At 42.9% G+C, this 121896-nt stretch overlaps 1 protein-coding gene across 1 annotated transcript; it reads right to left on the reverse strand.

The window, feature by feature from the left end:
• Positions 1–67253: 67253 nt before the first annotated feature.
• Positions 67254–119763, reverse strand: PPM1A (protein phosphatase, Mg2+/Mn2+ dependent 1A). The gene is made up of 6 exons (XM_040332119.1): positions 119494–119763; positions 98873–99728; positions 94646–94763; positions 82256–82367; positions 75758–75815; positions 67254–70179 (listed from the first exon to the last, which is right to left on the reverse strand). Exons 2-6 carry the CDS (start codon positions 99704–99706, stop codon positions 70150–70152), a joined length of 1152 nt encoding a protein of 383 aa, XP_040188053.1. The 5' UTR covers positions 99707–99728; positions 119494–119763; the 3' UTR covers positions 67254–70149.
• Between the last annotated feature and the right edge of the window lie 2133 nt (positions 119764–121896).

Consider the following 121896-nt stretch of genomic DNA (forward strand, 5'->3'; position numbering starts at 1 on the left):
CAAAATTTATGAAGAAAAAATACTAGCTTGCTAAATTTTATGACAGAAAAAAGAAAGGTATTTTTTTTACATAGTTTTATTTATTTATTTATAGCACACAAAATAAAAAAACACTAGTGATTAAATACCACCAAAAGAAAGGTTTGTTTGTGTGAAAGAAAGGACACAAATTACATATGGGTACAGTATGGGTAGCATGACTGAGTAATTGTAATTCAAAGTGTGAGAGCACTGAAAGCTGAAAATTGGCCAGGGCCAAGGTGCCCAGTAGGCAAATGGTTAAACTTACCCTGGAGAAGAGATGCTTAAAATGAGATATGATACCGTACAAATTGGGATTCTAACATGGGGAGAACACTTCTCCCACAGAGCATAAGAAGACATGTGACCAATCAATGTAGTTGAAGGAAAGGCGGTTTAACCTTAAACTGCATAGAGGGTCCTTTTCTGTCAGAGCGGTAAGGATGTGGAACTCCCTTACACAATTGGCGGTGTCAGCAGGAAGTGTCTATTAATTAAGAAAAAACTCATAGGTGGGCATATTGACATAAACACATACACCCCCACACAGGTTAAACTGGATAGACTGGTGTCTTTATCCAACCATACCAACTATGTAACAATTTCTCAGGACTTGAGGTTTACCTCAAGTCCTGATATGTTTTTAAATCGGCCCAACCGTTAAAATAAATTTGAGAGGGTTGTGTTGAGGGAAGTAATAAAAAAAGAAACAAATCATCAGCAAAAGGAATATTTTGGTGTGTGTGAATCCGCGCAAGGGAATTATTAATGCCTATCCTAGCAGAGGTTATGCATGGGTATATATGTCTCAAGGGAATCAATAAAACTGCAGCCTCTACGTATTTCCACCTAAGTGGAGTAGAAGTGTAAAAAGGAAAAATTAGTAGATGTGGCGCTATTCTATTAGATCCCTAATTGGATAAGGTACTTAAATAATAGGTATAGGTAATAGGTATGAGACCTTCACAGTGTATGCCACTGTGTAGCACTCTGGAGCTCAATCTTCCCCTTGCACTGCTGGTATTATTCCAATATGGCCCATGTACAGGAGAAAAAAGCGCCAGATAGTGTTTTATCGTTTTAAAACTATTTATTGATAAAACTGAGAAATGGGTACTCACATTTGAGCAAAATAATTAAGGCATACAGTGCTGACAATTATTAGCTACTGTCCGGAAGTGTTGTCAATGAGCTGAGGTAGCAGAACGCCACAACACTTCCGGACGGAACATATATATATATATATATATATATATATATATATATATATATATATATATATATATATATATATATATATATATATATATATATATATAGTTTGTTATAACATTTTGCAAACAGGTAATCTTTCGCCTTCATTGATGTGTGCTGATGAGGCTGCACCGATGGGCACTGATAGGCACTGATAAGGAGCACTGATAGGCACTGATAAGGCAGAACTGATGGGCACTGATAGACGGCACTGGTAGGTGGCACTGTTTGGCACTGCTTAGCAGTACTGGTGGGCACTGGCAGGTGGGCACTGCTTTAGCAGCAGTGACTGTCAGTGTGTGGGACCGAAATCCCATTCACACAAGCCGGTAATCCTCACGTTCTCACCGGCTTCTGTTTACATTTGGCTGACAGCTGATCACGTGGTAAAGGACCGGGATCGACTCTTTACTCCCATCTGTGATCAGCCAAGTCCCAAGTACTTAGTGATCACAGAGCATGCCACCCACACGCCATAGGGGGCGCATGGGCAGAAGGGGCCGAAATTCAACTTACCAGAATACATTTTTCACCAACTTGACAAAGTCTCCTGCCCTGATTGTGTCTTGGATCCTAAATTATAGGAGAACAGAGGCGTGGAAGTGCAAAAGATCTTCCACTTTCACTTTCCAGGTCTGATTATCACTAGTTGCTATAGGCTAGTAAACTAATTGAGACTGTTTGTACCTCCAACACATTATTAAAGGAAGCTTATTATCTCCTTCTGGACTAATAAAGTTCCACTACATCTCTTCAGCCATATTTAACTTGGCTAAGAGGAAAACATATGGTATCTTGGTGTAAAACAAGTGTCACTCTTAATTTTTTTATTGTTGTTTTGTACAGGGATCAACAAGACAAAGCCAGATGCTCCAAAACACATAGCGTTACAATGTTAATCCTGGTTGGTAAAAAAAAAAAAAAAAAAGCAATATGTGGAATTAACCGAGTTAATTAAAGATGCAGATTAAACAAAAAATAATAATAAAGCAAGATTGTGCAGTGGGAGAAAAGGATAGAATAACCTCCGGCATGGAGACACGGACATGCAGCAGTTGTCAGTCACCTAGCAACACGTTTCCTATCCCCGCTGTGCTCTTTAATTCAGCAAATCTGCTCAGGATGTTGGGCTGTTCTCCTGACAAAAAGCATTATGTAGTAGACTGAAGGATACAAAAATCCACTGTACACAACACTCTGCTCCCTATTGACCACTGATCCTTTCTCTCAACCCACAAAAGAGACCCGCACAATGCCCTGAAAAGGGAAAAGTCTCAACAGAGAAAACATTAGCTTGTAATTGAGATTGACTACATAATGAAAATGATGTTCTTTTTTAAATTCTGCTTGTTGAAGACACACTTTTTTGTCTCCTGGCACTCAAAGCACATCCCTGCTGGGAAAAGGGGCAAATATTGAAAAAACTCAAAACTGTGCTTTTTATTTTCATTGAAAACACACATTTTGTAACAAGATGTCTGGGTCCATCTACCAAGAACTTAAACAAGAAAAGGCAATAGAGGGAAAAGTTGTATAGAGCGCATTTACAACAGACCTGTTTAAAGGCAGAACCCAACAGCAACCTATAAAAGTCATTCATTTCCCTGACAATGCAGAGACAAATGCTTACCTTGCCAGTTTGTACAAATAGCATTGCAGCTGCCAATGGTAATTTTGTCAATCAGAAGTGCTGAAGAGAACCAAGGCCTCTTTAATTTAACAAAAAAAAAATCACATTTTCACTAAGTACAAATGCTGTTTTATAAGTTGTTTTTATATGTTTTGTACTATAATTTTGTAAACATGTATTAGAAATTAAACGATTTTAATATATTGTTTTAAAAAATAACAACTCCCTGTATGCTCTACAATTGTGTTCATTAATTGGTCTTTATTATCTATTGTCACCAAAATAGTCATGTCAGTCATGCTTCTTTATGGTTTTTTTTTACTTTACATTTGCTACAATGCAATTTGCCAACATGCTGCAGTACAATTCCACAGCATGTTGATATATAATCATCTTGCATGCAGTGTATTAACTAGTAAGGGATGTGATGGTATAAAATGTTATGTAAAAATGGGTCTAAAGCCCAAACTTATTTTTTTTTATTTTGGATTGAGTGGGAACAGTAGGTGGGGGAATCTTCTGATGGAGACATCTGTTCTGGTGACAATTAATTTTCCTTCACTCTGGAGAGATTTCTCCCTGTTGTCTCTCGGACAGGACATGAAGGAAAATTTCTGTAATGAGATAAAGGTGGTAATATAATATCAATTAAGAACAATTCCATAGTATATCCAAAAAGAGTTTTGTTTTTTTGATAAATGTTAAGGTATGTGATTCTGTCATGGGGGTATAAACAATTAAATACATTCCTTTCAAAGCCATTTTGTTAACTAACAGATGTGCCACACAAAGTAATAACAGTCATCTACTGGAAACATATGGTGTAAAGGAATGACCATACTATACATATATTCTGGTGTGGGAACCACTGTTTTTACAATCTAGTAAGTAGACCAGTGGGGTGGGTAATGTGAGAAACCTTAATTCACTACATGGATAAATTCAAATAAGTACACATCTATACACATGGTGGCAAACAAATTAATGGCCAGACCAGTACATTTGCATTAATCTGGTTACTACTAAAAACGTATTTTCATAGTGCTTCATAGATTTGTGGTATCAATAGTTTATGTTCCATTGAAAACCTTTATCTGCATGGATATTGGTTCAGCTAATAAAATAGGTGACATCACCAGCAAGGAGGACAATTACTTAATGAAATGTTGACATATTATGCATGGAAAAGCAAAAGTATTTTGCCACCCATCGTCTAAATTCTGGAAATAACACGCTTAGCGGCACAAAGATTATTAGTGTGACATTTTAATGATGAAGTAGAAAATATATATTTTTTTCAACTGAAAATAAGACCGTTTAAGTGATTCATACTCTATTTCTGAACAGGACTTCTGTATTATTTAAAAGAGTTGAGTTTTAAGCAAACACAGACTGATTGCTGTCTACGTTCCACTTTCAAAACCCAAAGGTTTCAGGTATGATAAAGGTAGAAATTTAAAGTGTGGGTCAACATTTCTATACAGTTTATTTTCCCTAACTGGATACTTGTTCTAGCTTGGTGACTAAAAAAGTGCTAAAGCAAGGATAAATCTGACAGCTCGGAAGCTTGCACATTCAAAAACAATTAGATTCAATATTTTAATGCTGATACATTCCCATTCAATTATATGTCTGGGCAAAAAAACACATTCAGGACATCTCTGCAATACATATATATTTAAAAGATTGATTCCTTGCTGCAAAAACAGGAAAAATGCTGGTGATATGCCCGAAATTCAGTGAGCTCCTTACTTCCTGCAGTGAGCTGACAACACAGTACCTCTCCCATTCAGTGTTGTCAGTCCTGTCTGAGTTCTCTTCTGTTGGACTACAGTGACTCCTATGTGGAGAAGGGGTTATGGGGATAACAAGAAGGGGTGTGTTATGTGGTTCAACATGGAAGACCTCTTTTGCCCAGAGATACACTTTAAAGATTAAACCTGTGACCACTGGCTAGTTTTTGAAGGTGCAAGCTTTAAGGCTATCAACTTCATTCTTGCCTGACAACTTTGTTAGTCACCAAACTAGATGTAAGGAGCCAGTAAAAAAAAAAACTGCATATCCATTTCAACATCAATTTCCATATTGCAGGGGGGTGTCACCATTTTGTTGACGAGAACCCTGAAGAATGCCGAGCATCCTAAATCGCATGATTAGATGCTACAGGATAGGATTGTCTTCTCAATAACATTTGAGCTACTCACCATTTTTGTAGTTTATTGTAGTGTCTTGTTAAGTGGAAAGAGACACTAAATTTAGTGAACCTTGCTATTTTAGTCCACTTTAAGTTCTGTAAACAACAGGCTTTACATCAACGCTCTACTTGCTGGCTCCAAAGGAGAATGCAAGATATGAATATGCAATATCTCATAAATTCAAGACTCTTTGAAGATTCTATTTTTCAGCCCCGATTGTAATTTTTTTTAAAGCAAATGTTCAACATTTCTGTGCATTCGAAGAAAAATTACCGCGCTAAAAACAACAGAAATCACTAACAGAGCTGCAACAACAAAGTGTCATACATACACAATACAAGCAAGGAAAAAAGGAGAAGTTGCGCTGGTTAAATGTGTATACCTAAACATTTCTGTGCATTCACTTTAGAATATGACGTATTTTTACTTGTCTTGAGATATCTGTATGTAATCTTTGTTTATGTAAATTCTTTATTTTTGGTATTCAGAACCTGTATACATCCAGTGGGCAATATCAAAGCCATTTTCAATTCAGAGCAGTACATGGCAAAGACCATATCCATAAACTATATAAACACATTTACTTAGCTGAATTTCTCTAAAGCTACGAAAGTGAATCAAAGATAAAGTATTATGTCATATGTTGCTCATCAAGTAAAATTGTCATCAATGTATAATATCAAAAACAGTAAAAAGAATATTATAAGCAGGGTCCTGAATATTTCCTTTATTATATTCAAACATATGTAATCTTTACTATTGCTTCAACATAAAGAAATATTCATCATTTGTTAATGGAGAAGAATCTTCACCATCTTAGCCATTGTTGAAGTATTGTGAATAAAGTAGGATGTGTGCTTTTATTGCAGTAGATATTTCAATGTCAAGGCTTCAAAATCATCAGCATGCCTGCAACTGATCCAAAAGAATTCAGTCAGATAATTATGAGTGTTGGAAAGTCAAGCCAGCAGATGACAATGATAATGATGCTGTTGGCTTGTGTCAATTCTCCACTGATGACTGCATTGGAATGAACTCTGTGTGCTGTCTTTAAGCCCATAGCAGCTATAAATAACCAGTACGTCCAAAGTTGCAAAGTGCAAAAAGTGTTGTTTTTTTTATGCATACCACATTGCCATACCAAAGGTCCAGATCCAGTTTTCCAGGCCAACACAAAGGCATGTTATAGAGAGCTTTTGAATAAAAGTTGTTTGTTGTAAGAAGATGGTATACTGATGCAACTGACATCCCTGGTACAATTATCTAAAGCCTTTCCATAGGTAAAACACTACAATGGATAGTGCCAATTTAAAAAGTATTAAAATCCATGAGATAGCTGGTTTTTGGTAAAAGGCCTAAAATATGGTATGGTATGGTATGGTTAAACACCACCTCCCAATTTCCATCTAGGACCCATTTGAGGATTTCCCTTCACGTCTTGTCCTATGGACACAACAGTAACTGAGAAGAAATCTGCCTAAAGTTGTTACAGGAACAAGGGTTCCCATTGGAAGATTCCCCTTATATTCCTATTGCAGTGACAAAACATTTATTTTTTCTATCACATTCTGACCCAGTGAAAAATGGTTACCAGGATATTTGGAGAGAGTGAATCTCCCAAGGAGGAACATAGACAGCAAAAAAAAACAGAGTTTCTAAACCCTCTTTACTCTATTAAAACTAGAGAAAAAGTTTTGTTTTTAGCTATATTTTAACTAGCATAATAGATAACATTTCTCAGACCTATAAGGTTATCATCAACATTATTATCATGAACATTTTAACATTTTTAGCTTGTTTGCACCTTCTTCATAGGTCCCATTCAAACTCGGGCTAAGTGTCTTTGGTCAAATTTTTTAAGTGTTTGTACAGGTGTTTTTGAGTGTTTTTATGCTTTGTTTTTAAGTTTCAAGCTTGAGGCTGGGTTTCCACTGCAGAATGCTCTGGCTCAAAGCAGGAGTCCGATGCGCACCCATTCACTGTTTCAGGTCCGATTTCAGCCCAAATTTTTGTCTGAATTCGGACCTGAAATGGATCAAAAGACGCACAGAGCTGCTACAGACATGTTTGAACCGGCTCCATAGAGAGTGGGTCACAATCTCCCGCATCCAATTTGCAATAGTGTGAACCCAGCCTGAGGTTTTTTTTATTATTATTACTTTTAGCAATTGTAAAGCTAGTACTAGGTAAAAAAATAAAATACTAGCAAAAATGCTCTTAAAATATTTTGGGGTCATAACACTAATGCATGGATTGAATTGCAAACAAGTTTTCTTTCGAAAATAAGAAATTTTGTGCATTTTGAGATCCAATGATGCCACTATTCATTTCTAAATTCGACCAACCAAGCCTTCAATTGCACCTCATGTTGCTACAGAATTTTTTTTTTTTGTGGCCGGGAATCTTCTTTTCTTTCTGAGAATTTTCTTTTCTTGTGCTCATGTGCATTCCTTTTTTGATTTAATATCTCACACGATTCTCCGATCATTGTTTCGAAAATCATACGTTTTAAAAAAGAAATCCAATATGGATCCCTCAAATTTAATGGCTGCACAAAAATTGGCTGTTGCTGCAGCCCACTAATGGTACAAAATTAGATTTTTTAATGAATCTTTCCCATAAAAAAAGTTGTGTATTTTTTTGAGTAATCAGCTTCTAATAAAATTATGCTGAGGTGTGAAAAGGCACCACTGAATGTAATGGAAATAAAACAAGTGCTGTTGGTGAAGTTTCAAATCACACTTTAAATCACTGAGGTATGAAAGAGGCTTAAAGCGTATATCTCTACACTTTTAGGGCCAGATTCACAGAAGAAGTAGCCCGGCGTATCTACTGATACACCGGCGAACCTTCAAATTTGCCGCGTCGTATCTTTAGTTTGAATCCTCAAACCAAGATACGACGGCTTCTGGCTTCGATCCGACAGGCGTACGGCTTCGGATCGTAGGTGCAATACTTCGACGCCCTCTGGGTGGAGTTTGCGTTGTTTTCCGCGTCGGGTATGCTAATTAGCTTTTTCCAGCGATCCACGAACGTACGCGTGGCCGTCGCATTCTCTTACGTCGTCGCTAGTCGGCTTTTCCCGGCGTATAGTTAAAGCTGCTGTTTTGTGGCGTATAGATAGACTTGCCATGTTAAAGTATGGCCGTCGTTCCCGCGTCATATTTAAAAAAAAAATTTTGCGTAAGTCGTCCGTGAATAGTAAAGGACGTAACGCACGTCAAAGTTCAAAAAATTACGGTGCAACGTCATTTCGCGCAAAGCACGGCAGGAAATTTCAAAACGGAGCATGCGCATTTCAATCGGCGCAGGGACGCGCTTCATTTAAATGAATCACGCCCCCTACCCGCCCAATTTGAAATACGCGCCGAGAAATACACTACGCCCGCCGTAACTTACGGCGCGAAATCTTCCTGGATTCGAAATTCCGCCAGGTAAGATACGGCGGCGTAGCATATCTCTGATACTCTGCGCCAGGGTAAATGTCTGTGAATCTGGCCCTTAGTTTTTAATAAAATTGGGATTTTTTTTTGCATGTCCCTACTCTATTTGAATATGCAAAACTAAAAGAATATATATATATATATATATATATATATATATATATATATATATATATATATATATATATATATATATATATATATATATATATATATATATATATATATAAATAATTAACTATATGATGGCTGTGTTATGTATCGGAAGATTTACCCTTAATCTGAAATTATACACCTCATGGCTGGAGTAGAGTCTACTTACATATACCTGGGACTACAATGGCAGATTTCAGCAATTGACTTAAAGGACAGTACCCAAGGTGATTAAAACAGTCAGATTTAAATTTTATGAACTGAACATTTTTTTCAAATAATAAATCTTTTGGTGTAATTGGTTGAAATGTGTTAGCTGGAGTTAAACCTTAATTAGTTGTTGCTGTCTTAAAGTTTGCTAAACACAATGGGGTAGATCCACGTACCTGGACGCATCTTCCCGCTGGGCGTAGCGTATCTAAGATACACTACGCCGCCGCAACTTATTATTTTCTTTCGAATCCACAAAGAATTTGCGCCGTAAGTTACGGCGGCGTAGTGTATCTCTGGCGGCGTAAGGACGCGGAATTCAAATGGATGTATTGGGGGCGTGTTTTATGTAAATACGTTGTGACCCGACGTAAACGACATTATTTTAATTGCGCATGCGCCGTCCCTGGGGGTATCCGAGTGCGCATGCTCGAAATTTGACTGGAAGAAGCCAATGCTTATGACGGTGACGTCATTCTACGCAAATTCCTATTCGCGAACGACTTACGCAAACAACGTAAAAAATTCTAAATTGTACGCGGGAACGACGGCCATACTTAACATTGAGTACGCCACCATATAGCACCTTTAACTATACGCCGGAAAAAGCCGAATGAAAACAACGTAAAAAAATGCGCCGGCCGGACGTACGTTCATGGATCGCCGTAAATAGCTAATTTGCATACTTGATGCGGATTTCGACGGAAACGCCACCTAGCGGCCGCCGAAAAATCTAAGATCCGACGGCGTACTAAGACGTACGCCTGTCGGATCGATCCCAGATGCCGTCGTATCTTGTTTTGTGGATACAAAACAAAGATACGACGCGGGAAATTTAAAATTACGCCGGCGTATCAATAGATACGCCGGCGTAATCCTTTTGTGGATCTGCCCCAATCTGTCATTCTGAGTTCACCCTGTCCACAGGATGACACAGCTGCAATTTTACTGCAGAATAAACAGCTTTGTCACCTTATTAGACAAAGTGGAAAAATCTACTGAAATGATCAGCAAATAATAAAATTATGTTACAGGAAGGACTACTGCGTTAATGCTAGAAACAGACTACATTACATTCAATTTCTTTAGATTTTTTCCCATAGTTCTATTTTAAACAAAATCTACACTTGTATTATCTACTCTTCTTACTATGTTTGATGAAATTAGGACAATTATAAAAACCATCAGTAGTAAAGAGCACAAAGTGGGGTTCAAAAAAAGAAACTTAGGGGCAGATCCACAAAAGAATTACGCTGGCGTATATATTGATACGCCGCGTAATTTTAAAGTTCCCGCGTCGTATCTTTGTTTTGTATCCACAAAACAAGATACAACGGCATCTGGGATCGATCCGACAGGCGTACGTCTTAGTACGCCATCGGATCTTAGATGCATTTTTCCGCCGTCCGCTAGGTGGCGTTTCCGTCGAATTACACGTTGAGTATGCAAATTAGCTAGTTACGGCGATCCACGAACGTACGTCCGGCCGGCGCATTTTTTTACATCGTTTTCGTTCGGCTTTTTCTGGCGTATAGTTACCCCTGCTATTATGAGGCGTACTCAATGTTAAGTATGGCCGTCGTTCCCGCGTCGAATTTTAAATTTTTTAACGTCGTTTGCGTAAGTCGTTAGCGAATAGGGATTTGCGTAGAATGACGTCACTGTCGGAAGCATTGGCTTGTTCCGGTTTAATTTCGAGCATGCACACTGGGATACCCCCACGGACGGCGCATGGGGCGTTAAAAAAAAACGTTGTTTACGTCGGGTCACGACGTATTTACATAAAACACGCCCCCATCACAGCCATTTGAATTCCCCGCCCTTACGCCGCCGAAGATACACTACGCCGCCATAACTTACGGCGCAAATTCTTTGAGGATTCAAAAAAAAAAGTTACGGCGGCGTAGTGTATCTTAGATACGCTACGCCCGGCGGAGAGAAGCGCCGATCTACGTGGATCTGCCCCTTAACCTTTAACTTTAACCTACCTGACTTTAACCCAGATTGTTAATCTGGCCAGGTATTGAATGTACAAAATGGTTATTCTCAAGCGTTACGTAAATTAATCTTTTTAACACAGAATTCTTGGTTCAAATAGTGCTCAGGATTAATGCCAGGAATTTAGAATGGTTGAATTCGGAAAAAATGATTTTGAGTACCCGAGCAGTAGAGGATCTGCCAACTTTTGTTTGCCAATCCTTCCTCTTTTTTTGTGAACCCAGAAGTGCTCTGCTGTGGGCACTTCCCAGTTCACCCAGTCTGAGATACGCTTCTCTGTTGCTAAGATACGACCGGCGTAAGTCTCCTTCGCCGTCGTATTTTAGCTGCATATTTACGCTGGCCGCTAGGGGCGTGTACGTTGATTTACGCCTAGAATATGCAAATTACCTAGATACGCTGATTCACGAACGTACTTGCGCCCGATATGCTGTTTACGTAAGGCGTTCTTTCCGGCGTAAAGATAAACCACCAAAAAGATGGCGCAGCCCATGCAAGGTATAGATGACGGAACAGCCGTAGGTGACGTTCACGTCAAAAGCATTGAGTATTTCCGACGTGATTCTGAGCATGCGCCGTACGAACGGCCTTCATTTACATGGGGTCACGATTCATTAACATACAACACGCCCCCTACCTGCCTATTTTGAATTAAGCGGGGTTATGCCGGGCCATTTTTTAACCAATGGATAAATAACCGATGGCGCCCACACGTGACCGGTTTGAACCGATGAAAATGGTCTATCAGACCGTTCTCATCGGTTTAACCGATCGTGTGTAAGCGGCCTTAGTGTTAGCGTCAGCGTGTTTTAGGTAGAAAAAAAAAAGCAAAATGCACACTAATGTTTCTGGGCTGTACGTTCAAAGCAGGAGAATTTATCTAGGGTTGTTCTTTGGTGGTAGGTTATGGTAGTAATAAGAAATATACAGCAAGATTTGAAAAAAATATATATTTTTACTATTTTAAGGCAGTTTTCCTATGATAATAAAAAAATCAAGAGATATCCATTATCATTAACCATCAAACGAAAGCCCAATTTGTCCTGAAAAAAAAAGGTATAATCCATCTGGATGCATAAAGTAATTGTGATGATATGTACAGTTTCACTAACACATGTCAAAATTGCAAAATTGTGCTCATGCGATAAGATGTTAAAGATGTAAAATAGAAAAAGTAGCTAGTAAAGAAATAAATAGCATAGGAGATCTGTGCAAATGAAGAAAATTTTGGGAGAAAATGGACAGCCGCACTCCGGATAAACTTCGGAAAGTTGTCTTTATTCGGTAAAAGTGAGCATACACAGCAAGAAACAGCCACAGAAAGGGACAGCCGACATGTTTTGCACTACGTTAGTGCTTAGTCATAGCTAATGTATGATTAAAATCCTTCAAAATATATATGATGCCAAAACACAACATGTGACCATTATTAACCAATAACAGGTGGAGGTAGAAGGGTGGAAAAAACACACCCAATTTTAAATAGGTAACAAGGGTCACATGTGGATGAAATCTGTGCAGGTGTGGTTACTATTAATGTGTGTGCTTTATTATATAAAATATCATTAACATGGATTTTACTTACTATATTAACAGCTTGCAGACCAGCCGCCGTCATTATACTGCGGCAGGTTGGCACGGCTGCTGGAATCACTGAAGGCCACTTCAAGAGCTCTAGGGGGCGCGCACACCCATGGCGCGACTCCAGAGCCAATGCGCGTGACTGGCGGCCGCGATGTCCCTCGGCAAACCGGCGATCGTCCTCAGAGAGCCAGCGTGGGGATCTGTTAATGTAAACAGACTGATTCCCGTTCTGGCAGAGAAGTAGAGAGAGATCTGCTGTTCCTAGTGATCAGGGACAGCCATCTCTCTCTACTCCCTGTCAGTACACTACCCCCATGGTTAGAAACAGCTCCCTAGGGAACACTTAACCCCTTTATCGCCTCCTATTATTAACCCCTTCCCTGCCAGTGACATTTACACAGTAATCAGTGGCTATTTTTAGCTTGGATCGCTGTATAAATATAAATGTCTCAAAAAAGTGTCAAAAGTGTCTGATCTGTCTCAGTCGCCACTAAAAATCGCTTAACATTGCCATTACTAGTAAAAAAAAAAAATAATAATAAAAATGCCATAAATATATCCCCTATTTTGTAGACGCTATAACTTTTGCGCAAACCAATCAATATACACTTATTGTAGAAGAACACTGATGAAGATATTTTTTATTTATTTACATTTTTTGGGATATTTATTATAGCAAATGGTAAAAAATATTTGTTTTTTTTCAAAGTTGTCTGTCTTTTTTTGTTTATAGCGCAACAAATAAAAACTACAGAGGTGATCAAAAACCACCAAAAGAAAGCTCTATTTGTGGGAAAAAAAGGACGTCAATTTTGTTTGGGTACAACGACCGCGCAATTGTCAGTTGAGGGCCCTTTCACATGGGGCGGATCAGTAATGATCCGCCTCCGTGTGTCCGTACAGCTCAGCGGGGATCCTCCGTAAAATCCCTGCTGAGCTGGCAGCTGACAGGGTGGTCCCCGCACACTGTGCAGGGACCGCCCTGTCTTTCCTCCGCTCTCCCCTATGGGGAATCGGATGAACACGGACCGTATGTCCGTGTTCATCCGATCCGATCCGGCAGACGGAAGAAAAATAGGGTTTTCTTCCGTCCGAAAATGCGGATCTTTGCGGAGGTGGACAAATTACGGGTGTCAGCGGATGGTCATCCGCTGACACCCATAATCACATAGGGACCCATGTATGTCCCGTTTTCTTCCGCAACGGACGGATGAAAATGCGGACATACGGTCCGTACGTGTGAAAGGGCCCTAAGCGGCTTCCGGTCGTTAAGTGGTTAAAAATGTTTCAACCTTATTCTTATAGCAAAATTGGAGAAATTGTGACTGAAATAATAAGTAAATGGACATAAAATTATTCCAGGTGCACAAGGAATAATATTGTTAATGTTGTTCGATAATCCTTTTATTCATCTTCATTTTCAGATTGACTTGTTTATGTATCACTCACAAGTATGTGAAATTTATCTCTTTTTATATATGGCTACATTTCTTTTGCCTTCTATACATGTTGTACATATATGCCAATGAGACTTCCACTAAACTGTGGAACAGCCTTATCGTTATCTACCTTACATATGTTTTTTTCCTTCTTGCGCCGAATAAAAGATTACATTAGTGATCAAGGACGTAACTAGATTTGCCATTGTCAGAGCCCATAAAAGATGAAATATGAATATCATGACGGGGGATTATAAATGTGATTACACTGAGCGGAAAATATTTTCTTGCAGCAGGGAGGCTCATTGGAACCCACAGAGCATCAAATTGGCAAAGCCACAATATTCACCCTGGTAAAGTGGTCTTTCTGTGAGGCCAGGTGCATTCATTGAAATGGTCAACTCAGCTTGATGGTATATTTATCTGAAAAAGAGAAATCATTTTTCCTATAGATAAAATAAATATAAAGAGAAATGCTTGTGCCTGAAAAATGTCACAATAGAAAGAAAAATTGTGTAAATTATAACAGAAAAATCATCATCAATAATATTACATTGATGATTTTGAAATAAAGAACAATAAAGACTTGAACAATCGTATCAATTCATAAGATGATATTTGTCACAAGTCAATTGTTATGTCACATTCATTAAAATTACAAAGTTAACTACCTGTATACTACATTATTTATTTAACCACTTTCTTACTGGCCACTTTTACCCTCTTCCTGCCCAGGCCAATATTCAGCTTTCAGCGCTATCGCACTTTGAATGACAATTATGTTATCATGCTACACTGTACCCAAATTACATTTTTATCATTTTTTTTACACAAATAGTTTTCTTTTGGTGGTATTTAATCACCACTGGGTTTTTCAGAAACAAAAAAAGACGGAACATTTTGAAAAAACAAAAAAATTTTTTTCATAGTTTATTATAAAATTTTGCAAACAGGTAATTTGTCTCCTTTATTGATGTGCGCTTATGAGGTTGCACTGATGGGCACTGATAGGCTGCACTGATGAGGCAACACTGAAGGGTACTGACGAAGCTGCACTGATGAGGCAGCACTGGTGGGTCTTGATGAGGCGGCACTGGTGGGCACTGATGAGGCGGCACTGGTGGGCACTAATGAAGATTCACTGATGAGGTTGCGCTGATAGGTGGCACTAATGGGCTCTGATAGGTGGCACTGAGAGGTGGCACTGATGGGCAGTATAATCAGCACTGATAGGGAGCACTGATGGGCATTAATTGGCAGCACTGATGGGCACTGATAGGTGGATCTGGTGGGAACTGATTGGCAGCACTGGTGGATGGCACTAGCGGACACTGATAGGTGGCATTGGGGAGTGCTGATAGGTGGCACTGGTTGGCACCGATTAGCAGCACTGGTGGGGACAGATGTCCCTGTAACATAAGCTGGTTACTGGCTTTCTTCTTTTCTCCTAAAGATGATCATGAGGAGAAAAAAAGCCAATAACCGGCTTCTGTTTACTTCCGTGATCAGCTGTAATTGGCTGACAGCTGATCACGTGGTAAAGGGCCACTGTTCTGTGATCAGCTAAGTCCAAAGGACTCGACAATCACAGAGCGCTCCGGCCGGCACTGGAAGCCCACGTTGTAGCTGTCTTTCGTAACTAAAATATTAAATCCAATGTGAAAAACACTTTGACCATTAACAGGCTACTAGGTGACTTTGTAGCCACTGCCTTAAAGTATATGTAAACTCAACCAGAAAAAATCTAATATAACATTTTTAACACGTTACTGAAAAGTAATATTCAATATTTTTTAAACTACAACTTTTATTAAAGTAATACCTGGTGATCCTGCCATGGAGGCCCTTGTTCGAGCACTTACTGTTATAGGGTAGCAATGCTCTGTTCCCCAATGTAACCCATGCATCACATGGTCATTTCAATGCACATTATGTAGGCATGGTCCATGGTTGTTGCCATCTGAAGACCCACTTTGAGCAGGGCTCAAATTTTCAAGTCCTGAGCTACTAGCCAGACCTGAAGTGTTACTCGCCACCAGTTGCTCCACCCAACCCAACCAGTCCCCACCCCTATACACACCCTCATAAATTATCTTATGAAATGACACTTAAATGTTTTATGCAGAATTAAGTTACAAAAATAAATATAAACAACTTTATCAGTGCCCCTCAGCATAGCCTCACCAGTGCCCATCAATACAGCGTGACCAGTGCATGTCAATACAATGAGACCAGTGCCCCTCAATACAGCATAACCAGTGCCCGACAGTACAGTCTCTCCTGTGCCCATCAGTACAGCCTCACCTATGCCCATCAATACAGACTCACCTGTCCAGAGGAAGAGTCGGTGTTCTGTCTATCAAATGTGCAGGGCGAGGAGGCGGGACTGTGTGACATGAGCAGTGCTGGGCGAGGAGGTGGGGCTGTATGTGACGGTGAGCGGTGCCAGGAATCAGCAATTGATATGGAAGCTGTTACACTGGGCAATCCCCACTCTCTGATGATTGGCCAGCTCGACTCTTCCTCTCTTCTCTTCCCCTGGCCGGGACAATGACTCCCGCTCAACCTCTGCCTGTCGGCGGTGCTCGCCCCACTCCTCCGAGGCAGCCCACGCTCGCCAGGCATCATTTTCCTTTTGCAAAATGTGAGTGGAAAATTTGAGGGCTGCACTTTGAGGAATGCCATGCAGCCATTGCTGCAGTGCATGTAGACAGAAAGGGGCTGTAAATAGGTTGCAAGGGATCAGCAGCACTGATATGCAACAAAGGATGAAAAAATATTAATAAATTAGCATTTGCTTGATGATGCACAGTGCTTTAGCAAAATAAATGCCATGGAATTAGGGTTTACATGTCCTTTAAGGACATTGTGGTTCTCCCGTATTCAGTATTTTACAGATTAAACGACCCGTCCTTTAAAAGAAAAACATGACAAAGTTGAACGGTTTCTAGACACTAAGTAGACATCTTCATCGTGCTCCACTTGGCAATAACAACTGATCCTCTGTCATTTTAAATGTATGGTCAGAGCTAGCAGTTCCACCAGAGAGGATTATCTGTGTCTGACCTATCTGAGTTTTACTTAAAAGGTTAACAGTTCATGACTTACTGCTAGGAGAAAACAATTAATAATTCCTTGTGTCCATGGCTGAGATGCAGGAGGCTTTGTCTTCTTAAGGCAATGAGTTGTAATGAGCCTGTAGCACATTGTTAAGACCTGTTTCATTTGTTCAGTGAATGGGGCCAGCAAAAATTATGGTCTGTAGGTGTTTTCCAGGATTCTATTATAAAGGGACCTCCTGACACCAATTAAAGAGATTATGTCATCTACTGAAGAAAGAGTCATTGCCTTATTTGCTAATGCTGCGATTAGTTGTGGCAAGATCATTGGACTCTGTAGGACACTGGGCGATCCTAGTGTAACCACCTTCCCAGCTCAATTCCTAATTAACTGTTTTCACTTAACCTTTTGAGTGGTTTCAAATGTGGTTATTTGTTACAAGAAATCCTGGAAAAAGAAACTTACTTAAATAAGGTTCAAGATTATTATTTTTTTTATATATAAAATAGCAACTAAATAATAGGATATAATAATGACTAATTACCATGGTGTCTTGTTTATATATTATTTACATATGAGTATACCCTGTTTTGAACAAAAGCTTTTTTTTTTTTTTTTTTTTTTTATTTATAAAAACCTTTTTTAGTTTAACCCCTTCTATACAGGGCATTTTCACCCCCTTCCTGCCCAGACCAATTTATCGTTTTCAGCGCTGTTGCACTTTGAATGACAATTGCGCGGTCATGCAACACTGTACAAAAATGAAATCTTTATGTTTTTCCCCCCATAAATAGAGCTTTAGTTTGGTGGTATTTGATCATCTCTGCGTTTTTTTTTTTTTGCACTATAAACAAAAGAAGAGCAACAATTTTGAAAAAACACCATATTTTTTGCTTTTTGATTTAATAAATATTAAAACATTTTTTTTAAAAAACGATTTTTTTCTCAGTTTAGACCGATACGTATTCTTCTACATATTTTTGGTAAAAAAAAATCGCAATAAGCGTATATTGATTGGTTTGCACTAAAGTTATAGCGTCTACAAAATAGGGGATAGATTTATGGCATTTTTATTTATTATTTTTTTACTAGTAATGGCATCGATCTGCGATTTTTATTGTGACCGTGACATTGTGGCGGACATATCGGACACTTTTGACACGTTTTTGGGACCATTCACATTTATACAGCGATTAGTGCTATAAAACTGCACTGATTACTGTGTAAATGTGACTGGCAGGGAAAGGGTTAACACTAGGGGGCGCTGAAGGGGTTAATATGTTCCCTGGGAGTGATTCTTACTGTAGGGGGAGGGGACTCACAGGGGAGGAGACGGATCTGTGTTCCTCTGTACTGGGAACACACATCGGTCTCCTCACCTCTGACAGGAGGTGGATCTGTGTGTTTAAACACACAGATCCACACAGCTGCCGTGATTACCGACAATCGCGGGTGCCCGGCAGACATCGCGGCGGCCGTGATGCAAAGGACGTCATATGACGTGCACTCTGAGGGAGAGTCAGTTCCTGCCGACGTCATATTACTATGGCTCGGTAGGGAACTAGTAAAGCTGAATTTTGTGCCCTACTGTAGCTGGCTTTCTTAGGGTCTTGGCTATATTAAAGGGTACTACTATGTGTGACAATTTTCTATGTAAGGTTTTTCCATTTAGCTCTGTTTTTGTACAATGTGGATATTCAAGCCAGAGTATGCCCAATTGGCTCTGTTTGTATTCCTGTTTGTATTTGTATTTAACTCCTATAAAAAATAATTAATATATATATATAAAAAATAATAATAATAAAGAAAATAAGAAAGCAATTTCAGGCAAGTAGTGAAACCATATACAGGCGGTCCCCGGGTTACAAACAAGTTAGGGTCTGTAGGTTTGTAATACAAGGCTTTCTCCCTGGTGTGGAGTGTTGTGCTCACCCCCTCTCTTGGACTACAGGAGAGTCAGGATGCCCACTAACACACAGCTTCTTTCTCTATCTGCAAAGTAGAGAGAGTCTTGACTCTCCTGTTGTCCAAGGGAGGGGGTGAGCACGACACTCCACACCAGGGAGAAAGCCTTGCATTACTGTGTGGAGTTACAGACAGAAGAACAGGAAGTGAGGCTTTCTCAGAAGAAATAAGGACATTTAAAAGAAAAATGGAAGGATGAGGTAAGTGAAGGAGGACTGAACTAAGGTATAGGAAGCTATTTAGGAAATAAAATTGTACCTTTCCAACCCCTTTAAGTACTAAAAATGTCCTCTATATTATGTTTTATCCCCCTCCACCCCCAACTCTCTCATGGAACAGCTCAGACCCCGAGAGACAGGATTGATAGTTCTCTATCCCACCTCCTTCCTCTCTCGCACGGAATGGGAGAGGAGACAGTCGATCTGCTCCTCCACCCCCAACCCTCTCCTGTGTGTGCACCGTGGGAAGTCAAGTGTGAAGCTAACAAGCTCACACTTCCCATAATGCGCACACAGGAGAGAGTCAGGGGAGAAGGAGCAGATCGGCTGTCTCCTCTACCATTCCGTGCGAGAGAGGATGGAGGGGGAGGGAAAACTATCAATGCTGGCTCTGACGTCACTGGTTGCTAGATGTCAGATGGCTCTAGCAACCAGTGGCCAGGAATAGAGTCAGGTGGTTGCAGAGCCAGAACAAGCACTATGGCGGCTCAGTCCATACCTGTCCCCTGCATTCTAGACTTTTCCCAGTCCCAGTGACTGTTTGTTTTTATTGGGGGGGCACATGGGGCAGAGTATAATGTTGGGGGGGCATTGCCCCCTCTGGCCCCTTAGTAACTTCATTGCTTAGGCATGAGCACCTGTTTATCTTGCTATCAGCAAAGCCGAGCAGGGTTTTAAAGCCGGTGTAGAAGAAAGCCAACTGTGGACCACAGTGGAATGACCTGGCTGGGCAATGGGAAAATAGCAGACTGGAACAGGCAGGTATTGGCTGGCAGCAGACAAGTGATGACCAGGCACTGGCTGGTAGCAGTAAGGTGAATAGGCACTGGCTGGTAGTAGGCAGGTGATGAGCAGGTGCTAGATAGTCAGCAAGCAGGAGATGAGCAGGCACTGACTGGTAGCAGGTAGGTGCTTAGAGCAGTGTGTGGAGGAACAGTGGAGTCAGACATGCTAGGTTACAGACAAGATGCAGGCCGGAGTCAGTATTGAATCACCAGTATAGTGGCAGCAGGAGCAGACAGAAGCGGAGGTCAGGAAGCAAGCCAAAGTCAGTGTAGGCAGAGTTCAAGGGATAGCCAGGACAAGCTTGGTCAGTAACTGGCATCAGATGCAGGTATCGGGTCACATGGGAAATCCTGTAGACAACACAGCACTGAACCTGGGCATTGGTTCAGTTTAACTAGCCTGCCTGGTGCCAACATTTGTGACAGATGTGCATCTATTGGCACATGATTGTCATTGCGCATACAAACATTTACAAGCTTGCGGGTGTGTGAGCATGCAGATGGGTGTGCATGAGCATGTGCATGCCTATATTTTAACCTGCATCTGAGCATAGAGATTCATCTTGAGGAGACATCTTGCCTGCTGGCATGCCCTTCCTGACAAGTCCAAATAAATTAACTGAACATTACTGATGGGGCTGAGAAATGCAGCACAGGCAGAGAGCACAGCAAGGTTCTTGCATGATCAACAGGTATTTTTTATTGAACAGCTATAACGTAATGTTTTCAATAGTATATTTAAGAGAATAAAAGGTAGCAAACAATAGAAGTTCATTGGTAGGGTTGCAGGCAGTCTATTAATATATCTGAAAAATAATCGATTCCCAAACAAGAAAAGCTACTAGGACTTGTTAGGTACCACACCAGGTTATAAAGATAAAAATCTATTTTATTGTACGTGTAGGAGGAGGAGCTGCTGGTTTAGATTGGGTTTTGCACGTTACCTCTAAGTTCGTTGTCCAGGGAAGAAAGTCTGTAGAAATTGCAATGTCCACACAAGGTGCAAAACCTTCAACTGCTAGGCCCTATTTTTTTGCTGCATAAAACTTGTGAAGGAAGTAGAGTATAGAGAGAAGGGGAAGGTTCAGGTACGCGGTACATAATGCACAAAATGTATCCAAAGTTCCAGTATTCACCACTCACTCCTGAGTGGGTGTTGCTCATCCGCATAAACCCCTCTCACATGGCCCAGCAGCCAGAATGATGCATGGACAGTACGAGAACAGTCTCTGCCACAGTCCGTCTGAGAACGAAAGATGGATAGTCAGGAATCCTCTGCCACAGGATTTAAGTCCTGAACTTCCTGCCTTACTGCCAAAGAGCCTTTAAGCCAATCCGACGTATTGTAAGACAATTGGAGTAGTGGATCCCTTTTATAACAAAGTCACCAGGCCTATCATGAGGCATCAGCTTGCCTTGCTTGGTCACCTCCAGGGCAGGTACTCCCCCGGTCTCCTTCGTTAAGCAGCTTCCTCCCACTTGGATGGACAGCTTGGGATCTCTTTTATAACCATAGGCCCCAGCCAGCATAGCTGGGCCTACCCGATAGAGATGCAGCCTCGGACCAACGTGGTCCCGGGACTGGAATCACACACATGTGCCTCGCTCCAGGAGGGCCACGAGGCTAAGGACCGACCCTGAAAAATGGCGTCTGCCCTTAAGTACCCCTTCCCAGCATGTGCAGCGGGGCACCACTCCCACTGGGCTGCTGCAGAAAAGGGTCACTTAACATACAATGGTTCACTTGAGTTCCAACATGGGCCAGAGGTGGTAACACCACCTACAGGCAACAGGGGAAAACTTCTATCAAGTACAACCATAGATAGAACAGAGGCTAATTTTAATGGAATTAGCAAAGTCTGAGCCCAACTATTGGCTCAGACGCCAAATTTACAATAGAGCCCCAGTCATTGGGAGCGGGCGATACATACACAACATTAAATCTGAAGAATTAAAATATGAATATCAAACATCATAGTAATGTTTCAAAACACTGTTCTATTGCAGAGTATGCCAGTATATTGTTGGTGATCCCAGTTGATCACAAAAGGGATTTCACAAAAAGTTTTTTTTAACTCCAACAAGTTTTGCAGGACAAAGTCTGCTTCCTCAGGGAGAAATAGCATGAAGCTCTAAAGTTATAAACAAAATTAGACAGGTAAGTAACACTAGTCATAGAGCAGTACATGTTATAGGTAAATATAATATAAATATTTTACATATTTTTTAACTGCTGTTGGTAGCATTAAAATTAGCTTGTTCCCAGGAGTTTAAAGGATCGCCCCCGCCATTTAAGAAGCACCCCTCCCCCTCCTCATTACCTCTTATTAGTGGCCACCAGTGCATAGGTGGAATCCCTTTAGTTCTCCCATATAGGGGAGATACCCATATAGAGGAGTTGAGACACAGGTTCTTTCATTCTATTAACAGGTTAGGACCCACTAATTCGGGGTACTTTGTGGCAGTAAGTGGGCTTAGCACTATATGACCATATAGTGTGACCAAACCCCAGTATTTTTGAATATGTTCAGGTGTTTTTAACTAGCCTTGCAGGATGAATGTCATTTTTGCATGTGTGGGCTATAATCTGTTTTGTACTGTCTTTGGTCTTATAGCAGCACCATCTTAGATGTACAGCATTTTTAGGGTGTGCCCCCCCAGTATGTTTTTGTATGTACAGTAGAAGAGACACTCAAAGTTCACCCATAAACATACACATATTCTATATAACGGATACAAAAATGAATATATTACAGTAAGTGATAAAAGGTAAACAATATACACAGGGGTGGACTGACAACTCATGGGGCCCCCGGACAATAGAAGATTATGGGGCCCCCGGGCTTACAGATGGCCACCACGCCAGGAGGGAGTGCAGAGGCAGGGCAGCTAAAATCTCAGGATTTTCACATCAAAAGCATGTCGGTTTAAGACATAGCAGGGACAGATGTAAAAAAAAACACAGATTTTTACATGCTGTCCCTGGTTTTATTGAGCCTGGCAACCCTGATGGTACCCCCAAGTGGCATGGGGCCCTCGGGCAGTGCCCGAAAGTCCCAATGGTCAGTCCGCCCCTGAATATACATATTGGTGTAAAAAAAAGTAAGACGGAAAAAAAACGTTTACTTCCTCAACATGAATTCATTGCGAATGTAGATGGGGGCCTATACATAACAGTACAAACCGTTATCTATAGAACATTTGAATGTCGTTCAAAATATTTAGTTTGCTTTTAACATTTAATGTTGGAATGAATGGACTTCATAAAATGAAGTCCACTCTGCTCCTTCAAAATATTCTCATTATTGCGGTCCAAAACAAATGCCAACGTGACCCACTAATGATTAGAACAACAAACACAATTTATGTTTGTAATTTTATGCATCTATGGCCAGTTTTAGCGTTATCTATATAATCTACCAGGCAGAAAGCTTTTCTACTGCTCCTTCAAAAGTCCAAAAGTATAAAACTGGAGATTTTTCCATCCATGCTATTATTGCGGATTGGGGAATCAACTCATTTTCATTTGTTCAGCCCACGGGTTGGATGACAGAAAGCTGAGCTATCTATGGCCAGCCTCAGGAACACATTTAGATATTTTAGACAATCCTGACTTAGCATCAAGAAACTATTATTTGAATAAGAATTTAATGAATTCTCATCCAGAGAAACCAGTCTGAATCGCTATTCTTCTCTTTCATAAGTCATTAGAAACATTTGAAAACCAGATATAGCCATTATATTCCAGTTGTACAGTATATGGCAGTATTTTCATGTATCCAGCATGTGGACATTTGACATGAAGGCCAAATGTTTGTTAAGTTATGTATTTTCTAAGCATATTATTCAACTAATAAAAACATTGAGAAGAAGCTAAGTTATAATTGTTCTCTTCGAAGTATATTAGGACTGTAAAATGCTGTGTCCTTACTTGCAAGGAACAAGTTTTCCATTTTCTAATTATGTTAAAGTGGATCTTCACCCCCTAGAGCACATTTTAAAAGTAAACCTCTTTTACCTAGTTTTCTGGAGTGCCCAGTGAATCCAATGCTGTCTTGTTGTCGTCTGGTGAGAGCCTCTGCACTGCTCAGTCTGGTGCCACCATCTTTTTTGTGACATCATCAGGATGCCTGGCTGTCTCTTCCCGGTCCTAGCAGCCTGCCTCTTGATAATGTTGATCAGCCCTGAAGCATCCAGGGATTCATGACGTTGGCATGGATCCAGGAGACTTCAGGCTGGGGCGCATCATTCCGGCCTAAGTCAAAAAGTTGGAAACACTGGCCCGGATTCAGATACGAGATACGACGGCGTATCTCCAGATACGCCGTCGTATCTCTGAGTGCGGGCCGTCGTATCTATACGCCTGATTCAGAGACTCAGTTACGCATAGATTTCCCTAAGATCCGACTGGCGTAAGTGTCTTACACCGTCGTATCTTAGGCTGCATATTTACGCTGGCCGCTAGGTGGCGCTTCCGTATAGTTACGCGAGGAATATGCTAATTAGGTATTTACGCCGATTCAGAAACATACGTCCCGCGGGCGCATTTTTTTACGTCGTTTACGTTAGGCTTTTTTCGGCATATAGTTACCCCTGCTATATGAGGCGTAGCTAATGTTAAGTATGGATGTCGTTCCCGCGCCGAGTTTTGAAAATTTTACGTCGTTTGCTTAAGTCATTCGCGAATAGGGCTGTACGTCATTTACGTTCACGTCGAATCCAATACGTCCTTGCAGCGTACTTTGGAGTAATGCACACTGGGATATTTCACAGACGGCGCATGCGCCGTTCACAAAAAACGTACAATACGCGGGGTCATCTTAAATTTGGATAAAACACGCCCACAACATCCCCATTTGAATTAGGCGGGTTTACGCCGCCACACATACATTACGCCGCCGTAACTAAGGGCGCAAGTTCTTTCTGCATACGGAACTTGCGCCCAAAGTTACAGCGGCGTAACGTATCTGAGATACGTTACGCCCGCAGATAGATAGACGAATCTATCTGAATCCGGGCCACTGGCTACACTCTAGTCAAAAAAGGATCACATACACACACAAATTTCTGAAAGGGGGAAAAATGAGCCTGATGAATGAAAGGTAAAAAAGTGAAGTTCTTTAATGGCAAATGAAAAGATGAAATATAAATCCAGGTTAATTCAAGAGTAGAAAGCATTTCCTGCTCCGGGCCTCAGCAATGCATGGCTGCGTTCTATAGAAGGAGCTGCCGCTTGACACTAATACCTTAATGACATTAGAAACTGGGTGTCAAGTCAAGTCATCACGGAAATACCTTTACAAGTTGATACATGATTAGCGAGCTAGGTAACCTAATACCTTGATGAGGTCTCTTGTCAGCTCAGTGATTTGTCACATATAAATCATTTAGTCTATTAAATGTAAGCACATTCATAAAGGGTGACTCCAAAGAACAATGTATCTAGTAATAAGAGGGGATTAATTTTGTTCAGGTTGTAACCCAGACTGCAGTCTTTTTTATGTCTCAGTTTTGCCGTCTTTCTTGGCTGATGTTATTCAAAAGAGAAACTATAACTGTAATGCCGCGTACACATGATCGGTTAAACCGATGAGAATGGTCTGATGGACCGTTTTCATCGGTCCAAACCGATCGTGTGTGGGCTCTATTGGTTATTTAACCGTCGGTTAAAAAAAAGCCAACTTGTTTTAAATCTAACCAATGGATTCCTAACCGATGGGGAAAAAAACGATCGTTAGTAGGCACAACCATCGGTTAAAAATCCATGCATGCTCAGAATCAAGTCGACGCATGCTTGGAAGCATTGAACTTCGTTTTTTTCAGTACGTCGTGTTTTACGTCACCGCGTTCTGACACGATCGTTTTTTTAACCGATGGTGTGTAGGCGCGACGGACCATCAGTCAGCTTCATCGGTGTTAACCACTAGGGGGCGCTGTAGGGGTTAAGTGTGACCTCATGTGTGTTTCTTACTGTAGGGGGGCGTGGCGGGACGTCACTGATCGTCGTTTCCTATAACAGGGAACAGGCGATCACTGACACTGCCACAGAGAAGAATGGGGAAGGTTTGTTTACACTCACCTCTCCCCGTTCTTCAGCTCCCGTGACCCGATCGCGGGACACCGGCGGCGATCGGGTCCGCGGGTCCCGTAAGCACGGTCACGGAGCTTCGGACCGGGTCGTGAGCATACCGGCGCTCGTGACCCACGGCTGGGTTCTTAACCCCCTTACTACCGGCCGATGTCAATTGACGGTGGCACGATAGCTCTGTTGTTCTGAGAGGACGTCATATGACGTCCTCATCTTGCAGAGCCAGTAGGGGGCGCGCCAGGGATGGACTGGCCATTGGGACTACAGGGAGTTTCCCGGTGGGCCGATGGCTCAGTGGGCTGGCTTCAGTGACAGTGGACCGCCACCCCCTCCGCTCCTCTGTCTCTCCCTTCCCGCAGCGTTCACCTGGGGGGGAACAAAGAAGCAGGGGGAGGACTAGAGGAGCAGGGATGTCGACAGAGGAGCATAGGGGAGGGGTCAGACAGCTGACTATGGCCTGGGAGTTCCTCTCTTCTGCCTAATCTTGTCCCATAAGGGGTGCACTGAACTGATTCTTTGCCCCGGGTGAAATAATGTCTAGCTTCCCCACTGGTACTACTACCTGTACCAGCCGTTCCACTCTAATAAAGTAGAACAGCTAGTGGCTAGTGAAGGGGGAGAGGGGGCTTGGGTGGCTGGGGGAGGGGGGTGCGGGAGTTGTCTGGCCGCCATGGGAGAGACCTGTCAAAGTGGGCCAGTCTGGATGAAGTCCAGGGCCAAATTTCTGTTCCAGTCCAGCTATGGGGCGCGCCCGCACCTGCCGCATTACTGGGAACCCAATGCGCGTGCCTGGCGGCCGTGATGGCTGCTGGGCACCCGCGATTGCCCAGTAATTGAGCAGGACCGTGGATCTCTGTGTGTGAACACACAGATCCTTGTCCTGTCAGGGGGAGGAGACCGATGCTGTGTCTCTTGTACATAGGGACACAGATCGGTCACTGCCCCCAGTCAGTCCCCTTCCCCCACAGTTAGAATCACTAGTAGAGAACACATTTAACCCCTTCCTCGCCCCCTAGTGTTAACCCCTTCCCTGCCAGTCACATTTATACAGTAATCAGTGCATATTTATAGCACTGATCGCTGTATAAATGTGAATGGTCCCAAAAATGTTTCAAAAGTGTCCGATGTGTCCGCCATAATGTCGCAGTCCCAATAAAAAAATTGCAGATCGCCGCCATTACTAGTAAAAAAAGAAAAATATAAAAAAATAAATAATTATGTCCCCTATTTTGTTTTGCGCAAACCAGTCACTATACGCTTTTTTTTACTAATAATATGTAGAAGAATATGTATCGGCCTAAACTGAGGAAAAAAAAGTTTTTAAAAAAAAAATTGGGATATTTATTATAGCAAAAAGTAAAAAATATTGGGGTAGATTCAGGTAGAATGGCATAAATTTCTGCGTGCGTAGTGTATCTCAGATACGCTACGCCGCCGTAACTTAGTGAGGCAGGTTCTGTATTCACCAAGAATCTGCGCCCTAAGTTACGGCGGCGTAGCGTAAATCTGCCGGCGTAAGCGCGCCTAATTCAAATTGTGAAGAGGTGGGCGTGTTTTATGTAAATAAAACATGACCCCACGTAAATGACGTTTTTGACTAAGTGCGCATGCTCCAAATTAACCCGCAAAAAGCCAATGCTTTTGACGTGAGCATAAATTACGCACAGCCCCATTCACGGACGACTTACGCAAACGACGTAAAATTTTCAAAATTCGACGCGGGAACGAAGTCCATGCTTAACATAGGATACGCCTCATATAGCAGGGGTAACTTTACGCCGGAAAAAGCCTAACGTAAACGACGTAAAAAAATGCGCCAGGCGGACGTACGTTTCTGAATCGGCGTATCTACCTAATTTGCATATTCCTTGCGTAAATCAACGGAAGCGCCACCTAGCGGCCAGCGGAAATATGCAACTAAGGTACGACGGCGTAAGAGACTTACGCCATTTGGATCTTAGCCTAATTCCAGAAAAAAGATACGCCGGAGCAACCTATAAGTTACGCGGCTTATCAATAGATACGCCAGTGTAACTTCTTTATAAATCTACCCCATTGTGTTTTTTTCAAAATTGTCGCCCTTTTTTTGTTTATAGCACAAAAAATAAAAACCGTAAAGAGGTGATCAAATACCACCAAAAGAAAGCTCTATTTGTGGGAAAAAAAGGACGTCAGTTTTGTTTGGGTGCCACGTCGCACAACTGCACAATTGTCAGTTAAAGCGACGCAGTGCCGAATCGCAAAACCTAGCCTGGGCATTTAGCTGCCTAAAGGTCCGGGGCTTAAGTGGTTAAGGTCGTAGTTTACTTTTAATCGTTTACAATACCAAAACAATGTCTATTGCTGTATACATAAGGTCACCTTATTTTTTTGTTTTTTATTTTTTAAACTGCTACGAATATTTAATCTGCAAAATTAACACATTTACCCAAACACTTTGGCTCTCTCTAGAATGTAAAAAAAAAAAAAAAAAATGAATACAGCTGCAATTAAATCTTTATTCGATTCCCAGTTCAACGCACTTATTTTTCACAAGCCCTTTCCAGGAGTACAGAAACTTGGATTGCACATTTTCATTCTGTATAGAAAGAAGTTATGATTGCCTGACCTTCTACATGCTGCCTACCCTCAAAGCACTCCGGAATCGCTTTATTATAAAGCCCTACTACAGGCTGCATTCGGCCGCTGAAAACTTGCTCTTTGGACCACCCATGAAAGCGTGTTTTTATTCTCCTGATTGTGCCAGTGAAAAGAAAATAGATACTCCTGCCTTTTAGCTGCTCCTCAGCCTGCAATGTGCTTGTTCTTTTCAAGCTAATTAGGTTAACGCATTGACATTATAACACAGGTGTAGAGACACCTGCATGCCACACAAACATGCTTCAATGTACACAACAATGCCGGAATATGGCTAGACAATGGCGAGAAAGTGAGGCACATTTGGTTTATTTTAAAGAGACATAAAAAAAAAGGTTATGTCTTGCCCTTTACTCTGTGTAACCCTAATGACCTCATGACTGCTCCTTAACTACTGTATAACCCTTATATAACACTATATCCCTCTACATTTTTATATTGTAAGCAAAGTTTCTCTGTCTTGTCATTGTCTTCCAAATAAAGCTTTTGTAAACAAAAAAAAAAAAAAGGTTATAAGCTAATTTGTGTTTCCCATATTATGAAGACACACATTTTACACTGCAGTGTTATATCCATTATTGTGTTCTTAGCAATATTACTTATGGTCTAATATGCTTAACAGAACATTTTTATAACATTTTGCTCTTTCAAAGCTGAACTTTAGGAAAACAGGTAGACGTGCAGTTTATATATTTAAATGTGAACTTTTTAACTGACAAAGAATTTGTATTCCTGTCCACCCAGTCCTTATGCTGCGTACACATTTTGGGGGATATTTATTATAGCAAAAAGTAAAAAAATATTGCTTTTTTTCAAAATTGTCGCTCTTTTTTTGTTTATAGCGCAAAAAATAAAAACCACAGAGGTGATCAAATACCACCAAAAGAAAAATCTATTTGTGGGGAAAAAAGGACGTCAGTTTTGTTTGGGTGTAACGTCGCACGACCGCGCAATTGTCAGTTAAAGCGATGAAGTGCCGTATCGCAAAAAGTGCTCTAGTCAGGAAGGGGGTAAATTCTTCTGGGGCTGAAGTGGTAAATTTCTTTGTTAGTGGGCAAACTTACTAAATCTGCAGGGGATCAAATAATTATTTTCCCCACTGTATGTAGTCGTTCATTTTCAGCAGAAGTTGATTGTTAGTTTGACTTTTATCAAACAGGAATGTTGAAAAACTTTTGTCAATTAGTGGCAGCAGCTGCTGCTCAGTGCATTCTGACAGCAAAGAGTCCAGATGCCAAATTCCCAGAAAACTGGGTCCTAGATTACTGTTTGAGGACAGGATGACTCCATTCCCTTGAATCCGCTTCTCTAAGGCCGCATACACACGGTCGTTCCAAACCGATGAGAATGGACCGAGGTTCAGTATCATCGGTCCAAACCGACGTTGTGTATAGCCCATCGGTCTGTTGTCCTTCGGTTCCAAAATTTTAAAAGATGCTTCAAAATCGAACTGATGGCCCGCTGCCCGATCGGTCCAAACCGATGGTTAGTACAGAAATCATCGGTTCAAAACCCGTGCATGCTCAGAATCAAGTCGACGCATGCTTGGAAGCATTGAACTTCGTTTTATTCAGCACGTCGTGTGTTTGACGTCACCGCGTTCTGACCCGATCGGTTTTTGGAACCATGGTGTGTATGCACATCAGACCATCAGGCCACTTCAGCGGTGAAGCGATGGAAATTCCCCGTCGGACCATTCTCATCGGTTTGGAACGACCGTGTGTACGCGGCCTAATATGTGCGTTCACAGATTCTGTCAGGTTGAGATGGATTTGTCCTATTGTGTGGTGGTGTAGGCGCAGTGTGATGTCTCTGTAACAGTTACCTGATATGTGATCTATTTTGTTTGCATGTATTTTTCTGTTTCCCTGAAGAAGAGAATATCTAAAAAAAACATTGGAACATTAATAGGTGAGAAACTTGCACTCAAATTGCATCACAGTCACTATTATACCTGGTCTCTTGTTTTTATGTGATTTGTTGAATAAAATTTGTGTGATTTTTATCATCTGTGTATTGATATCTGTGCCTCAAACGTACCATTCCAAACCAATTTTGTTAAAATTGTTGTGACAGTCACTCATTAGAAGTGTCTGACTTTGCCTGCCCTTTCACCTCAGCTCCTCCATTCATAGAAGTTGTTACTAGAGCTTCTATGAATGAAACATGATCTAGGAATGGAAGGCGAGTGGATAATTAAAACATCTGCCCTCGCCATTTCTTGCTCAAGTTTCATTCATAGAAGTTGTAGTTTCTGCATCTATGAATGGAGGAGCTGGACAAAAAGGGTGGGCATTGCCTGTCTATTAACCCCCAGCACACTGGAAGATTACACAAGTGGGGGAGGCGAGAATCAGAGGAAGAGAAAGAAAACAGCAGCACAGGAGACATATGGCATTGTTCATTAGTTGAGATGGGCCGAACGACCCCCTGTTTGGTTTCCAGCAGAACTTTCGAAACATCACAAAAGTTCGGAACCAATTAACGAACACCATTGAAGTCTATGGGTCCCAAACTGTAAAAATCAAAAGTGCCCATTTTGAAGGTTTATATGCAAATAATTGGGCATACAATGGTTATGGGGGTCTGGGTACGGGGGCCCTGGGGGACATGTATCAATGAAAAGAAAGCATGTAAAAAACATCATTTTTAAATGAGCAGTGATTTACTGATGCTTAGTGAAACCATTAAAATGACAAATACAGATACTCCTTGTTTATTAACATACCTGTTTAATGACCGCTCTGACTTATGACTAGCTCTCCCCACCCAAACAGCACGCTGTGCACCATTGTATTGTACAGTACAGAATTCTCATTTGTGTTCTGTACTTATGCAAATTAAAACAACGTTATTGAGCTGGAGTTTTGTGTTTAGACCGTTTTTTTTTTTTACAGTACAGTAGTTAAGAATGCTTAAAATATTGATTACTTTTGGCTCCTCGTTTAACGACCAATTCGTTTAATGACCTGGTTGCTGGAACAAAACCTGTTCATTAAGTGTGGAGTACCTGTAACAATAAAACAAAAAATTCCTTTAAAAATAGTGCCTGGGGGTTCCCCTAAAGCCTCGTACACACGATAGGTTAACCAGAGGACAACGGTCTGAAGGACCGTTGTCATAGGTTAACCGATGAAGCTGACTGATGGTCCGTCACGCCTACACACCATAGGTTAAATAACCGATCGTATCAACGCAGTGACGAAAAACCCAACGACGTGCTGAAAAAAATGAAGTTCAATGCTTCCAAGCATGCGTCGACTTGATTCTAAGCATGCATGGATTTTTAACCGATGGTTGTGCCTACTAACAATCAGTTTTGACCTATCGGTTAAGAATCCATAGGTTAATTTTAAAGCAAGTTGGCTTTTTTTTATCCTATGGTTAAATAACCTATGGGGTCCACAGACGATCGGTTTTGACCGATGAAAACGGCCCTTCAGACCGTTGTCCTCTGGTTAACCTATTGTGTGTACGAGGCCTTAGTCTGCCCATAATGTGGCACATCTGTACCATGTATAGAGCCTGTGTCATGGTAGAAGATCCAGCAATTCAGCCACCAGGCAGGAGTTTTAGCGGTTATATCATCACACTCGCTTGTCGGCTTGTGTGATATGCTTTTTATTTCTTCTAGCTCTGAGTACCTCTTAATATTTTAATAAACAGAGTTGGAATTCTATTACACTGTGGAGTGTCTTCTTTCTTTTCCCAATGATACATAATTGTGGGGCTGGAGTCAACTGCAGTCCATGTGTGGGTGGATTATATTCTGGTTGCTTGTGTTTCCAGCTACTGAGATAAAGCGCACTGAAACCTTTATCAGATCTAGGTATCTGGTAAGCGGCCTATTATGTGGATTTGGTGGAAGAAAGAAAAGTGACACTGAAGAGTACTGTTGCACAGTTTTTTTTTTATTAGACTTTATTTACATCACAGTGTGCTTGGGCACTTTATTTTATGTATTAGATGAGATGTTTTTATTATTTATCTCGTATATGTGTATTTTATATATATTTATGATTTAAAGACAGCGCAACATTATCTTACTTTTTTATAAAAAAAGTTACAGGTTACTTGTGCAGGGGTCAGGTGTATAATGTACAGAGGGAGGGGGTCAAGAGTGGGTAAAACACAGAATGCAGGGGTCAGGTGTGTAGGGTATATAATGTAGAATTCAGAACTGTGACGGTGTGTCCATAGAGGGCGCAGGAGCGACGCCCCCTCTCCCTCTCCTGCACTGCCACTGATCAACAATACATAGATTCGTGAATTGTTGCTGCCGCCCACTATTCATATGGCCGACCCCTGGTGAGCGCCAGCCATCTGAATAACGGCAGCTGGTTGGCTGTGGAAGTGTCTATCAGAGCCAGTGGCTCTGATAGGCTATCCGATTACAGCCTGCGGGCTGTAATCGGCTTCCAAATAGTTAACCAGGGGACGCACAGGGGTGCGTTCCCTGGCTAACACTGACAGGCGTCTCAGCCAATCAGGTTTACCGGTTCTAGTTACCGGTAACCTGATTGGCTGAAGCATCATCGAGGGACGGTGGAAGGAGGATGGCTGACCCCAGAAAGGTATGTGCCGGGCGAGGGGCAATCTGGCAGCATTTTACAGGGCACAGTGGCCACAATTGATGGGAACAGTGGCTACAATTGATGGGCACAGTGGCGACAATTGATGGGCACAGTGGCTACAATTGATGGGCACAGTGGTGACAATTGATGGGCACAGTGGCGACAATTGATGCCACAGTGGTAACAATTGATGGCACAGTGGCTGCGTTTGATGACATGGCACAGTGGCTGCCTTTGATGGCACAGTGGCTGCGTTTGGCATGGCACAATGGTGACAATTGATGGGCACAGTGGCGACAATTGATGGCACAGTGGCAACAATTGATGGCACAGTGGCTGCGTTTGATGGCATGGCACAGTGGTGACAATTAATGGGCACAGTGGGGACAATTGATGGCACAGTGGCTGCGTTTCATGGCATGGCACAGTGGTGACAAATGATGGGTACAGTGGTGATAAATGATGGCACAGTGGCTGCGTTTGATGGCATGGCACAGTGGCGAGAATTGATAGCATGGAACAGTGGCGAGAATTGACGGGCACTGTGACTGCGTTTGGGCACAATGGCTGCGTTTGATGGGCACAGTGGCTGCGTTTGATGGACACAGTAGCTGCGTTTGATGGGTACAGTGAGGCTGCAATTGTTTTTTTGTTTTTTATTTCGTTTGTTTGCACCCCCCAAAAATTTGGAGCACCAGCCGCCACTGATTCAGAAGTATATACAGCATAGCACACAGCGCCCCTTTTGATTTTTTCATAACCCTCACATCACCCTCTTATACATATCTTAGTGGCACCCCCTATGCACATACATACACACACAATGCATACACAATATATACAGTATGTGTGTATATATATATATATATATACACACACTCATACACCCACATGTGCATGAATTCATATACATACAGTACATCATACTCATATACTGCATTTACATACACACACTGCTTAAAGCAGTGGTGTTGAACTCAATTTCATAGTGTTGACAATAGGGGAACGCGTCTTCATGAAATGGCCACCCATATGACAGGGTAACAATGCAGGGGAAACAATTGGCAGACAGGAGCAGAACATCGTCACACTATAACAGGAAGTGCCTAAATAAGGACCTTGACAGCGGGATCACTAGGTGTTTTCATAAAAGCTGCAGATAAAAAATATATAGGTAGATTCAGGTAGAGTTAGGCCGGCTTATCAGTAGATAAGCCGACCTAACTCAGAATCTACGCCGACCTAAGTTTAAGCGTATGCTCAAACAGAGATACGCTTAAACATATCTAAGATACGACGGCTTGCGCCGTCCTATCTTAGATTGCAATATTTTGGATGGCCGCTAGGTGGCGCTTCCATTGCGGTCGGCGTAGAATATGTAAATGAGGGGATACGCCGATTCACAAACGTACGCCAGGCCGACGCAGTACTTTTACGCCGTTTACGTAAGAGATAGGCCGCGTAAAGTTAGAGCTAGGCTCTAGTGGAATAGTAATGTCAAGTATGGCCGCCGTTCCCGCCGCGAAATTCGAAATTTTTACGTCGTTTGCGTAAGTCGTCTGCGAATCGGGATTTACGTGGTTTACGTCCACGTCGAAATCAATAGGCCCGTACGGCGTACTTAGCCGCACTGGGAGATGTAGGCGCCCGGCGCATGCGCAGTAGCCAAAAAACGTCAAAAACGTGAGGTCAAGCCTCATTACCATTAAACACGCCCCCCTCCAACCCATTTGAATTAAGCGCCCTTAAGCCCGCCGCGTTTACTCTACGCCGCCCTAAGTTAGGAGGTAAGTGCCTTGAGAATCATGTACTTGCCTCTCTTACTTAAGGCGGCGTAGTGTAAACATGCTAGGCTACGCCTACCCAATAGAATTTTTTTTCTGACTACATTAACATGTTAACGTGTATATGAGGTTTTACTCATTGGTTTTATATATCTCAATATATACTTTATTATATGACTCCTTCTTGCTACAGGATCAATAATGTTTAAAACCTTAGTGCTGTTTATGTTTAGACTGTGTATGTAGTGGTGTAAGTGGTGAACACTATGTCATATGAGTTGTGGCCACAAGTACCAGCCCAAAGCAATGCATATCTGTAAAAAAAAAAAAAAAAAAAACTATGACTTAAAAAAATAATAGTGACAGATTTAGGATGACATAAAATATGGATGATTATGAATATTCATTGCATATGGCCTTTGTCTATTAAAAAGTACAGACTAGGAGCTTTATGTGCAGAGACATGGAAAAATATTTCTCCGTTATGTTTGGTAAAGGTAGTAGCGCCCCCTTGTGTTTAATATTCACTGGACTAATTCATTTTACAGTAACCTAGATTCTGTACAGTGCAATACAAAATACAGCATCAAGGGGGGAAAAAAATTAAAACGATGTGCCCACAAAGCCAGGAAAAACATATTTTAATAAAGGTGAAGTCTAAACGCATACAGTATTCTGAAAATAGGTTAAAAGTTTCCATTGCAATTTATGCTTCATTAGCCAAAGCCTCTCTCATGGCTGTCAGGGGAAGCATCTCTGTACAATGCGTGGTGCGGTAATAATGAAGCCTAGCCTCCAGGGCCCTATAATCTCATTCTGAGAAGCCATGCATAAAATGAGACACATTACAGCCATATCCAGATGTGATTACATCTGCTATTATTTCAGGGTGTATTCATCATTAAAACTGAGCTGTAGATTTCAGACTATTTTAACATAAGAAAAAATTTCAGTCAATACTCACGTATCCTATAAGCATAAAATGTTAGGCCTAAACCCACAATTCAGTACTGTTTTTACATATATTTTTATAACTTCCAGTTGTACTACCAGTGGATCTATCATTAAAATGAATACAACATGGCATTCCCACATTTTCCTTAAAGGGGTTGTAAAGGTAAAAAAAAAAATTCCCTAAATAGCTTCCTTGACCTTAGTGCAGTCCTCCTTCACTTACCTCATCCCTCGATTTTGCTTTTAAATGTCCTTATTTCTTCTGAGAAATCCTCGCTTCCTGTTCTTCTGTCTGTAACTCCACACCGTAATGCAAGGCTTTCTTCCTGGTGTGGAGTGTCGTGCTCGCCCCCTCCCTTGGACTACAGGAGAGTCAGGACGCTCTCTACGTTGCAGATAGAGAAAGGAGCTGTGTGTTAGTGGGCGTCCTGACTCTCCTGTAGTCCAAGGGAGGGGGCAAACACGACACTCCACACCAGGAGAGTCAGGATGTCCACTAACACACAGCTCCTTTCTCTATCTGAAAAGCGTCCTGACCCTCCTGCTCGCCCCCTCAAGAGGCTTTCCCCACACCAGGGAGAAAGCCTCGCATTACTGTGTGGAGTTACAGACAGAAGAACAGGAAGTGAGGATTTCTCAGAAGAAATAAGGACATTTAAAAGCAAAATGGAAGGATGAGGTAAGTGAAGGAGGACTGCACTAAGGTAAAGGAAGCTATTTAGGGAATTTTTTTTTTTACCTTTACAACCCCTTTAAGAAGCAGCAGCTGCCGTAGTTTCAGCTACCCGGGGATTAGCCCCAGTACTGGGGCAGGTTCATTCTGCACCCAGGGTAAGAATACAGAATCCTCCCTGCTACTAACACAGGACGCAGAATGGGCCCTTTACTTGTTCTCTAACTTCATGTTTCAGTTGCCCATGGAGTGGCACTGCGCATGTGTGGCCAATCCCTTGTTTATTAAGACCTCATTCACACAGTTTCTTAAACACACTGGGGCAGATCCACAAAGAAAGTACGCCGGCGTATCTACTGATACGCCGGCGTACTTTCAAATTTCCTGCGTCGTATCTTTGTTTTGAATCCTCAAAACAAGATACAACGGCATCTGGGTTAGATCCGACAGGCGTATGTCTTCGTACGCCTTCGGATCTTAGATGCAATTCTTCGGCGTCCGCTGGGTGGCGTTCCCGTCGTATTTCACGTCGAGTATGCAAATTAGCTATTTCCGACGTTCCACGAACGTACGAGTGGCCGTCGCATTTTTTTACGTCGTCTCTAGTCGTTTTTTTCCGGCGTATAGTTAAAGCTGCTGTTTCGTGGCGTACAGTTAAACCTGCTATGTTAAGTATGGCCGTCGTTCCCGCGTTTAATTTGCGTGTTTAGTTTGCGTAAGTCGTCCGTGAATCGCGGGATGGACGTAATTTACGTCCAGGTCAAAACAATGACGTCCTTGCGACGTCATTTCGTGCAATGCACGGCGGGAAATTTAGGGACGGCGCATGCGCAGTTCGTTCGGCACGGGGACGCGCTTCATTTAAATGAAACACGCCCCCCCTACCCGCCCAATTTGAATTCCGCGCCCTTACGCCGCAAGAGATACACTACGCCGCCGTAACTTACGGCGCGAATTCTTTCTGGATTCGAACCAAAGAGAAGTAAGTTACGGCGGCGTAGCGTATCTCAGATACGCTGCGCCGGGGCAGATCTTTGTGGATCTGCCCCACATTGTGTAACTGGGCCTATGCATTTCAAAGGCTGAAGCTGCCAGGTGCGGCATGCAGGGTGCCCATTATGTCTATGGGAACTCTGAGGCTGCATGAACACTCGTCTCAATTTGACAGTCTTGCGGGTGTGAGGCCCCAAATACATGAAATGTACGTTTGGGGGTTCATAAACATGTTAGACTGCAGGTTGCATTGTGCAAATAGATAGCAAACATTCTATGTCTTTAAATTGCGTGTGCCTACGATATCGCCCTAAACAATGGTGTCCAAAAATCACCATAGGTGACGCTTTAAAAGCCTTTACAGCTCATCGATTTAGAGTTAACTATGAGCTCTTGTGCTAGAATTATTGTTCTTGCGCTAAAGTTTGTTGCAATATGTCACACGTGTGGTGCAATTGCAGTTTACATGCATGCACACACCCTGAGCTTACGTTTGCGCAGGTTTGCGGGTCAACGGGGGTTTCGGCAGGTTTTTTTTCATTTTATTTATTTATTTTATTGATGATTTATTTATTTTTACTTGATTGCTATCACAAGGGGTTAATAAACATTGGGCAGGTGACAGCCTGGTGATCTTTATGGAGACATTAGGGGTCTAATAGACATCAATGTCTTCCCTGCTCTTCACACCATCCAACCAAGCACAGATCGGCTTGGTTAGATGTGTCACCTGGCTGTTCTGGCCAAGTGACATCACTTCCGGTTTCATTGTTTGCATGTGAGGTTGAGGCATGGATTTGCCTTAGTCTCACAGCAATCTCTCTTCCCCAGCCGGCGGCACAGGTAAGTGCGGGAGAGCCCGGGAACCACGGGAAGAGAGAGGGCCTCCTGTGGGAGGGGGGGGGCACCAAGCTGCCAGCTCTGGAAAAGGGATTGGCAGCTATCACTTTGAATCTGTGAGTCGGCTACACAGACCCCACAAAGCAGTGGCAGCTGCTCTATAAGGGGTGCAGGGGCACTGCCCCCCTAATGCAATGCGCTCTGCCTCTAATCTAAATCCTGGGCGCCGGACTCATGGATTTCAATGTTTTTTTTTTTTAAGCACATGATTAGAGCCTGAGGCTGTGCCCTGAGCCCACCCAGTTGTGTGACATTAGTGAATTAATATTCGCTAATGTCTTCCTGTTTTTCCTCCCAGCCCATCAGGAAGCAGGTCCTGAGACCCTTTTTGCCGGGAGTCTTAAGACACCATTGGCCGGGAGTCCGAAGACCCGATTGGCCGGGAGGAAAAGCAGCGACCGCCAGGACATTGAGGAGACAGAGGGGGAGAGCTGCAGCCATGACCTGGATGGGGTAAGTGCTGAGCGATCGTGAGCAAGTAACCAGGGGGTTAGATGTCTTAGGTTTGTTTGTCGCCCCCACCCCGACCGATGAGAGCACCAGCTACCACTGCTACACAGCCATCTGCTTGTGAATAAGTAGTGTGGGCAACTTGTTAGACATTTCTTTTTGGTTTGAACTGGGCAGAACTGACACCACTCAGTTCACAAAAATGTTGTGTGTTATCAGCACACAACAGGATTTAGGATTGACTTAATTTCTGGCAGAGCAACAGGTATTTTCTGTACTTGCAGAGTTCCTAAAGAGATAAATATGGGGAAATGTGTATGTATAGTAGAGATGTACTGGACATGTTTCTTTTACACTTACATACACTTTGAGCAATATCCTTGAGTCAATGTGGTGTGGCTTCCTGTTATTATGGGGAGTATAGTTTAGTGTAATTTAGGGTTATTCATACTCCACTCAGCTACACACAATGCGACTTGCATTTTTCAGTTTATCCATAAAGAGAAGGCCAAGGTGTAAAGCTTTTGGTACTGGATTCTCTCTGCTTAATGCAGACTTTGACAGGTCACATGACCAGGCTCTCCTCCTTTACAAACTCCTGTTCATTTAACAGTGATCTTATGGATTCAGTTTCCCACAGCTGGTATGTTTTATAAATGTGTATGTGTTTTTTTACAGTGGTATGGCCAATGTACAGCTGTGGTATGGCCATATTGCTGTTTTTTTAAATGAGCCCCTTAGTGCAGCACAGTGGTGTAGTGGTTCGCACTTTCACCTAGCAACTAAAATGGTCACTGGTTTGAATCCTGACCATGACACCATCTGCCGATCCAGTGATATTAAATATATTGAACATATTGATATTATGGGTCTCTGTGTTAACTTACACTCCAAACAATTCTCAAGAATGATTTTTTCCTTTACAACTTGTGTTGGTTGCGTTGATACTTTTTTTATACTCAGCCCGGAAAACAAAAACAAAAGAACCAACTATGTCACAATAATAAACTTTATTTTACATAACGCCTTTAAGAGGTACCTTCTCAAAGTACTTTACAAAAGAAAGTGATACGCAAAAAAGGAACAAAAAATGAACAGTTAGATGAAAACCTACCTAAAGAAGAAAGTTTCCAGTTCTGATTTAAAATAATTTTGACACGATGAATCTCTGATATGTTTAGGAAGAAAATCCCAGTTTTGGGGCATAGCAAAATAACCGCTCCCCCATAGAGGTGGGACATGGTTTGATGGGTAAATGGGTGTTGATGGATTTGAGGGACTCTCAGAAGACCAAAATTAGAGAAGGGAAGTTTACAGAAGGGTAGATGGAGTAGGCAAAAAAATAATTAATCCAGATAATGAAGGGCCAAGCCATGCAGGGCATAAGGATTTTGAAGTCAACGCAAAACCTGACAGGTAGCCAGTGCAAGGACTCAAGGATAAGAGTCTTATAATCACTTGCACAAGACCTGGTCAGGATTCTGGCAGATGAATTTTGGACATGTTATAGTCTGTTTGGCATGGAACTAGACACCCCAGAAAGTAGAGCAGTGGACCGTGACACTTATGCAGAGTTTGGTGTCAATCAGTAGAGCAGTGGACAGGGTCAGTAGAACAGAGGATGGTGTCAGTAGTGTATGTTTTTTTTCATCATTCTATTTTAGCAGTCTTGTTGGGAGGGCTTTGGTGAAATATTATGAGTCTAGACCACTGATGTCTAAGTTTTGATACAAATAAGGAAATTCAGGGCTCAATCTTCATCTTTGCAGCCTCAGCTGCACAAAATGAATGAACAGGAAGAACTCTGCACAGTCTTCCTGTTCATTCACAAACTTAAATTGGTAATGAACAAAGTGAACAATCAGTATTGATCACTCACTGTGTTCATTCAGAAAAGGGAGGGGCCATTAAATTACTAATTTACCAGTCTCTTTGGCCGTTCTCTATCCTGGAGGGCGGGAAGAAGAGGAGGGGAAGCCATAAGTGCTGCTGGGGGGAGGTGGGGGCAGCAAAAGGAAGGGGAACCTGGACAGGAAGGATGATGTTTACAGGAACCTATCCCCTGTATTTTCCTTGGCTAAATGCCGGTGGTGAAAAAGGAGGAGAAGCTGGCTTTTAACTGCTGCAGGAGAAAAATTGGTTGTTGTTACTGAGGACGAGGGGATGGGACGTTGTAGAGACTCATCCGGGGTTGCCTACACCTCATTTGGTGACAGATAGCGTCCCCGATATATCGTCCTCCTATGTATGTATGTAGTCTTTCTCTTTTATCTTGAAGGTGCAATCACTGTAGTGTTCATGTTATGGTTCATGTGGACCAGTTTCTTTCTAAGTATAAATAAACATTAAAAAAAAAAAAAAAATAATAAAAGAAAAATTGGTTGTAGTAAATGCCACTCTAGTCCAAGTTCCACCACGGACAAGGGAGGGACACGATCTGTCACCTGCCTGCGATCGAGGGGTTGTCGATCCCTGACACAGGACATAGTCGAGCGATGTTTCTTAAGTGGAAGAAACATGATATGCCAACATTCTGTACATGTGAATTAAATGTTGAGCTAGCAATTTTTTTAAATTAGGCTAAATTCAAGTACGGTACTGGGAAGAGAAAAAGGTGACTGGCTTCTCAAAGTTGATCGGGAGTTCCGATAAGCAGGTTTTCACCTTTTTAAATACGTTTCCATTCTGCCCCTCCTCTGCTGCACAAATGTATTTTTTTTTTTCTGTTTACTTAATATTTTATTAAAAACATTTTAGGAAAAGGTTTCGGCCCCCTCATCTTCCACCATTTGCCTAAGCGAATAACGTTAGTGCTCCCGGTGCTTCATGAAATATTTGATGTGTATATTCAAGGAGGCATCAGGAGCACTACAGTAGTTCCATTCACTTTTATAGGAGAAGAGGGGCAGGACTAGCCGTCAGCCTCCCGATGACATCACTGGGGAACATGGCAATATGGGACCCGAACGCGGCTGCAGAGAACTAGAACTAGAAGTATCTGAACTGTGCACATCTCCGCATCAGGTAAGCAGGGGAAAAAAATTGATACAGGGGAGGAAGAAGTTCCTCTTTAATTATGTCAGAGTTTAGTTGAAGGTCATTTTGAATCATCCACGATTTATAAGTCACATATACAGTTGGCTCCAGTTAATAAATACTAGTGTACCTATGTACTGTATAATCTGTTCTATAAGGCTAGAGGACAACCACAAAATGTTGAGTTTATATGGTACAAAGGGACCTCATCTCTACATGATATCTGCTTGTTAAATGGGTACCACAGACATTAATGTATTATAAATGTGCCCGATCTGCACTATTGTACATTATTCTACTACTTATTGCTGTGATATGGTTTGTATATTTCGTTTTGTTTAAAAGTGTCATTGGAGCAGCAACAAAATCATGCAAAAAATAAAATAAAAAAAATAAGAGTAATGTAAAAAATTAATATACAATAACGACAGTGGTTCTTTAATTCCCCCCTAAAAGGCACCGATAATTTGACTATATGTCAATATCATGTCATATAATTTTAAGAACTTTACCAGTGTTAGCGTAGTTATTGGTAAGACCAGCCATTTCAGAAAGGCCCAAAGTGATGGGATCATGGATTTAACAAACCCATTCTGTAAAAATGGTTGTGCAGCCTAACAGGGGGGCCAATGAACTTGTGTTGCTATGTGCAGAAAGAAAATTCCTTTAAATCATCTAATTTTACTTTGTAGTACCATCTACAGTTATGAATCACAATTGACAATCGCCCCCTTTGCTTAACCTGCTCTTGAATTTCATTTTTCAGTTTATCAGTGACAACCTTGGCCCTGGTGGGTGTTGGCTGCAGAGAACAGTCAATTATACACACTGCTAAATGCTGACCTTTGCCAACGGCCAGCAACCAAATTATGCAAAAGATAAATGCAAAGGAAAATATGCCCTTCTATTCAATTTGCTATAATGTCAATTTCGAGCCTTACAGGAGGATTTAACTCTATTCAAAACACCAGGAAGAAAAATCTTCTCCAGCGCAAAGAGATTTCATCCCTTAATAGAAAAGGACCACCGAGATAAATCTTTCACCGATGATAGAGAAGTCTTAGTTCCATTGGTTGGTTCACTGCAAAGCAGAGGGATTAAGGGCAAATTGAGAGGAACCTGGAGTGTAAGGAGAAAGCCGAGGCTGAGGAGGTGGGGGGAAAAAGGTTTGCTAGTTTTTATCAGAACTCTTGATCTGTAGGAACACATTTGTCTTCCGATCAGCAAAAAAAAATGTCCTAATCCAAAACAATCAATGTGGCATTTGGCTTGGCTCTTTACCTTGCATGTAGTCTTTTTTCCCCCTTCGCAAGCATATAATTACTTACACCAGGTGTTACACTGCCACACATTTCTTATGAGTTCACTATTCACAGGAGCATGAATTGCAATTTGCCAGCCTTTACTTAAGTTTCTTTGTGTCAAAATCTTTTACCCTGGGTGTACTGTTACTTTGACAAGTAGCACAGTACAATGGAAGGGGAAAAGATTGGAGTCTGCTAACAATAGGTATTAGAGCTCCCTGCAATAAGCCCCAGGTGACTGTACAAAAAAGATTACAGGCTCTCTAGTGCTAAAGAGAACTGTGTCATATTAAAATGTCAATACTACAGAGGTAAACTACATATAAATCGTTTAAAATGTGTGTATATAAAATTATGTTAACAGAACTAATAAAGCCTTTTGTACGGGCTTGACACAAACAATGTATCCTAAGCATTATTCAAATAAAATAAGTATATTTAGTTGATAGCGATCACACTATAATCACCCCTATCATTTTTTATTTTTTTTCCCTGTTGCATTGTGCCATAATGGATTACATATTGTAGACTATTTTAATTTAAGTGGAAAACAACTATTACCATTACTTTCAGGATATGGGATGTGAGCAGAATCTGTATTTATATTGTAATGTCTAATTATGTATTATTTGTCCTATAAGTCTGCAGTGTAATGATGGTATGATTATGAAAACAAAAGTGACTAAAATCAGCAAACCTGCAATGAAGTGCCTTGAACAAGTATTCATACCCCTTGAAGTTTTCCACATTTTGTCATGTTTCAACCAAAAATGTAAATGTATTTTATTGGGATTTTATGTGGTAGACCAACACAAAGTGGCACATAATTGTGAAGTGGAAGGAAAATTATAAATGTTTTTTTACAAAAAAAAAAATGTGAAAAGCGTGGCGTGCATTTGTATTCAGCCCCCCTGAGTCAATACTTTGTAGAACCAAGAGAGTGCAGCGTTTAGGAGAGTATTATGCAGAGAATGCAGGGTTAAGGAGTGCGTTGCGCTCAAAATGCAGGGTTCAGGAGTGCGTTGCGCTCAGAATGCAGAGTTCAGGAGTGCGTTGTGCTCAGAATGCAGAGTTAAGGAATGCATTGCACTCAGAATGCCGGGTTCTGGAATATGCTGTGCTCAGAATTCAGGGTTAAGGAGTGTATTAGGCTCAGAATGCAGGGTTCGAGGGGTGAGGGGGTCATAGAGGATACTGCTATGGGGGTGACCCTGCCCATAACAGTAAACTTTGGCCCCCCTTCCCTCTCATAGCAGTGTCTTACCTGCTACCACAGCAGAGACCGAGAGGCAGCACAGTTCTGGACAGAGGGCGGGAGCTGGCAGAGTTAATTTTCATATTAGCAAGCTGGACCCCCCTGTGTCCTAGCAACCAATCACCAGTGGTTTAACTTAAACAGTTCTTTTGGCTGGCTCCTCCCCCCGTCCTCAGTCCTGAGCTGTGCTTCCTCCCTCCAGGAGGCTGGAGGGAGAGAGAGACCGGGACAGGCACCTAGAAGGAGGCTGGAAGGAATGGCAAGGATCAGCACCTAGAAGGCAGAGGTCGGCAGTGCAAGAACCTGTTTGCGGTCTACCTGTCACCTGCAGGTGGTTGACAGGTGGACCGCGATCAACGGGCTGACGACGTCATCATGACGAAACGTACATCGGGGCGCATCCCGGTCACGTTTTCACCTCCGGCCACTTCCGGCTTCCGTTTTTTTGCATCACCAGGCGGTGGAATGCACGCCGATCCAATACAGCACGAGTGAGAAGGCTGCTTCACAACCCATCTGGCATTACATGCAGATTTCCTTCAGTGCAGAGGCAAGGCACTTTTTAAAGTAAGAGGCCATTTATTTCATTAATTTTAATAAAACAGAATTATGGTCCTGCTTCTTCCCATTTTTTTCTAAATAATTTTGAGGCGGAGTGATGCCCAGGCTTATCCCATTGGTGTCGTACAGTACCTAAACCAGACAAAGCTCCACCTGACCTGTGTTTTTTAAAGAAAAGTTGTTTACAAGTTAAAATCAGTATTTGTTGCTAGAAAATTACTTGGAACCCCCAAACATTATACAGTTGAACCTCGTATTGTGAGTAACGCGATTAATGAGCGTTTCACAATACGAGCACTGTATTTAAAAAAAATGTAACTCGGTTTGCGAGTGTTGTCACGATTCAGACCAAAGCAGTGTGCAGTACCCCAAGCCTCCCGCCGCATGTGGTATTGCATGACATTGAAGTCAACGCAGAACAAATTATTTTAGTTTCCATTGACTTCAATGGGGAAATTCGCTTTGATATGCGAGTACTTTGGATTACGAGCATTCTCCTGGAATGAATTAGGCTCGTAATCCGAGATTCCATTGTATACAGTATCTCACAAAAGTGACACTTTGCAGCAATATAAAGTAGTGAGTGTACAGCTTGTACAACAGTTTAAATTTGCTGTCCCCTCAAAATAACTCAACACACAGCCATTAATGGCCAAACCGCTGGTAACAAAAGTGAGTACACCCCTAAGTGAAAATGTCCAAATTGGGCCCAAAGTGTCAATATTTTGTGTGGCCACCATTATTTTTCAGCATTGCCTCTTGGACATGGAGTTCATCAGAGCTTCATAGGTTGTCACTGGAGTCCTCTTCCACTCCTCCTTGACGACATCACTGAGCTGGTGGATGTTAGAGACCTTGCGCTCCTCCACCTTCCATTTGAGGATTCCCCATAAATGCTCCAAAGTCCTCTGTGATGACCTTGAAGTAAAAAAGCACCGCCCAATCACCCTCTGGACCTGACTCCCGGTCAATAAAAAAGACAGGACAGGGGCCAGGGACAAATCAGCGGTGAGTGGGAGTGTGTGCGGGCCCACAGCTTGCGCCCTGCACACAGGCAAATCAGCTTCCCAGCTTGCAATCAGCTGATTGCAAGCTGGGAAGCATCCCATAGACTGCTGTGTGTCCGGCGGCCAGACGCTCTTAAAGTGACCTTTTTTTTTTGCCAAAAGCTTGGGGGGGGGGGGGGGCGCCCAGGCGCCCCTATGGACGGGCCGCCACTGATGTATGTACTGTACATACATCTCACATTCTTTACACACATTTTTTTTCATTCTTGTCAACACCTAAGTGGTAGTTTTGTGTCATGTATACTAACACCTAAGACACATCTTTCACAGCTATCTGTTTGCACTGCTGGGCCCTTTGAATCCCATATGCACAGTTCCTGGGTCAGACATTTTCAGGCAACTACCATTAGGTCATGAGCATGTGATGTCTTGCAGATTTGTAAGTATGGGTCTCCTTTTGGTTGATACCCAATAATTGCAATATCAGACTACATTGTATTATGTGTCACATATTCCTAAACTATTTCTACTTTATCCCTTTCATGACTAAGCCTATTTCTGACATTTGGTGTTTACAAGTTGAAATCTGTATTTTTTGCTAGAAAATTACTTAGAACCCCCAAACATTATATATATATTCATGAAAGTGTCTTTTCCCCAAAAAGTTGCGTTTAAAACACTGCTGCACAAGTACCGTGTGACATAAAATATTGCAACAATTGCCATTTTATTCTCTAGATTCTCTGCTAAAATATATTCGTTTCAGTCTCTCGCTAAGCACTGGGGGCAACGGATCATGCATCGGGTCTCCCGTTGGGACGGGAGGCCGGTAAGAGCAGTGGAGGGGGGGGATGTCCCCTCCTGCTCCTCCGGGATAACAACCGAGTGGCTTTTAGCCGCATCGGTTGTTATCCCTGGAAAGCCAATCGCTGGCTCTACAAAATGATACTGGGATGATGCCTGCAGCTGCTGGCATCATCCTGATATAACCCCTGAAAGCCGAGGTCGCATATGTGCGTACGCTCGGCGGGAAGAGGGTTAAAGACAATTGTGTGTGCATCAACCCCTGAGGAAGTGACGCTATGTCACAAAACGCGTCAGGTTACATAGATGTAAGTTTACACCTATTATGGATTGATCTTTGAAATACTGTACCTGGCTATGGAATCAATATGTATATATTGACCTATCTGCTTGACTATGTTGATCTCTTGGAAATTTGGTATTTAACAATAAATCTTTACTTTATTAATTTTATTATTGAGTCTGTTGTGCCTCATCTAAAGACCCACGGGCAATTCATGTATCTTTGTAATTTGAGCTGATTAAAGTACAGTGCCTTGAAAAAGTATTCATACTCCTTAAAATTTTCCAAATTTTGTCATGTTACAACCAAAATTGTAAATGTATTTTATGTGATAGACCAACACAATGTGGCACATAATTGCAAAGTGAAAGAAAAATCATAAATGGTTTTACAAATTTGTTACAAATAAATATCTGAAAAGGGGGGTGGGCATTTGTATTCAGCCCCCCTTTACTCTGATACTCCAAACTAAAATCTAGTGAAACCAGTTGCCTTCAGAATTCGTCTAATTAGTAAATGGAGTCTAGCTGTGTGTAATTAAATCTCTGTATAAATACAGCTGTTCTGTGAAGCCCTCAGAGGTTTGTTCGAGAACCTTAGTGAACAAACAGCATTATGAAGGCCAAGGAACACACCAGACAGGTCACAGATAAATTTGTGGAGAAGTTTAAAGCAGGGCTAGGTTATAGAACGATATCCCAAGCTTTGAACATCTCACGGAGCACTGTTAAATCCATCATCCGAAAATGAAGCGTATGACACAACTGCAAACCTACCAAGACATGGCCGTCCACCTAAACTGACAGGCCGGGCAAGGAGAGCATTTATCGTAGAAGCAGCCAAGAAGCCCATGGTAACTCTGGAGGAGCACAGAGATTCAATTTGCTCAATATGACAGTATTCAGGATTTATGAGAATTTTGCCAACGGCTTTTCATGCTGTTTGTTCATTTACAGATTACATGTACTGATTTTGGCTGTAACTGTATTTTCTACATGTATAATTTCTGCTTGCTAACGTGCATTGGATGGACATGTTTCTGTTGAAGTAAATCTTTCTTTTATTTTTACTGTATTTGGACATAATGTGAGTGAGGTTCACTCTTCCCGTTGTAACTTCATTCCTGTACTTAAAGGGGTTGAAAAGCTTTGTTTTTTCACCTTAATGCATCCTATGCATTAAGGTGAAAAAACACCTTGCGCTCTCTGGCCTCCCCTGAGCCTCCATTTTACTTACCTAAGGCCCCAATCTCCGTGGGCACGATTCCGCGTTGTTATCCCCCAGCTCTTGTTGGCTCTTCATTAGATGATTGATAGCAGCGCAGCCATTGGCTCCCGCTGCTGTCAATCACATCCAATGAGGCGGGGGCTAGGCAGAGTCATACAATTGGTGCCTATGGATGACGTTTGTATGGCATGGGAGCGCGCCCACAATCTAACCCCCTTGGGAGAGCGCTTCCCAGAGGGAATTAGCTCTTGCAGGGAGAAGCAGACACAGCTGCCGAGGGACCCCAGAAGATGAGGATCGGGGCCACTCTGTGCAAAACTAACTGCACAGTGGAGGCGAGTATGGTATGTTTGTTATTAAAAAAAAAAATTTAAATCTTTGTAACCCCTTTAATAAAGTTACCTTTAGAAAAAAAAATTGCTGGCACAAAACAAACAGCCCAATAGGAGGGTTAATGAGGTTTCTGGCCCTTCAAGAATTTAGCCTTACAATGAAACACTGCCTACGTGTTAGGAAGGGGAATGTAGTTGCCTTTCCTCAGGTTCATGCACGCCTAGCAACCAGTGTTACAACCCCATGATTAAAACAAGTGGGGATTATGTGACAGAAGGCCTGGAATAAAATACTGGTTGTGTCAGGAAAGACACATTCCTGTGTGCAGGCACAGAATGCAGAGAAGCTCAGTCTGTGACCAATCCGCAAATGCGCACGCACAAATGTGAACAAGTGCGAGGACGCACTAGTGCAAACAGGTGCATAGGCACACACAAATGCCAGGCGGGTTATTTAAGCTGCACTACAGCCTTGGGTCTTTGCCGTTTGGTCTATTACATTTCCTGAGTAACTGCTACTTGTTTCTCTGTTGACTTCCTGTTAGATCTGTTTCTAAATCTGCCTGAACGCTGCCTCTAATGACCCCTCACTTGTCTTTGGATTTTGTCTATGCCTGCTCTTTCTGCCTTTCCACCCATCTTCCAGCGGTTATCGATCGTAGTCTGACCACTGACTACTCTTCTGCCTGCTGCTTTGTACTTGATCTGCCTATCAGTTGCTGATCCGGACTGCCTCACCCCAATTACAGATTTCTTTCTAGGATCTAAGTCTCCTGCTCAGGTCCACCTGCCAGTACAGATTCAAGCCTTTCTTCCTGCCACACCGGAATGCACCGCCTGCTCATCAATATCCTGCAAAGGAAGACCAGTCAGACACTCATGCCCAAGGTCCAAAAGTTTGACGGACACACAGGAGTTTAAGGGCAGCAACAGATTCTCAGTATTTTGAGATAAAGAAGGTTAAGGACTGGTGTGAGGGTTAAGAGAAACAAACTGATGTCACACACAGGAAAGTAATTACTAATGATCCGGAAAAATAGGCATGTAAAAATACACATCCCTAATGTCATCGGAAGCCAAGAAGTCTCAGCCATGAAGGAAAGCAACAACTGACCAAACTGTTTACATCAAGGACGAACAAAGGTGTTGAGGGCCTTTGAGGCCAAAACTGGACAAAAAGACTCCTTTGAGTTTTGGAACCGCAGGTTTGAATACAACTGTTGGTTGACTGGGTTTTCCCCCCAATTTCCTGATAGAATGAAAGGAGGTCCATTTGACATTGTAGAGAAATGCTGGTGAGATCTGCCCCACCTCTGTGACTTTGGATTTAACACTGAGTCTTCTAGAGCAGTGGTTCTCAACCCTGTCCTCAAGTCCCCCCCCCCCCCCCCCCAACCAGCCATGTTTGCAGGTTTTCCTTTATCTTGCACAGGTACATGAAATGGCTTTGCATGTTGGACAGCTATTTTATCGAAGAGAAATTTCCAAAACATGGCCTGTTGGGTGTACTTGAGGACAGGGTTGAGAACCACTGTTCTAGAGGATCACAAAATGACCACATTTTGGAAAGCCACTTCAAGGTATTTTCTAAAAGGCATATTGAGCCTTTTAAAAATAATTTTTTTTTTGCCACATTTTTTGGAAAATGCAGAAAAGAAAATTAATATGTATTCTTTTACACAAAGTTGTCAAATAATGAGATATAGGCATACTTGGAATTACACCCCAAAACACATTCTGCTACTCCTCTCGCATATAGCGATCACATGCATGAGCCACAAAGAGGGGCCAATACATAAATTACACATCAAATTTCCTGACTACCTATCACATTTTTGGATGCATTGGAAAACCAGGACAGTAGAAACACCTACAAATTGCAACAAAGAAATGTATTTTTTTTATTTACAAAGTTGTCAAAGATGTTTGGAAAGCAAACACCCAGGGTATTTTTTTTTTAAAAAGCATAGCAAGTATTTTGAAGACTTCATTTTTTTGTCATGCAATTTTGGAAACGTGGAATGAAAATGTATTTTTTTTTTTTTTTTTACAATTTAATAAGATATTTCTTACAATTACAACCCAAAACACATTCTGAGTATGGCAATATCAAATGTGTGAGACCTTTTGACTGATTGTGTACCAGACATTGTATCCTCCAATGGTCACCTCAGTAAAAGTGGAATATCACTTAGTGTACTGTCACCTATAGCAGTCCCTGTTCCTATAAGCCAAGCAAGCATAGGCTGCTGGTACATGGCTAAAGCCGCTATGATTGTTTTTACTGTGAATTTCACTGGTATAAACGACCATTTTTATTGAATGAAACGGATTCAGTGTGTTTTGTTGTGATTAGCCCAGTATGTACCATGTGATCACTGTGACCAGTTACAGCTAGCAATACAATTGTATACAATGGGTGGCATGAACGGAAGCCATTTATTGTTTACAATTGTCATGTTATCTGCTGTAATTGATCACATGGTACCAGCAGCAGGCTGGTACCCTTATCAGTCATCGGCTATGTTTGACAGACACAGCTGGTGACAAATCACGAGGAGCTATCCAGGACAACTTCATACGACGTCCACCTGGATCAACGAAAGTCCTGCGCGCCCGTTATCTTGCAAACATTCATACTCATAATAGATCCAATGCTACAGCTGTCTCGACGGCTCTACAGACACCACTCTGGGTTCTCCCCCTCCAGCTCTCACCGGAGTGCCAGACCGTGGAGGAAGGCGAAAGGCGGCTGGCTCAGGCTCTCAGCGGCATGCTGAGAGGCTGAGCAAGCTGCCCATCAGACATCCTGACATTGTCACAGAGCATGAACTGGCTCAGTGACTTTAGCCAACAGAAGTTTTAAGCCTGCTGTTGGCTGAATCTGTGCGTAACCCACAGGACAAGTAAGGCCAAAAGCTTTGGCCATACTTTTCCTAAAAAAAGATCTTTAGAGAAAAAAAAAAAGGAGTAAACAGCTACAAAAACTGTAGCTACTGTCTTAATAAACATGCACTTATCAATCCAAAATAGTCCTCACCTGGGCCAGTTCTTCATCAGGGGTTCTTGGCACTACCATCTTGAATGTGAAAAGCCAGCTGTGACAGACAACAACCCACTGTGAATGTGCAAGGCACTGCGCTTTGTGAATGAACCCGCAGCCTCCTGTGATATGCCCCAGGAGGTTCCGGGGGGGGGGGGGGGTCTAAGTCGTCTATAGGCAACAGTATCACCCTAGGTTACTTACTATTACACTATGTCCCTTAACGACAGAGAGGAATTTTACCTTTACCTTCAGTTTTGTAGCAACCATGCAAAGTAACAAGGAGAGTTTGGGGAGGGTGTTCTGGATTTTACTCCAGGTATAACATTTTCCGGTACAGAAGACAAATTCCTGTTATTATAAGGACACTGACAAATTCAATATTTTTTATTCCATGGAACATCCCAAAGCAATAAAGGGTGGGCAACTAGGCAAACTAAACCAACAGGGCCAACAAGGGTCAAAGACCCAAGTTCATTGTTGTGAAATACGAGGAAAGAGCCGCTATTCCACATCTGACAGACATGATGGCAACCAAAGAGGCTACTTTGCTGGAAAGAATCTTAAACGAAATATCCCTGATGGGTTCAAAGGGTGGTTTCTGCAGGGCAGAGAGAACCAGATTAAGACCCCAGGAACGCATAGGCTTTCACAAGGGAGTGCAAAGCCAAAGGCCTTTGGTAAAGTATGAACAATACCTGGGTAATACTAGGGTGCTAAAAAATTTATTTTGGTCAAGATCTGTTTGCAAGAAGACCGTAATGTGAGGTACAGAGGTATATCTAGGACTGAATTGACTTAGCTCGCACCAGGCAGAAAAAGATTTTCAGGTACGATAAATCTTCCTGGGCGTGGTCTTTGTTGCTTCCCGCAAGGGTAGGAGAGTCGGACTCAAAAATTCCTCTATCCCTTAACATCTGGGTTTCAAAAGCCATGCCATTAAAGCCAGAGACTGTAAAGCAGGGTGGAATAGAGGGCTTTGAAACAGGAGATCTGATCTGCTAGAAGTTTGAAGTATGTCTGTGCCAAGTTACTTTAGAGCCAGATGAATCACTGGTTTGTTATTTTGTGGAACAGGTAAGTTAGTACCTGCATTGGAAGGAAGGCATAAATTAGCCTGAACTGAGACCAGGGCATAACTAGAGCATCCATGGCCAGAGCTAAAGCAACAGAGGTAGTTTTGTTTTTGGACCACAGAGATTGCTGGACAGCGAGTTTCTGTTAATGAGAGAATTTGATTTGCTTCTTCCAAAAGGCAGCCAAGCTCCTTGTGCTCCTTTGATCGTTTCTATGGGCACACCCAATTTGGGTGCCGTCAATGTCAATACAGTGGCATATATCAACTATATCAAAAAGGAGCTTGGCTGCCTTGAAAGAAGCAAATCAAATTATCTCATCAAAAGAAACTCTCTGTCCAGCAATCTCTGTGGTCCAAAAACAAAACTACATTTAATTTAAATGTACCACCACAAGATGGCATTGTGGATACAGATAGGTATGAGTGTGCCAATGTCCTAAATTAAATAAATTGCTAAATATATTCAAACAGAAACATGGACTTTAGAGGCACATCTGTATCGTTGAAATACAAAATTAATCTTTAAAATTCACATTATTGACATACGTTAAAAAAAAAAGGGGGGTTTGGTCTAAATGACACGCACACCACCTAACACAACCAACCACAGTAAAACAGATCGCTCAATGATGGTTCAAAATGAGATGACATCTAATAAGAGCAGCTGGTTGGTGGTAGAAACGTAGTCAAGAAAAAGTTTTCTTCACTACATCTCTACCACCAACCAGCTGTTCCTTCTATATGACATGGTCTCATTTTGAATCATTATTGATCGATCTGTTTCACTGGGGTAATAGTTGGTGGTGTGAGTAATTTTACAAAAATGTGAGGGGTGTACTCACTTTTGTGAGATTATCATCCGCATAAATCCCCCATGTCTTCCGTGGGGGGAGCTTTTGGTGACTGATGTATTTACCTGGCCATAGAGTCATTGGTAAGCAGTTATGCCTGTTTTTGCTAGTTTTATGACTTACCTATTTATCCTCCTGGAGAAGCAGTCCCTTGATCCCGAAACTGTTGAGGATTGCATAAAACTGTGTACAAACTCTTTTGACCAGTAATCTGTCTGGAAGTCTACAAGTATTTCATTGCTGTATTGACTTTCCTTTATGGTTTTGATATTTAATGTTGTGATATTCATTTTTTACATATAAAAAAAAAAATAGGATTTTTGTACTCACCGTAAAATCCATTTCTCTGAGTTCATGGACGGACACAGCAGCCTTTGACCTTAGGATATTATATCCTTCCTTCCAGGATATACTAGGCAGAAAACAGCACTTTAAGTGTTAAACCACTTTCCTCGCGATGCTTCTGTATTGTTGTAGTATTCTTTCTTTCTTTCTTTCAATAAAAACTATTGAAATATAAACCACTTTCCTCAGTACAGCTCCTCTCAGGGGGCGTGGTCCCTCGGGTATAACCCACTCTCTGACTCAGCAGCTCCAGTTCGTAACAAGCAGTACAAACAAAAAGGAGGGGTGGGTGCTGTGTCCGTCCATGAACTCAGAGAAATGGATTTTACGGTGAGTACAAAAATCCTATTTTCTCTTCCATTCATGGACGGACACAGCAGCCTTTGACCTTAGGGAAGTCCCCAAGCAGTGTCAAAATAATTTGAGGGGTGGGAAAACAACACAGCAAACCAAGCTACACCCCAAACAAAAACCGGAGTTTCTCAACGAAGGAACTCCAACCTTAAACTGCCGCCTGTAACACCTTGCGGCCGAAGGAGGCATCCGAAGATGCACTCACATCCACCTTGTAAAATTTTGAAAAGGTGTGGATTGACGACTAGGTCGCTGCCTTACACACCTGTAACACAGACGCTTGATGACGGAAAGCCCAAGAGGCACCGATCGCCCTGGTCGAATGCGCCGTAACCTGAAAGGGAGGCGCCCGCCCCTTCAGGGCATAGGCCTGAAGCACAACCTGTCTGATCCACCTAGAAATGGTGGCCGATGAGACCGCCAGACCTTTTTTAGGACCAGACACCGACACGAACAGTGAGTTCGACTTCCGGAGCGTAGCCGTAGAAGATAAGTACACCCGTAGGGCCCGAACCACATCCAGGGAATGCAAAGTGGCCTCCTTCGGGTTTTTCGGCCGAGGACATAAGGATGGTAACACAATGTCCTCATTAATGTGAAAAGCCGAAACGACCTTTGGGAGAAAAGACACACCACCACCTTATCCTTGTGGATGACCAAGTAGGGAGCCTTGCAGGACAAGGCCGCCAGTTCAGACACCCGTCTGACTGAGGTAATTGCTACCAGAAAAAACACCTTCTGTGATAGAGTCAACAAAGGGATCTTTCGAATGTCCTCAAAGGGAGCGTCTTGAAGCACCGAGAGGACTAAATTCAGGTCCCATGGGGGCAGTGGACGCACAGAAGGGGCCACATGCCAAGCCCCCTGCACAAATGTACGCACCAGGGAGTGCGCCGCCATAGGTCGCTGAAAGTAAACAGCTAGAGCCGAAATCTGACTCTTAACCGTACTTAAGGCGAGAGCCTGATCCACTACACGCTGTAAGAACAGCAGAATCCGGGACACCACGTATGTACGGGGGTGCCATTTCATCTCTTCACACAGATCTAAATCTGTGTGAAGTATGATGGTAAATCATTCGTGAAGTAGACTTCTGTGCACGCAGCATGGTAGAGATCACAGAGCCTGACAGGCCACGGTCCTTCAGTACCTGGCTCTCAACAGCCACGCCGCTAAAGCCAGCGACTGTAAAGCAGGGTGGAAGATCAGACCCTGCGACAGAAGATCTCTCAGGGGTAGACGCCAAGGGACGTCTGCCACCAGACGCACCAGGTCCGTGTACCAGGAGCGGCGCAGCCAATCCGGGGCGATCAGAATTGTTGGAATCCCCTGGGCTTCCACTCTGCGCAGCAGGCGAGGAAGGAGCTTTAGAGGAGGGAAGGCGTAGATTAGGCGATAGTGACCCCAAGGTGCCACCAATGCGTCTGACGCGTCCGCCTACGGGGTTCTTTGACCTGGCCACGAACCGTGACACCTTCCGATTGAGACAGGACGCCAGAAGGTCCACGTCTGGAGTGACCCACTTTCGACACAGACTCTGAAACACCTCCAGGTGAAGTGACCACTCTCCTTGGTCTAGTGTTTGACGACTTAGGTAGTCGGCTTGCCAATTCTGTACTCCCGGAATGTACACGGCCGACAGAGCCGGAACGGACCTTTCGGCCCACTGAAAGATGTGCGCGACCTCCACCGCTGCAGCTGAGCTCCGTGTGCCTCCCTGATGATTGACATACGCCACGGCCGTGGCGTTGTCGGACTGGATCCTGACCGGATGGTCCTGCAGATCCAGGGACCACCTGGCAAGGCACAACTTGATTGCTCGGAGCTCCAGTACATTGACTGGAAGGCGGGACTCCTCCTGAGTCCAGCGCCCCTGGGCTGACTGGGTGCCCCAAACACCCCCCCAATCAGAGAGGCTGGCATCCGTTGTGACCACTATCCAATGGCATGGCAGAAACGACTTCCCGGTCCGAAGCACCAGAGACGTCAGCCACCACACCAGGGAGGACTTGACCAGTTGACTCAACCGAATCTGGTAATCCAGAGATGAAGGGAACTTGTCCCATCGAGACAGAATTTCCTTCTGTAGCACCCGGGTGTGGAATTGGGCATACGGGAATGCCTCGAAAGAGGCCACCATCAGACCCAGAACCCTCATGTTTCTCCATTGGGAGAAAAACTCTCACCTCCGAGGAATCCAGGACTAGCCCCAGGTATTCCAGCCGCTGAGACGGTACCAACACGGACTTCTGGATATTCAGAAGCCAGCCGAACTCTTGGAGAGTCTGGCACGTGCTGGACACATCCTCTTCTAGCCTCAGCAGGGCTAGAATCGGGACGAGCACCTTGGTGAAGACCCGTGGTGCCGAGGCCAGGCCGAACGGGAGGGCCACGAATTAAAAGTGGTCCTCTCCGATAGCAAAGCGCAAAAATCTCTGGTGCTTTGTGCATATGGGAACATGTAGGTATGCGTCCCTGATGTCCAAGGACGCCATAAAGTAAATTTTCAGTAAAACCCCTGAAACCGTTCCATCGAGGGAACCGGCACAATCACTCCCCTGACCAGTAGATCCTGGACAGCCCCTGACAGATCCTTCCGGCGATCCGGAGGAAGCTGAAGGTTGGAAGGAAAAAATCTGTTTGGTGGACAAGAGAGAAATTCTATCTTGTACCCCGAGGAAACCACCTTGCAAACCCAGCGGTCGGAAAGAAGAGACCTCCACCGAGCCGCGAATTCGCGAAGCCGGCCCCCACCCGAGACACGGGCGGGGGCAGACCTTCATGCGAAAGCAGGTTTGTCCGCAGGTTTGCGGTACCAGGTGCGCTTCTGCCCTGCAGCGGGAGTCTTAGCACCTTGAAAACTTTTTCCTGCCACACTGGGCAGGCGAAAAAAACGCTTGGGGGTAGTAAAGGAGGGCCCTTGCTTACGGCGAGGCTCCTTGCCCTTCCCAAACTGTGGGAGCAGTGTGCTCTTGCCACCTGTGGCATCCTTTATGATGTCATCCAGGGACACCCCAAAAAGCCATTCACCCTTAAAGGGTAAATCCACCAAAGCCTTCTTTGAGGACTGGTCCGCCGACCAACACTTCAGCCACAGAAGGCGACGTAGTACCACCGCATAAGCGGAGGCCCTGGAGAGCAAAGGAGGCATATCCAGGGCCGACTCAGCTGCTGAGTCAGAGAGTGGGTTATACCCGAGGGACCACACCCCCTTTGGAGGAGCTGTACTGAGGAAAGGGTTTTAACATTTAAAGTGCTGTTTTCTGCCTAGTCTCTCCTGGAAGGAAGGATATAATACCCTAAGGTCAAAGGCTGCTGTGTCCGTCCATGAACGGAAGAGAAAACTATTTTATCATAAACCAAACTCTGTGGTTGGTACCGAGATAGTCCATTCCTTTTTCTTTCTGAGGTGTTAGTAGGACATCTTCAGCAACTGTCCCTACTCCCCTCATTCCTTGCACATAGTCACAATATGGGGGAAAATAAATCGTCTGCAGATTTCTCCAATACTGCCTCAATATGTTAATTTCGCTCTGATTCAGCATCCTGTAGGGCTGACATATCACATATGACTCCAGTTGAGAAACAGAAGTGGGCATCTAGCTCTAAAATCCAGGGGCATGCAGTGCATTTAAGCCTTAGGGGCTGGGTGCAGGCATGATTCCACAGAGATATTGTACTAATAGCAGTCTCAATGACTTTTTTTGAGAATAGGAGTGGATTACAAGAATGACACTTTATCAACTAAATGTGGGATTGAAAATGGATTGGTAATTTTGCATGATCTATGCCTTACTGGCATACTTGACTATACTGCCATAACCACATCTGATCCTGTCCTGTAATGGCTAAGCAGGTTGCAATTAATGTTTATGCTGCACAGGGTTGTATTGAATTTACTAATAATGTCTGCACCTCTTGGTCTTTGCATATTTTGAAGGAAAAAAACCTAATGGTTTTAGGTCATTGTTATTTTATTATTTCTGAAAATACTTTTGGATAACTACAAACCAATGCACACCCCTCTGATCACAAAAAGTCCTCAACTTCTGACTTTGGTACCAAAAACTTGATGAGCACCAGAATTTTTACTTCACAAGTTTAGTGACTTAAAACGATTGAAAAAAAAAAAAAGTATACTTACTTGTTCTGTGCAGTGGTTTTGTACAAAGGAGCCCTGATTCGCCTCTTCTCAGGTTCACTGCCAAGTTTCCCCATAGCAAGTGGCCTACTATGGGGGCACTAATGCAAACTTACTCCCAAGCTGCACTGTGTCCATTGATACACAGATTGCGATTCAGCCCCAACTCCTGCTCCAGCCTCACTGGCTGCAGTTGACAGCAAGAGCTAATCACTCCTATTGCTGCCAAGAAGGAGAGAGCAGAAATGCTGTTCTCATGCACAGTACTGATTGACATCAAGCTCAGGTAAGTATTAAAGGAAGGGCTAGAGGGAAGCTGCACACAGAAGAATATTTACGTTAATGCATATGATGCATTAAAGGTAAATACCAACTTTCTACCTTTAGAACCACTTTAAGAATGTCACAGTAGCTAGTAAATTTCCAGCAACATGTATAGTAGGAAAAGTATTTAAGGATTTACCAACAGTGTAAATCACCTCTGCTTAGAGCCAAGACTACGATAAGAATTAATAAAGTTTAGAGCAACAAGTTCTCCATTGTAGCCAGGTTCAGCAGGTTTTTCACACAGCTTGCAGGCAACTGATCTTTTGTTATGTATACTCCCCCTCTAGGTCCGGGCATGTTACGTCAGGGTCTGAAAAAAAAAAAAAAAAAACATGCAAAGCAGAGTACTAGGAAGCACAGTTTTCAAGATGGACAGTCTTAAAAACATGAGCCACCAAACAAAGGTCATTGCCAGTTATTTCAGTTCTGTCAAACCAAAAAAGGTGTAGAAAAGTAGTTCTTTATAGGTATCAGAAAGCCCTCTCTTGTTACTTAGGAAAACCCTCATCACTCTGCTACCATTTACATAGAAAACACTTAGGCATTGGTGGCATATGCCAGAAAAGCTTGGAGGATGGATGTTCAGACCAAGACAGTCAAAAGGAGACCATGGTCAATAGATCAAATGTAAGAGGGACGAGACATTCCCTATATTCCAAGATGCAACCTCTATCTCTCTGCATTTATTTCCGATCTCTCAGTGTAAAAACGGACGTAAACCTGTCATAACAAAAATAAAAGGAGCTGCCATTGCCAACATGAAAATGCCAAGCCAATTTACGCCAATAGCTGCTGAATCACTGACCCAGAACAAGTGTGAAAAGCAGGAAAGTCAATTTTACCGGTTCTAGGTCGCAGCGCATTAGGCAAAAAGGTCAGCATGTCAGACAGCCTTTTCAAAGGTAGAGACCGGCAAGAACTTCAGGAATTTAAATACTTTAAAAAACCTACTTTGGGCCAATCCGGCTTAACTACTTGCCGACCAGCCGCCGCAGTTATATGGTCCCCTGCGCGAGAGCCCGTAGCTATACGTTGGCTCTCGCAGTGGCCACTAGGGGCGCGCGCACCCCCCCCCCACTCGTCCCCGCGATTGCTCGTTACAGAGCGAGGACCGGGAGCTGTGTGTGTAAACATACAGCTTCCGGTCCTGTCAGGGGAGAAATGCCTGACCGTCTGTTCATACAATGTATGAACAGCGATCAGTCATTTCCCCTAGTGAGGCCACCCCCCCCTACAGTTAAAACACACAATGGGAACATACTTAACCCCTTTCCTGCCAGTGGCATTTTTATAGTAATCCAATGCATTATTATAGCACTGATCTCTATAAAAATGCCAATGGTCCCAAAAATGTGTCAAAAGTGTCCGCCATAATGTCGCAGTACTGAAAAAAAATTGCTGATCGCCGCCATTACTAGTAAAAAAAAAAAAAAAAATATTAATAAAAATGCCATAAAACTACCCCCTATTTTGTAAATGCTATAACTTTTGCGCAAACAAATCAATAAACGTTTGTTGTGATTTTTTTTACGAAAAATATGTAGAAGAAGAATACGTGTCGGCCTTAACTGAGAAAAAAAAAAGTTTTTTTTTTATATATTTTTGGGGGATATTTATTATAGCAAAAAGTAAAAAATATATATTTTTTTCAAAATTGTCGCTATATTTTTGTTTATAGTGCAAAAACTAAAAACCGCAGAGGTGATCAAATACCACCAAAAGAAAGCTCTATTTGTGGGGAAAAAAAGGACGCCGATTTTGTTTGGGAGCCACAACCACGCAATTGTCAGTTAAAGCGACGCAGTGCCGAATCGCAAAAAGTGCTCTGGTCTTTGACCAGCAATATGGTCCAGGGGTTAAGTAGTTAAATGACTTCTACAAACAACTGTGTGGCCAGAAAACCAGCGATTTACAGTGGATTGCGATGCTACATTCTTTTCCGGCAGGTGCTCCTGCAACTTTACTCGGCATGTTAAATAAAGAGCGCTGCTTACTCTAGCACTTCCACCACTCCGTAAACGCACCCCCCAAAAAAATACAAGGTTTCATTTGAGTGGCCGAGGTGGGCAAACACTTGACCAACCACAGAAAAAAAAAAGCTCCTCCTGAGACGTGGAGGTTCTAGAGCACACGACTATTTAGAACAGTACAAGCAGCAGTACCCAACAGAAGAGGACACAGATTTCAGTTTGTAGCATTATTTACAGCAGAAATCAGCCAATTCGCTATTGGCCACAAAAAGGTGGCATCTGCATAAAAAAAAAAAAATGTAACCAATGCTGGTTCAGGTAAGTTTGCTAAGCAACACATTTGCTGGAGTTCTTCAGGGTGGCTTTGGCCAATTATGGCTCAGGGGGTTTAGTACACGCCCCACACTATAAAAGGCCGCCTGCAGGTTGGCCTTGTGTAGTGTGTTGCGGCGGTGGTGAGAGATCTGTCAGAGAGAGAGAGAGAGAGAGAGAGGGAGAGAGAGTGCGTCTTTTTTTAGGTAGATAGAGCAGGCAGGCTAGTCAGTTAAAGTTGCAGTGTGTAGAGGATATATATACATCCCAGGTGTTGTACATATATTTATACACTGTATAGTGTAGCTAGATCAGTTCTTCCTAATTTACTGGCAGACAGTTGATTGTGCTAGCTGCAGTATTCTCACGTGGTGTATTGCCTGTGTCCTCTGTAGTTTGCACCTAAAGCTACTTGGTGTGTACTGCACGTGTGCTCTGTAGTTTGCACTGTGCATCCTTATTAGCACCTGGCCGTTGGACACGCTCGTCCTTGTTTTCGGCAGCTGGCCGTGTTGAGCCGCAACATGACGAAGACTTGGTAGAATGGATGACCAAGCCGTCCTCATTCTCTCTCCCCCAGGCTCAGGGTACTTTGTCTGGCAAAGTAGCTGCCAAGGCATCCTCTTCCTTCTGCTCAATGGCATCACTCACTCCTTCCCTAGCCCCACCATGTCCTCCTGAGGAGTCCCCCGAACTGTTTGAACACAGTGTTGGGTACATGCTGCATGAGGATGCGCAGCGTTTTGAAGGCTCCGATGATGGTACACAGATAGAGGAAGGCAGTAACGTGAGCCCAGAGAGAGGGGGTGCCCAAGAAGGACAGGAATCTGGCAGTCATGTTCCCCCAGCTGCAGCATACTGCCAGGTTTTCAACAGTGATGAGGAGGGACGGGATGAGGTCACTCACTCTACGTGGGTGCCTGATAGGAGGAGGAGGCGGCACAGGCACATCCCCAACGAGGAAGGATGCCCTCCAGGGGCCAGCTTAAGGGCAGCACACCGACTGCATCACAACGCAGAGCTACACATGTGCAGGGCGCTGCTGTGTCTCAGTGTTATTCCAAAAGTTCTTTGGTGTGGGCTTTTTTGAGATGAGTGCATCAGATCGGACCGCTGCTATTTGCAACATATGTCTCAAGCTTATCTCGCGTGGCCAAAACATCACCCGCTTGGGCACCACAAGCTTGACCAGACATTTGTCGACCTACCATGCAGTTCGTTGGCAAGCGTACCTCAAAGACCCACACCAAAGAACAAAGTGGACCTTCCCTTGCCCCTCATCAGCTGGGATCTCCAACCCCACTATACCCTCAGTCCTCTCTGAAGCCTGCACTGATAGGACTGAAGGTGTAGAATTAGGTGCGTCACAGCCTAGTACATGCGGGCAATCTACCATCGGTACACCGATGGCAGATTGTACCAGGCAAATTTCCCTGCCCCAGCTGCTGCAGTGCCGAAAGAAGTTCTCTCCCAGCCATCCACATGTCCAGCGGTTGATTGCTAGCTTAGCTAAATTGCTAGCACTTCAACTGCTGCCTTTTCAGTTGTTAGATTCTGCCCCCTTCCGTGAGTTTGTAGAATGTGCGGTACCCTCAGTGGCAAGTTCCCAAGCACCGGCGATTCCGGCTCTCTACCGCCATGTGGAAGGCAATGTCCATGCCTCGCTGGACAGGGTGGTCAGTGGTAAGGTGCATATCACCGCTGACTCATGGTCCAGCAGGCATGGACAGGGACGTTACCCATCTTTCACGGCACATTGGGTGACTCTGCTGGCAGCTGGGAAGGACACAGGACAAGGTACAGTAGTGTTGGAGGTTGTTCCGCCACCACGCCTCCAAAATGCTACTACTGGTTGTGTGACACCGCTCTCCTCCGCCCCCTCCTCTTCTTCCTCTGTGGCCTCTTCCTGTGCTGATGTATCCTCAGGACCAGCGGTGCTCCGTATGCGTTCAAGGGGCTACGCAGGCAAAGAGCTGCCAATGCGGTGCTTGAGCTGGTGTGCTTTGGAGACAGGAGCCACACTGGGGCAGAGGTTCTGTCAGCTCTGCAGGAGCAGGCTCAGAGGTGGTTGACGCCACGCCAGCTTAAGCCAGGAATGGTGGTTTGCGACAATGGCACCAACCTCCTCACCGCCCTGCGACAGGGACAACTGACCCATGTGCCCTGTTTTGCTCATGTCCTTAATTTGGTGGTGCAGCGGTCCTTGGGCAGGTACCCGGGCTTACAGGATGTCCTGAAGCAGGCCAGGAAAGTATGTGTGCATTTCCAACGGTCATATAATGCCAGTGGTCGGCTGGCAGACCTCCAAAGGGAATACAACCTGCCCAAGAACCGCCTAATCTGTGACATGCCCACCAGGTGGAACTCTACGATGGTCATACTGCAGCGGCTGCACACGCAGCAGAGGGCCATCAATGAGTATCTGTGCCAATATGGCAGCAGGACTGGGTCAGGGGAGCTTTTTTTCCCCCCACGCCAGTGGGCCTTGATCAGGGATGCATGCACTGTCCTGTCACCATTTGAGGAGGCCACGAGGATGGTGAGCAGTGACAGTGCATGCATCAGTGAGACTGTCCCTCTTATTCACATGTTGGAGCACACGCTGAGTGGAATAATGGACAGGGCCCTTAAGGCAGAACAGAGGGAGGAAGAGGACTTCCTTACCTCTCAAGGCCCCCTTTATCCACACAGTGTTCCTGCTTTGCCCGCCTATCACACAGGAAGAGGACGAGGAGAATTGTGTCAGCATGGAGGTGGAGCCTAGCACTCAGCAACAGTCTTCAAAGGATCAATTACAGTCCCAAGGAACCCATGGACTTGTACGTGGCTGGGATGAGGTGGCTGCGGATCATGTCATCCTCAGTGACCCAGAGGAGTCCACACCGAATGCCTCAGCAAACCTAGGCTACATGGCCTCCCTGATCCTGCAAAGCCTGCGGAAGGATCCTCGTATTCGTGCTATCAAGGAGAGGGCTCATTACTGGCTGGCAACTCTCCTTGATCCACATTACAAGAATAAGGTTGCGGACCTCATCTTGCCAGAGCAGAGGGAGCAGAAGATGAAACATCTTCAGGAGGCCTTGCAGAAAGGTCTGTGCAACGCGTTCCCAGAGACTGGGGGGTTACAAAATCCTGGTCCTGAACAACGTGTTGCTAAGGCTTCAGTCAGTCACAGAAGGAGCGGTAGAGAAGGTGGCCGTCTGACCAATGCGTTCAGACAATTTTTTAGTCCGCAGCCCCAAGGAATGACCGGTTCCAGCAACCATTGCCAGCGTCTGTTTTACATGGTGCGGGAATACCTAGGGGCAAGATTAGACTTGGACACCTTTCCCACCGAAAATCCTCTGGCTTACTGGGTCTTGAGGATGGATCACTGGCCAGAGCTTGCACAGTAGGCAATTGAGCTACTGGCTTGTCCTGCATCCAGCGTTCTTTCAGAACGCACATTCAGTGCTGGGTGCGCCTCTTCACCGACTCGGTCAATCGACTGACCTTCATAAAAATTAATCGGGCTTGGATCACCACCAGCTACCAAGCACCTGATGCTGATGTAACCGAGTATTTTTTTTTTGAAATGTCAGATCCCTTCAAGACTGCCTATGCTGAGTGACTATCCTGTTATGCTGAGTGAATATCCTTTTCCTCCTCAATGATCTTGCTGATAGATTGTAAGAACATTGTTGGTTCTGGGCACCGCCACCAGTGCCTAAGGCCCAATTTTTCTGCCCCTGTTTAACAGGGACGTGTAATTACAATTTTTGAGGCAATACTTTGCAGCAGGCTCATTGCTGCGCTTCAACTAGAGTATCTGAGGGGTTGCAGTGTTGTGGCACCAGCACCTAAGGCCCAATTTTTCTGCCCCTGTTTAACAGGGGCATGTAATTACAATTCTTGATCTAATATTGCACAGCAGGGCGTTCCAGCTCCCACCAAGACTAACTGAGGGCTTACAGTGTTGTGGCAACACCAACACCTAGGGCCCAAATTTATTCAGAGTATATACGGCAGGACCCTACTTTCAAACATCCAAATTACAAACGACTCCTACTTGCAAACAAAAGGAGACAACAGGAAGTGAGAGGAAATCTACACCTAGGAAGGGAAATTCTCTTCTGTAAAAGGTGCCTCCTGTCCACTGATGCTTTATCACAGTCCTTGTTTAACAAAAAATCATTTGTCATTGGGACAGAAAGTGAGGTGCAATCTTCTGAACAGATGCACACATACAGCAAAACAAATGTTACAGGGGTGATAACCCTTCTCTAGGTTTTCAGAAAAGCTTAAAAAAAAAGATTTTATGGCTGAAGCTACACTTTAAAGAAGTACCAGTTGAAAATTAAACAGATTCTACTTAACAAACCTACAGTCCCTGTCTTGTTTGCACCGCCTGTATACTGCTGTTCAAAGTATATAGGGCCAAAAGGGGCTTGTAATGACCTGGGGGAGGGGGGCGGGGAAACCCATGCTATTTTTCTCAGTGATTTTCATCCATATTGCAGGGACCAAACATTGCATTAAAGCCGCAAGCAGTCTTAAATTACTTTCTTATAGTAATCTCATTTTGTGCCGGGACAGTTCTAAACACATGCCACTACTATAGACACCCAGCAGGTACGATATTTAAAGGAATTTTTTGTTTTTTATTTATTTAAGCATCATTAAAATCGCTGCTTTAGAAAAATTTATCTTTTTTTTTCCCATTGATACATGTTCCCTGGTGCAAGACCCGGGTCGCCAAACCCGTTTTCCGACAATAATTAGTCTTTAAAATGAGCACTTTTGAATTCGAATGTTCGAGTCCCATTGACGTCAATGGGGTTCTAAATGTTGGCGCGAACGTCCGGTTCGTTTGAAGGTTCTGGTGCGAACCAAATGGGGGGGGGGGGGGGTGGGTGTTCGGCTCATCCCTACTGGAGATACTGCACAGAGTGAATGGAAGTTCAGTAGCATCTGAGGTTGACTTATTGTTGGGGCAGTACAGTTGTACCATAATTATTTATGTTGCCACATAGAATTTAATTTTCTTTTGCATTGCACGGTTGGACTTTTCATGTTTTTCCACAAACACATTTTATTTGCAATGTATTTTGTGTTTAACGTGGAGTTCCACCCAAAAGTGTAACTTCCGCTCAACTTATTCCTCCCCCCCTCCGGTGCCACAATTGGCACCTTTCAGGGGGAGGGGGGACAGGATACCTGTCTTTGACGGGTATTCTTCCGCACTTCTGGGAGTCCCAGCCGTGGAGCCATGACATCACTGCGGGGCTCCATCCTTCTCCCCCGGCCGCCAGGCCAATAGGAGCGAGGAGCGGGGCCTCGCGCTTGCACAGTAGGGTTCTCGTGTGAAGCTGAAAGGCTACACTGCCGGGTTCCCGTACCTGCAATGTGGGCAGAGCACACGACAGCTGATGGAATCAGCTGGGGGTGCTGACATCGCTGGACTCTAGGACAAGGAATGGTCTATTTATTAAAAGCCAGCAGCTGCAGTATGTGTAGCTACAGGCTTTTAATTTTTTTTTTTGCGGAACACTGCTTTAAATAGTAGTGCTGCACTGTTCTTACTTTGATTTTTAAAATCTACCTACGCATACTAGATTTGGGAACACTTCAAGCAGCTCTGGATTGGTGATCTGCAGTAAATGTATATGCTGTTGGCTAGCTGCTACTTCTGTCAGTTTTCACTTTATGGACCTTTTGATTAGCCCCGTTTTAATCCAAAAAAAAAAAAAAACTCCAATTGTTGAAGCTTGACCTGGCAGCATGATTAAGAGGCAAATGCATCTTTCAAAAAAGACACACACACACACACACACACGCACAAACCTTAAATTTAAAGACATTCTTCCTTGAAATAACTGTGCAGGAAATTTTAACCATTACAAGTGAAACGTATGTACACTTGAATATAAAATGTACATAATGCCTCAATCAATGCTATAAACACAAGTATAGGCATACACTGGAATTCAGTCTCATACTATATCTTCGGGGCAAAAAGAAGGCACTGTCTCAGTCTAATAATTTACTAATTTATCAGCAGAAGCATTACTCAAAGGACAGTTTTTAAAATGAAGTGCACAAACTTCACTGGCTATAAAACAGGGTTACACGATTTTGCATTGTACAACAATTACACATTTTGCAGTCTTTATTGGGATTTAGAGAAATTTACTTTTAAACCAAGATTTTTTTTTACACTGCATGTGGTTTTATGTACTTCATGACTAGATAGTAAACAAAATGGGAAACAATTACAATACCAGCACCTCAATGATTAAAAAGGTTAATACAGAAAATAAGTACAACACAAAAATTGTAGAACTGTGAACATATCAATTGCTCAACTTAAAGATTTCCCCAATCCCTCTTGAATCCAGCTGACAACAAGACAAACAAAAAAGTGGTATTTAACATTTCACATGAGTGCTCCATCTCCAGAATTAAACAGTGAAGAGTGGTTCACAACACTTGAAAGGATATGGCAAAGATCTCACATACTGCAATAAATGATGTACTGGCATCCTAGCAACGTTGATAATAAATTCAAGAGTTGTGAGCTAGTGCTAAGCAAGTGGTCACCAGAGTGAAATAAGCTTGCTGAATCTTGCTCAGTGCGTTGCCATAGCGTTTTACTGAACAGGATCCTAAAAAGCAGAATGTTTTTACACAACCAATATGAAAATATAGCCTTCCAATGCTCAAAACTAGTATTGGCAAGTTTTTAAAGAGTCAGCCCTCTCAAAACAGATTCAGCTATAGGTGGACACTGGTATACAAATCATCCACTAACCATGGAACCCCTGTTTATCCTGGAGCTGCATTAAATGAAAATGTAGGTCATGGGTGCTCAACCTTAGACCCTCCGACTGTTGCAGAACTACAAGGCATTGCAAGCCACTGACTCCCAAAGGCAGACGCATAATGGGACTTGGAGCTCTGCAACAGCTGGAGGGCAACATGTTGAGCACCCATGATGTAGGTAAACCCAAATTCTATTTTCAAGTAGGTTTTGCATCAAGCCTCACTTTACAACATTGACGTTACCCTTGGTCTCTCAATTAGCAACATTTTCAGCATGCAAGGCATGTTCCCTCAGTCTGACAATGCTGCCAACAAAAAGGCAATGGCTTAACACGGTCAGTCTAAAACAGAACAGCCGCTATGGGCAGGGAAAGCAAGAAATATCTAACTTAGGCCAATTTGGGGTCATCCAGCTGCAGGGTGCTATGGAGGGATAAGGTGCTGCAGGCAGGCTGCCAAAGTCTATGGCAGACTGTGGCTGGACAGGGGTAAATGTTGTACTGAATGGTACTGGCATTTAAGGCCCAGTGCGTTCAGGGATAAGGTTCCAGGAAGTTTGGAAATTATCTGATAAGTGATGTGTCTGCATATCACCACCAGTGTCTTCTAGAGTTAGAAGAAGCCAGTGATACAGCTCACCAACATCTACCAAAACTAAAAGCTCTAAATGTAGACTGATCCTTTAAAATTTTCAGTTTAAGGCCATTGATTTTGTAACTCAAAGTATATCACATTCTAGTACTTGTACTATAGTGTACCTGAAAGGATACCATTTCAATGAAAATTCACATAAACACAACTTTATACATATAGTAACAAAGGGTACACAATTTAGTAATTGGAGTTTATATGGAAACATATTGGTTGGTATATGATACTGTGACAACCATAGTTGTAAACTGCATTATTGACAACCAGTAGTTAAACATACACATGCTTAATAGTTGCAAATCACAAATACAGTTTAATCGCTACCTTGCCCTAATTTATGAATTGGTAAAGTGGAAAAAATATAAACATTTATTAAGTGTTAGACTTTCAGGGTTTTTTTTTCTTCTTACAAGCAGAATATAAAAGCTTAAGACATAGTAGCATCAAACTTTCTAAAAGGAAAAAACAATCCTACAAAACCTCTTGAGCAAAAACACTTAGGAGAAAACGTGTAAATGCATGATCCTTGTGCATGGATGTGTGCTTTAACTGTGGGGCTTCAATAAATATCGAGATAACCAAAAATTGGGATAAGTGGCAGAGACCAAAAAGGCAGACAAGAAAAATTGCTCCTTAATGAGTGTTTGTCAAATCAAGCTTTATTGATAAAATGGAATTCAGAACTCTCTGTAGCAGCAACAGACCCAGCCAGTGTAGTTATAAACAAAAAACAAAAAATTACAACACAAACTGATTAATAGTGAATGGATGTGAGTGTTTAAATCTTGGTGTAGATTTGTTCTTAAAGACTGCGTTTATCAGTCAAAGGTTATATTAAAAATTCCATTAATTATCTTGTTGCCATCCAAAATTAATTTTGACAGAACTGAAAGCTGTTCTTTGTCCAAAAGAAAAAAATCCACTGTACACTAATGTTACAATTCTATAAACAATTTAATAGGGACCCCAAGCTGGTTATGTTGCTGCTCTAAGTCCAATCTAAAACCACCACATGAATGTATCGGGTTAGATTATTGGTTGCATCACATAACAAGCTAGACTTCCTATAACCTTTAGAGAAATTTGCAGTCCATAATTAAATATGACAATTTGTACAAGGACAATTGCACTTTACAAAAAGAAAAAAAAAAGAAAAAATCATACAACAGAATTTGCTGGAGTCTGATTTACAACATGTATTGTTTGAAAGTACTTTAACATAAAATTTCAGTTTTACAAAAAGAAAATGTGTGTAGAGAAAGTATTAGGAGGAAGAAAAAAAACAGTACAATAGTCAGGGGCCATTCGTACTGCGTTTTATTGTTTTCATCAAGCTCATCCACATCAAATTCCCTTCTTTAAACGAAAAAGGTTGAGGATGGATGCTAAGGAGGATCACTGAGGTTGGGCTGTATGTTCATTGAGGATGGATGTAAACTCCATTTCTAAACGGATATATTTACCACATGTCATCTGTTGATGCAGAATCCTTTAAAGATAAGAGAAAAAAAAAATAGAGTAAATATTAATTCGAATGTTTTCAGTCAATTTAAAGGTTTGAGGAAAACTTTCCTGGGAGAAAATTGGAGGCTGCCACTTTCCTGATGAGCCTTTTAGGTCTGGGCCAAAGTCGTGAAACCAGAGGGTCAGCATAAGGCTTCTTTCACAGGGGCGGACTGATCAGTTTTTTAGGCGGACCTGAACAGACGCTCCTTGCAGGTCTATGGAGCGACGGATATCAGCGGTGACAGCCGACCCGCTAAAATGAAATCCTATTTAGCAGCCGTCTGGCGGATCGGATGAAAACGGACTCTATGGTCCATCTTCATCCGATCCCCCATAGAGGAGAGCGGCGCTCTGACAGGTCAGTCCCTGCACAGTGTGCAGAGACAGACCCGTCATCTGCCTGCTCAGCAGGGATCAACGGAGCGATCCGTGCTGAGCAAAGCAGAGCACGTACACAGACACGTCCATGTGAAAGGACCCTAAAAGTCAGGCAATCAACATTTTCAGTGGGAGGTCAGCACTCATCTCGCTTTATAAAGAAAAGGTTTTCTTACATACATATCAACCTAGAAGAACACAAATGCGCTACTAACTGTATATATAAAAGAAAACAGTGACAAGTGATGGCAAAGGGAACCACAGGGCCCAGCAGAAACACTACCCAACACACACAGGGCTCTGGATAACTTTTGACCATTAACTTAGAATCCGTTTTTCCAATATACGGATTAAACAGCCATAGTTCTGCAGCAATACACGTTCAAAATTCTGTCCCTGTGTAATCATTCTTCCAGTCACCTTTAGAGCTGTACATGACTTTTCTCCTAAATTTCTAAACATAGGCTTTGAGCTTCCCACTCGCATGCTTTCCTGGGGGGGCACACCAGACTACATGGCTGCTCCAATAGGCCTTTGGACTGTATGCAGCCTTATTAATTTCTGCTAGTTGCAGGGGAGGTAGTTATCCATATTAAGGACATACTTATGCTCGGAGGTGTGTGTGTGTGTGTGTGTGTGTGTATATATATATTAATATATATATATATATATATATATATATATATATATATATATATATATATATATATATATATATATATATATATATATATATATACACACACACACACATCCATACATATATACATGCATACATATACACACACACACACACACACACACACACACATACATACATACTGGTACTATGGATAAAATACAGTTCTTTAAGTTCATACCACCCCATCTTCTATTCACCATCATCTTTGAATGATATTTTGCAATAAATTCTGCGTGGAATGACTCCTATGGTTACTAGCAATGGGAGATTATGATCCCTTATCCACACAGTGATTTTTAACGTTCATTTGGGAGATTTCAATTTGTGGATGTTTTTATGCTGACGAGAGGAGACCTGTTCTTTCCAACAAACGCCTGAGTGTTTTCTGAGGTAGCAAAACAGTGAAACGCATTGACACACAGGGGCTCACTGCTGTCTATATGGTGTCAACATTTTGTTCACACCATACATGTCTATTGCGTGTTGATTTTTTTATTCTTTTGATACTTGCTCTGTATAGGATTGTAAGTATATTTTTACTATAATCTAGTCCATTTTGCCTCTAAAGTCAGTAAACACACATCTCCCAGTCCTGTCAGGGAGAGAAAGGCTGAACTTCTGTTCGTACAATGTATGAACAGAAGATCAGTCATTTCCCCTAGTGAGTCCCCCCCCCCCCCCCCTACAGTTAGAACACACCCAGAGACCATACTTAACCCCTTCCCCGCCCCCTAGTGTTATAACCCCTTCACTGCCAGTGGCATTTTTATAGTAATCCAATGCATTTTTATAGCACTGATCGCTATAAAAATGCCAATAGTCCCAAAAATGTGTCAAAAGTGTCTGCCATAATGTCGCAGTACCGCAAAAAAAAAACGCTGATCGCCGCCATTACTAGTAAAAAAATAAATAAAAATGCCATAAAAATTCCCCCTATTTTGTAAACGCTATAACATTTGCGCAAACCAAACGCTTATTGCGATTTTTTTTTACGAAAAAAATGAATACATATCAGCCTAAACTGAGGAAAAAAAAACATTTTTAATATATTTTTGGGGGATATTTATTATAGCAAAAAGTTAATATTTATTTTTTCAAAATTGTCGCTCTATTTTTGTTTATAGCGCAAAAACTAAAAAACGCAGTGGTGATCAAATGCCACCAAAAGAAAGCTCTATTTGTGGGGAAAAAAGGACACCAATTTTGTTTGGGAGCCACGTCACACGACCGCGCAATTGTCAGTTAAAGCGACGCAGTGCCGAATCGCAAAAAGTGCTCTGGTCTTTGACCAGCAATATGGTCTGGGGGTTAAGTGGTTAATCGGAGTTCACTATGATAATAATCGCACGGAACTGAATTCACAAATTTCAGCTACCAGAGGCCACTGCAGCCTTTAGATGGCAGTGTGTTGGTTTACTACTGTAACCGATATACTATAGTAGTAAAAAAAAATAAAAAAAAAAATTTACTTTTTAACCTATAAAAATAATAGAACAGTGTTTAGGAAAACCGTACATGACCTCTGGCCATGACAGAATTAACCATTTTGTGGCCAGAGATTGCTGAACCCTAGATGACCAATGTATTTATCCGTTTATTTTTTTTAAGAGGGTTAGTAAAAGGAAAAAAAAAAAATTTCCTTTAAAATAACAAACATGTTCTACTTACCTCCACTGTGCAGTTCGTTTTGCACAGAGTGGCCCCGATCCACGTCTTCTGGGGTTCCTCTGCGGCTGTCTCTGGTCCTCCCCGCAAGTACTGACCACAGTAATGCGAGAGACCTCGCATGGTGGTGAGTAATTGCGGGCGCACTCCCGTGATACGGCGAGCGGCCATAGCCGCTCACTATCACTCGGCCCCACCGCGTCACTGAATGTGATTGACAGCAGCGCCAGCCAATGGCTGCGCTGCTCCCAATCCATCCGCTCTAGCCAATCAGCGGCCAGGCGAAGAGGATCTCGGGACCGCGCGCGGGACTTTCAAGGAATCAGGTAAGTAGAACAGGGGCTCAGGGGGCAGCATGTTTTGGCAGTGGTTTTTTCACCTTAATTTGTTTTACTTTACAACTCCTTTAAAGGCTGAACTGAAACTAATTTGCAGAGAAGCTCTCTGAGCACCATAATTTCTAGGGTTGCACCGATACCAGTATCGGTACCGATACCAAGCATTTGCACAAGTATTGGTACTTTCTCCGATGCCTATTGTATATCCTCAGCGTAGCAGGGGGCGGGCAGCTTCACAGATGATCGGTGCAGCAGTGGGGGAGGTACAGGCACCGATCTCCCTGTATAGCTTTCAATAAAGCATCAGACAGCTTCTCCTCCTCTCCCTCCTATGACTGTCCGATGCTTTATTGAAAGCTATACATGGCAATCGTACATTTGTGCCGATACCGAAAAAAGTGAATATCGTCCGCCGATAGTTGGTGGATCCCTACCCCGACTGTCCCCGCCTTGCTCTGTCCGGGGCCCCCTTCCTTTCGGTCCTCCCCTCGTCCTGAATGTGTCAGGATGGAGAGCAGATGAAGGAACTGGTATAAATATATGTAATTTACCCTTTGCTCACAGCCTCTTGGGACGGGTCCCAGAAGACTGCAGGGACCATCCGCAAAGCGCAGCGGGAGGCCGGCTATGAAGCCGTAGGAAGTAGCGGCCGGCTTCCCATAGGCAACATGCCAGTGCCTTAGTTTTCCCTGCATCCAATTCGTATGGCAGGAGAGCGTGCCCGGCTCACACAGCTCCAGGGTGGTCACTGTTCGCGTTTAGCAAGAGTCCTGTGCGTTCCGATTCAGGCAAAAATTTGGACAGGATTCCCACCTGAACCGGTAAACAGGGAGGCACTGAACCCCATGCTGTTAGCCGTGGCATACGTGTACCCAGTAGTGTATTTAGGTTTTGTGCTGCCCTAAGCCTGACTTAACTTCTGCATCTCCTAATTTAAATAAATATGACCCACCCCTTCCCATGAAGGCCACACCCTGTTTTTTCAAGACCCGTCCTGAAATTTTCTGGGGGGGGGGGGGGGCGGGACACTAGTTCTGAGGGCCCTGGGGGTGGACAATGGATTCCCTTAATTTGCATAGTTTTTCTCTCACTTTTTGTTTGGCTATGGGGCAGGAAGTGAAGGGAAACCTCCACAATTGGACAGGGATGGTAAAAAAACAAACTGACAGGGGCTATAACCCTACCTTACACTATCCAAAATGAAAAAATAAATAAATAGGTTTTGATTATAGTTCTACTTTAATCACAAATTTCTAATAATTTCATTGAGAGGACTAGGAAAATATAACCATGCCAATGGTGCAAAAGAAACATAGCACAGTGAGGAAGGTTTGTGGTCCAGGATGATAGGACAGTCAAAATTAGAAGAGCCCCCCCACACACACACACATACAGTTGCGGAATGCCGGGTGGAAGCAGAGCGGCCGCTTTATGGGGGCGCTAGACTAATTTGCCTAACAGTGTAGTGCAAGCCCACGGGGACTCTTTGTGCTGCCCCCCTGGAAAGTGCTGCCCTAGGCCTGGGCCTTGTTGGCCTAGGCCAGGATACAGTGTTGCGTGTACCCAGCCTTAATGTTGGCTGGACTCCCATTCTCTTTAAAATATAAAGTTGTAAAATCATCAAGATAACAGTGACACAACATCTGGGTAATTTGTATACACATCCATAGATCAACTTCTAAAAATGACTTAAATTATTTGTAAAGGATGCTCAGCTGCCCTATCTCAATGTAATACCACTAGCAGTCTTAAAGCACAAGCCTCAACCCAAAAGCAAAAATATATTGCTAGATATATTATAACTTTATGATCCTTAAATGCAGTGGCTACATTCGTTTTCATCTGGTGATCCAGCCAATAAGACTGGGTATAAATGGCAAGTTCCTGCAGCTGCTGATCAACAAGTTTTCTAGTGTTCGATTTCTGTTGAGTGGGGACAGCTACAGACTAATCAGAATTCTGTTAATCCCTGCTGAAACGGTCAAATTTCAATAAGAGTATATATAGCCAATTTCTTATTTTTCACCATTCTTTGTAAAAGTGGTAGAGGGTTGAGACAACCATTAACAGTAACAAAGGTGAGCTTTTTGTCATTTAAAACCCTTATCCCGAAATAGTGGCAGAGTGGGCTTAAAGTGTTAGCTGGAGGCCAGCTTTGTTAGTCAAGTGTCTCAATTTGGTTTGGGAATCTATACTACTCTCTCCAGAGGTTGAAAATGCTGCCATTTGTGTGGTTTGCTGCTCCTCCATTGAGTGGAGCCACCCTAGGGGCTTGTTCACAATTGTGGCTGGGGAGGGCAGTAAAGCAAGCGGTTGAGTTGTGGTTTTGTTTTGGGGTTTATATCCTCATTAAGGCAGGTGCAAGGTTGGCATTTATCATAGTTTATGTAAGGTTATAAAGGATTACAATTACTAAAGAGAAGCTAGTTTTTAAGAAAAAAAATAAAATGGAAGCTTTCCCACAAGTAGCTTTAGAAGTCAGATGCTGAAATACTTACAGTGTCATCATTTCTATATGGATTCAGCCTGTTGTAAACCGCTTCAATCACACTCTGCCTAAATCAAATTGAAGGAAAAAAAAAAAAAATCATAAATAATGGCAAAATCTTTAAAAATAGTGGTCACATTAGTCTGTCCGGTACAACCAAGACTGACCCAAATCTCCTGCTTCCTATTAGGAGTAGCTGAGGCACTTTCACTAATGGGGCACTAATCATACAAATGTCACAGAACTTAATGATAGCAGTATCTATCTTACAGTCTAAGGCGTTTCAGGTGAACAGTAAACAATCCTGTATGGACACTGTTTATACAAATGAACCCAATGGACCTAGGAGTATTTCTGAATGTAAAAAAGCACTGCATGTTTCACGACGACATTTTTTTATTTTTGCAATATCTTTGTGCTCAAGTTTTTAGGCCTACACAACACCAGTGTGTGTATGTGCTAGGTTCTTCTACATTTAGAATATATATATATATATATATATATATATATATATATATATATATATATATATATATATATATATATATATATATATATTTTACTATGCATGATCCAGAAAATCACATAGAAAATTCAACAAATCTGGGGCTTAAACAACAAACACACATTCACAACCCCTTTAATTAAATTAAACAGGTTTATACTTATCTGCTCTGTGCAACTGTATTGCTCAGAGCAGCCCCAAACCTCTTCTGGAGTCCCCTGCCAGCACTCCCGACCCCTTCTCTTCTCCGTTGTTTCCTATGAGGGTGCTGTGCGGGCTGGATACCTGCTTTAGCAAAGAGTATGCTAGTGTACTATGCCAACTGCAGCATACTAGCTCTGGCTCAGAGGGATGCTTCAAAAAAATTCTACTAGAGCCGAGGTTGATTTAAAAGCCATTCCACAAGACATGTATATAATGTTTACGACTGTAGTTACAGTACAAATATTCAGTGCAATCTGGAACATCTCAAAAATGTAACAATCACCGTTATGCAACCACTGTACAAAACTGGGGCCCTTTTGGATTGACATGTCTCATGACTTACCTTTTTTCCCATAACCCTAAAACAAATCTAAAGATAAATAGCTTCTCTAGTGCTTGTAATGTAAAGAAAAACAAACAAACATGGGTGTATGCACAATGAGCATATTATCTGACGTAAATGCTACAAAAAGCTTTAGGAGAACCACCACAGGGCATCCACAATGAACTAGTCCTACTCCTCCCACTGACACCAACGATGGACACTATTCCTTCCAGTGACACAATGAGGGCACCATTCCTCCCACAGATACCAATAAGCACTATTCTAGGGCTGCAACTAACGATTATTTTCATAATCGATTAGTTGGCCGATTATTGTTTCGATTAGTCGATTAATAACCTTAAAAAAATAAAAATAAAAGTGTGGCCATACGTCTTCCTTCAAAATTTTTTATAATTTTAAGAACATTCATTCGATTTTCTAATCGTCAGTGGGGTCAAATCGACGTTCGTTTTCATCCACAGTGACTGAAGTTTACAAATAGTAAACTTCTTGGTCAAAGGAATTTTTAGACAGTGTATGTGGTTTTCGTTCAGAAATTACATAAATTTTATAACGGAATGTGAAAATCAAGTGAAAATTTCAAACATTCTTTCCTTCAGCGAATGTACAAAGATTTTTCATATTAATATAATAGTAACAGTAGTGATTATTTTCTCTTTTTGTACTACAAAGGGCTAATTTTCATTTTTTTAACCCATCATGTTACTGGCCGATTAATCGATTATGAAAATAGTAATCGATTAATTTCATAAATCGATTAGTTGTCGATTAATCGATTAGTTGTTTCGGCCCTACACTATTCCTCCCACTGATGAGCAATTGGCATTATTCCACCCACCAAATCCAAAGATTTGACACTATTCCTCTTCCTTCTGACTACAAAACACTGCATACTTTTGTTACTCCTTACTGACAAACTTGGAGGTATTGTTTACTATCTCAGGGTATTTCTACTCCCACTGGGCCCACTCTAGCCTCCTTAAGTCTGAAGGACAGTTATATGGCCCTTTTGTTTAGAACATCTGTAGGCTCCTGAACTAGGGGACAATCAATGATTAAATGGTGGTTGCACTTTGCTATAGTGACACGGCCCAGAAAACACGTCACAAGTGCATATAAACAAAAATAGATAGAATGTCGCACTCTGAGAAAAAAGTGTAGAGAAAAGTAAAAAGCAGCTTTAGTCTGGCTCCTTCCAGGCCACACCTCTGACACATTTCACCCCACCCACAGGGCTTAAGGCTCATACAATCAGAAAATTGTACAAAAAAAAAAAAAAAAAAAAATAAACTTTCCAACCGATCGCACATTAATCCGATCGTTAGTACACAGCTTTCAAAAAGCAGAACAATTCATGCAAAATTTTCCAGTTTGGAATTCTTTCCTGTTTTGAGGCATCCCTAAAGAAAAAAGTCTGGATAGAGCAATGCCACAAAGCCCCATAAAATGGGTATATCCATTTTAGCCCAAGGTGTAGCACACTAACACAGTATTCGTTGCATGGCTCATTCCAACTGCTGAGTGAGATGCACAACTATCATAGTCACAAGACTCGCACATAAAACAGTTGAGCTCTTATTCAAGTAAACCTGCGCTTTTGAGGCCAACTTAAATTTGAGTCCCTGACCTAAAACAAGCATGCAGAATATGGAGCCAGAACAGATAAGCATGCTTATTCTGACACTGAAAAGTATTAACCACTTCAATACAGGGCAGTTCCCCCGCCACGGCCAATTTTCAACTTTCAGCGCTGTCGCTTTTTAAATGACAATTACACGGTCATGCTACACTGTACCAAAATAAAATTGTTTCCACAATTAGGATTTTGTGGCGGCATTTGATCACCTCTTTTTTTTTTTGATAAACAAATTAAAAAGAAAACATTTTTTTTTTAAAAAGGTCTTCATTTTTTATAACATTTTCTAAATAATTTTTCTCCTTCACTGATGGGCACTACCGATGGACACTACCTATAAGGAGGCACTGGCAGACATTACTGGAGTTCCTATGAGGAAATCCATGTCAGGAGAGCAGCCGATCAGCTCTCCTCTAGTCGCATCTGTCAGATGTGATAGAGGAAAAGCCGATACACTGCTCTTCTCGTTTACACCATTACCAGCTCACATCTGATCATGTGGTAAAGAGCCTCAGAGGCTCTCTGAGATCGGTGTGTCAGACGCACCGATCACCGTGCTGCACACCCCCACGGGTGCTCGTCATTGTGAAAGACGTCATACGACGTACAGCCGTCATTTTGATATAGGCGGGGTAGGAAGTGGTTAAAGTAGTATTAGAATGACAACAGGGATCCAGCATTTTAAGAAAAGGTCAGAATTTAAGAAATTTCTATCAGTACATATAGTCTCACTCAAAATGATTACGCTTGGATGGGTGCAAGGTGGTCAGGTAAAGAATCAAATGAATTAAAAATGAAAGACCTGATCCAGTCCTCACAAGAGACACGATATTTGCTCTAAAACCTAATCATTCTGGAGCCAAATATCTTTTTGGATAAAGGTAAATCCCTGATGCCCGAAACCATTTGGCCTTTCGGGAATGTGGTTGATTTTAAAGGTCAAAGGGAACTTCACCTTCCCAGCCTTACCTCTGCCTCACATTTCCTTACCCATCCTAGAATTACCTTTCTAGCCTGCCTCCAATTACATCAGTCCCCTACATTTATACAAGCCTCTAGCCTCTCCCCCTTGGTCCTCTTCTCCCCATCCCCCTTCCCGACTCAGAATGTCCTAGTCACATACTCTTGGACTCCAAGAACTTCTCCACAAAATGGTCTCTGGATCTTGTGTACAAACTCAAATACCAAGGTTTCCACAATGCCTATTTAATTTATAATTCTAACACCACTTACTATTTTGTAAGAGGGTCTCTATCAAATCCCTTTTTCTCTAAAAATGAATACCAATATGTATATTGCCCACTGATCTTACTGTTAAAGGGTTTTCATTTATGTTAATTTTACTTGTTTTTTTTCAGTGAACTCCCCCCCACTGAGCTATTGTGTTCTCACAGGGGACAGCCCTCCACCAGAACAATCTGGTTAGCCATTGGCTGAAAGCACCGATTGGGAGCCGGTCGGCTGCTGGTTTTCCAGCATGCTCATCCGACAGATGAGCGGCTGCTGCCATACACAAGGTCTAAATGTCAGCCGGTTTTTAGTGAACCGGCTGATGTCGTCCAGCATTTTTCCCGTGTGTACGGCTTTTGTTTGTGTGCTTTGACCCTACTTCTGTATGCAAGTGCCCAAACACTGAGATATATATTTAGTAAATTCATTATTTTTTAAACGCCTAAAATTTTATTAAACTAAAGCATCATTATTGTTAACCACTTACGGACCATCCACCATCATTACACGGCGACATTTTGAAGAGGAATATCATGGTTATGGCAGCAGCTAGCTGCCATAACCCTAGTATCCTCTTCTCCAGCGGCCGGTCCCCTTTCAGATAAAAGTGGTCTCTCCAGGTTACCGGAGCCAACAATAGGGTCCTTTCCCCTGCTTGGCTGGATGCCAAGTGAGGGGAAGATGGCCCCCACTCTGCTCCATGGCATTGACTGCCGGAAGCGACATCAAACGTCACTTCTGCCCAATGCTCTTAAAAAGAAGAATTTATTTTTTCTATGACTTTTCTATTGCATTTTAGTGTAAAATATGAGATCTGAGGTGTTTACCCCAGATCTTATATTTAAAGGGGGTTTCAAAGGTTAGTTTTTTATTTTTATTTTATTTATATTTTTATCCGTCGGTCTCTGCACGCTGTGGGACCGACCTGTAAGAGCGCCACTCTCCCCTATGGGGGGAGTGGGGGATCGGATGACGATGAACCATAGAATGCATTGTCACCCGATAGAAGGAAAAGTAGTGTTTTCCTCTAACACTTTGGCAGATGTCCCCGCTGACATTTGTGGCTCCATAGAGGAGCACGGAGCGCCGTACTGGTCCGCCTAAAAAATTGCCAGGCGGACTTGCCCATGTGGAAGGGCCCTTATAGGAATAAAAGTGACCCAAATGTTTTTGTTTTAAAAGGACAGTGTCAAAAAAATAAATAGTAAAATAACCAAAGAAAAAATAAAAATTTAAAGCGCCGTGTCGACAACGCAAAAGCGAATGCACACAGGAGCAGCGTCCACATTTGAAAACAGTGTTTAAACCAAACGTGAGGCATCGCCGCGATCATTCGAGCAATGATTTTACCCCTAGACCTCCTCTAACTTAAAACTGGTAACCTTTAGAAATGTTTAAACTGTCGCCTATGGAGATTAAGGGAAAAGGTTTGTCGCCATTCCATGAGCGAGCGAAATTGGGAAGCGTGACATGTTGGGTATCAATTTACTTGGCGGAACATTATCTGAGAGACAGGTATTTGCACCACTTCTGGGTTCGGATCCCCGTGGGGAATCCAGCCTGGCACGTCATCCCCCCCGCTGTCTTCTGGGAAACACTGTTCCCAGGAGAGAGCGGGGACCAGTGACGGCGCGCCGCAATAATCTCACATGCGCAGTAGGGAATCGGGCAGTGAAGCCGCAAGGCTTCACTTCCTGATTCCCTCACCGAGGATGGCGGCGGAAGCAGCAGAGTACCGAGCGATTGCTCAGCCTCGGCTGCTGGCATCGTGGGCGCGCTGGATAGGTAAGTGTCCATTTTTTAAAAGTCAGAAGCTGCCGTATTTATAGCTGCTGGCTTTTAAAAGAAAAATTAGGCCGAACCTCCTCAAGTGGTTAAGATGTCAAAAATGTATTTAGGTACATAGGATATTCAGCTACTAGGATGTGTATGTTGAGATCTGCACAGGAGACCAAATACTAAAACAATTAGATTAACCCAACTGCATTCAGACAAAACAAATTAAAACATGAATAAAGTGGTGTTTAGCTTAAAATGTGCATTTAACAGGCAAGGTGGTGTACAAGGTCAGAAAAATTTACAAACCATATTGGTGGCAGCCAAGTAGCGTTAATTAGAATTGCTAAAAAGCATTTAAAAAAATTACACCAAAATGCAAGATTCATTAGCTGGAGAAACCTCAATTTAAAAACAAGCTTAAAGAAGAAACAGGCAAACCACTATACACAACACATGCTACATACAAATGCCACACAAAAAAAAAAAATATTTTGCTTGGGGAGGGGCAGGAGTCCTATAATCTATAGTCCTATAACTGCCAGCCTCCTCAGTAAAGAGAAACAATTTGGCATAATTTTGATCAGTATGAAGCCCATGGCAAAAAAGGCCCACAAAAGGGGGGGGGGGGGGGGGGATGGCTCAGAAATTAGTTGCCAAAAAAAAAAAAATACAAATTGTTCAGCTCAGCACCATCAATGCCATGGAACATGGATTTTTGGAAACTCAAAAATCCAAGAGTGTTTTTTTTTTATGTGGCATAATTACTACTATTGCAATAAAAATTGGTCAAAAACACTCATTAACTCACTTGCTTGCCAATTCACCCCCAGGTGGGAGGTTAGGGATGGTCTCAGTGGCTAATGTACGCATCACATGGACTAAGTCTGGCACACCTTCTTCACCCTGCTTCTTTATGATCTCTAGGAATTAGAAGTACTTGTTTTGTAAGTGCTATTCAAATTCAGCCAACAGTGTATAGCTTTCACCAATATTTTAGCAAGCACAAAGGAAAGTTTAAAAAAAACAAAGTACATTTTGAAATCACAATTAAACATAATATATTTTGTATGAATTCAAGAGTGTTAGAATTGAAAGCATTCACTTTACCACAAACAAATGCTTCAAAAAGGTTTGAATTTGTGTTGTATAACATTTTACTTCTAAAGAATTTAGAATTCAGACAACCCACACCTAAATATTTGAAAATCATACCCAATAAGCACACCAAAACATGCCTAGATTTTACACATTAACTTTGTGGTGTTCGTTTTTGAATAAAATGCAAAGATCTCAGATTTGGTTTGCCAAATTATTTTATTATAGAACAACATCTAAAATCAAGTCTACAAGATTTTCTTGCCGAGATTAAAGCTACACAAAAAATAAAAATAAATCTCATCTAAACAATTTACATCCTTAAAGTGGATTACAAATCACATAAGTCTCCACCAGACAATTACATTAGTGAAGTAAGCCAAGGATACAATCTGCATATTACAGAGTACAATAAAATTTGAAATCGAAATAAAAATTGTCATAACTGCCACCTACCTTTCATCATTAATAATTCTTACAGTGTAAGGGCTAAACGCCATACTTGCATTGAATTAGCTTGACTAGGTCAAAAAAAAAAAAAAAAAGCCATTCTTAACAGTCATGTGTGGGGAATAAAAGTTAAATACTGCATTGTGTCTATACTATTGTCTCTAATGCCACACTTCTAATCTTCAAGTCAACGGTAACATTGTCTGTTATACACAATGATCGTACCAACTCTTATTCCAAACAACGCTGCAATATTTCAGATGAACTTCTATTTAGGCCCATCTTTGATAAAATGTATGGCCCATGAGCACTGAGAAATCCTCTATGAACACTATTACTTTGTTTAGGTTGACTTGGCACCTCACTGGATTGCAACAAACAGCCACATAGGTCATGTCGATACGGACAATGGAGCTTCAGGGTAGAGAACAGGATGCTAAACAGAAGGTCCGTGGGAGGTCTCCAGTGTCCGTGCATACAATCAAACGGAGTGGCAGTAAGTTTGTGGAAAGCACTTAAAACTTTACAGCGCCAGTCCACATTTTATTTGATTCTTCTCTTGAATTACACAAAACTTCATAGGTTTCTACCTTGTAGTCAAGAGGTTTCTCCAATGAAATGAAAATAATCAGCACAAGGAATTATAGACTATGAGATATGGAATAAGCAATGGCAGACAGCACCACAAAAAAAAAATAGCCATGCCAAGAAAAAAATAAAACCCATGCCATTTTACTCCTGAAATAGTGGGATTGTAAAATGTATTACTTTTAAAGGCCTCCCTCAGACCATTGGTGTGTGTTAGTATGATTAACATTCAGCTTAAAAAAAAAAAAAAAAAAAAAAACACGACCCTTAAAACCGTACACCACAATATAATGACATGCACATTGCCATCTACTGTAATTGTGTGCTTTCATAAATGTATTGCACTGTACCACACAATTTGCATTAATGAGCATTGCCACAACACGGGTCTGAAGGGGCCTTCAATGTTTGCATATGTATATAAAAAAAAAAAAAAAAAATTATGAAAGACTTGTATTGGTTCAATAAAACCCTTTTTTTAATCCACACACTAGCAAAATAAAAGCTATCCTGTTAGCTGGTGCTCACAAACCTAGTTTCCCAAGCACGCATTTGCAAAACAATTCGATTCATATAAAACAAAATGAAACCGCTGCTACCGCAGATTTCCAGATATAAAAATCTATCACAAAAGGACTTTTAAAAGACTTTGCCATCTTAAATGCAGCTTGCATGTGGATTCAAACCACCAAACAACCTGTAAAATATTTAAATGTTATCTTCAAATAGAAAAAAAATTGCATAGGTTTGGATTTTAAATGGAACACCTGAAAATCTCACAAAATGTTTTAATTTCTTATAACACACCAGCCAAAACTCAGCACTATTTTATGGATATAACTTGTGTGGAACACTGTGCATTTGCTAGAAATGATATATACAGTATATATGCCAGCTAGATCATTGAAAAACACATGCAACAACCTTTCAAACATTCCCGCCACACACACACACCTACTGGCCCATCACTATGATGGACAGTGTAAGGCAAAAAGGCACAAACAAGCTTCAACAGTTAGGCTGCATTCACACCTGAGCGTAGGTCGTTCTTTCCGGCGTTTTGTCGCGCGTATTCATGCTTATTTGCATACAGCGTCGGCCGACATTTTTGTACTTTAAAGTTTTTTATTTTAGCCAATAGGAAAAATGATCATCTTTTCATCACTTGTTGCCATGTTGGTAGATTTTTTTTTTATATTCTGCCTGGGTGAAATGTTCTGTTAATTAAAGCGACAAAACGCCCGTAGCAAACGCTCGTTGTCGTGCTAGTCGCTTGAATCAAGCGTATCCATTACTTTCTATGGGAAATAGAAACGCTCAAAAACGCCCAAACCGCCGATTCTTGTTTGAGCTTTAGGCGTTTTGGAGGGGAGATGTGAACCATCTCCATAGGGAATAATGTATTTTTTCCCCGCTTCAGGCGACAAAACGCTCAGGTGTGAATGCAGCCTTAGAAGGTGCCAAAGCTTTGTCTGCCAGAATGCCCAGAAGTTTGCCATGACCGAAGGAGCTTGAGAGGCTGCTGTATTTTTGTTCTCTTAAAAAAAAAAAAAAATGTATAGTCAAATGTAAAGTCAACTTTACATTTCACTGACAGCACAAAGTAGAGCAATGGAATGTGGGCCCTTAACTAGCTATATTCATTTGGAGGACTGCTGTAGCAAGAATTCAACATTATTTGTGCACGGCTGATTTTAATGCGACCTAGCCCAGGAAGTAAACTGCACAAAATTGCCTGCTTGGCACAGGTTTGGATTCTTCTGTTTAACAATCATACTGAAGTGATTTGGATTATTTTCATGGACAACATACAGTATAAGATATTACCTATAAGTGCAGCCATACATCAACATGTTTGTAAAAATGTAGTGCCATTAGTAGTGTGAAAACCTGTCAGTTTCTGTGAAAAGTAGTATAGAAAAAAGGTGTTTATTTAGAAAACATACTTGTAGACATGTGCAATGCTAGCCATGTGTTGCAAATTTGTCAAAGTATGAACTCGTAATATATATATATATATATATATATATATATATATATATATATATATATATATATATATATATATATATATATATATATATATATATATATAGCCTGCAACTAACGATTATTTTCATAATCGATCAGTTGGCCGATTATAATTTAGATTAATCGGTTAATAACCTTAAAAAAACAAAAAAGGTGATTTTGCGGCGATTTGCATTTTTACATATTTTTTGGCCAATTTGTTTGGCAGATAAAAAAAAAAACACAAATTGCTGCAAAAACACATTACATGTATTTCTGCAGCTTCTCAATTGAAGTATATTGACCCAAAAAAAGTCAAGTTAGACTAACCGGTAACTTGTTTTCCGTGAGTCTTTCAGGACAGCACCTTGAGAGCGTGGCTCCACCCACTCTTTCTATTGGAAATGACCAAAACAGGCCTGCTGAAAGGTTTTTCTGACTTCACCACCAAAGCGATCGTTTTACTTTAGTGGGGATTTTTACCTTTGCCTCCAGAGATTCTGTCCTGTGATCCCATATTTTCAGGACGAAACGCTGAAGCGGTCTGAAGTGAAGCCTTGCCCACTGCACCGCTGGCATAGATGAGGTAAGGGTTCCTAGAGCTGACATTACTTGTCTGATAGCTCTTGATTCGTCTGCAAGGAGGCTACGACCCTTAGTATCTTTAGTTTTTTGTCTTTGCTCCACTTAGCTTATCTGATACCCCAGAAATTGTGCCTCTTGGGTTGGGCTGAAATTAGATTTTTCCATACTTATGATCCAGCCCAATGCCTCTAGATGACTGCGAGCTCTTTCGAGATCCTCAAACAATTTCTCCCAGGAGGGGGCAAAGAAGAGCAGGTCGTCCAGGTATGGAATTACTGCTACCCCCTGTAAGCGAAGAGGAGCGAGGGCCTCTGCCATGACCTTTGTAAATATTCTCGGAGCCGAGGAAAGGCCGAAGGGGAGGGCTTTGAATTGGAGGTGCACGACCTCTTTTCCCATGTTTACCACCAATCTTAAAAAATGTTGGGATTGAGGGGCTATGGAGATATGCAGATAGGCATCTCGCAGGTCGATTGATGCCATAAAGCACTCCTTTGTCAAAAAATGTTTGAGTCCATACAGAATTTTTTGTATAGGATCGATCTGTTCAGCGGCTTCAGGTTGAGAATAAGTCTGAAACTTCTGGACGGCTTTTTTATCATGAATACGTGGGAATAAAACCCGATAAAGCTCCCCCTGTGGTACTTGAGTTACAACTCCCTGGTTCATCAGATCCTTAAATAGGCTCTTCATTGCTAGGGACTTGACTATATCTCTTGGTAGATTTGTCAACAGGTACCTCTCTGGGGGAGGGTCCGAGAACTCTATTCTGTAACCTTGGGACAGCTTAGAGAGAATATACAGATTTTCTGTTATGCTTGCCCAGAAAGGGAGAAATCTTTGAAGTCTTCCCCCCACCTGCAACTGGTTGTCATTGTGTTTTGCTGGTTGCCGCATGAGGATGGAAAAGGAAATTACCTTTGCCCTTTCCCTTCTGCCCTGACCAACCTTTCTTCTTCTCTTGAGGCTTGTTTTGTTCTTGAGCCCTTTGAGGATGAAAAAACCTTTTGCCTGTCTGCTTTTTCTTCTTGACAGGGAAAGAGATTTCTTCTTGTCTGCAGTTCTGTCGAGCACTGCATCTAAAAATCGGGGCCAAACAATAAATCCCCTTGGAAGGGTACTCCACACAGCTTGTTTTTAGATGCCGTGTCCCCCGGCCAGGTTTTCAACCACAGCGCCCTCCTAACTGAATTAGTAAGGGCCGCGGACCTTGCCGTCATTCTGATAGACTCTGCTGATGCATCTGAGACATAGGCTAGAGCTGCTGACAGGGTTGAAAAGGAGTCTAGGATTTCTTGCTTTGGAGAATCAGCCATTATATGATCCTTAAGCTACTTTAACGCATATTTCATATTTCTGGAGACGCAAGTAGTCGCCATTTCTGGCTTAAGGCTGCCTATGATGGATTGCCAAGCCCTCTTTAATTGCTGATCCATCCTCTTATCCATGGGGTCTTTCAGAATCCCCATGTCCTCAAATTCTAGATCTGAAGATCTTGAGACTTGAGAAAAGGCTGCATCTAGTTTTGGAACTTTATTCCAGGGAGCAGCTGGGTCTTCGTCAAAAGGAAACCTTTTCTTGTGTTCCTTAGCAAAGAAAGGTTCCTTTTCAGGATCAGTCCATTCTTTCTTGATCGCTTCAGAAATTACTGCATGGACTGGGAAGGCAAGTAATCTTGGGCTCACCGAGTCCTGCATACATCCTGTCGTGTAAAGATAATTCTTTACGTTCCTCCTCTAGACCCAAAGTTGCATGAATAGCTTTTGGGAGGCCATCAACTTGTTCCAAAGACAATTTATATTTTGAAGACATTCTCCAGCTCATCCTCATCTGATTCTTGAGACTGTGAGGGGGAAGGACCTTCCTGGTTCAGAGGACTCTTCTGTCTCCACTATAGGGACTAACAGTGAGTCTTGTGAGGTAGAGGTCTGTCTCACAGATAATTTCGTGAGTGAGGACTTAAAAGGACTAAATAGTAGCATCCAATTCTTTAACAGATGCGATTATGTCGCTGCAAGAGGCAGACGCTTCCTCCTTCACTAATGAGTCAATACATGTCTGACAAAGCTTTTTTCCAGCCTTCAGATAGTTTAGACTTGCATGAAGGACATTTCTTTTTATTCCCAGGATCAGAGCTCTTAAGGTGGAGTAGGGAGATAAGACCTCTCAGGTAGTACCTAGAGAGCTCCTAACCCCCACATGTGTTCCCGCCGGAGGAAACACAGACTGATAAGTGGAAGGAGCCTCACTTTTAAGAAGTTTGGTGGAGGTGTGTTTCCTGTCAAGTGGGTGGAGCCACGCTCTCAAGGTGTGGTCCTGAAAGACAAGGGGAAACTAAATAACATAGTTTTGCATTAAAAAAAAGTCCTTGACCCTTTCCAAATATGCAGCAGCTGAAAAAATCATGGATGAGAATGTGTCCCATAGGAAACCATGTAAATGAACTGTAGTGCGTTTCTGCAAAAAGCACCAAAAAACAGATGTGACCCAGGCCTGAGACGTTTAGTAACATAATGGGATTAAAAAAACAAAAATAAAGTACAAAAAGAGAAAATAATCGCTACTGTAAGGGGTTCATTTTTTTTACTGTGGGACAGTGAAAGTAATATTTACAGTAGCGAGTTGCATTTTTGTACTATAAAAGGGCTAATTTTAGTTTTTTTAACCCCATTATGTTACTGGGCGATTAATCGATTATGAAAATTGTAATCGATTAATTTTATAATCGATTAGTTGTTTCGGCCCTAGTTCATTGTCACACTTTTACCACACTCAAAGTATTAGGACAATTTCAGTAAATTTATTTGCAGTCGCTTGACCCTGGTATCAAATTTTAAAATTAAAAGCATTAAAAACAAAAAAATTAATATATTGCAGCCTACCAATCCTTAGATGTGGTGGCTGCATTTTTTTCCCTCTGTTTTTATTCAGTGACCTGGCCAGTAACAACTCCTGTATAAAGGAGTGCCCCCCTACTCTGGGTGAAAGAGCACAGGGGGCACTTTGGACAGCAATATTGTTAGTCTGAAGGTAGGAAACTATTTAGATAAACTAAAAAATAGAAGCAAACTCTAGCTCACACTACATTACACAAGCAGTTAAAGTTTTTTTGTTGAGATAAAGGTTTTACATGAATAGATATAAGCCGATTATAAGCATCCCTGTCAGTGACACACTCTAAAACCGCTACATTTGCAAGGCGGCTTGTTCTGTTAGACTTGCGGTCTTCAGATGAAAATAAAGGAAAGCCTAAAAAAGAAAAACTAATGCAGCTAATACATCTAGGAATTGGTAAGCTGTAATAAAAGGTTTGCTTTTTGGTTTAATGAAATTTTAAGGACACCATCGACCTAAAAAACATTTCAGAATTAGCACATGTATTATCAGAGTTGACTCAGTCATTAACTGTTTTTCTCAGGGCTCCCATAAGGTTATACAAAAGGGGTCTGAATATTTCCAGATGGGAGTACTTTTTAAATTTTGAGGATATATTGGGAAAAACTGAACACCAACCCAAGGTGGAAAAGTGCAAAACTAAAATGTGGTAGAATATTTCAGAAAATTAAGTCATCAGCCTCTGCAGACTTACCCTTTAAAAAGGACATGGATTCTAAGCACACATGTGATAGTAATAGCGATAGAAGCGCTCCCTTAAACATGCAAAAAATAATTGCAACTGGGAAAAACTCAGCTTCTGAAAGAGAAACTGTGCTCCAGGTCTTTCCACATCGCAGGTATGTAAATGCAAAAACTGTTTGGGTTGTTTCTGACAAAAACAGAGCTGGTCAGCGGGCATAGCACTAATTTACAAGCTCTGCCAGCCCCTTTAATAAAAACCATGTGACCAGTGGCACTGCAATAGTCACAAGGGGGAGCCCAGAATCCTGTGCTTCAAGGCAGGCAAGTATTTTATCGCTGCAATTATCCTTTATATACTTAATGGAGCACTGCAGTGACCAAAGCTTGACTTGCCCATAGAGCATACCGCATCACACAAGGTCTGTGTGCAGGTTTTACTTACACATTTTCATTAAAAGGACATCTAAATCCCCCAAGAACAAAAGCATATATTACAGCTAACCAGTCCTTAGATGTGGTGAAGTAGGGGGGCAGGCCTGGACGTGTGACATCAGTGATCGTCTTTCCATATATCAGGGAACAGATAGACAATCACCGACATTGCCACAATGAATAACGGGGAAGGTGTGTTTACACACCTCTCCCCGTTCTTCAGCTCCTGTGACCGATCGCGGGACACCGAAATGTGAGTTTAACTTAAAGCTCGTTATAAAGCGTCTGCACCCAGAGGGGACCCTCACCTTGTTTTTTCTGAAGCTCCCTGGAACACAGTTTCTGTTCACATATGATGGCAGCCCTGCTTGCTCTGGACTTTTAACCCCTTCCACATAGACTTGTATAGACAGTGCATCTTATACGGATTGATCCCAGATTCTTCTATATTTAATGCAGATTTTCACTGGGTCACATTTGGTTATCAAGTTGTTGCGCCTCCACTTGTATATGTTATATATATGCCTGTAATGGGCACTAACAAGTAGTGAAGGACGACTACACAGAAGCAAGGGGCTTAAAAAAAAAAAAAAAAAAAAAGGACATATGGAAGTCTACATATGTCAGTTTTGAAAATGTTTTTTCCCTCATGGGACAGCAAGCAAGCACCCAAGACCAGCAGGTTTAGCTGGTGGGTACACCTATTGGATCCTTACTGTCTTTAAATGCTGACCGTTCCCCTTATTTCCATAGCCTTCCCGCAGCAGTACATGTTGACATTTACTTTGCTGGACAACTGCAAATGTGGATTATAAATTAGTCATCTAGCAGTATAACCATTTCAATGATATCAGTTCCAAAGTCCAAAAAACTTGGTCATTTCTAAAATCGCATTCATGACAATCACTTTAAATGAGAAAAAGTTCAAGTAAACACTGATTTGTTTAAGACAGGAACAGTGAAGAACAGCGTGAGTTTTTCCACTATGATAACCAGTATATACAGTATCTCAATAGTGAGTACACCCCTCATATTTTAGTAATTATTTATTATATCTTTTAATGTGACAACACTTAAGAAATTACACTTTGCTACAATGTAAAGTAGTGAGTGTACAGCTTGTATAAGTGTAAATTTGCTGTCCCCTCAAAATAACTCACACAGCCATTACTGTCTAAACCAGGGATCCTCAAACTGCGGCCCTCCAGCTGTTGCGGAACTACAAATCCCATGAGGCATTGCAAAACTCTGAGATTCACAGACATGACTGGGGCATAATGGGAATTGTAGTTCCTGAACACCTGGAGGGCCGTAGTTTGAAGACCCATGGTCTAAACCAGGGGGTCTCAAACTGGCGGCCCTCCAGCTGTTACAAAACTACAAGTCCCATGAGGCATTGCAAGGCTGACAGTTACAAGGATGACTCCCGCAGGCAGAGGCATGATGGGACTTGTAGTTTCGCAACAGCTGGAGGGCCGCCAGTTTGAGACCCCTGGTCTAAACCTTTGGCAATAAAAGTCAGGGCTTGACAAATTTGCTTGGAATCTAGGAGCCATTTAAAAAAAAAGTTAGGAGCCAGAAAACGCGCCCCGTCCCGCCGAGCTCGCGCGCAGAAGCATACGCGAGTAGTGCCCGCATATGTAAACGGTATTCAAACCACACGAGAGGCATCGCCGCGATTGGTAAAGCGAGAGCAATAATTCTAGCCCTAGACCTCCTCTAACTCAAAACATGCAACCTGTAGAATTTTTTAAATGTCGCCTATGGAGATTTTAATGGGTAAAAGTTTGTCGCCATTCCACGAGCGGACGCAATTTTGAAGCGTGAAATGTTGGGTATCAACACTGCTTTAAGTAAAAAATTTCCAAATTGGGCCCAATTAGCCATTTTCCCTCCTCGGTGTCATGTGACTAGTCTTACAAGGTCCCAGGTGTGAATGGGGAGCAGGTGTGTTAAATTTGGTGTCATCACTCTTACCTCTCTCTCATACTGGTCACTGGAAGTTCATCATGGCACCTCATGGCAAAGAACTCTGAGGATCCGAAGAAAAAAAAAAAAAAAAAGAATTGTTGCTCTACATAAAGATGGCCTAGGCTATAAGAAGATTGCCAAGACCATGAAACTGAGCTGCAGCACGGTGGCCAAGACCATACAGCGGTTTACCAGGACAGGTTCCACTCAGAACAGGACACGCCATGGTTGATCAAAGAAATTGAGTGAATGTGCTCAGCGTCATATCCAGAGGTTGTCTTTGGGAAATAGATGTATGAGTGCTGCCAGCATTGCTGCAGAGGTTGAAGGGGTGGGGGGGTCAGCCTGTCAGTGCTTAGACCATACACCGCACACGGCATCAAATTGGTCTGCATGGCTGTAGTCCCACAAGGTAGACTATTCTAAAGATGATGCACAAGAAAGCCTGCAAACAGTTTGCTGAAGCCAAGCAGACCAAGGACATGGATTACCAGGACCATGTCCTGTGGTTTGATGAGACCAATATAAACTTTTTTGGTTCACATATTGTCAAGCGTGTGTGGCAGAAACTAAGTGAGAACAAAGACAAGTGTGTCTTGCCTACAGTCAAGCATGGCGATGGGAGTGTCATGGTCGGGGGTTGCACGAGTGCTGCCAGCACTGGGGAGCTACAGTTCATTAAGGAAACCATGAATGCCAACATGCACTGTGACATACTGAAGCAGAGCATGATCCCTCCCTTCGGAGACTGGGACGCAGGGCAGTATTCCAAAATAACGACCCCAAACCCACCACCAAGACGACAATTGCCTTGCTAAAGAAGCTGAGGGTAAACGTGTTGGACTGGCCAAGCACGTCTCCAGACCTAAACCCTATTGAGCATCTGTGGGGCATCCTCAAAAGGAAGGTGGAGGAGTGCAAGGTCTCCAACATCCACCAGCTCTGTGATGTCGTCATGGAGGAATCCAGTGGCAACCTGTCAAACTCTGGTGAACTTCCATGCCCAAGAGGGGTAAAAGCAGTGCTGGAAAATAATGGTGGCCACACAAAATATTGACACCTTGGGTCTAATTTGGACATTTTCACTAAGGGGTGTACCTCACTTTTGTTGCCAGCAGTTTAGACATTAATGACTGTGTTGAGTTATTTTGAGGGGACAGAAATTTTACACTGTTATACAAGCTGTACACTCACTACTTTATATTGTAGCAAAGTGTCATTTCTTCAGTGTTGTCACATGAAAAGATATAATAAAATATTTACAAAAAATGTGAGGGTGTACTGACTTTTGAGAGATACTGTATCAAAGGTCATCTCTACAAAAAAAAAATGATTGTTAGTTTCAGGTGGGCCATGCGTTGAATAACCAGCCACTTTGTTGTCACTCAAAATGCGCTTTGCCAAAATACACAGCACTGCTTTGCTATTCGTTTACATAGAGTGGCCAACAATGAAAGCAGTGGCAGGATTTGTTACATTAGCCTATTCTAGATGAATTGACAAAACCCAAATGTGAGAAATACTGCACCACAACCAAGCTAATTTGTTGTAAAGGTAGTCTTACTTAAGTTGGCTATATTGTTTTTTTGTTCAGTCAGCAGGCTGTAAAAAAATAAAAAAATAAAAGTTCCACCAGCCACACAACCAAGGTGGGTGAAGGCCTGCTGCACCAGCTGCTATCAGAATACACTGATCAGGTCAGGCTGCAGACCTACAAAAAAGTTTCCAACATGTCCCTTCACAGAAGTAAACAATGGACTTATAACGGGGGAGTATATACTCTAAAATTCAGCCGGTCCAGTAGAATACAGACAGCTTTAATGTGTCTGACCTTTACTTGTCTATTATACATTATAGAAAATGCACCTCAGGTATGCACGATTTGGCTTTGTAACCATCTGAGGCAGTTGGAAGAACTGCAAATTCAGGTGGGGAAATCTGAACACTGGCGCCCCGGGGGGGGGGGGGGGACGACGACAACACAACACTATGAAGTACAACTTCCCAGCTCCAAGTACTAAAAACAGCTGTCTGATAAGGTTGGAATTTTAAGTCTTTTGAAATGATTAGAGATTTCTTAAAAGTAGGAGACGTAAAAAAAAAAAAAAAAAAGGTTTGGCTATTAAAACAAAAAGAAATCTCATGCCATATTTATACTATACCAAAATGATTATTAATCATACTGAAGATCACAATACAGCTGTGAATATTCTGTTCAAACTTTGTTACATTAGTGTCTATAAAAAGGTCTTTGGTCTACCTACCCTGACATGATTGTAGCTCAGCATGTGCTAGGGTACTAATGAGCCTTTAAATTCTTCCGTAGAAATGACATGGGATATGCGATTTAACATTGTCAGGAGACAAAGCTCATACCAAATAGACAATAGTCCCCTTTTGAACCCCACATTTAAATGGCACTTGAAGGCATACAAACAGAAGCAAAAACACTATGCAATAGGTTATTTATTTTGGTTAAATGATCCACCTTCTACTCTGCTTTCCAGGTATTTGTCCAATTCCGCTTCTCTCTTCACTGCCTCTGGTGACACTTTTGGAGCACTTGGAAAACAGATCACTACGACACTCATGTTGTCTCGGCTTCCCTATAAAAAAAAAAAAAAAAAAATTGTTTAAACATCTTTTCTACCAGAATACTGTAAACAGACATTTTAAAAAGTAAACAATTAACAGATTGAGTAAGCATTAGATGTGGCTATAAATGTATTGGTCCACTTCAACCAGTACTAAAAACGCACAACATAAAACTAGCTCTTGGTCCGTTCTGCCACTAAAAATCAACTGGCGCATTAAATCTGTCACAGTAACAGTGCATATTTTTAGCACTGATCACTAGGAGTGTCACTGGTCCCCCCAAAAAAGGGGACCAGTGACCTAAATTGATGTAGAAATTTGATTAAAAAATATACATTTATTGGATATTATAGCAGAAAGTAAAAAAACATTCTCTTCAAAATTATCACTTTAGTTTTGTTTATAGCAAAAAAAAAAAAAAAAAAAAAAAATAGAGGTCAGCAAATACCAAATGAAAGCTCTATTTGTAGAAAAAAACACACACACACACACACACACACACACACACACATGTATATCTTTTGGGTAGTGTCGCACGACCACGCAGTTGTCAGTTAAAGTAAAGCAGTGCCGTATCACAAAAAATGGCCTGGTCATTAAGGGGGTAAAACCCTCAGGGACTAAAGAGGTTAAATGAGAACAGCACTAGGCTATACATTTGTACTTTTCCTAGAGTTTATGGAAAATATGATTGTTACCTTTTCTGGTCCTGGTTCCCAGCAATACTGGCTGCTACTCGCAGATTAGTTTAGTTAAATAAGGCGTGGTAAACCATTGCATGGCACTTTTAGGGGCTTCAGGGAGAAGTACAAATGCAACCCCCCCCACCAATATCAACTCTCAAACACTCCCCAAAATATTTAGATGGGGAAATATTTTAATCCGCTTTCTCGAATTATCTCACCTGCAAAAGCTTGTAAGTAGGTCCAATTGCTCACCCTCATTAAAAACGACCTACCTGCTCCACGGTCCAGCAATACAGCCGACTGGAGTGTCGCTCCTCACCCCCCTCATCTCCGCCAGCGCCTCCATTCACATTGTGGGCACCCTGCCGCGACAGCTTTCGGCTTCACGGCCGGGCACTCACTGCGCATGCACAAGTCGCGCTGCACTCTATGAGTGGACAGGCGATCTCCTGGGACCTCCCACGTGTTCCAGGAGATCGCCAGGAGCAGTGGTTCTCAACCTGGGGGTCGGCACCCCCTCGGGGGTCAAAAAATAATTTGCCAGGGTCACCAAATCCTGGGCTATTCCTAAACACCACACCACTCTCCCAGCTTTCTTGCGTCTGCCCAGCAGGGCTGTCTCTGGAGCCCACAGCCGCCCACTCAGCCTCTTTGCAGCTTTCATTTTTATTTTCTACCCCTGATGCTACAATTGGGGGGGGTTTAAGTGCTTTTTGTGTGAGATCCAGAGCCACACTTTCTACTTTCTCACTTAGGTGAGAATGAACACCCAAAACCTAGATCATTTTGGGATACTTGTGTCTTACATTTGCAGGAAACATCGGGCAATCTCGCCTCATTGTGCATGCTCAAGAAAAAATCTCCTGCACATGCACCATAATAATCTTCCCTGTACTGAAGATGCGTGAGGTGTGGGTTAGCTCATGTGGAGACATCATATAAGATGGAGCCACAGGACCCAGTGGTCCTGAATGGAGCGGTGGCTTACACCAGACAACACAGAGTATGTTATTTATATTAAAAAAAAAAAACAGTACTTATGCAGACCTTGCTCGCACCTTTAAAGTGCTACACGGTGGTGTTTTACTGCTCCTCCTCACAATGCATGTCTGAGTCAGCACACTATGTAGTTAGTATCTTATCTCAACAGAAAGCTGAGGTGGTTGCACAAAACCAGCCAGATCTGTCTAATCCTTTATATTTAAAAACATTTTCGAAGATCAAGCTTGCAAAATATGCTGAAAACACAACTCCTCAATAGGTACTCACTGCAAAAAATTTGGGGGACACTGGGGTAATATTTATCACCCAATACAAGGAGAGAGCCAGAGTCATAATTCCTAACTTGACTGAGTCACACTGGTGACTGAATGAACCCTAACCACTTAATTAGGTGTATTTAGAGCCTTAATTTGTCTTATCTTCAGCAATACATTTGACTTGAATTTTGCCAATGGTCACACTTAGCTGCCCAGGACTATAAGCCTGTCACACAAACTGAAGGAGACAATCTGATATGGAACGAATTGTGTTAATTTGCTTGATAAAAGTCACCCATTATGCTTTCTCTTTAAAGTAAAAAATAAAGTGGACCCAAGCCTTTCCCCCCCCCAGCAGAGCAGGGAGGGTTTAGAATGTTGGTGAGGGTTGTTTTTTTTTTTTTTTAATTTTTTTGAGAAAATCAAATTGAAAAAATAAGATACATACACTCCCTGAAGTTGACTACAAAAATCTATTAATACTTGAATCAAATATCAAAAAATTAAGACATAAAAAACATGATCCCTTATATTAAATAGGTGCTGCAATATGCAAGCAACCAAGGGCCCTTTCACACTGGTAAGTTTTTCCCGCTTTTTTTGCGGTAAAAATAGCGCTATTAAAACGCCCATAAAACACTCCCCATGCCCCCTCCATTGGAATGAATTAAAAACCGCGGTTAAAACGGAGTGTTAAAATCGCGGTAAAACACCGCGATTTTACAACGTTTTTAATTCATTTCAATGGAGAGGGGCATGGGGAGCGTTTTAATAGCGCTATTTTTACCGCGAAAACGCGGCAAAAAACGCACCAGTGTGAAAGGGCCCTAATGTGGGACAGAAACCCCTTTAAAACAAGGGGAAAACAAAAAAAAAATTATATATATATATATATATATATATATATATATATATATATATATATATATATATATATATATATATATATATATATATATATATATATATATACACACACACACACACCCTCCCCAATATCAAGCACCTCCTAATACACCTAATGGTAGACAATATACAGTGTATATTCATTGCCTGTATTTTTACAGGAATTCACTGCCCTGCGTAGGAAAACATAAGGGGTTTATTAGATAGTGACTTTGTCTACCATTAGGTGTATTAGGAGGTGCTTGATATTGGGGAGGGTGGGTGTGCATATTGTGTTTTTTCCCCCTCTTCTTTGAAGGGGATTCTGTCCCACATTAGTTACTTTCATATTGCTGCTGGGAGATTTACCTATGGGGGATGTTCTGGGTAGTGTTCCCTATTTAATATAGGGGATCAGGTTTTTTTATGTCTATTAATTTTTTGATATTTGCTTTAAGCATTAATTTTTTATAGTCAACTCTTTAGGGAGTGTGCGTATCTTATTTTTTCAATTTGGTTTATATTTATCTGATTAGACCCCCCCCAAATATCAGATCGGTGAGTACGGCAGTTTTTTTAAATAGGTGGGACTCCCATATCATTCCTATTTTGTGCAATTGTTTTTTTTTTTTTTTTAGGTGGCCATTGTCATAAGACTGAAATTGAAGAAAAATCCAAAGTTTGGAGTAGGCACCTGAATATAAAGAGAACATTTTTCAATGGGGACACCAGTTCTGGTGACAAAACACTAAGAGGGCATTCCCCTCTGTTTGGAGAGATTTCTTATACTACTTGTATCCACAAGTGAAGAGTATAATCTCCCCAAACATTTTGACAAATATACTTTAAAAGCCTTTGTTTTCCTCTAAATTCCAACTCCCCTATGTACCAATATAGTAATAATGTAGTAATTTTGCAGAAAAAAAAATGACATAACTTTCTATTTATTCTACACACTGTCCTCATAGCTGATCACTGATTGATTGCATTTCATTAAAAAAAAAAAGGTGCACCTGGAGGCGAGTAGTAGGTAGGAGGGTAGATGCAGGGTGTGTGCTTATGAGGTCAGCTGTCAACTCCTTCCTGTGTCAAAATGTATAGACCGTCCAGGAAGTATGGCAGAAGTAATGGAGGTTTTTTAATCTGCTATGAGGATAGTGAGGCGAGTGTAGAATAAAAATGGAAAGCTTTGTTATTTCTGCAAAAAAAAAAGTGAACTTGGCATTTAAGCCAATGTACTAGAAAACCATTTATAATCTAGACAAAAAATAAAATAAAAATGTACTGTACCTTGTATAGACAGGTGTCTACAATTTCATTACAAACTTTTTCAAGGTCATCTGTAACTTCTAGTCTTGACCTTACAAAGTCGCACAGCTCCTCATTTCCCATGACATCCCAAATACCATCACATGCCAGAATTATAAACTGGTCGTCCTCTTCTGACCGCTCAATTTCATAAACTTCAGGCTCTGGTGATACAAGCTGCTCTGTGGGGCCTTTTCCGTGGACACATTTGTAATCAAAGTCACCTAGAGCCCTTGAAACTGCAAGCGATCCATTTACACGCTGAATCATCACAGATCCACCAGCATTTTGTATACGCTCTTTTTCAAGTGGATTGCTTGGTTTGTGATCCTGTGTAAAGAAATGAACTTTCTTGCTTCTACAAAGTAATCCTCTTGAGTCGCCACAGTTGATAAAATAAATGTGATGAGGGGAAATCATAACACCCACTGCTGTAGACCCGCTTCTATCGGCACCATGTTTCTTCTCAGAAATGACTCGCATATGTTCATCAATTTGGAGAAAACCTGTTCTGATTCCAATTTTTACACTTTCCACAGACGGATGTCCATCAGTCCCTTTGAAATCCTGGTTGCTTGTGATGTGGTCCAGCAAATGCTCACAGCAGTATTTGGCAACCTGGGAACCAGCATGACCATCATATACAGCAAAGAACGACCACCCATCAAGTCCATTTGGCAAACCAATCACAGCCGTATGTGCATCTTCCATCTCAACCCGCCAACCTTGCATGCTACTAAGCCCATAACGCAGTGCATTACCATGCCCCTGGGCATTATGCTTTTCCATCTTTGGCTTGTCTAAAAATGCCCCCATAGTTTCTCAATTCTTTTTAAACCTGTAGGGAGGGGGGAAAAAAAATGAAAAAAATCTTCAGCCACAAGTTTCCACATATAGTCTAAAAAGCTTTTATTTGAACAGAAATCACATGTTCCTTTCCACTTAAACCTACTGGTTCCCAATGCTGAATATGCTAGGCCTGAGCACTCATTCACAAGAAATCAGACTGCATATTTTGTAGACCATTTAGGATATGCAAACATGCAACCAAAATTACAGTCCCCTTATCTGCCTTATAACTAAATTGAAAATCGGGTACATGCTAAAACATTAGTTACAATCTATAGGTTTAACAACTTCAAGCAGGAAAGGATAAGACTATGGATGTCCAGACAAAAATGAACCAACCTACAGTTTTACTTCAATATACTGTTACAGAGCAAACGACCACTTGCACTGTCTGCACGAGAACCTGCATGCACTGTACAAGTCATCATTTTATGCAAATTACCGTATTTTTCACTCCATAAGACGCACTTTCTACCCCCAAAAAAACGGGGGGGAAAATGTATGTGCGTCTTAGGTACCGAATACTAACCAGGAGAGTCGCTGAAAGGGGATCGTTTAGGCGGCAGAACGATGCCCTATGCATCACTCTGCCCCAGCTAAATCCTGTTTCTACCCTGCCCTCAGCTGCTACAGGGAGAGAAACAAAAAAGGTATTGCCCTTTATTTAACCCCCACAGGATCGGTATTGATATGTTAATGAAGTTGGCCGCCACAATTCATATGCAAATTACGCCCGCACATCTGAATTCTGCTCACCTAGAAGGTGTGGACAGCATATATGCGAGTATATGGGGCATGTAGAGGGAATCAAAGTGTGTGTGCAGAGGAGCACAAGCTCCTTCGTTTATGAGCAATCTACTGTCTTCTATGCCTTGGTTGAGCCAGAGATGGCAGAGAGCAGGAGAGTTGCTGTTTCTTGCTCAGGCACTTTGTTCCCCACAGTCCACTGAGCGTGAGAAAGAGGAGAGACTCATCACTGCTTTTGCAGGAACAAAGACTTGTATGCGCATGTGCAAAATCAGTTTAAAAATAGAGACTAGGTACAGTGAAGTTCCCCTTCAACAGCCAAGCATATTGGCGGAAAGGGAACCTTTCCTGGTTATATGCAGGCCCTTCCAGTGTAGTGTGTTCACTGCTTGGGAAGAGGCACAGGTGAGCTTGAGTACTGGGAGACAGTTCACATTCTGTACACCAAGTCCAATCTGTAGGGAATTTGCAGGAGTTTTTAACCAAGGATAGATCCTTTAACACCCCCCACTCAGTCTGACTGGTCAGTGAACAAGCTGCAGCACTCTACAATAAAGTTTTACATGTGCTTTCCCATGTAAGAAAGCCCCCAGTGTTACACTTGGTGTAATTTTGTAGAAAGGCTCACAAACCTGGCTCTATTATGCTCCAAGCCCAGGTCCTGGTGTACAGGAAGTTGTGGAAAGTGAATTTCAAGATAAAGTGTTTTGAATTATGTACATCAAAAGTATTAAAGAACTCTCACTTTCTATACAGGGTATTAACTACTTGCCGACCGCCCACCGTCGTTATACGTCCTCACTTTAGAGATGAATATTTCGGTAACGGCAGCAGCTGCTGCCACAATCGAGATATTCATCTCTTCTGTGGGCGGCCGCGTTAACGATAATGGTGGTCTCCGCGGCAAATTCGCCGTTATCGGTGGCGGGAGAGGGCCCCCCCCTCCCGCCGCTGTCCCGCGCCCACCGCCGCTTACCGGAGCCGTCGGTAGCGGCGGAGGAGATCGCGACCATCCGGCAGCTGAGCGGGGACGAGACTGAAGGAAAAATCTCCTTCGCCCGTCCCCATAGCTCCGCTGGGCGGAAGTGACGTCAAAACGTCAGTCCCGCCCAGCGTCTTAAAGAAACATTTTTTTTTTGTCATTTGAAAAAATGACATTTCCAAATTTTTTTTTTGCATTTAAGCCCAAATATGAGATCTGAGGTCTTTTTGACCCCAGATCTCATATTTAAGAGGACCTGTCATGCTTTTTTCTATTACAAGGGATGTTTACATTCCTTGTAATAGGAATAAAAGTGATAATTTTTTTTTTTTTTTTTTCAGTGTTAAAAATTCTAAAATAAATAAAAATAAATGCGAAAAGCAAAAAAATATTTTTTAAAGCGCCCCGTCCCGACGAGCTCGCGCGTAGAAGCGAACGTATACGCGAGTAGCGCCGACATATGAAAACGGTATTCAAACCACACAAGTGACGTATCGCCGCGATCGTTAGAGTGAGAGCATTAATTTTAGCCTTAGGCCTACTCTGCAACTCAAAAAATGCAACCTGTAGAATTTTTTAAACGTCGCCTATCAAGATTTTTAAGGGTAAAATTTTGACGCCATGCCACGAGCGGGCGCAATTTTTAAGCGTGACATGTTGGGTATCATTTTACTCGGCGTAACATTATCTTTCACAATATATAAAAAAATTGGGCCAAATTTATTGTTGTCTTATTTTTTCATTTAAAAAAGTGAATTTTTTCCAAAAAAAGTGCGCTTGTAAGACCGCTGCGCAAATACGGTGTGACAAAAAGTATTGCAATGACTTCCATTTTATTCTCTAGGGTGTTAGAAAGAAAAAAATATATATATAATGTTTGGGGGTTTTAAATAATTTTCTAGCAAAAAAAAATGGTTTTGTCTCGTAAACACCGACTCTGAAAAACAGGCCCGGGGCTAAAGTGGTTAAATGCTCCAGTCCCCTAGGGGGATTTTTATTTTTTAAAGTGTGTACACACACCACTTTTTCCAAACTTTTTTTCCTAGAAGCCGAGATGCAGTACGCAACAGCACCGCTACAAGCTTTACCCCACAATTTCTACCTCAAAAAGGGGTAACATATTTGCCAGTGAGTGGCAGAAAGAGGCTTTCATGAATGATTTTAACTTGCCATTTATGAAATTTCTGCACACAACTGAAGCAGGCCTTTTTCTGACACCACTGCCACTCCCAACTTGTAAAAACACAGGACATTGATGAGAAGCACAAGAGTGCTTCCGTGTACATGCCTGTGTTTAGTGTTAAAATTACATGTTTCCTCCCTTACATTCAAAGTGATGGCGCTTGTGTTGAGAAATTGCATGAAAAACAGAAATATGGTTATTCATACAATTGTTGAGAGATCGTGGGTAGAGGCACACTGGCATACACTGGCTCTCTGCTTCTATAGTTCCTAGAAAGAGGAGAAAGTGCTATATGTACTTTGTACCCCAGGGGACTGGGACATTAAATATAATCAATAAAGCGGAGTTCCACCTATTTAAAAGTCAGCAGCTACAAAAAGTAGCTGCTGACTTAATGAAATGGGGCGAGTGATACACTTGGCGGCTATGGCTGCCACTGTATCACAGAAGCGTGCCCGCAAGCTAACCCCCTTGGGAGAGCGCTTCCTAGAACGGGGGTTAGCTCTTGCAGGGAGGAGCCCAGACAGCTGCCGAGGGACCCCAGAAGACCAGGATCGGGGCCACTCTGCAAAACGAACTGCACAGTGGAGGCAAGTATGACATGTTTTTGTTATAATTAAAAAAAAAAATAAAAAAAATTAACCCTTACAACCCCTTTAAGTATAAAAAAAAAAACCATCTTTACAACCATTTTAACTGTATTGTTGCCAGATCTGTACAGAATATAGACCTACAGCAGGGTTTGACAAATTTGCTTGGAATCTAGGAGCCAGCTAAAAAGGTAAGGAGCCAAAAAACGCACCCCGTCCCGCCAAGCTCGCGTGCAGAAGCGAACGCATACGTGAGTAGAGCCCGCATATGTAAATGGTATTCAAACCACACATGTGAGGTATCGCCGCGATTGGTAGAGCGAGACTAACTTTACCGTTTTTACTTTTTTTTTTTATTAAAAAAAAGTGTATTTTTCCCCCAAAAAGTATATACACATACACATACACATACACATACACATACACATACACACATACACACACACACACACACACACACACACACACATACATATACACATACACATACACATACACATACACATACACATATACATACACATATACATACACATATACATACACATATACATACACATATACATACACATATACATACACATATACATACACATATACATACATACATATATATATATATATAATGTTTGGGGGTTCTAATTAGAGGGAAGGAGATAGCAGTGAAAAAACACATTAGAACTGCTACTTGTAATGTAACCTGTAATGCCAGCGGCCACCACAAGATGGCACCGATCGCGCCGGCCGGTAATTGAGGCCGCGGCTTTGCGGCCTTCTGCAGCCCTAAGCTTCCCCAGGCGCCAGGTCACAATTTCTTGTCGCAATTGCGACCGGATTTTGTAGAGGCCTGACCTACAGCACTGCTTCCAGCTGACCTGCATTCTTCCTCTGGCTACAAGCACATGCTCACTATACCAAAACTGTTCAGCAGACACTTCTGAACAAAATATTGGCACTGTTCAGCGGATAATGCGCCGATCAGAAATATTCACCTAAAATATAGCACAGAGCCACCCCCCCCCCCCCCCCCTCCAATAAGCAGGAGTTTTTGAACCAACACCCCCCCCCCCCCCCACTGTCCCCTACAATTCATCCTTGCTACTCTTTTCCCCCTTCACCTCACTAAACCCCGCAGCACCAACTCTCTCAACCTCCACTGCAGCTTTCCACTGGCTTTAAGTGCTGCCACCTCCCCCCAATACACCGGCAACCCAACCCCTCCTACAGCTTGGGAGGGGGATCGAGGTCAGAATGGAGAGCTGGTAAACGTGTTTTTACCAGCCCACTTCCTTTCCCTAATGAAAACAGACAGCGATGCGTACGAATTGCTTATGTGTTCATTGATCACTGACATTGTCAGTTTGTGACTAATAGAAGTTTCTATGCAGAGATCTTTATTCATTCATGTGCATTGCAGCTGAGGCTACAGAGAAAGGGACTAAACTCCCTTTCTCCATTTCAAAAGCCAGACAGGGGTTTAGAGATCTGATATCTTGCCAAAACCCTCCTCCGCCAAAATAAAAATACAATATTAAAAAAACCTGCACCGACAAGGATGTCAGGTTGGGAGCAGCAGCTGCCGATGCATCCCAATTGACATGAATAAGACTGCCTGCATGGGGATTCATGGGACACCTGTGCAGGTAAACATGGGCCCTCCATGGGCATGCACTTTTGTATGCCCCATGTGAACAAGGCCTTAGTAGCAATTTAGCTAGAATATTATATATCATGTTATGTTTTTTGATCGCCAATAATGTTTTTTTTTTTGCAAACTCTGAAAGTTGCCAAATAAAAAAAGGGGAGAATTGTAAGAATGGTCTGGCCACCAGAGTTTTAAAGTGGAGCGCAGGGCCTGACAGGGAAAATGGTTAAAGCTTTGTTTTTTTTCCCTGTGTATATGTTGTGATTAAAGCGGAGGTTCAGCCTAAAACAATTACCGTATTTATCGGGGTATTGCGCGCTCCGGCCTATAGCGATCACCCCTAAAGTGGACCCGACATTCCTGTAAAAAAAGATTTTTGTACTTACAGTTTTGGTCTCTTGTGCGGCGTCCATCGGCGGCCTCGTCGGGTCCGGCGTCCGTCTGCGGCTTCGGGTGCCCCTTCGTCGGGTCCGGCGTCCTTCTGCGGCGTCCTCCCCGCTCCAAGTTTGAATACTGCGCCGGCATATACCGAGCGCAGTACACTCGTGTATAGTCGGGCAGGCTCGGCTACTCTCGCGCTCACGTCCTGTACGTCCAGGACGTGAGCGCGAGAGGAGCCGAGCCTGCCCGACTATACACGAGTGTACTGTGCTCGGTATATGCCGGCGCAGTATTCAAACTCGGCACGGGAAAGCGGGTATGGGCGTATATCGCACACCCACGATTTTGCCCTGATTTTCAGGGCAAAAAAGTGCGCGGTATACGCCGATAAATACGGTATATACCATTACATCCAGCATACTAACGACATGTACAGTATGCTGGTATTTTAATTATTTTTCCCGCTGTACATACCGTTTTATAGTTTTTTTCTTTTCTCACTCCCACGGGGAATAGGCGTTCCTATGAAGAGGCGTAGATGATTGACGTGCGGATAAAGGCGAAAATAGCCGAACTGGGACTCGGCTATATACGCCGCCTGCGCAGTCAGCTCTACACGGCTCTTAGTCTGTGCGCAGGCGCCGTATAGCGTCGAGTCCCAGTCTGGCTATTTTCGGAACACGTGATGCGCCTTATCCGCACGTCAATCATCTACGCCTCTTCATAGGAGCTCCTATTCCCCGCGGGAGTAAGAAAAGAAAAAAACTATAAAAACGGTATGTACAGCGAAAAAATAAAAAAATACCAGCATACTGTAAATGTCGTTAGTATGCTGGATGTAATGGTATATAATTGTTTTAGGGTGAACCTCCGCTTTAACCATGGGTTACCACATTTGCCTATTGCATGTGAAAGCTCTACTTGAAAGTAGTTGTAAACCCTTACATACCACTTTTACCTACAGGTGAGCCTTAATTTCAGGCAAGAAATGTTACACGGCTACACAGTTTAAGTAATATTTGCAAAAAAGACGGCCCTTCCACGGCTTTCAGCTGCTTTATTGAAATCTATACAGGGAGATGGGTGCTAGTAACTGCCCCCACTGCCACACCGATCGTCCCTGACTGTCCCCTGTGTCCTCCATGCTCCTAAGGTCACCCCTGCCCAATATTTGTCAGGATGGAGAGTGGAGGCACCCCCAACAGGGTTGATTTAAAAAAAAAAAAAAAGTGAAATAATAGTAAAACTGTAAAAATAAAAAAACACACTAACACCATTTTTGGCTTTTAACAGTATAGGCACTTAATTTTAATAGCTTACATCAGGGTTTGACAAAATTTGCTTGGAATCTAGGAGCCAGCTAAAAAAGTTAGGAGCCAGAAAACGCGCCCCGTTCCGACAAGCTCGCGCGCAGAAGCGAACACATACGTGAGTAGCGCCCGCATATGTAAACGGTATTCAAACCACACGTGTGAGGTATCGCAGCGATCGTTAGAGCGAGAGCAATAATTCTAGCTCTAGACCTCCTCTGTAACTACAAACATGCAACCTGTAGAATTTTTTAAACGTCGCCTATGGAGATTTTAAAGGGCAAAAGTTTGTCAGCATTCCACGAGCGGACGCAATTTTGAAGCGTGACATGTTGGGTATCAATTTACTCGGCGTAACATTATCTTTCAAGCGGTGGTTCACACTATAAAAAAATTCTAACACTACATCCAGCCCAGTTCTGCAAATAAAATTACACTGACTTTTTTTTTGTCGCCGTAGATAGCGTTTATCCTTAGAATTCACAGCGGCTTCCGGGTAGGGAATCCCGCGGGAGTGGGCGTTCCTATTGACATGCCAATTGATCGACATGCTAAACGACGGTGCGTACAGCGCGTCACGACTTCCCGAAAGAAGCTCGGGTCGGCTCGGCTCTATTCGGCGCGGGTGCGCAGGTGCCAAATAGAGCCGAGCTTCATTCGGGAAGTCGTGACGCGCTGTGCGCGCCGTCGTTTAGCATGTCAATAAAAACGCCCACTCCCGCGGGATTCCCTACCCGGAAGCCGCGGTGAATTATAAGGATAAACGCTATATACGGCGACAAAAAAAAAAAAAAGGTCAGTGTAATTTTATTTGCAGAACTGGGCTGGATGTAGTGTTAGAAATTTTTTATAGGGTGAACCACCGCTTTCACAATATAAAAAAGAATTGGGATAACTTTACTGGTGTCTTATTTTTTTAATTAAAAAAAGTGTATTTTTTAAAAAAAAGTGCGCTTGTAAGACCGCTGCGCAAATACAGTGTGACAAAGTATTGCAACGATCGCCATTTTATTCTCTAGGGTGTTAGAATAAAAAATATATATAATGTTTGGGGGTTCTAATTAGAGGGAGGGAGATGGCAGTGAAAAATTACACTTTTAGAATTGCTGTTTAACTTGTAATGCCAATGCCGGGACACAGAGGGACTTCACAAGGCCGCCTTACCGGCCGTCACTGGCCCGCCGCAATCGCGCGGCGGGGGCGCACGGAGACACAGGATCCTGTGCCTCCGTGCTCCCCCACCTCCCCCCTGCCGTGCGATCGCGGGGGCCGGTAATTGAGGCCGCAAAGGCTTTGCGGCCTTGTGAAGTCCCTCTGTGAGCTGGCGCCAACGGTGTAGGAATTACAACAGTTTGTATATATATATATATTTTAAGGGACCAAAAGTCATGAACAATTGGCTTCTCAGCTGTTCCATGTCCAGGTGTGTGTTATTCCCTCATTATCCGATTTACAAGGAGCAAATAAAAAGTCCAGAGTTCATTTCAAGTGTGCCATTTGCATTTGGAATCTGTTGCTGTCAACGCTCAATATGAGATCCAAAATGCTGTCACTATCAGTAAAGCAAGACATTAGGCTGAAAAAAAAAAAAAAAATCTATCAGAGAGATAGCAAAAACATTAGGTTTGGCCAAATTAACTGTTTGGAACATCCTTAACCGGTTGCCGACCGCCGCATGTATATGTACGTCCACAGAATGGCACGTACAGGCATATGGGCCTACATGTACGTCCCCGCCTTTCCGCGGGCCAGGGGTCCGATCGCCCCCCCCCGTAACATGCGGCAGTCGTAAACCCACGGGGAGCGATCAGGGACGAGGGCGCCCCCTCGCGATCGCTCCCCAGAGCTGAAGAACGGGGAGGGCCATATGTAAACACGGCTTCCCTGTGCTTCACTGTGGCGGCTGCATTGATCGAGTCATCCCTTTTATAGGGAGACTCAATCGATGACGTCAGACCTACAGCCACACCCCCCTACAGTTGTAAACACACACTAGGTGAAGGCTAACTCCTTCAGCGCCCCCTGTGGTTAACTCCCAAACTGCAACTGTCATTTTCACAAGAATGCAATTTAAATGCATTTTTTGCTGTGAAAATTACAATGGTGCCAAAAATGTGTCAAAATTGTCCGAAGTGTCCGCCATAATGTCGCAGTCACGAAAAATTTTTTTGTTTATAGCGCAAAAAATAAATACAGCAGAGGTGATCAAATACCACCAAAAGAAAGCTCTATTTGTGGGGAAAAAAGGACGCCAATTTTGTTTGGGAGCCACTTTGCACGACCGCGCAATTGTCTGTTAAAGCGACGCAGTGCCGAATCGCAAAACCTGGCTTGGGCATTTAGCTGCAAAATGGTCCGGAGCTTAAGTGGTTAAAAAGAAACGCACCGGTGAGCTCAGCAACACCAAAAGACCCGGAAGACCACAGAAAACTGTGGTGAATGACCGAAGAATTCTTTCCCTGGAAAACACCCTTCACAACAGTTGGTCAGATCAAGAGCACTCCAGGAGGTAGGTGTATGTGTGTCAAAGTCATCAAGAAAAGACTTCACCAGAGTGAATACAGAGGGTTCACCACAAGATGTAAACCATTGGTGAGCCTCAAAAACAGGAAAGCCAGATTAGAGTTTGCTAAACATCTAAAAAAGCTGTCACAGTTCTGGAACAACATCTTATGGACAGATGAGACCAAGATCAACTAGTACCAGAGTGATGGGAAGAGAAGAGTATGGAGAAGGAAAGGAACTGCTCATGATCCAAAGCATACCGCCTCATCAGTGATGCGTGGTGGTAGCGTCATGGCGTGGGCATGTATGGCTGCCAATGGAACTGGTTCTCTTGTATTTATTGATGATGTGACTGCTGACAAAAGCAGCAGGATGAATTCTGAAGTGGTTCGGGCAATATCTGCTCATATTCAGCCAAATGCTCCAGAACTCATTGGACGGCGCTTCACAGTGCAGATGGACAATGACCCAAAGCATACTGCAAAAGCAACCAAAAAGTGTAAGGGGAAGAAGTGGAATGTAATGCAATGGCCAAGTCAATCACCTGACCTGAATCCGATTGAGCATGCATTTCACTTGCTGAGAAAAAAACAAAGGGAAAATGCCCCAAGAACAAGCAGGAACTGAAGACAGTTGCAGTAGAGGCCTGGCAGAGCATCTCCAGGGATGAAACGCATCGTCTGGGGATGTCTATGCGTTTCAGACTTCAGGCTGTAATTGACTGCAAAAGGATTTGCAACCCTTAAAAAGTGAAAGTTTGATTTATGATTGTTAAATCTGTCCCATTACCTTTGGTCCCTTAACAAGTGTGAGGCACATATACAAACTGTTGTGATCCCTACGCCGTTCACCTGATTTGGATGTAAATACCCTCAAATTAAAGCTGAAAGTCTGCAGCAAAAGCACATCTTGTTCGTTTCATTTCAAATCCATTGTGGGGGTGTATAGAGCCAAAAAGATTAGAATTGTATCAATGTCCCAATATTTATGGACCTGACTGTATATTAGAAAGCATTTATAAAGTGTTAGCAAGGTACTAGAGGAGAGGCAGTATCCCAAAATGCAGTGGGAAAAGAGAACTAGAACAGAGAAGTTCCAGCTACTTCCTGTTTGTACAGAGCAGCCGTGTGGCAACACCATTTGCTTCTGTGTGTGGGCAAAAATATCAGCCAGCAATACTGACAGTGCCAGGCAGAAGCAGAGACATTTGAGCATTATTGCTCAAATAACTGCATGATACGCCGAAGGGAGGACTGCGGGAGCAACTTGAAGGCCTGTGTGGAGAGAAGAAGTTTCAATTTTTTTCCCCTCGGGAAGACAAATCTTTTGGGCAACAGGAATAGTATGCATTGGGAGGGCACCAGACAGGACTTATGCTGGTTGACTTTCCACCCCAACTTCTGAAAAGTCCGCGAAACCAACTGCAGATCCCGAAAAAGGGACTGTCTCAAGCAAAGATCAAAAAAATCATCTAGATATGGGAAGATCGATAGGCCATGATCTTTGTAAAAATTCTAGGTGCTGCAGAGAGACCAAAAGGAAGGGCGTTTAACTGCCAATGACTTGGCCCATTTTCTATGAGGATCGCAAATCTGAGGAACCTTCGGTGGTTCTGGCAGATTGGTTAATGAAGATAAGCATCCTAAAGATCCAGGGTTACCATGAAAACCTCTGGCCACAACAGATTTCTCACAGCATAAATATTTTCCATCCGGAAACGTCTGTAGAGAACAAATTTGTTCAGGACTCTTACCATTTATGACCATACGGAAGCCGCCGGAGGCTTTTTGAACCTGGAACCTTGGACATTTAAAGAAAGTCTCCTTGAATTCAGATGGAAAAGGAAATCTCCTTTTGTGCCCTTTAGACTGGAATAACCTCCTCTCAGGTTCCTTCCACTCTGGAAGAATGATATCCTTAAGTGACTGTTGCACCAGAAAAGCTCTCAATTTCCGCCTCTGTAGACCCCTATACATTTTATCCTGTACAGATTGGACCAGCTGTGGCATCTCAATATGTTCCGAGGTATATATTGACTTTAAAAGTTTGTCAATATCTTGCACTGGAAAAAGATGATACTTGGAGCTACCCGTATCTTCCCCATCAGATGAAGAACTTGGGATCTCCCCTTCAAGATCAGAAGCATTGTGAGAACTAATGGTCTCAGACACTAACAGGGGAAGGGGTCTAGCCGAGGCTAAAGGCTCTTGAGCTATGGAACTAGATGAGGAATGTCCCAGCCCTGCTACTCTATCATTAAAGGACCGGAAGGAGGCCACAACCTCCTTCATGGAAGACATTAACTCTTTTAAAGAGGCAGTTTCTGAACTAGCTCTGGATGCAATACAATCCTCACAAAATGGTTTATAACCATCAGAGAGCCTGGCCCTACAGTTCCCGCATTTCTTCTTCACTGGTTTGGCCTTAGAAAAAAGCAGAAACAGGAAACATAAACAAAAAACGGTCCATACAAAAAAAAGGTCCCTTGCTGTAGAACTACAGACAAGGGCTTATCTTGGGGGCAGTATGGGACCCGGAGGCTCCTGCTGGTTCAATCCAAGCGGATGCTCCATCCTCAGACCTGTCCTCAAGCTCCATTGGCGAGCGGAGATCGGCCGGAGAAATAGGCTTCTGTTGTCCTGCTAGAAATGCACCTGTCTGGCGTTCAGCAGACTGTTAACAAGGCAGCATGTCTGTGATGTATTGCACCATGCTCCATAAAAAAACGGCGCCTGGAAGTGTGTCACGTGACTTCCGGTTCTGGCGTCATCTTGCCGCGTCACCGGAAGTCCTCCGACGCCATCTTGGTACACCTTGGCGAAGCACGAAGAGGACAATGTTCCACACAGCAGGGCTGGGGAAAAAACTGAAGGAAGTTGCCACCATTTCCTCAGCCAGGTAAGCAAGTGCCTCCGAATAGGGAACCCTTCTGGACAGAACTCATCCTGGGAGTACATGACTAAAAAACACCCAGGACTTGGCCACAATTAGTCCTGGATGACACCAGAGAAGGGGGGTCCATCAACCACAGTTATCAGACCCCGAGAAAAACAAAAAACTTGTTGGTGCTCCTAGAGGGTCTGGAAACAACAACTGAGGGTCAGAGGAGGGGCCTTTTAAATTGTATGCGATTTGTGTTTTCTGTAGAGGGCGGAGCCAATCACCTCAAGTAGCTGTCCTGTAAGGTGAGGAGGGGGGGGGGGGAGTGGTCTCTGCGGTGGATTCGCCTCAAGATTACTTTTAAATCGGCAGCGGGAGAGGGGCCGGGTACTATTCCGTTAGTGGTATGGAGCTGACTGAGGGGAAGATGGCCCCCGCCTGGCTCCATACCACTGCAGGGTGGAAGCTACGTCAAAACGTCACTTCCGCCCACAGCCCTTAACCACTTAAGACCCGGACCAAAATGCAGCTAAAGGACCTTGCCCTTTTGGAGATTCGGCACTGCGTCGATTTAACTGACAATTGCGCGGTCGTGCGACATGGCTCCCAAACAAAATTGGCGTCCTTTTTTTCCCACAAATAGAGCTTTCTTTTGGTGGTATTTGATCACCTCTGCGGTTTTTAGTTTTTGCGCTATAAACAAAAATAGAGCGACAATTTTGAAAAAAAAAATGCAACATTTTTTACTTTTTGCTATATTAAATATGCCTCAAAAATATATATAAAAAAAAACGTTTATCGGTTGGTTTGCGCAAAATTTATAGCGTTTACAAAATAGGGGATAGTTTTATTGCATTTTTATTAATTTTTTTTTATTTTACTACTAATGGCGGCGATCAGCGATTTTTTTTTCGTGACTGCGACATTATGGTGGACACTTCGGACAATTTTGACACATTTTTGGAACCATTGTCATTTTCACAGCAAAAAATGCATTGTTTATTGGGAAAATGACAATTGCAGTTTGGGAGTTAACCACAGGGGGCGCTGATGGGGTTATGTGTGACCTGAAGTGTGTTTACAACTGTAGGGGGGTGTGGCTGTAGGTGTGACATCATTGATTGTGTCCCCCTATAAAAGGGATGACACGATCGATGCTGCCGCCACAGTGAAGAACGGGGAAGCCATGTTTACACACGGCTCTCCCCGTTCTTCAGCTCCGGGGACCGATCGCGGGACTCCAGCGGCGATCGGGGCCACGAGTCCCGCGGTCACGGAGCTTCGGACCGGGTCGCGGCAGCACGCCACCGGGCGTGCGCCCGCGACCCCACGGCTGGGCTTAAAGGACAACGTACCTATACGTTGATGTGCCCAGCCGTGCCATTCTGCCGACGTACATCGGCGTTAAGTGACGTTTTTTTTCCCAAATTACACTGGATTTTGTTTTATTGCATTTAAGTGTAAATACGAGATCCGAGGTCTTTTTGACCCCAGATTTCATATTTTGAAGTAGTCCTGCCATGCTCTACTATTACAAGGGATTTTTACATTTCTTTTTTTAAAGAGCACTGTAAAAAGAAAAGGTAAAAAAAAAATCTTATTTAACCTGCCCCATCCCACCGAGCTCACATGCAGAAGCGAACGCATACGTGAGTAGCGCCTGCATATGAAAATGGTGTTCAAATCACACATGTGAGATATTGCTGCGATCGTTGGCGCAAGAGCAATAATTCTAGCCCTAGGCCTCAAAACATGCAACCAGTAGAATTTTTTTTACCACTTAAGCCCCAGACCTTTTGGCTGGTCAAAGACCATGCCACTTTCTGCGATTCGGCACTGCGTCGCTTTAACTGACAATTGCGCGGTCGTGCGACGTGGCTCCTAAACAAAATTGACGTCCTTTTCCCCCACAAATAGAGCTTTCTTTTGGTGGTATTTGATCACGTCTGCGTTTTTAATTTTTTGCGCTATAAACAAAAAGAGCGACAATTTTGAAAAAGAAAAAAGCAATATTGTTTACTTTTTGCTAGGGTTGTCCCGATACCACTTTTTTTAAGACCGAGTACAAGCACCGATACTTTTTTCCAAGTACTCGCCGATACCGATACTTTTTTTTAAATCTCATGTGACAGCGGCACATGTGTCAGGTTTTTTTTTTTTTTTTATATATAAACAATTTTTTTTTAATTTTTTACAATTTTTTTTATGTACAATGCTTTCTTTTTTTTAAGGGGGGGGGGGTGGACCGTGTCAGTGTGTTTTTTCTTTAATTTTTTTATTTTCTACAATAATTTTTTTTATTATTTTGTATTTTTATTCTTTATTTTATTTTTATTTTTTTCAGCCCGGTTGGGGGGGGGCTTTGGTGAGATATCAGGGGTCTTAACAGACCTCTGACATCTCCCCTTTGAGACAGAGAAAGGGACTAGGGACACATGTTCCCCTGTCCCTTTCTCAGCAGCATCAGCTGTGCTGAAAATGAAAGGAAACTGAAACATTGTAATCACAGTTTACAATGTTTCAGGTTATGTGAATAGACAGTCAGTGATCACTGACTCTGTCCATTCGGAGCAGTAAGGAGCCGGATTTACCGGCTCCTACCCCGCTCTCCACCCTGACATTTCCAGGGGGTGGAGGAGGAGCATGGAAGGGGAGAGAAACACAGCGGGATACACAGAGGGAGGGAGACAGACTGCAGCAAAACGGATGGGGGGGCTGGAGGAGGACACGGGACAGTCATAGGTGATCGTGTGGGGGGGGGGGAGTTACAAACACCGATCACCGCTGATTTTAAAGCAGCTGAAAGCCGCGCGGGGGGAGGGGTGTAGAGAGAAGTGGGGAAATAAATTTTAAATCTATACAGCGGTGATCGGTGCTTGTAACTTCCCCGCGCACTGATCACCGCTGACAGTACAAGTATCGGGTGAAGCATCAGGCGCATTTGCCCGAGTACAAGTACTCTGGGAAATGCTTGGTATCGGTCCCGATACTAGTATCGGGGCAACCCTACTTTTTGCTATAATATCCCACCAAGAATATACAAAAAAAACGCAATAAGCCTTTATTGGTTTGAGCAAAAGTAATAGCGTCTACAAAATAGGGGATAGTTTTATAGCATTTTTACTAGTAATGGTGGCGATCAGCAATTTTTATCGTGACTACGACATTATGTCGGACACTTGACACCATTTTGGGACCATTGTCATTTTTACAGCGATCAGTGCTATAAAAATGCACGGATTACTGTAAAAATTACACTGCCGGTGAAGGGGTAAACCTGTAGGAGGGTTAAGTGTGTCCTAGGGAGCGATTCTAACTGTTAGGGGGCGAGGCTACAAGTGACACGTCACTGATCACTGCTGCCGATGAAAGGGAGCATTCGATCAGTGACATGTCAATAGAAGGGGGAGATGCGCTTACATTGTTTACTGATAACACTGACATCTCCCCGTTCTTCAGCTCCATGACACGATTGCGGGACACCACGGAGCTTGCGCATTACCACATAGCGGTAAAATTAAAGGGGAAGTACCTGTACGCCCATTTAACTGTGCCATTCTGTCAACGTAAATCTGCGTGCGGCGGTCCATAAGCGATTAAACGTCACCTATGGAGATTATTAAGGATAAAAGTTTGTCGCCATTCCGCAGGCGCAATTTTGAAGTGTGACATGTTAGGTATCAATTTACTCTAACATCTTTGACAGTTTAAAAAAAAAAAATTGGTCTAACTTTACAGTTTTGTTTTTTTATTCAAAAGGTGTATTTTTTCTCCCAAAAAAAGTGTGTTTGTAAGACCGCTGCGCAAATACAGTGTGACAAAGTATTGCAATGACCGCCATTTTATTCTCTAGTGTGTTAGAAAAAAAATGATGTATATATTTATGTTTGGGTGTTTTTTTTAAGTTATTTTCTAGCAAAATAAATGATTTTAACTTGTAAACAAGTTTGAAAAATAGGCCTGGTCTTAAAGTGCTAAGCTTAGGACAGCGGGTATGGGGAGAACCCTGGCCTGCTATCACAATGGGGAGGGTGCAGGGGCTGCTTAGCTATTAACATGTTACACACTAAATATGCGTGTAACATGTTACCAACTTATCCTTAACCACTTCCCGACGGCCGTACGACTTTATATGGCCGCAGGGTGGTTGTAATTCTCTGACTCGCCGTGTTTTTACGGCCTCCGCTCCTCCTGGCCACTGGGGGGCGCGCATCACTGAGTTGCCGATGCGCGTGCCTGACGGTCGCGATGTGAGCCAGGCTCCCGCGATCGGCGGTTACAGAGAGAAGGACATGGATCTGTGTGTGTAAACACACAGATCCACGTCCTGTCAGGGAGAGAGACCGATCTGTGTCTCTTGTACATAGGGACACAGATCGGTCACCTTCCCCAGTCAGTCCCCTTCCCCCACAGTTAGTAACACTATGCAGGGTACACATTTAACCCATTCCTCACCCCCTAGTGTTAACCCCTTCAATGCCAGTCACATTTATACAGTAATTAGTACATATTTATAGCACTGATCGCAGTATAAATGTGAATGGTGCCAAAAATGTGTCAAGTGTCCGATGCGTCCGCCATAATGTCGCAGTCCCAATAAAAAAAAAAAAAACACAGATCGCCGCCATTACTAGTAAAAAAAAAAAAATTCTGTCCCCTATTTTGTAGGCGCTATAACTTTTGCGCAAACCAGTCCCTTATTGCGATTTTTTTTATACCAAAAATATGTAGAATACGTATCGGCCTAGACTGAGAATTTTTTTTTAGCTATTTATTATAGCAACAAGTAAAAAATATTTTTTTTTTCAAAAATGTCGCTCTATTTTTGTTTATAGCGCAAAAAATAAAAAACGCAGAGGTGATCAAATACCACCAAAAGAAAGCTCTAATTGTGGGGAAAAAAAGAACGTCAATTTTGTTTGGGAGCCACGTCGCACGACCGCGCAATTGTCAGTTAAAGCGACGCAGTGCCGAATCGCAAAAAGTCCTCTGGTCAGGAAGGGGGTATATGTGCCCAGTAAGCAAGTGGTTAAAGCAAACCATTTTTTCATCTTGGAAAAAACATTTCACATAAATGCTAACCATTGTAAGCACACCTGTCAATGGTAAATGTCTGGTTTCATCCTTGTAACATGGGCAGGGTGGTTGCACAGAACTGGCTCTAGTGATCGGCTTCGGTACAACCGCCCTGTCGGATTGGTAGCGGTCGATCAGCGCTGCCAGCTGACCAGTGTGTTCTGTAGGTCTCCCTCTGCTCTCAGAATACAAGACACAGCGGGGAGGATTCCCCCCAATCCACATCAAAATGTGTTCAAGCCGCTAGTTCACACGACTAGTCTATGGGCTGCCTTGCTGGTCAGATCACCAGGTGTTAAAAAGTGTTACTAAACCCAGGACCCTGCATTCACTATATCTGGTCTCACAGGACACAACATGGAAATGCAGTTATTTTATGCTGCATTCACATCTCTGCGTTTTGAATCGCGGTCAGATTTGTCGCGATTCTGCTTGCGATTTCAAAGCGCAGGGGTGTGAATGACAAATTGCAGAAAAGTACAATGAATGTCACCTAGAATCATGCCACGATAAATTGTGCCGCAATCGCAGCAACCCGCATAGCATTAAGCAAGTCACCCAAAAGTAGCTCCTTAACTTTTTTTTGGGGGGGGGGGGGCGACAAGCTTCGTGCAATGCGTATTACTGCAATTGCAGTGTGGCAGAACCGCATTGTGCGTTCAATTGAATGACAGCTCAAATGTGCTTTCTGCGATTTCTCATTCACATGTTGGCACTTTGAAATTGCAGGCAGAATCACAACAAACCTGCCCCCCTTGATTAAAAAAAACGCAGAGATGTAAATGCAGCCTAAATATAGACTGCTAAATATATATGTTCTGTAGCAGTATATAGCAGTCTTGTGACTCCATCGGTGTCTGGTTAAATCTGCGGTATTGCAGGCTTAGTGATTTTACCTATAGGTAAGCCTATAACAAGGCATACCTGTAGGTAAAATAAATGTCTCCTAAACCTGTGTGGTTTTGAGGATATTCACCCTGCATGCAGGCGCTGACGTCCGTGGCACATGCGCTCTGAAGGTCTGGCATACCGTGCCAGAACAGAGGGCTCCCATGCGCAATGCGTGGGAGTAATGTCATCAGGGCTCTGGCCAGTCACAATGCCGCAAGCAACCTGGAAGAAACGCAGAGGGAACCTGTCAACCCCCTCAGTGGTGACCAGGCACCGATGCAGGGGCTCTGTTCAAATGTAAGAATTTCATAATGCACTAGTATGCAATGTCCCCTGCTTTTAGGAGGAGTTTTTATTCTCCCCTGATTGTCCCATGAGGATGCATGACCCCTGACCCTCTGTCTACTAGCAATACACACCAAACTGAGCATGTGCAGAGTTCCCCCTGGCTCTTATCAGGAGATGGATTGGGGACAGGAGGAGTATCAGAGAAGATCAAACAGCCTTTTTTACACAATGCAGAGGATTAACCCCTTCGATTCCACAGTGAGTATAACAAGCATGCTTAAAGCGGATGTTCCGCCAAAAAAAAATATTAAAAGCCAGCAGCTACAAATACTGCAGCTGCTGACTTTTAATATTAGGACACTTACATGTCCTGGAGTCCAGCGCCGTCCACAGCAGATGACGAGCGATCGCTCGTCACCCTGCTGCTCCCCCCTCCATCCACGCTGAGGGAACCAGGAAGTGAAGCGCTGCGGCTTCACTGCCCGGTTCCCTACGGCGCATGCGCGAGTCGCGCCGTGCCCGCCGATTGGCTCCCGCTGTGTGCTGGGAGCCGAGTGTTCCCAGCACACAACGGGGGGGGGGGGGGGGCGACGGGATGTGACGCAATGCCGTCTTTTGCCCGTGAATGCCGGGCCGGAAGTGGGTGCAAATACCTGTCTTTAGACAGGTATCTGCACCCCCCTCCCCCCTGAAAGGTGTCAATTGTGACACCGGAGGGGGGGCGGGTACCGATCAGCGGGACTCCACTTTAGGGTGGAGAACCGCTTTAAATGCATATAGACTGATTTTACTGTTGTGGGTTTAGTAACACTAATAAAACAAATGCAGCCATCACATCTAAGAATTGGTAAGTTTCAGCGATAAATGTTTTCTTTAGGGTGTTCACCTGCATGAGGTGATAATCAGGGTGTCCCCAGGGGATAAACATGCACAACTGGGCAATGCCCAGCATGCAGAGTGATGTCCCTGTAATGTGTGTGTATTGGACTCCTGTGTAAGGTACACGCCTACTGGATGACAGGCCGAGGTGAGTCTGGGCCCTGCTGATGGTGTGGTACTACAACTCCCAGCATGCCCCGGTGCAGAGCCTCGTCCCGGGCGCTCAGGATTAGGCAGGCCTCTGGTTGCGCAGTGGGATTTGTCACGGCTCGCTATCCGCCCACTGCTGCCCAGGCTGAGGCCCTGTGTACCCGAGGAGGAGAGCAGCAGGCCTTCACCTCCCACCACACACGGCCTCCCCTTCCCCCCGCGTTGCGCACTTGGATATACAGCTCACCTGTCGGGAGAAGAAGCGCCGCTGCCGCTGTGCCGTCTGTTGAGAAGAAGCCGCCGCCGCCTCACACCATTCAGGCGACGAGAAGCGTCTCTCGGCCCTGGCAAGACGGGCTCGTCTTCATTTCCCTTCCCCCACCCCCGCGGGGGACTCGGTGGGAGCAGAACGGGCCCGGGTGTGACGGTTAGACTCGACTCTCCGGGAGGGGGAGGTAGTGTCGGAGGTTGGAAGAGGGGGGGGGCGGCCGGTAAGTGTCAGCCAGGGACCTCAGAGGATCCTGAGCGCGCTCCGTGCACGAGCTTGTGTGCCGGGCGCGCGCGCCGCAGCTGCGTCATCAAGCTTCTTTCTTCCCGCCCAGTTCTCCTCTACAGCACGCGAAGGTTCCCGGATGTACTGAGGAGGAAAGCAGAGAGAGAGGGTGGGCGGGGGCTGCCTGGGGACGCGGGTGACGTAACTCTGTAAATGGTGGTTGGACAGGTTGACAGTGTTGTCAATGAGCCACGGAGCGTATTCGCTGCCTTCCCTCTGGGTTCGTTGAGCGCGGCCCCGGGGAGAGCAGGAAACTCACACTGATTACTCCGCTCACCTCAGCCAAAGGTCTGTCATGAATGGCAGGCTTCTCAGCTCACCCCTATAATGGAGGGAGGCTCCCTGTGTTCCTGGTCTACAGATCTCCCATGATGCTTCACTCCCCAGAGCCCTGCTCTCTGAAGAGATGCCTGGTGACCTGTTTTCTGAATGACAGGCCTGAGGTGGTCATGTGTGACATGCAGGACATAGTATTGTACTAATGGAGATCCCTTCCACCTGTTATGGGAGGGGGGGAGTATTTGATCCCCCATCTGATTTTGTACATTTGCCCACTGATAAACAAATGATCAGTGTATCATTTTATGGTAGGTTTATTTTAACAGTGAAAGAAAAAATCAACCAAAAATATCCAGAAAAACGCATTTCAAAAAAGTTATAAATTGATTTGCATTTTTAACTGCTTCACACAAATTGCCATACCCATACGTTGGTACTTTGACACTGAATACCGGGTTTATGGTAGCAGCTAGCTGCCATAACCCTGGTATATTTGGGAACAGCGTGCGTTTCTCTTTGAGATAAAAGTCGCCTTCTCAGCGGATTCATCGCAAGATCATTTGGCTCCGGTCGTCTCCGGAGACACTCGCATCCTCTCCCGTGGATGCCTGGCTGCTAACTGAGGGGAAGATGGTCCCTGTATGGGAGGGCGGAAGCGACGTCAAACGCCATAGCTCTTAGGCTGCATTCACACTATAACGCGGCGTATTTTGCCGCGATTTGTAAACTTTTTTTTTTTTACAAATCATTTTACATTGATGCCGAAAGCCGCCTGAAAAAAAGGGTCCGGGACTTGTTTTCAGGCGGCAGGCGTACAGCGTTTCGGCGTGAGATGTGAACCATCTCATAGACATCAATGTAAATTCGCCCCTCCAGCGGCACGAGCGTCGCGCTTCAGGCGTATATATACGCCTAGGTGTGAATGGGCACTTAAAGGAGAATTTTCTTTTCATTGCACTTTAGTGTAAATATGAGATTATATATTTTTAAGAGGTCCTGTCAGGCTTTTGTTATTATATCTTTTGTTATTACAAGGGATGTGTACATTCCTTGAAATAGGAATAAAAAGTGACCCTACATTTTTTTTTTTTAAAAGACAGTGTCAAAATTAAAAGTAAAAGCAGAAGCGAACACATACGTGACTAGCGCCCGCATATGAAAATGGTGTTCAAACTTACTGTTAGAGCAAGAGCAATAATTCTATCTCTAGACCTCCTCTGTAATTCAAAACTGGTAACCTGTAGACATTTTTAACTGCTTGCCGACTAGCCGCCGCAGTTTTACGGCGGCAGGTCGGCTCTGCTAGGCGAGAGCACGTAGATTTACGTCATCTCTCCCAGCAGCCAATAGGGGCGCGCATGCGCCCCCCGCTAACTCCTGATTCCCACGCGCGTGCGATCACCGCCGGGCACTCGCGATCGCTCGTTACAGAGCGAGAATCGGGGGCTGTGTGTGTAAACACAGCTCCCGGTCCTGTCAGGGGAGAAATGCCTGACAATGAATGAACAGCGATCAGTCATTTCCCCTAGTGAGTCCACCCCCCCTACAGTTAGAACACACCCAGGGAAGTTTTTTTATATATTTTTGGGGGATATTTATTATAGCAAAAAGTTAAAAATATTAATTTTTTTAAAAATTTTAGCTCTATTTTTGTTTATAGCGCAAAAACTAAAAACCGCAGAGGTGATCAAATACCACCAAAAGAAAGCTCTATTTGTGGGAAAAAAAGGACGCCAATTTTGTTTGGGAGCCACGTCGCACGACCGCGCAATTGTCAGTTAAAGCGACGCAGTGCCGAATCGCAAAAAGTGCTCTGGT

The sequence above is a fragment of the Rana temporaria genome, chromosome 13 (assembly GCF_905171775.1).
Source record: "Rana temporaria chromosome 13, aRanTem1.1, whole genome shotgun sequence".
NCBI lineage: Eukaryota > Metazoa > Chordata > Amphibia > Anura > Ranidae > Rana > Rana temporaria.

Bases quoted from the DNA above. Each gene is read 5' to 3' on its own strand.
- PPM1A (XM_040332119.1), bottom strand. From the start codon at position 99,706: ATGGGGGCATTTTTAGACAAGCCAAAGATGGAAAAGCATAATGCCCAG. The intron at 94,764-98,872 runs GTACAGTACATT...TTTTTTTTATAG, and splicing joins TAGACACCTGTCTATACAAG to GGAAGCCGAGACAACATGAG. The intron at 82,368-94,645 runs GTGGATCATTTA...TCTAATTCCTAG, and splicing joins CCTGGAAAGCAGAGTAGAAG to AGATCATAAAGAAGCAGGGT.